The sequence below is a fragment of the Fistularia commersonii genome, chromosome 11, assembly GCF_037954325.1.
Source record: "Fistularia commersonii isolate RoL2024-O1a breed Wild chromosome 11, RoL_Fcom_v1.0, whole genome shotgun sequence".
NCBI classification, from domain to species: Eukaryota; Metazoa; Chordata; class Actinopteri; order Syngnathiformes; family Fistulariidae; genus Fistularia; species Fistularia commersonii.
The window spans coordinates 9,161,720-9,305,898 of record NC_141294.1 but is presented as its reverse complement, the minus strand read 5'-3'; the positions used below and the strand labels follow the sequence as shown (position 1 = coordinate 9,305,898).

Here is a 144,179-nt window from a genome sequence, read left to right as displayed (position 1 = left end):
CAGTCCTTCCGGCCTAACTGCAGGATAAGCAGTGTAGATAATAAGGGGAGATGAAGGTTGCAAAAATTAAGAATGAATCATCTTCCTGTTGCTGACCATTCCTTCTCCCTTTTCGTCACATCACATATCAAGAAGGGACTCAGACACAGGAGCAGACAGTAACTGGGAAAATTGTATGCAAAATGCCACAATAGGGAGTAGAAAAGGGAAGGAAATTACCTCAACTACATAAACAAAGCAAAAAGGAGTTACATAAAATGAAAACGATAAGAATAAAATAATTAAATTAGTTAACAAATAATACCATAATCCCACAACAGCTTATCAACACGTGCCTCTCCAACTACCTCTCCTCTGTCAGAGGCCTAAAGCAGCCCGAGTCGGCAGCAACATCTTGAGCAGCATCACACTCAGCACACTCTGCCCCCCCCAATGTCATCTCAATTCCTCTTTATGTCTAGTACATGTGGAGAAATTGATAATAAAACTGACTTTGAATTTGAACTAAAAACTCTGGTGACCAAAGAGATCACTGTGTATACTCCGAGCTGACCTGACCAGTGATGTGCAGTCAGTAGAGGCAGGGGTGGCCGGGCCTCACCTGTCATCATGGGAAGAAAAAAATGTAACATGAAAAAAATAAATGGTTATATTTATTCAGTGATTTGTACTATAACGTTATTTTCCACTTAACGTCATTATTTATTTATTTTTTTCAAAATAGCTGAAAAAAAATCACATCATCGTTCAAATATGAAGAAGAGATGTGCGATGACACAGCAACCAGCTGAGCCCACTATGGATTGCGCAATGATTATTCTAACTGCGCTGGCATGCTATGCACTGAGACCGTATTGCTGTCTCTGTATGTCTCTATTAAAAAAAACTTTCAATATATGAACAAAATTTCCATACTTTAGCTGATGTGTATAATGTCTTTCGTCAACAACTGTAATGTGTTTCTTGTAATCGTAAAACGACTGCGAAGAGACATTAAGTGAGGCACGCAGTAACGGTGCCTCATGGTAGGGGGCACTGGGGATCCCAGAGATCATTCTTACTACTCTGCTACAGAATAATATAATTAGCAATAGCAAGCTACAGTAAACGTCAGTGCCTCACCAGCCATGAACCTCACCGCACGTCACTGGACCTGACTGACACTATGATAGAGCAGCCCCTCAAAATACAGCCGTGAAAGTAGGATGTGTGCCCCTTATTATACATTATTCACAAAAACACAGAATTGGAAAAGACAACTGGTCTATTCTTCAATCTGTGGACCAGATCGCCAACCTGGCACAGTACATCAAATCACAGCTGCAAATTGGTTTGGTCTTTCTCAGCTCTTTTCAAAATTTCTACAAAACATTAAAAGCTACTGCACATTAAACACTCTTCTGGACAATTGCAGTTTGGCAGATCTACAACAAATCAGAGTAATGGAACGTGCAACATCACTGCCGATCAGCGTGACCTCATGTGTAATGGAACGATTCAACTGCCAGAGTGAACGATTTGAGAAAATATAAAGCTTGCTCACCGCTGATTAAAAACTAATTAATAAAAATTGCAGGTTCAGCAAACACTTATTCAGCTTGAGCAAATATTTTTGCTGATTTTTGTTCTTTTATCATAGATTATCAGGTGTACTTCTTTCCAGTTCTACACCTGCAGGTATATTGGATTAAAAAAACGTAACGTACTAATGGGTCTTGTTCTTACTTACGGTCTCTCTTGGGCCCCATCTGAGGGAACCTGCTGTGATTGCCCAGGTATTTGTGACCCCAACAGGGATCAGATTGAATTAGGAGTTAAATCTACATACTGAAATGAAACTTAAACTGTGAGGATTTGTCCGGTTGCTGAGCTACAGATTTCCCCCACTGTTAAATCACAGCTTAGGCAATGCTCTTAAACCAGATGTAGCTGATTAAATAGGTACAACACAGATGTGGTATTGCTACTCTGCAAGTGGTCCCTGTTTAAGGATACAATGTAGCTATCCAGTTACTCTCACTAAATCAAACTGCTCTTGTTTCTGTTAAATTGTCTTTTAGTCATGTTGTTTTTTGGACATTTTTTTCCCAATGGTTTTGATCATGCAACGGTCTTGGATGTAAGCATGTTTGTTGTGCGGATATATTAATTTCATAGTACATAAATTATGTATGGATCACACCGCTAATTTACTAATACTGAGACTATTCTTGTTTTTCCCCCTGGAGAAGTTTTGCTTACAGTGTCCCTGAACATACACTGGGTTGCCAAGTTGGGTTCATTAGCAGTATGTTGTTTGAGCATGCTGGTTTATTGTATTTAATTAACGTGATTTTAGTCAAACAAAGACAAAAGTATTGTCGGCTTATGCTTATTACTTTACCATTATATCAGGAAATTACTTCCCGGGAGCCAGCTACTAATTAAACATTTCTTACTAAACATCGTTGCTGAAAAGGAAGGTTTGTCCTCCAGAAAGCATAGACATTTTGACAGGCTGGGATGGACGACACAGGGTTCATTTTGAGGCAAGTGTCTGCATTTCCACTGCAGACTGTTATTTCAGATGTGCAAAGAGAGGGACAGCAAGGAGGAAAAGTCCGGCTGGTGACTGGGAGCTCTTCTGTGGAAGACGCGCCAGGTGACTTTCACATAGGCAACTAATACTCAGGGGTGTTTTTTTCCAACATTCATGAAATAATTCGTTCCCCATTACTTTTTAATTCCTTAGCATATCGCACAAAATATTTCCAGAAACAACAATAATATTCAAGATTGCCGAATAGCAATGGCTGATACAATCATTTGTGCTATTTCCTCCAGATGCAGGAGGAAACCAAAGTGGGAGGAAGAAAAGCTTTTTTTTTCCCCCTCTTGCTGGACTTGCGAACCAAAAAAAGAACAATATCAGTGGAAAGCTTGAAACCGTAATGCCATAAGATAAAAAAAAAAGGTTATAAAAAATATATTGTCCATCCAGTACAGAATTACTAATGACTGTAAGAACTGGTACGGTTCTTTTGAGTCTCAGGAAAACTGAGGGCAAACATTAAAAAGTTTGAATTACAAATGAGCACTACAGACAACAGAAACCTTGAGCCAATTCTTTGAAAATCCTGTCGACCACAGCTTTATATTCTCTTTTATTCAATCTATCCAGCATATACAAAATGAACCAAGATGTATCCATACAAAATGGACCACACCATTCCAGTCATTGCAAATCATTTTAACTTGTAAACTAGGACCCCCAAATTTATTTTGCATCAGCTCTTAGAGTCTGTACCCCAAGGCTTTGTTACCTTTGCTATACTTATACCATCATGAGTGTTGAAACAGTATGCTGACCTTTATATAGTACAATATGGAGTCCCACATGTATGGCTGTCACTCAAATTGTAACAGTAATTTCTGATGCTTTTAAAATTTCCACTGATTCAAGGCTACGGCCATTCTAACCAGCACGAGTGTGAGGTGAAAAGATATCCTTTGCGGCTCCTGTCGTAGGCCTGCGGCAGTGCAGAGCGAGGATTTCGGGGTGAAAGGTCTTGCTGTCTCCGGGGAGAAAACCGTTTTGGAGAATTTGGTTACGCAGCTGCAGCTGGAGGCACAAAATAATACAAAATCAGAGAGGAACACTTGCAGTGTGACATCATGAGTGAGCAATGTGCTGGCTCCCAACACCAGTGAGAAAAGTCTCAGAGGCTAAGCTAGTGACCGTAAATGTACAACTGTATTCTGTGTTTTGATGACAGTCCTTTCGTAGTATTTTAAATGAAATTGATACCATAACCGCCTGGTTTTGCCCAGTCTGCCACCCCTGAGCATTTCTTTCACGTAGAGGCAACATTAGTCCAGAAGAATGTTGCACTCGGCCGATGAGGAACCAACAAGTCAATACTGTCAGTTTCCTGGCTTCATAACGTCAACGCCTCTAAAATCATACAATCCTTTTTCTATATTATTGTCCTTTTTAGATTATCAAATCATGTTCCTTTTGTAGAAAAGACATTACTGTAATGCCGCTCATCATGATGCATTTATTTTTTGATAACATGCAGTATGCCACAATAGGGCCTTTGCTGGCTCCAAAGCTTTAGCCAATGTTGTGTTAACTTCTCTGCATAACCTTTCCTGATAACTTCAGTCTTGTCTCTCATGAACTTCCTTTTCAAGACATGTCACTTCTTTTTGGCCTGAAGCAATAGCTCCTGACCTTTGGATGACCCCATGTTTCACAGGAGCATAGCCGGACAATAGATATTTCTCTGGAAGTTCAACAATGTTGGCTGTCATGCTCTCATTTGAATATTTTAGGAAATTAATCACTGTGGGGTGATTTTGACTTCAAACTATAAAGCTGTACTAATTGTTGCTTTTGTGTCATTGCACAGATGGCTAAATATATTTCCTTGTTTCTTTTGAAGGAGCCCTATTCTTCTCTTCCTTCCTTTGGAGTGATCCTGTAAGCAATGGATGCACAAATGGTTTGGTTTAGCAATTGGACCATATGTATTGCGAAAATAGGCTTTTAATGTTTACTTTGGTAAATTCAGTGATTTTTACAGTGGTGGTAAAGCTGTTACCCTTTAATTTTTCTGGTGAATGTGGGCAAGTTCTTTTACATGAGAGCCTAAAGTTCAAAGGAACCAAATGGTATTCAGTGGATATTACAAAAATGGGGCAGAGCCTATCCTCATTTGACTCTCTATAAACAGAACAAAAATATTAAACAGTGCTCTGCAGTTGTGTCACTTCAATACCCACAATAATCATGTGGTTTTAGTTCTTCTTTTTTGGAGTTTGAATGGCTGTTTCGTCATGAAAGTTCTGATGGTGACTGGGATGTGTTTTTTGTGCAACACTGCAACAGCTGCAAATTAATAGGAAGTATGTTTTTTATTGTTTTCATCTACTGTGACTTCACTGCCAACCAAACTGTTGCTTTCCCAGCATAAGATGAAGTGAGCCCGTGCTCACTTCTGAAATCTTCTCCTCGAGATTATTTTGCTACCATGTAACCCTTTTCAGGAATCATGTGCTGACAGCTCCTTACCAGGTCTCTTGGCTGTTCTGTGAAAAACTGCTCCAAGGAGCAAAAGTGAGCTGCCTGTTCAAATGCTTTGACATTTCTGTATTAAAAGGTGATCACATTTTAATGCCGAGGCAATTGTGGATGGTAAAGACAGCATATGTTGTTGTTTTTGAGAAAGGGCAGTGATTTCATTTTATCTGTGCATGAAAGCCTCCTTTTGCCCGTGAAGAATGCATGCTCTTCACAGTGTCCTGCACTGCAGACTGCATATCACTCATTGGTGCAGAGGGAGTTCGATGCTTTGTGCCCAGTGCCTTTTACCCTGGTTTGTTTTACTTTTGAGTACTTTTTTGTCTTACTAGTCTTTGACTACTCAATAAGAATAAATATCGTGTGGCATACTCAAGTATGCATTTTGAATATTGTTTTTTCGCTTGACTATGTCGCCCAGGTAAGACCTCATTCCATCTGATAGTACTTTAAGATGGCTAGGATGATTTGAAGGAGCTTGTAAAATTGCAAGTTGGGCAGCACTGGCTGCTTATTTAACTCTCAATTCAAGCTGTTCTGTTTTTATTCTCAGAGCCTCAAGGCTTTGCCGTTTCTTCAAAGATGAAGAATACTGGAAGTGCAGTTCTGTCCGCTTCGAACAACTTATTGTTTACTGGCAATACTTGATGTACTCCAATAGAGTTAGTATCCAAATGTCATTTGGTCAGTATCTTTATTGCTAATCCCAAAACTTTGTCGGGGGGGGGGGGCTTGGAGCCTACCCCAGCTACCATTGGGCAGGAGGCAGGGTACACCCTGGACCAGTCATGTGTGTTTTTTGGATTGTGGGCGGAAACCAAAGAACCTGGTGGAAACCCCACGCAAAAAGGCCTCCAGTCAGAACTGAACCGGGGAAACTGTCAGGCATTCGTGCTAACAACTGTTCCGCCTATATCCTTAATTACTGTATCCAAATTAATATTCTTCTCATTCATAATCGTCTTTTACATCTGAAATACTACTGTGTGGCATTTTAGCCTCAAAGATACATCACACTGATTATTGATCTCCTCTGGCACAGTTTTGCAAAGAACTATATTTCATGCGTTCTTAAAATGCCTTAATTACTTTGATTTCTGCTGAAATTATTTATGTCCCTCTTCCTTGGAAAACAGCACACCTGCAGAATGTTTTCCAGGTCACCTACTAATACAGAGTATTATATATATATATATATATATGTATATATATATGTATATGTATATATATATGTATATATATATGTATACATATATATATATGTGTGGTATACTAATTTCATTACCATGCATCACATTATACCTTACTTTGCGGGGATAATAATGACAATGGGATTTCAAATAATACACATATTTAGTTAAAATAAAGGTCATCACAAAAATTCCTATGATGAAATTTTCCTTAGTTTTCCATTTCTCTTAGTGTATGATGCTCTTTTTTAATTTATTTGAAGTTTGACAGCATTTGTTTTCTTTCGTAAACATAGGATCTGCAAAGTTGTCTTGTGGAAAAAAATTTTGGGCAATAATAAGGCCTTACACTGCTACTTGCGGCTTTTTTTTTTTTTTTTGAAGTGTGTACAGTGTAATTCGTTAGGGAATAACTTCATGTCATATTCAATAACAGTGACACCACTAATGGAGTACATGAAAATTTGAGTGTTAACCCACATTTACGAAGAGGGTACAATGCTACAAACTTTTTTTTTTTCTTCTGGGAAATTTCAAGATAATCCCCCGAAAATCTTTGAAAGTGAGTCAGATTGCAGAAAATTGGATAACTATTTTCCTTTTTTTTTTTTTCTCCTCCAGCGGAGGACCCCTGTATCCCCTGCTGTGATTATGACTCCCTGCCCACAAACCCCCACGAAATTTGGCTTACACCAGGGGTGGGCAAACTATGGCCTGCGGGCCATGTCTGGCTCATTGGTCTTTTTAATTCCAGCCTGCGAAAGATCGGTACAGAATTCATATCTGATGTGAAAGATTGGATCAATGAATGTGGGAGCTCAAACAGGAGATTATTTCATTTTTGGAGCTTCTTGAGAACACACTGAGAATTTTCCTGAGCTAAATGACACATTCAGGCTTTGTGATTTAGCCTTAACTGTGAGCATACTGACACACAAATGTGCTGGACGTGAAGCTACAAGGGAAAAACCTGTTTGTGCATGAAATGCAAGCAAACGTCAGAGCCTCCAAATCAAGCTGGTTTTGTTTTCAAAGCAAATGTCAGACGAGTCTGATATGTACTATTAACAAATGCGTTTTTTTTTTATTTTTCATTTTTTTTATATGTATCATATCTTGTGGTGACCTGGCCTGTCTGTCAAATTTTAAAAGTCAATGCGGCCCCTGAGCCAAAACGTTTGCCCGCGCCTGGCTTACATGATGCTCCTGTCATATACTCCTCTATCACACAAGGGATTCTTCTATCCCCCACATATGGCTGAATTCCCTCAAGTGCAAGCAACAGATCTCTACGTCGATGGTTATCCCCTAAACAGTTCACGAAAAACCAACCAAACAAAAAAAAAAACCTCTTATATGTCTCCGGGCAAACATGGTGACTCACTTTCCCCTAACCACACATCCTTGTGATTGCTATCTAAGCATCAGTCACTGATGACAGCTGCCTTTTATTGTTAAAGTGAGTTACAGATGTGAGGTATGAAGGACTAAATTTTGAGTGCGTAGTGGGTTCTCCTTTACACTTCAGATTTTGCTCTCCCACAAATAGCCGGTGTGTAATGGGGAGGACCGTGTGGACATGGTGTGGGTGGGCCATGGGGGAGAGCTTTAACCCTTGGCTGAATGGGCTACGTGTGCTATGTGTGTGTCGGTGTGTGTGTGGGCGGGGGGGAAGGGCATGTTTGGGAGGGGGGCATCTGATGAGAACATGGAGATTGAGTAACTGGTATTCCATGTTGGTTCGGTGACCCTGTGCAACATTAGAGCTGTGCGTGTAAAATCCCACTTACGATAATAACCGATAATAATTAAAAGGAAATCTGGGCTGAAATAGAGCTGCGAAGTCCCATTGGTGCACCAAGGTCGAACAGGAGAGAGAAATAATGTTATGGAAGGGGTTCTACCCTGCCCCGGGTGCTCATACTATTACCTCTGATAATAGTGACCTGGGATTGTCATTATGGAGTGCTGGCCAGCACATCCAGAGCAATCCATTCAATGTTTTTAGCTCTCAGTTTTAACTGAGCCGCACCGAACATTAATCTTTGTTCAAATGAGGAACACATTTTCATACTGCGGTCAGACCACAGCAATGCACAGGTCTCAGTGAGGGTGGCTGCATGTGGAGACACACACACACACACACACACACACACACACACACACTGCTAGAATCTCAGGAGGAAATCAAATGATCCCACGCTAAAGAGGCTACCTCGGAGACCCTGTTAAAATTCATCAGTGGCCAAATGCTGATGCATATAGATGCATACAGTGCAGAGTAGGTGAAGCTGGCTAAATCAGTCAGAAACCAAATCATCTTGTCGCCAGAGGGAAACACCTTGGCTCTCCTGGACTGCCTTGAAACCAGTAACTTAGTAATGTTAAGAAAGGCAGCCACCAACAACCAAACAACCACAACTGTACTTATGATGTAATAGTGGTTAAAATAGATATTGTGCTCTCCATCCAGACACTGTGGATGACTGGAGAGGTTCACTCTATGCTAAAAAGCAGTCCTCAGAGAAAAAGACTGCTGAATGGTAATACACTCAGTGTTGATAATGCAAAAACCTGTGGTCATTTCGACCACAAAGCCTCATTTCCTTATGTTTGTGATCAAAAACCATTCCACCTATACTTTTACAACTTACATGTGTGCATATTTAGGGCTACAAACAAGAAAACAATCGAAACCCACACTGCAACCTTTGTTTCTCATTCCAGCCAATGTCCTGGATTAATCCCTGCTATGTTGTCAGACCAGACAGCATGCCAGAGAAGGTACTCAGGGAGTCCGCAGAGGATATCAACTGAGGGATGTTCTCATTTTAATACCCTATTTTCCAGGATGTTGTTCCAAAGTGCCTCGGGTCTGCCTCCATCTTACCTATGCCAAAGAAGTCTTCTTCTGCATATTTAAATGACTATCGACTCACACGAGTGAACAGCATGATGAAACGCTTTGATTGTGTCAGTGGTGTGTCACAAGTGACAAATACACATTGTGCAGAGCCAAGGTACAGCAGCTGCTCACATGATGCAATAACAACCTCTTCAAATTTCAAGGAGACCTAGGCGAAAGGTATTGATTTCAGAACTGACGGTATGGTTGCTGCCTGCTGCAAAGTATGTTTGTTGCTGTAACCGATGCAGAGATGGACTTCCGCATGTGGATTAAAGTATGTAATACTTGCTCCTCCTACCTTCACCACATGGACCTTATGACCCAGGCAAATTGAATAGAACTGAAACTAATTTCTCACAAACAGGAAAGCTTCATCTCTAATAAGTGCCACCTCAGTACGTGTCTATCTATAAACTAGGTCTAAGCACAGGGAGACACAGATGTTATTGGTCAAAATTACATGCTAAAGGAAAAACACAATATTTGTTATGCGGTCTTGCAGCCAAGGCCCAAGTGTTTGAACTTGCATGCTAAACCAAGACTGAGTGGATCAACTGAGTAATTAGTTTCCTGGCAGGTACCATTTGCAGGCAAATATCTTGTGATAAAACTCTAAGATAACATAACATGATTAGCACTAATATATATAGAGTAGCCCTACTGTATATACAATCTAAATGCAAATAATTATTTACTTTATGGCCTCACTAAATTGACAGGTTACATTATGTCTTTCACCCACTTCAGACTTGAAATAAATCTAATTAATGAGTAAAGAGCTGTTTGAGTGCCAAAGAGCCCTCTTTGCTGTAAGACCCTGAGGGGACAAAACCCAACAGATGTATGTTTGTGCTCTTAAAAAAAAATAATGTCAGTCATGATCTGACAGCAGTGTTTGAATGTACAATGTAATGTCATAAAAACAACCATGGCCTATATTTGTGAAAAAAATCTTGCAAATGGCCTGGGTATAAGTTAACAATTTTCTAAGCCACTGTCTTAAACACCATTGATCTGATTTGAAGACTTGGCTCTGTCATGCTCTGCTAGCTTTGGAGAAATAAAAATCCAGCAAGTTGATAATTAAGACAAAACAGCACAAATAGGAACCTGTTGTTAGTCCAAGTTAACAACAAACAAGTTAACAGCAAATTACTATCCATAACAGGGCACCCACATTTATATGTATAGTATTTTAAGGTAGATGAGCAGGCCGCACATTTTACACTTCAGATGTGGAAATTTTATAGAATGATTGCAGGCTTAAGATGTCAGAGGTGCGTAATGTGTATACAGTCTCTACACAGACCAAAAAACCTGCCCCTCTCACCTCTTAAGATCACATTTCCTTCTACATTGTCTTTACTAACCCAATGTAGATATACAATTTTTACTATTAGTTTTTTTTCTCTGCACAGTCTTCTCTAACTGGAGCTGATGTTCTGGAACTGTTTGCTGTTTTATAGTATTACAAGACTGTGACAATGTTTTTAAGCATCATAGGGGTGGCCACAAAGGAATGCAGCCTCAGGGCAGCACGGGCCGGTGTATCACTGAGCCAGCCTTGGGGGGGGGGGGCACGGGCCAGTGTCTCCCTGAGCCGATCCCAAGCCCGGATTAATGTAGTGGGTTGTGTCAGGAAGGGCATCTGGTGTGAAACTTTTGCCAAAGCCAAATATGCGAATCAAACTTAATTATCAGATCATACCGGATCGGTCGAGGCCCGAGTTAATGACTGCCATTTGTACCAATGACCTACAGGGTGCCAATGGAAACTGGGCTACTGTAGGTTAAAGGAGAGGAGGAAGGCGTGTTTGGAAGCAGATAGACAAGAGGAAAGGAAAAAAGTCTGGGACTGAGAGTTAGGACTTTGAATATTGGGACTATGACAGGAAAAAGTATAGAGTTGCTAGACATGATGTAGAGAAGGAAGGTGGATATACTGTGTGTCCAGGAGCTGGTAAGGCAGTAAGACAAGAAGCTTAGGAGCAGGCTTTAGTTGTACTATCATGGTATTGGCAGGAAGAGAAATATAGTTGGAGTTATCTTGAAGGAGGAGTTTGTTGGAATGTTCTGGATGTGAAAAGAATGTCAGATAGACTTGTGAGTCTGAAACTGGAAAATGAAGGTGTGACGCTCAGTGTTGTTAGTGGCACAGGTGGGATGAGAGTTTGAGGTGAAGGAGAAGCTCTGTAATGAGCTGGATGAAATAATGCAAAATACCCCCAGAGATGAGAAAGTGGTAATCGGTGCAGACTGCGTTGCGCATGTTGGTGCAGGCGATAGAGATGATGAAGAAGTGATTGGCAGATTTGGTATACAGGATAGGAACGCAGAGGGACAGATGGCGGTAGAGTTTGCAAAGAGGATGGATATGGTTTAGTGAACACTATTTTTCTAGAGACGAAAGGAAATTAGGGTAAATTATAAGAGCGGAAGAAGGAGGACGCAGGTAGACTACATCTTGTATAGACGAGGTGACCTGAAAGAGATCAGGGACTGCAAAGTAGCATAGGATCCAAGTAGCATAGGTCGTTTGTAGGATGACTGTGGTGACAAGGAAGATCAAGAGGACAAAGGCAGAGCAGAGGACAAAGTGGTGGAAGCTGAAAAGGGAGGAGTGTTATATGGTTTTCAGGGAGGAGTTGAGAAAGCCTCTGGGTGGTCAGGGAGAGCTTCCAGATAATTGGACAACTACAGCTAATGTTATCAGGAAGACAGGTTGGAGAGTACTTTGTGTATCACCTGGAAGGAAAGTAGATAAGGAGACTTGGTGGTAGAATGAGGAAGTGCAGGAGTGCATACAGAGTAAGTAGTTAGCAAAGAAGTGGGACACAGAGGACTGAAGAGAATGGACAGGAGTACAGGGAGATACCGCGTAAGGTAAAGATAGAGGTGGCAAAGGCAAAAGAAAGGGCATACGATGACTTGTATGCTTGGTTGGACAGTAAGGAGGGCGAAAATGATCTATACAGGTTGGCGAAACAGAGAAATAACGATAGACAGGATGTACAACAGGTCCGGTTGATTGAGAATAGAGAGGGAAATGTATTGACAGATGCTGGAAGAGTGATGGGAAGATGGAAAGAGTACTATGAAGAGCTGATGAATGTGGAAAATGAAAGAGAGGCAAGGGTAGATGAGGTGACTATTGTAGACCACAAAGTAGCAGAGATTAGTAAAAGTGAAGTGAGGGACGCATTGAAGAGGATGAAGAGTGGAAAGGCAGTGGGTCCTGATGATATACCTGTGGAGGTGTGGAAGTGTCCAGGAGAGGCAGCAGTAGAGTTTCTGAGATCTTAGAGAGTGAGAAGATGCCTGAAAAATGGAGACAGTGTGACAGTGCCCATTTATAAAATTAAGGCAGAATTGAATTAGTGCAGAATTGTGGCAACTATAGAGAGATAAAGTTGATGAGCCATACAATGAAGTTATGGGAAAGAGTAGTGGAAACTAGACTAAGAGCAGAAGTCAGCATTTGTAAACAGCAGTAAGGCTTCATGCCTAGAAAGAGTACTACAGATGCAGTATTTGCTTTGACAATGCTAATAGAGAAGTACAGAGAAGGCCAGAGGGAGCCTGCATTGTGTTTTTATAGACCTAGAAAAAGGAATGAAAGAGATCCAAGAGAGGAACGCCCTCTGGTTTTATATGAGGAAATCTGGAGTGGCAGAGAAGTATGTTAGACTGGTGCAGGACATGTATGCTAGCTGTGAGACAGTGATAAGGTATGCTATAGGGGTAACAGCGAAGTTCAAGGTGGGACTCAATCAGGGATCAGCTCTGAGTCCCTTCTTGTTTGCAGTGGTGATGGACAGGCTGACAGATGAGGTTAGAGAGGAATCTCCTTTGACCATGAAGTTTGCAGTTGACTTTGTGATCTGTAGTGAGAGCAGAGAACATGTTGAGGAGGAATCTAGAGAGGTGGAGGTATGCTCTGGAAAGAAGAGGAATGTAGGTTAGTTGCAGCAAGACAGAGTATACGTGTGTGAATAAGAGGAACCCGGTTGGAACGGTGAGGCCACAGGGAGTGGAGATCAAGAAGTTGGGGGATTTCAGGTACTTGGGGTCAACAGTCCAGAGCAGCAGAGAGTGTGGAAAAGAGGTGAAGAGATGGGTTCAATTCCAGGCTGGAATGGGTAGAGAAGAGTGTCAGGGCTACTATGCGATAGAAGACTATCAGCCAGAATGAAAGGAAAGGTGAACAAGACATTTGTGAGACCAGCGATGCTGTATGGCCTAGAAACCGTTACAATGTACAAAAGACAGGAGGCAGAGCTAGAGGTCGCAGAGATGATGATGCTAGGGTTCTCTTTGGGAGTGACCAGAATTGATAGGATCAGGAACAAGTCAGAGGAACAGCCATGTTAGATGTTTTGGAGAGAAGGTCAGAGAAGCCAGACTGAGATGGTTTGCTCATGTACAGAGGAGGGATAGTGAATATATTAAAATAATAATAATAAGACAAAGACAAAGAAGAAAAAGTAGCGGCAAAGCACACGCTGCTTATTGACCAACCTGCAGAGCACAATCACTGCACATGAGCCTGATACAGTTAATTTAGTCCCAACAATCAAGAGTGCCATACATTCACTGTCAAACTCTTTGCAAATGATAAAGATACAGAACAAAGACTGTTTGGTTTTAAGCAGAGGATCAGCAGCCATGGTTGGAGGGAGGAGCTCTGGAACCAGTATGTGTTGGGGAAAATGACATGGCTGAATGGAAACTCCATGAGGCTCTCCTACTCACGTGCTTCTACCTCACTGACACACACCCTGCTATGCTACACACTGCCCAACTGGTTTTCCATTTGGATTAATGTGTGTGCTGATGATCCCATATTTATTCTTCGCTGTGGAGGAAAGTCAAGGTCAATTCTTGTCAATTTTTGCTGAGACTGGTTCCAGAGATACAGAACACTGATTCACAGCATCTTAAATCAATTAAAAAATACTGTTGGTATCAGCCTTTTAAAAACAGGATTACATGAATCCCCTTTCTCTCACCCCCTCTTGCTCATACACACTCAGGCACACACAAAATTGTTCCTAGTTTTCCAGGGAAATGACTTTGCCAGGATTTCTGGATGCTTGCTCAAACATCTGGGCTGTAGTAGCAAGGGCGAGTACTGAGTATAGTATTATGTTTTACACAGTCACATTACAGAGTTGGGAATTCCCATGCTTTTATGGATTTTATTTGTTGTTATTGTGAGACCATGGCTCAGGGAACAGAGAAAGTCAGTGCTCTATATGGACAGCAGTGGATGACTTGAATGTTTAGAGCTGCTCCAGGTATTTGCACTCCTGATTTGAAACACATAGCATTATGATGCACTGCTGACCTTGTAGTTTAGAAAGAAAAGCAAGCAGAAACGCTTGTACACTCATCAGTTTAAGTAAAATGTTAGAGCAGAAAACTTGAAGACAAAAGAATTCAATGTTAAAAGCGATTTTTTTTTTTTCTTTTTTTTTTTTTTTTTCTTCACCTTTATCCTCCTCAGTTATACGAAAGCAAATGAGGATGTAATGTGCATTCCCTTCACACTGTCAAAAAACAACAGAACGCCCATGGAGGAATATACATTTCATATGAGAAAATTTTAAAGATAAATTAGATGTGATGTTGTTAATGTCATGTGTTGTGGGATGGACCAATTAATATCCAAACACATTAATTGGATTAAGGACTATCTCTTTGATCTATGCAACCAATGAGGTGGTATTCCGGTATTCCATTAAGAGTAACTTCAGAGTAGCTGGAAATGATTTATCAGTGCCTAACTTTAAGCCTATTGTATCATGCACATCTGACACTGAATTTTAGGCTAGACTAAAACTAAACGCATAAATAAATTGAATGACCCAGAGCCAACTGTGACTTCTGGTATATGCTAAGCTGCATCACTTTAATAATCTCTTTTTAAAGAAAAAAAAAAGTGCAAAGTAAATAAAATAAACTGCCAGCAATTAAAAAAAAAATCAAAAAGTAGACATTGCAAATGTTTCAGGCTTTTGTTCCACTGTCTTCCTCTCCCTTTTGTATTGCACATGTAAAGACTGACATTTTTTCACCTTCTGATTTTGTTCCAGACATTTACTCCTTGTATTTCTGCTGATTTGCTCTAAATCATTGCTGTTTTTCATTGACACGTGAAAACATTGCAGTGTTAGATATCTATCCCCACACTCTTTTATTATAGGTTTGATCGACCCCTGGACAAAAGTTACCATAACACAAATCTCAGTGAAGTGCTAACTTTAAGGAGGTGCAGAAAAGAATGACTTGTCCATTTTTGTCCACTGTCAAGTGACAGGTTTCAAACTGTGGTTCTTTATCGGATTTTAACATATAAGGAGGAGTAGGTCTCTTGCTCAGAAAGCAACTGTCCCTTTTGTTAACCAGCTTAGATCTGGTGATACATAGGCCAAAGATGAATCCAAAAATGTGACTGTTCCATTGCCTTCTTTTGGCTGGAAACATGTACAGGTGCAGAAGCATGTCAGAAAGATAAATGGCTACGACATGCTCAGTGCTTGCAGAAATAAGTGCCTGTTTTCTTGGGCCTCTTTGCTCCCTTCTTTGCAGTTGAAAGATTCAAGTTCCCACAGGGAAAAGCCACATTTATGTTTAAGCTATTACACTGTAAACATGGGCATATAGGAGAAAAAAAATCTTCCGGTACTTCCTCCATCAGCTGTCTGCTATCCATGGAGCTACAGCCAGCATTGTGTGTCAGACAGTGGCAATGCACTTGACACCAAGATTTGTGGTGAGCCTCTAGATCTTGTGTGAAGCGGTAGGGTACTGTAGATGTGACAACAAAAAGCATAATGGCTTGGATAACGGTTACACTGGCACACAACTGGCCACTGCAGGGTGCATTTGCTCCTGCTCACTAAAGGCCATATTGAATCTTACAGATGCTGTGTGTTATGGAGATGCCAAATGCCCATTTGCAAAATTTCCACCAAAACAACTTTGGGGCAGCTTTAGCCCTGTTGGTTGAGCAAAAGCTCCCCAATTGGAAGATTAGTGGTTTTAATTCCTCATCTCCACCTGTCTTCATGTTGAAGGGTCCTCGAGCAAAACAACGAGCTTACACTTGATTCTGATGGGGCGGTTAGCGCTTTGCATCGCAGCTCTGCTGGCATTAATGTGTGCATGTGTGTGTGCGAGTGTGTGTCACACCATACCTTTACAGTAAGAAGGTTCCCTCTTCAATCCAGTAGTCAGATGGGTCTTTTCTTTGTGGTATTCGAATGTTCTTTCCCAGTTTCCATCTAACTAGCAAAAATATTCTTTTTGTTTACTGAGGACCCTAGATTGCTTGTAGGTATGAATTAGAAAGTGAATGTTCATCTACACCAGGGGTTCCCACACTTTTTTGCCTCTCCAGCTAGTTTTCAAATGACCACGTAAACAATGTATCTACACGAATATATATATATATATATATGTATATATATATATATATATATATATATATATATATATATATATATAAAAATAAATTTACATAGCCACTGAGTATGCGCAACACAATATATGTTTGTGTATCTTGCATAACTGGATGAACCCTTATGGCACACCACAAACACTTTTGGTCATTACCTTACTCTGATGACTTGAACTGCATTAAGTCAGCCCAGAGCTACATTGTCCAGACAGTAGCTCCTGGTAGTAAGTCTCAGAAAAATGACTGCTGTCTGGACAAGTACAATTCTAGTACTTTCACCCTTTTCCTTTGCAGCTCACTTTTCAGAGGGAAACTTTTATGAACAGTTCAAAAGTGCCGCTCCACATTTCCCTTCTTTGGAAGAGCAATAGTAGATTGACAGATTGAGCAAATACACTTTGAATATGACATTGTGGGGAAAAAAAAAGTCTTTCTCCCATTACACATGGAAGTGGTATGTTTTTTTAATTTACTTTATTGATTGATTTGGCTCCCGCACTCATATTTTACCCTTTCTTTAGAGGAAATAATTTGAAGGGATAACTTGCTAGATACAGTAGCTCCCTAATACCTGCAGTTGCTTGTGCAGCTGACTGCACATGCATGGTGACTCGTGTGTCAGAAAAAAAATTGATCTCAGACTAGCTGCCCTGTATTTCAATCAACTGGCAAGTACCATGGGGAGGATGAAGAATTTGATTAGCATGTGATATACCAGCATTACTTTTGCGATCGATGTATTGGGCACTCCTGATCTATACAGTATATGGGGAACCTTTTATCAACAGGTGACCAGTCCACTGTGAACCCTACTCCAATTGCCAAAATCAGCTAGGACTGATCCATAACTGGTCAGTGGTCTCCAGTTCACCTACTGTATGTTTTTAAACTATGGAAGGAAAGTGCAAGACCCAAAAGAAACCCATGGGGGAGAACATGTAAACTCTTCACAGAAAGCCCCCCCTGTCGCATTTGAAACAGGAACCCCCTTGTTGTGAGATGAAGTGCTAACCAGTTTGCCACCATGATGCCCTGATTAATTAATCAATAGATTCTGATAGAGTGAATTCCAAAATGTTCTCTCTAAAATGCATAACAGGGATTTAAAACTTAGTGTTTGACACAAAGCAGTAATTTTGTGTTGATGATTTAGTCACTTCACTTTATGCTTATGTCAAGTACAAGATCATTTTACATAGTTGAATTGGTTGGATTTTTATCTATTTGAATCTAATCATTGATGTTATTTCATACATGCTGTGTGGTGTGCTGTAGAGAGAGGAGAAAACAATTGAGTCTTTGAACTTCTTAAAGAAAATATATGAGGTTGTACATGGTGAAAGTCCTCCAACTGCCGGATTGCTCATGGTGTTATGTGATATACACTTGAGTATCCGTCTGGACGGTGTTCTCTTTTTGTATCTGACTTTAAAAAACAGATGGATTTGTACTTATGGTGGGACCCTGTAGAGACAAATATCTTGGAAGCTTCTGCAACACACTACAGGCCTCTGGTGGCACAATGGTTGTGTCTAGTGGCCACAATCAACTTGTGTTGTCACGTCCAGCAGATAAATGTAGTGGGAGCCAATGGAAAAAGTTATTCAGACCAGGGTCAATTCAAGCTACATTCACATTTCAATATTCAACCCGCCCTGTATTGAATGAAGACATTTTACATCTTTGTTTTTTACATGTAACATGACCAAGCTGTCTCGGCTGATTGATATCTTTTTGTGTTGTGTGATGCCATGAGTAGGAGCTAGATAAGACATATTTGTCCTTGTGGGGCTATTTACGTATTACCCAACACAACAATTATACATTAATTTGGGATTCTGTGGTTGGTTGGAGTGACAGAATTATTTTATCACAATCTAGATGTAAGGGTTGATGTTTGCTGTGGGGGCTGAAAGGTCTCAATAAATCTACTTCATTCAACTTTGGCTTTAGTTTTGGGATAAAATGTAGACTTGTAGACTCTTCCTCGGATGAGTTTGGATATGAAGATGGGTAAACTTATCCACCACCAAGACCACAATACTGTGACTTTCCACAGGACTGTTTCAAAATCAAACACATAACTAACTTTCTAACCATCCCTCATTCACATACTTTCTTCTGTGGTAGGAAAATGTCTCACTTTTTGTTCAGGGCATATATTTGCATTTTTAAGACACCCTGTTTGACTCCTGTCTTCTGAGACAGAAATTTTTGGTCTCTTTGTAATGTAAACCAAATGTAACCACTTTCTCTTTTTTTCCAAGATTTGGTTTAATTGGATAAAAAAAAAAATTACAATACTATGTTACAAAAAGTATTTCAAGATATTTCAGCCACAGGTATTTCTTCATAGCAACATGTTCTTTGCTGGCATCCCAAATTCCTGTTGTCACTGTAATATCTGCCATACCTGTGGTTGTTAAATATGTATGATATTGAACTGTGGAATTTGTATCTATTTATTTATGTGTTGTCATCTTTTTGTTATATTTGTGCATTGGTTAAGCACATGTGTCATCATGCCTGTTGGAGAAATTGATGGAAACAAAACCTAGTTAAAACAAGGTCCATGTATGTATTTATTAATGAGAGTATAGATGTGTGTACATAACTTGTGTGTTATACATACAGTATATATATGTGTGTGTGTGTGTATATATATATATGTATATATATATATATAATATATATATATATATATATATATATAGTTTGTTGTATGTATGTATGTATGACACACAAGTCCCCAAAGATCTATGATAAATACATAATGAGTCACACTACGCTCAAGTGATAAATGGCTCCCACTGATTTACGGTGCAGCAGGCTTTAAGAATAATAGTTCGAAATGGTTTGTAATGCAATTAAACTGTCGCTGTTCTTCCTTAAGAAATTCCAGTTTCCCTCAATCAGTCCTTATATGTTATTATTCTCTTGTAAAACCTCAGGATTTCATCCTGAAAAGACTTACTAAAAAAAAAAAGAACACAATTAGGGTAGATGCAACTACTTTTTGAGAGATTGGTGAGATCATTTCAATCCTCTTGCATTTTATGTTCTGTTGCTACTAAGAATATGATGCATTAATTAATGCTGCAGAACACACTCGCTCCACCAGAACAGGCACTGAACATATACTGTGCTGAAGACTGGAGCTTCATATATGGCCGATAATGATTTAACATTTCACTCTGTGATATTTAATATATCAGCTTATCATATTTTATGTAACCTTTTTTTAAAATGGCATACTGTATACATTTTTTTTTTCACAACTGTCAGGTTGTTCTGAAATGGCATGGTGTCAAGATAAAGTGGCTGATGCAAAAAGAAAAAACATGAACGAAAATACAGACGGGCCATTTAATCAGTTTCGGAAAACAAGTTTAAATGAAGCACAGGACCAAGAAATGAATATGAACTTTGTTTACATTGCATGTTGGCTTATTTGTGTTGAAGTTCAAGGGGCTTTGAGTGGGTGTGGCTCACTTCAGGTGACTCTACAATCTGAAGGCTGGAGATTTGATTCAAGGCTCTGCTTGTCTGCATGAAGTGTCCTTGGGCAAGAGACGAAATCTGTGGCTTGTTCCCGATGGTCTGGCTTAGGGACTTGCATTGCAGATCTGCTGCCAATTGGAGTGTGAGTGTGAAAGAGCGATGAGGGGGACCATTTGCCTCTAGGGACCGATCAGTAAGTGGGATGCAAAACCCCATTCCTGCTGAATGCTCATCATTTGACTTACAAATCTATGTTAGCGCAGATTGTTGATAGTGAATGATTTATAAGTGACAAGTTATAGATATAATGTGATACAGACGTGCTATACGTCTCCCTTTACGTCTCTGGTGTCACACTTTTAGATCATTAATCTTTCAAAAATAACACAAAATTAATTAAAGAACACACTTCGTAATGACTTGGAAGAAAAATTGGAGTAACAATTGGATCATAAGAAATTTTGTCTCTGAAAATGTACACTGTGGTGCAACGAGGAAGATTGCGGCGCTGTGGACAAGTTCAAACTTTATTACTCACACACAAAAACCAAACTGACAGCTAGGGTCTGTGGACCATAATGCCCCTGACCTAACCAACGCCCCGAGTCTTGTGGGGTGAGAGACCATGACCCTTAGTCTCTGCCACAATAATTTCATATTTCATATGTTGTTGGTGTGTAGATTATGTTAAAAAAAGGGTGACTGCACCTATAGGTAAAGGGACATTTAAGGGTAAATTCTTCAGCGTCAATAGTCAGAGAGTCACTTTGCTTTGGTCACTGATTGGTAATTTTGCACAGGGATTTATATTTTATTTATATTTTTCTTTCAACGGGACCAGAGCTCATACCTGTCCTATATATGTGGAGCCAAGCTTCTCCACAAGTCAGACATTTTTTCCTAGTACAGTTACGACTGCTTTGTACTTGCTCGCATCACATACTCAGGAGTGCCGGAAGAGATTGGAAATTGACCTGCTGACCTCCGATGCTCCAGTGCTGCGCTGTTGCATCATGAGGAGAAGAGTGGTTTTATGAGACAAGACAGATTGTAACTTGTGATGAAAAGAGGATGGCCCTACAAATTTTACCATTTGACATCAGTCAAAAGACATGAGCAGGCAGATAGAAAAGGGATCTGACGAGTTACAAGTCGGGTAACAACAAACAAATGTTTAACAAACAAATAAATGAATATATGGTGGCGCTGGAAACAACTTATCTATGTATATAATGTGAGAAGTAGTGAAATGAGCAATTAGAGACAGAAACAGACCTTACACAGAGTGCTGCTTGCGTTTTTATATGGGAATACATTCAATATACCTCAATAATCATATCGTCAACTTAGCTTTCTACACAGAAATGTATTCTTAGATCTCAGACAACGGCGCTGCACAAAGGAGAAACCCAATGGCCTCAGTTTGTGTTTTAGTGATTTGACTTCAGGGATGCATTTAATTAGTAATGCCAGGCTTGAATTCATGTTACACTGTCATTCACAATGCTTTTTATCTTTTTTTTTTCTTTTTTTTTTTAATGGATAAGATTTTTCTTTTGTCCTTTATTGATGAAACACAATACAATATCTTGCATTTAGTGATTGGGTCTGTGATGCTCTTTAATTTTTGGATTAATTTTCCTCAATTTATAGTATTTTTGAAAGAAATTAAGAAAATATCCAGTAAGATTGCACAATATCTTTTTTTTTACAAACTTTGAATCACATTTCTATATAAATAGAATCCCCTATTCCTGTTGCGAGTCGTATTTACATCCCTTTTCTGTATGTTGTTTCCTTATTTCTACACGGATTACAACATAAACTTATGTAAGATACAACTGCACTTCAAAACCAAGCCATAAAAAAAAAAAGAAAATTACCTACTACATGTCCAATGATTCCATTGCAAATCCAACACCTTTTTTAAGATTACTACTTGTCAGTATGGTACTTTGTATGTTGCAATGTATTCTTCAAATCACATGAGTTGTATACTGTTTTTGTGGTAATTCTATTTCTATTTGCCTCCAAATTATTAGTAAAATGTTACAATATAATTATAATATGAGCCCAGCGGAATACACAGCAGAATTTGTATTACTTTAAAAAAGTTAGAATAAGTGGACTCTCACACAAACTAATATGATGGGGAAAAAAAAACTGTGCTCGCACGAGCAGACAGATTAGCAGAAAAACAGCACAGAACCTCAGAAAAACAGGGGAACAAATGCAAGCACACCCATATAAGCATCTTCCTGATATCAAAATTGGTACACTTGGAAGAAGATATACTTGTGAGAGCCCTCGGAGGAATGTGGCATTTCTGGATTGAATGAAGTAGCAACAACTACTTCATCCAGTCAAGATATAGAACCAATCAAGATTGCAGAGAATACTAAAAGAAATAACATAAGCTAAGGTTGAGTTAGGTTGAGAGTGTTTCGCTGAGAGACATCTGGGGTTGCGTCCTGTCAGGCGGCTGGTCTAGAACCATCCATGCACGCATGATTGTAATTGTGCCTGAAAACCAACTAAACTGATGTCTGATTCAATGTTTTAACTAGCTATACAGGCTGGATTGTGTTGTAGGATGTATAGTAATACATTGCAAACTATAAATTGAAAAAACTCAACACCAACAAATGCATATCACAAATGCATTTTCTTTCATCATAAGTTGAATTGCCTTCCTGGGGAATTGGTGGTGTGACACTTTTTGGCTGGGAAGACAACCAACAGTTGTAGTGGTTGGGTTTACAGTTACTTGGTGGAAAAGCCTGTGGGCAGAGCAGGGTTACTTTGGGAAGCAATGAAGAAATTTGTGCATCTGGCCTGACCCAGCTGGAGGCATAGAGGAGACATGCAGTTCTGCTTCAGATCCTTCCCTCTGGTTGTACGTGTACAAAAGCATCAAAAAAAAACAAACAAACATTGATGTGTTATTCTTTTCTTTTCTCTCTCTCTGGCTTCCTTTCTCTTCCTTCAGCTTCATGTTTCATTTCATTAATCATCAGTTCATTTCCTTTACCTGTCCCTCAAACTGTTTCCTCATTTCTTACACTCTTCTTCCATTTTACTGTTTGCCAAGCGCTACTACTGTACATGCTACCAATAGTTTTTGCAAACTTTGGCCATGAACTTGACCAAGTAAATAATTATATTCCTCTTTACAAACTTCATCTTCCAGAATGTCAAGCTCTTGGCATTGCATTATGTATTTCAAAGAACATAATCGACATGGTAACCAAAACATGTCTTTCACTCCCTTTGGTAGGAGCCTAAATCTGCATGCAGGAGTTATTTCCAACTGTGTCACATACAAATTATTTCACCGACAGGTGTGTGAATCAAGTTGATGGTTTGCCATGGCAACATTTTGACCACAGGGCTTGATGACAGACTGTGTGAGCTTTACAACAGGAACCTTACGGACAGATTTGACAGCCCAGACAGAGGTTGTGTAAATACTACGACCAAACAACGGTAAAGTTGGAGTTTCACCTTCATGGCTTGCTTTGAGCAGTAGTATCATCCAAACACAAAATTACTCTCTTCTGTTTCTGGTCGAATGTAGACTGTTAGGTTATTGTATATTCTGGACAGCATGCTTCAGACAGATTGTGCTAAATATTGATAGAGAAATGATACAAAGTAGCTCACAACAATGGGATAAGATGTACCAAAAGGGAGACTGATGTGAGGTCCAACAACAGTCTCAGTCTGCAGCAGCACGGTTCAAGGCTGGATCATTTTAATAATAGTCTAAATGTTACCAAACCCAGACTGGAAGATTGCTCCACATTAGAATAGCATGATAGCTAAAAGTTCTGCCTCGGGTTGACTTTTAGAGTCTCTTGGGTGAACAAATAAGCCTGAGCTTAGATTTGAGTTGTCGTGTCCACAGTTCAAGTAGGGTAATAGGATACTATGAGTTGTTTGAGATTAGATGTTCCCTGACTGTTAAAAGGCTTGGTAGGTGAGGAGAAGGATTTCACCGGGAGTCAAGAGAAATGTAATCTCTTTTCGGGGGTCTGTAGAGACTTGCTGGAAGGGATGAATTAAAGAACAATCTACTTTAGAAGTAACGATAACTGGAATGGCTGTCCGTCTCTTTTTGCAGAAGTAGATGTTGGATTTTAGCAATATTGCATCTGTTAAGAACAAACAAATAAACAAACAAAAATGATATATGTGTACATATACATGTGTATATGTATATAGAGACAACCTTTTCTCAATCTGGTTGTTTCTTTTCGAAAAAAAAAAAATCCAACTTTACCTTGAGGTGAAATACAGTCTTCACATTTGTCAAGACATCAAACTCTCTTGAGTATTATCAAAAAAACATGGCACTGTTGGCCGCCCCTTGATTATTGCATGGATCTGGAACAAGCCAAATGGCAGTAATGCAGAAAATATTTCGGCGTGAAATTTGCTTTAAATGAGATGATTGCATTATTATGCAGATAAATAGCTGCTGTTGGTGGTTGTGGTAATGGGCGGGGGAGAGGGGGTTATCTTCCACTGCCAGACCAACATAGTTGCTGTTTATTGTTTTAGAATCCCCGTTCTCATCTGAATGACGTTAAAAAGCCGGATCACACTTATATAAATATCTTTATAACTCTACGACCTTGATCTTTCTTTGAATGCCGTGGATTCAGGCTCTGTAGCTCTGAAAGTGTGAGGGACACCTTACTCTTGACCCCACTCTGTCTGTGTGTGTTGTTTGGGAAAGGCCATGTGAGAGCGCCAGCTATGGATTGGATAACTCTGCGCTTGCCTCTGTAGAATGGACCCCCTTATTGAATGGAGTGTTGTCTCTCAGGCCAAGTGCTGGCCTTGATTTGAAGCCAGGAAATCCAACTGTCCCTGTCCATCAGTATGATGAGCTGAGCTGGGGATAAACCCAACGACCTGGCAGGGGCAGGGCTGAGGTAGGGAAGAGCTTGAGGGGTCTTGTAATAAATGAATGTTTTCTTGCTTCTTGATTACTTGTTTTTCCCTGCTGAGCACAAGAATAACAAAAGATTATAAAAGCATTTTCTAAATAAATAAATTAGTTATTGGGATAACCAATTGTAACTCCACATTTATTAGGAATATATCAAACTATCCAATGAAAACTGCTCGTAATTTGAGTTTTTTAATAGTTGGCAAAAAGAAGATAAAGCACTTTTATTGGGGAAGTTTAGTAACTGGGAATTTTTGATTGCTGCTCCACTGCACTTTTGGACAGCATGTATGTTGAATTTAAGTGCAAGTAAAACATGCTAACTACTTTCAGGGTCTGGCTACAGTATAGAGAAAAACTTTCAGACAGGTAGAATGCACATAAGCAATGTCCTGTATGCCCAACTGGAAACTTACTTTGGGCCTCAGACATGCAGATGTGGAAGGGACTATTGGAAACATTTTTCTTTTCATTCTTGTCTGGAATAGCTTCACGTTTGCCCGATGCTTTAGACCCGCACTTCTCAACACAGGTCGAATCGCCCAATCAACTTGCTTGACAAGCAGTTCAAAGTTATACTCATATTACCCACATCTGTTTTGAATTCTACATTCGTTTGTTGTCTGCAGAACATAACATCACCACTCTTAATCAGAGTTTTTGTTTAAATGTAAAATAGCATAAGGAACATAACTTAAGGAAGTATAAAGCATTTTCCTCAAAACACAAATTTGGTGTCGTTTACAGTGTCAACATAAATGGGAAATAGTGAAGCGCTGTGTGTGTGTGTGTGTGTGTGTGTGTGTGTGTGTGTGTGTGTGTGTGTGTGTGTGTGTGTGTGTGTGTGTGTGTGTGTGTGTGTGTGTGTGTGTGTGTGTGTGTGTGTGTGTGTGTGTGTGTGTGTGTGTGTGTGTGTGTGTGTGTGTGTGTGTGTGTGTCACTTATCATGCTGTGTGCACCAATGTTTCTGCAGAGTGCATGGTAACTTATTGACAATAAGGCACAGACAAATACCAGCAACCCCAACACAAACACACAACCTCACGTCACAACCAGCCCCCTTACACACACACACAACTTTATGTCAACAGTCTGGCTTCCCAGGGATAACTTGTTTTTTTCCTCATAATTTGGAATGCATTCAGTCAGATCTCTGAGTTTTATAAATAGCTGACCTTATGGCAATGGCCGACAAGCTACACTCAGCGCCTTAAAGTTTTATGCTATTTATATCTGAAAGTCCACAAGCGTAAATGGAATCCGGATAATGGTGGTTTGCATTGCAGTGCTTGTATCTTAGACTAAAAATGACATTGGACTGGTCTAATTGGGGAGTGTTGGCAAGAAGAAATATTACATAATTAAGGAACACCAGATTAAAATATTTCAGGAAAGATGGTAACTCATATGTGGGTAGTATAGTTTTTTTTCCTGCCTTGCCGATACATTTGGTGTATGAGGAGGAAAACTCACATCACCTGTTGACTTGCCTGGAGGAAGTTTTCCTCACAAGTGCAACATAGTCCTGAAACCCCTTGTAACGTTGTGGGAGACTTTGTGATCACTATAATTATATCATAGAGTACATTTAAAGGCAGCAACTAGGGTAGCTACCAGAGCAGATGTAAAGTCATGCTGATTATCTGGTATGGTCTGATGAATATACACCAGTTCTGTCATCTACCAATAACCATTGATGTCCATCTTCACAGATTTTAAAGATTGTCCCTGAGAGTTGTGAACTTTGAGACGACTCTAAATCAAGACTCGACAATGCAAAAGAGGATGCAGGCTTGTCAATCTGTCTCCTTAATAAACAGAGAGGAGATCAAATCCAGACAGCTTTTCTCAACATTAAAAGGAAACGGGATTTGTAAACACAGAATCCACATTAAGATTCATTGGCAACAGGAATATTCCATGACGGCTCGTCAGTGATTGGTGTACTTTGATACCTCTGAGAAGCCAGTCCAGTCTGGTAACTCCATCCAAGGAAGCAGAGATTGAAAAAGTCACACGAATATGGCTTGGCACCTTGAATCGTGCAAAAATGTATCTGTCTACAATCTATCAGTCCATCTGTCTAACAATCTGTCTGTTTATATATTTTAATTGTTTGGACCAAAACACTGGTCCACCAATTTAGCTGTAATAGGATTTAGATTAAAAAAGTCAAGGTTAGGGGTGAGTAATAATGTAATAATGAATCCATGTCACTGGTGGTCCGTACAAAGACGTTAAGTCTACTCTGTGTGTGTATGTGTGTGCCTGCCTGCCTGCCTGCCTGCCTGCCTGCGTGCGTGGGTGCGTGCATGTGTGTGTGTGGTTTGACCTGTGCACTGCAAGAGACAATGCACAGACCTCTGAAACACAGACAGACCCCACTTATCACAGCCATACTTTGGGAAAACGGTTTTCAAAACACTCACACACATGCACTCACGCATACATTCACGCCACTGACTCTTCGACAACATGTGATGAAAATACACAGCATCATCCTTAAATTCTTAAAGCTAAATATGTCGCCCACAGTGACCATATGTTCTACACTTTGACTAAAGCAGAAAATCACCAAATTTATAATATACATTGTCATACTAATGTGTACGTCTCGCCAGTGTGTTTTCATAAGGATAGGACACATTAATACTTATGATCTTTGTGTAACTCTTTATTCTGTGGAGATATTATGCTGCATCCAGTAACCACCTTATGTATAGTAACTTTGGTCTCATATTAATACAGTACAGATAGAATATACACTGAAGTTTTTCAAGTTTTAAAGAATATGCATATAATAAAGGAAAACAGTGGTCTCGGAGTCGACATGCTGCATTGTGCTTTAAACAGGGAATGTCTGGAATTTCAACAGGTATCTAATGAAAAATCCACAATTTTTAGTCTATGATTATTAAAGCTTTTATTGTAGAATTTCTGCCATCATAATTTAACTGTCAACGCTGGTGGTATTGGAAGAATTAGATGATTTGAGTCTGCGCCTCCCAACCCTTATACCCCCTCTATCTAAAACATACTCTTGATTTCTGTTTCTTTGTCCATCCCTCCTTTTCCCCTAGCATTAGAGACAGAAAGCCACTCCAACTTGAGCTCGGATCTGTCCATGGTTTTTGCTTGGTGATGCTGTCAAAGGAAAAAAGTCTTCTACCAAGTGCTTGTTGGGGCTCTGTAAATGATTTTTAAAGTGTGATCCAGACTTTCTCTACATGTAGCGTCATGAGACAAGTGTGTTGTGATTTAGTGCCCCCCCACCACCACCACCCCAATTCAATGTGTATGTCATGATTCTGGTGTTTTAAAGTATGATATATTGTATATACTTTCCACCTTTGACATATAGTGTAACTCTGCCTGACAAATTGCATTTGTCCTTTTTCCCCAACTTTTAATAGACCTACCTCGGCAGAGCCACCAGTGGAAAATGGGCAGCCAAGAGGAGCCTCTCAACTCTCAAAAGGGAGATAGAAACACAAGCACGGAATAACAGGTATTTTGTCAAAGAAGCATTTAGAACTGTTATCAACAGGCTTAGGAAGTAAAAACTGGGGGGCTGGTGCGGGGGGACTTCAGCCGAATCCAGGAAGTTCCATGTGTTGGGACACAAGACAGAAGACAGATAGAGTGAGGCAGTCAGTCTGGCAAGGCAGGTACCCATGGCGACTATAATCACATACTGATAAGTGAGAAAGAGAATTTGGTTTGACTATTGTGCAACCGGGCTATCGCCGTCCCGTTTCATTCCAAGTACCTCCTCCAGCGAGAGCAAAGGAATGATCGAGGAGTCACTTAACGGGCCAAACTCTGAAGACTCAGGCTGCACCAAAACATTTATCCCTGTTATTTGTATCGAACTCTAGGGTCTGCGTTCTTTACAATCCTTTAACTTATTTTACGAAGAGGTTGGTCAGACTTTAACATTTCAGCCTATCAAGGGGGAAAATGGTTGGTTATCTTAGAGGTTCAAATTACCTCATCCCCTTTCTCTCTAATAAATTGACTACTGTGGACAATCCAGTGAGTACATGACCTCCTCCTGATGCTGTTAACTTGGTCGGGGAGGGGCCAGGATAGCATTGCTTCATTCAACAGCAGGCATTTCTGTTAACAGAGGATGCCTGCCGCTACCAAGGATGTCCGTGTAAATACCTGGAGAGTAAATATACTTCGACAGATGATGAATTAGAAACACTTAAAGTTTTCAGAATTAACAGCTCATTGATCTTCCAATGGTACTTGATTTTAAACTTGCCTAACTGTCAGTTCTGGATCCAGCCTTCGCCTTGACTGGATTATGTTGTCAAAGCAGTGTTTTGCAGGCCACTGAAAATTTGAATTGTACTGATTGACTCCAGCCAGTTTGCCCTGGCAATTGGGTCATGCAATCTGTTTAAAAAGCAACCTTATTTGTATCGAAAAAGCCTTTGTTGTGTTTTTAGTTAAACAGTTGTTCTGAATTTGAAAAGTCAAGACAACATTACGTCTTACTTATTTTGGTTTCCTGTCACCCTCATTTTGTATACATTTGTAACCCATTCACAGCGGGACTCTAGAAGCAATGTGCAATTCAACATTACAAATCTGAAGTTGATTATCAAACAAATGAGATCCAAAGTACTATTGATATTGTTCATATGTAATGTATCCCTGGTATTTTTCCTAGAGATACATTGTTATGAAATGAAAGATAGGCATGAAAACCAAGAACAGGTTAATCAACCAGCAATACATGTATGCATTTTTAAGAATGGACTTCACAGAAACAGCCACAAGCTTGATAAATAGAGCTTTTAAAACAATACAAATCTTGTTGGAAAGTGTGCGAAGGGGCATTGGCAGGCATTACTTCGCAAAGGATCACGTGATGTGAACAAATTTGCTCCCCTGAAATGTTGAATGGCATCCAAACGACAGGAATTGAATCATCACATCCTTTTTTTTTTTTTTTTTAATTAATTTGTATTTCCCCCTTCTGTTTCCCTCAAAATCAATTGTTGACAAGAAGAAACCATAGAATAAAGCTGTAAACCTATGGTTGTCAGATAAAAGCAGACATTGGACCAGATGTAATTTGTAACAAAACAGATTTTGGCCACAGATGTTGACCAAACACTGGGGAGGGGTTTCCCAATCCTGGAAGGAAAAAAAAAAGCACATAATAACAAAAAGAAGATGTAGAATCTCCTAACAAGCCTTTAACTGCAAAGAGGAACAAAAGAGCTTCATCATGATCAGCTTGTGTTTGGTATTACTCACAATCTAATATCAGAGTTGTTCTTGGCTCGAACCTGATCCCGAACCCTAAGAACAATCATGATTATGTAGGAACGGCATCAACGCTGCCATATCAGATAAGGCACATCTTGTCCGGAGCTGGGATTTATTTGCTACCTGGTCAGTGAATTTACTAAGAAGCCTGGAAAAACAAAGACGTGCTCTAGGTGATGCCTCAAACCTTTATACAATCGATTAAGACCCATAAATTTGTCTTAGAAATCCTGCATAAGCTAATGTAAAATAAATTACTTTCCAATGGGGAAGGGGGGGGGGGGGGGGTCGCACCCTGCCATCTCCCACTGGGAGAAGTGTCGTGAATGTTTGTGTTGAATGAAAGCTGGTCTTGTTTCAGTTTTACATAGCACACTGCTAGACTTTGAGAGCTTTTCTATGGGATCTTGTGTTGTATATGACGGCATCTGAACTTGACTGGTAACTATCTACAAATGTGAGAAAGAGCAGAAGGCCAAGGTTCCTCACTTCATTTCATGCATTTATTTTATTGTTTAGTTGTTGGCGCTTTAGTATCTTTCTCTCTCTATCTCTCTCTAGAGAAGCTTTTCCTGGCAGGCTGTATTTTCTTTGTTCAATATATAATTTTGAAATGCTCTTCATCTCCAACACAAACTGAAACATTGGAACTCCAACACACTGAAACATCAATTTCTTATAAAGTTTAATTAACTGTATTTTTTTATATCTTATTCCTGTGTATCCCCTTGACTTCTTTTTATAAAGAATGCATACACCCCTTTGCATCCGTCTGGTGGGGGAGCACATTCTTAATGCATGGTGTATATTTCGAGTATGTCACCGAGCTACTGAATGTCTCCATATCTGCCACCTAAAAATTCAAACATATGTTTCATCGAAGGAAGTCTAAGTCGTGGTGTGTTCCCTTTATTTAAGACATCTATCAAAATGAAATCAATCATTCACAGAGGTCTTTCATCCTTGTCTGCAATGATTAGAACAAAATCAAGATATAAAAGATTTTTAAAGTGACAAACCATTATCTTTTTTCCTGTTTTAATGAAGTTGGTGTGATTCAATCAAAAAATTACATTATGTATGATTACTGTGATATTGTGATTTGCTAGTGCTGGCTGGTATATGTTTAAATTACATTACAGTTGAAGAAAAAACTAAAAAATCAGCAGGGTCCAAATATGTTACCCTCAACTTTTTTTTTTAGTTTGTTTTTCCACCGCAGCGTTCATAAACACGGGTTGTCACCAACGACCAAATAGAAGAATACATCCCCTCTTGAGCATTGAGTAATAATGTGAGCTTATATCCATACAGTCCATACTGCCTTATTCAACAAAAGAAAATCTTATTTTAGTACTTCTATTAGTAGTAGTCACCAAGCACTGAGGTGCGAGGATTCATATTTAATTGTCTGGTAATGAAGCAAACAGGAATTCAACCAGACAAAATCAGAAAATATAAAGCGGAAATTCCCATTCGAAGTATCTGGTTCCCAGAACCAGCAGTAGCAGCGGCGCAGAATATCCCAGGCCTCACATCCAGGCTCCCTTTCTGGAGCCTCAAGAAAACAGGGGATAAGAAGAATGTGAAAAATCTGCAGTATTCATACAGAGGATAGTAATCTAACAGGTATGAGAAGGGTGTGGAGACAAGTGGAAAAGAAAGCGATGAAGACCATCGATGTGGGAGGAATCTGTAGTATGCAAGCTCTTTAAAAGGGTGTTGGGTGCTGTAACTTCCCGGACTCATTGTCTGCCTGTCTGGGAGACTGGAAGGGTGGGGGTGTTTGGGGTAGTGGGGGAGTCAGGGGTGTGGGGTGCCTGCAGTGGTTAAATGTCAGTTCCTTTCATGGGGAGCCAGAAAAACCGGGCACAGACAAAGAACAACAAGGAAGTGTGGGAGTTGTAGCGCAGACAGCAGTCCCCATGGATGACTAGTGTATGGCGTGTATGAAACACAGACACTTTGTCCTTCATTCCCATTTCTCAGACTTGTCCCCATTATTCACGCACAATGGGGGTGATGACAAAAGACAGCTTCATTTAGGAGTCGGCTGATCAAAACAACGTAATTTTTCTGATCAATCATAATCCGATACGATCAAAGATGTTTTTCCTTCATTTTATGAATGAATCGGTGGAATTTAGTTTTGAGCTTTACCACTCAATTTGGGGCTTCTATAGAAATGCATGTGTTCTTGTTCGTGGAGCTAATAGGTTTGTGCCTGTTTTTTGCCATGTGCATTTATTTATCACAATTATTTGCAGCACTCACTCCTACTTACATCGAGTGTGTGTGTGTGTGTGAGTGTGTGTCTGTGTGTGTGTGTGTGTGTGTGTGGAGGTTTGGAACCTAACGGTGCTTTGATGTGGGGAAAAATCTCTCCTCTTGTTGGCTATCTCTTAAAGGGGATAAGAGAAACTTTGAAACTTGCCTCAACTCCACCTGCTGACTCTGTAATCCCCATTTTAATGATACACTCAGCTCCTGTAAATCATTCCACATACCTGCACTCATTTCCCCACGAATGCTGTTGGTAACCATAATGAGTTTACACTCAAATATGTTAGCATTGAAATGATTTTGAATTGGGAGTAATGTGTTGGATGTATTTCCTTGGAGGATTAAAGTCATTGAATTAGGCACCATCAGTCCAAGATCAGTCATTACTGTGGCTGGCTGGTTGGCATAGAGCTATCCAATGACCACAACTCTGGTGAATGAGGTGGTAATTGAAGACGACTCATCGGTTCCCTACAGTTCCTGGACTGCAGAACTAAGAAGTTTGATAAAAGGCTTTCCATGACTCTTTCAGTTATTCCCTAAAATGCTATGAACCACTGCAGAGACATCGAGGGTTGATGGGGATGTTGAGCCACTGTTTCCTTGTCAGTCCTAATGGACTTAAGCTCATATAACTCAATTGGGCTTATGGCCCATCTTGACATTTTACCAAGATTTAAACTTAGACAGCGTTAAATGCAGTTTTCACAGCCTCTGAATTTGATGTAATTATGAAGTCATCTAACTATTGATTAAATTTCACTGGTCTTACACGTTGTGCAGGTCATATCATAAAATGTGCTAACATAAATAAGTCTATGTGAAGGACACCTTTCTTTGCAATTAAATGTGAGATAGTTTTATGGGTGTAGAAACACTAAAGTGCTAGCCCCCATAAATGCCATCTAATAGGAACACCATCGACCGGATCAAAACTTGAAAAAAATGTACTGCTTTATTTGACTTTGATGCAATGTCAAACTGTGATGATGCTAAAACTGCTGTCCAGATTTATAACAAGCATCACTTTCCTGATTTTGGATATAATGGCATCTTTTAAATCGAGACAAACCCTGACTGCCAAGACATACTCAATAGATGAGTCCATCCACTGTTTTGGAGAAAAATGTTGGAAAAACTGAGCATACATGGAAAGCCACCAAATCAGAAGGTTATCAACTGTATTTGATTTTAATTATTTTCTCTCTATATGTGGCCCTGCGATTGGCTGGCAACCAGTCTAGGGTGCATCCCCGCCCAGCATCCCCCGTGACCCCGAGACTACCTCAGCAGACTATAGATGCTCTAGAGACACGTGCACATATACAATTAAACTGGGCTTTTGGAAATTACACATGACTAGTAAAGCCTTTTAGAAGGTTACTGATGAAGTCATGCTTCTGTTGATCATGGGTATGGTTTCATTTTGGTATTATTTGGCCTCATCTCTGCTTTTGATACCATTGATCATTTTTTTTTCTTCAAAACCAGCTTGGTCGTTGGTTGGTTTAAGGTGGTTTATACCCTACTTTGCACACATGGGCTTCTCAGTCTCTGTGGCTCAGTTAGTCTTAAACCTAGCACCTCTTTCATGTGGTGTCCCATGGGATTCTTTTTCGCCCATTCGAGTTTTCCTTATAGTTTCTGCCTCTAGTATAAATTACCAACAGCATTTGAGGCGTTGCCACATGTTTCATCCCGATGAACTCCATTTATCATTTTTCTTTATTTATCCAATTGCTTTCCACACGATCCCTTTGAGATTGACATTTGGATTAAGAATATTATTTGAATATCTTCTATTAGCCTTCCATTAGAGTATGATGAAATATAACTATTTATGACTGTTTTTATCCATCCATCATCTGCTGTTTACTCTGCACTCAGGGTTGCAGAGGATGCCAGAGCTTATCCCAGCTGTCATCGGGTGAGAGGTGGGATATACCCTGGAACGGTCACCATTCGATCGCAGGGCATAGACAAACAACCATTCACTCACTCACTCATTCGGGGGAATTTTCCGATTATTTTCCCAATTAACCCGCTGTATGTTTTTGGACTGTTGGAGGAAACCGGAGAACCCGGAGGAAACCCACGCAGACACGGCCAACAGAGCTTTTTATTGTTATTATTTTTTTTATCCTAAACATTGAATTCAGATGTAATTTTTGGTAAATAACTGTCATTCAATATTCATATTGAATAGCTTTAATGACAACATTTCTTTTAGTTGAGAAGAATGGCTTGATTCAGGATAGTTACAACCTAGAATGAGTTCAGCAGTTGATAATAATAATAATAATCAGACAAATATGTTGTGGTCAGTACCGTAAATTAATAATGCAACAGGAATGCATATTTTAAGGAAGATGCACAACAAGCTATGCAATTGTATGATGTGGTACTTGTACAAATACCGGTAATAGGCATTTGAGATCAAGCGAGGAGCCCAAAATTCTGCAGGGTCCTTGCAGCAGACCTTCTTCTCCCTCACATGGAAAGATGGCAGCTGATTTGGTTCAGATATTTGACAAGGATTCTTCCAGAATGCCTGTAACTGGAAGAGGAGGATGTGATGATGAGGGATAATCCACATTGGGAAAGACTATGGAGATGCTCTTTACTCATTACCTAGGGGAACCTATGGGTGAACCTTTGAAGAAAAAAAAATATTAATTTCTTATTAATACACTCTTGAAACTTACAAACTGTTCTCCTACAGTGGCAATGTTAGTGTAAAAGTAGATTTGAATGGAAGTTAAATGTCATTGCTAAAAATAGTTTCCTTTTGTCAGGTTCATGGAAAGAAACCTGCATGTCATCACATCCAGATTTCAGCAGAACCTAGGGAGCTGCTGAGTGTTGAAACAGGAGTTTCAAGAGTTTCCATGGATTCAGACTAATATGATATAGTAATTCTTTAGCGATGATTCAAATCCAACGACCCAGGAAAGCAACTATTCTTTGATGTTCTTTTTCAGCAACTTGAGAAGCAATTTGAAATATAATTAAAAAGTGTATATATATATATATATATATATATATATATATATATATATATATGTATTCACTGTATATAACATCAACAAGTGTCTTATCTGAGCAAGAGTACCTTCATTTTTCAACCTTTGCCAAGCAAAAGCCTTCCAAACTGCCTCTATGATTAGATTTATTCATTTACAAATATAGTTGGTTCTTATACATTTTACAACTATATTTAACCAGCTGAGTGAATTCTACCTGATGAAATTTGCTCAGGGGTCAGACAAAAGCAACATTGCATACTCTCAACAATCACAAACAGCTCATAAAGACAGTTATATTGTCAAGAGTTTCCTGTCTGAACTGCAAGAGTTTCCCTGCCGGAGCTACAATGGTTTCCTGGCCTGTAGCCTTTCCGCCAACCTGCCTCTGTTTATCACAGAAAGAGGGAGAAAGAAAGAGAGGAAGGTGGAAGGAAGGCAGGGTTCAAGTAAGATAGAGGGGGAGCAAGAAAGGACAATGGTGAAGAAAATGATAAACTGAAAATATGTGGATGGAGTTAAAACAAAGTAGGAGGAGAGAGAGCTGTTAAAATAGAGTATCCGGTCCTCAGTAGTGCATTGTCTTTTGGGCCGGCAGTGATGTTGATACCCTGCCGATCCAGGATTATGTAACTGAATGACTGATTGTTGGCGTGCGTGCCATGAGACTTATCGATACGTCCTTGAGCGTGACCTTTTTTTTTTTTTAAATGTTGCCTTGCCACTGGTGAGATCCATTCCTAGAAAAACTGTTGTTCCTACACATTCCCATGCTGAGTTATATTTCCTCACTTTTCAGCTCTGTGTTTCTCAAACTGGAGGCCAGACCCTCCCGCCATTTCCACTGGAGGGAGGGGAGGGGAGAGACATTTAATCACAGTCAAAAAGAAATAGTTTAAATTTGTTTAATTTGTTCAGATGAATAATTTCAATAGGATGAGAGAGAAAGAGAGAGAGCATGTATAAGTTGAGGTGAAATCCTTTTTTTTTTTTTTCATTATAATTTTTTTTTTTTTTTTAAACAGGTCAATTAAGGGATTTTTTTTAACCTTTCCTCTAACTTTACCGGTATCTTTGTAGATTTTTGTTTTACATTAGGCTTAAAACCAGTTGCTGGTAAATGGTAAGGTATTGGTAAAATGACAATTTTCCGGATAATGATACGATACACTGCACATTACTTAAACTCATTGTCTTCCTCGGAGGCTAACAAATAAAAAAAAAAGAATGAACTGTCTAATTAGCTTGGAAACTAAACCAAAGAAATAAAATTGACCATTTTAATTAATGAGGTAAACTAGTTACCAAAGACATACAGAGGCAACTTGATCTGTGTGACAGTCAACCACGCCTGCATTTCATTGAAATCAAATATAAAAAGTAGAGCAACACACCCTTGTTTACAGCTGAATCATCAAAATTACATTTCAGAAGAAGTTTCATTACTTTTTTTTCACAGAAAAACAGAAGTGCACCTACTTTATTTCAGCTGATCTGGGTTTTCAGTGCTCTCCATATGGGGATCTGTTATGGATCTTCTAACAAAAATAGGTCACCTGAATAAGAAACTGTCCGCTGGTATGGACCACACATGGGAGAAGTTTGCCTTGTTGGCTTTCAGCCAGTGAGATACTGCAAGCTGGACAGCTTTTACAAAACACGGCCAATGTTAATGCGGAAGGTTTCAATTTAATTCAAACTGTGAGGTTTTGCTAATCCTAACCTTACACTGGTGTTGCTTGAACGGGTCTGAAGACAGCTGGCTGAACATGGGCCAGTGTTGGGTCATCTGACAGGAGGCATTCATGAATTTAATGCTTGTTTAATGCTTGGCACAATGTTGTAATGTGATGTTGACACAGTGTATGTATTTAAGCTATTGTCCTTTCAAATTTAATAAATCAAATTTAAAAGGCTGTCAAAGACCAAACCTCTTTTCACATTTCTGTCTCATTTCAAATGAACCAAATGGGCAAAAATGTAACTGAAATAAAATGACTGTGTCCCCAAGCTAAATATACTTTTGCAAGTCCAATAGCTTTCCTGCAGTTAAAAATCTTGGCATTTCTGAGAAAAGAAATAGTATAAGTGTCAATCTCACTGTCTTGGACCTTTGGAGAGTCCATTTAGGGTAGAGTGATCTCTTAAATGGTCTTTTAAACAATATTTATTGAGCATTGTTTCAAGTCTTAAGTAATAATTAGTCAATCATATTCAGGAGAGATACGACATGCAAAGTGGTTGAGAAAAATATGCTGCCAATAACCCAGCCAGCTTGGAATCAAACCTTATGACTAACTTTTCAAATAAATTCCACCCATGACAACACTTTCCTTCAGCATTCTTATTTTAGAGATAACATCCTTCAACATTGTCAGGATGTTCTTGAAAAAATATGAAAAGACTCCTCTAACTCCGCCATTTTTATAACTGCAGTCAGGATACATATGGCATTGCTGCTTTGAACACACACATATACATTTTATGTGGTTGTACAATTTGATAATGCATTATAATGTTTCTACACAGGCATTGTGTATACAAATCCAGAGAACATTCGCGCCAACATTCAGAGCATGTTTTTGAGTTGACAGATTGTGAAATTTTTATTTACAAAATTATTTCTCACAATTTTCAATAATATCAGAGAAGAAAAGAAATATCAGAAAATATTCATATCACCTTACTCTGGTTTGTCAAACATTTTGTTGAGCTTTTGAAGTATTAACAATATTAGCATAATGTGTGCTTCATGCCAATTTTGTAAGATTGGTACTCCTTGCTGTGTGGCAACTCTGGATGTCTTCTGGTGAACAAAACATTTGACATGTTATATTATTGCATGTGTGTTTGACGATGTATTCACTTTTGAACGAACTGTGACATGATGGTTGTATAACAGACTTACGACTTACGCTACAGCTGTATCATTTTCTCACCATCTGAGTTTAAACACCATCATGTAAACTGATTAGTAAAAGGCTATACAGCAAACAAGCAAAATCTGCTTGTGTGTGTGTGTGATTGTGCTGACCCAGATGATGACACACTTCAATAGTTTCCAGCTGAGATGCTGAGTTACATTTCATGGAGGTCCAGATTGTGACTGGGAGCCAGTGCCAGGCGCTCCTCCCGGCTTCTCCCCTGGATAGGGTGCATACAGAGTCGAGACAAAATGGTCTTTTATTTATCGCTGGTCCTCTGCACAGATCTAATCCCTAATACAAAATGTAGTGGAAAGCCTCATTCCAGACCTGACAAAAACCTCCCACACTGTTAATGCTGCTTACGCTGCTCCATCTCTTTCATACTGACAGCAGCATGGTTTTATGGGAGGAAATGCACACTGTTATGATTTAGGCCTACTTTGAGTTCTTAGCTCTAGGGGCCGAGTCCGTCACAGTGAGGTGTTTCCTCACGAAGCCACACAGACTGGTGCGGCCTTTACCTCCTTTTGAACATTAACTCTTCATGGCCAGAAATATACTGTAAACTTTAGAACCCCCCCCCGGGCTGCTGGTATTAGTGCAAAGGGTAAACAATTTGTTTTGCTACATCCCCTCTTCCACAGCAGGGTTCTAGTTCCTTGTTATGTTGTTGGTATTGGATTGGAAAAACAGCTTCATAAAGAAAGGAAAATAATCATTAAAAAATTCTTGTTAACTTACTTAATCCGCATTTGAAATTAATCGGAAGGCTGGCGGTTTGATTCCTTGGTGAAGATACTTCACCTCGAATTGCTCCCAATGGCCTGTTTAGCGCCTCGCATGGCAGTTCTGACAACCATTGGTATGTGTTTGTGAATGGGTGAACATTTTCTAGACTAAAGCGGTGTGAAATAACTATTAAAGTGGCGACCATTTAATGCAACACAAAGCGCCGTCACAAGTAATTTTTTTTTTTTTGCACACACAACCCAGTATCCACTCAAATGTTCTAGGTGTTGCACCCTAATATTTTCTGTCCGTATGGCACAGTTAGTGAGCACTGATTAAGATGTAGCCACATATTTTCCACCCTGCTGTGAAGTTTGAGTACGACATCTACTTTGATGTATGTTGTATCCAAAAAAGAAAAGCCGGCTTTTCTGCTGTCTTGTGCTCCAGGAATGCAGCGACCGGATCACAGCCCCAATAAAACCCTTCTGGGGTCTAGAGATGAGGGAATCAGTTGCAAATGTGTGCGCAAAAAGCGAGACCCTGAGCTGTCACACGATGACGCTGAATGAAAAACTGAACAGACCTCATTCATTTAGCAGGTCCTCTGCCTCAGCGAACTCAGAGCACTTTGCACTTTTGCCTCATTAACCCTGAGTTGCACTCAAACACATAGCTACATGTTTCCAACCACCAAAACAATGAAGGAAAAGAAAAAAAAAGTCACATGCTGGCTACACAGGAAAATTAATGGTTGTTAACTTAGGAATCTGAGATATATTTTTTTTAATAATTGAAAACTCAGGGCGCAGATTTATTTACATTGATTTTAAGAACCATTTTTGATCATATAGGGCTATGGTGTGGAATTATCTGGCAATGTGTTCTGTGAACTGGAGAAGGTCAGAAAAGCAAGTGGCGCTCTTACCACCAAGGCTGCAAGCGAGAGATGAACGAGAGATGAATTGTTTTCTGTTGAGTAAATAAAAACTATTGTGAAAAGCGCATTTGTTTTTTTTCCCTTTTTTCCTCTTCTAAAAGCAAGTGTTAATGGTGTCTTTAATGCATCAACTCGAGAAACTTCAACAATAGAGGAACGATTAATGGCAAATAAAACATTTGTTCATTTGTATTCTTTTCCTTTCGAGGACACCAAGATGCCTTAATTTGGGAGTTTCACCTATTTCACTTATTTTAAGTATTATACTTTTTTATAATCCAATACTTTCTCAAGGTTGCGTTATTTGCTTATTTATTTTTTTGTACAATTATTCAATTATCCGATCGGTTGTGTTTCAGCAGGTCCAAATTTGAAACAAAAGAAAACATTTGAGTTCCCTTGAAACTTAAATAATTTATTACCACTAGAGCACCACAACAATACTGTGTTACATTACAGCATGGTGGGTCACAATAACATCATCACCATCAAAAGAACAACAAATACACACACAAAAAAAAAAATAACAGCTCTATCGGGGCAGTCTTTGTGCCGAGCTTCCATTGAGTCCCCTGGCACTAAACGTCGAAATAGGGCGGGAGGGTCGTATCGCCTATATTTATATTCCTCATTCAATAAAGGGAGATGTGGGAGGGTTTTAACTAAAAGAAAAACAATAATTTCAAACTAGTAAAAACAAAACAGCATCAGTGCAATTTCTTCTTATTAAAGGAACAAAAAGTTAATAACTGACAAATTCGATGGGTGAAATAAAAGTTCGGCAGGAAGACATCACACTGATGACATTAATACAAGCTACAACAGAGTGAAAGACTTGACACTGATACAAAAGTAGTATTTCTGCTCATTTTTGGCTCTTAATCTTAGAGTTCTCATCCAACTGTTCATTTACACTTTTCAAAACTTTTCATCGCATTAATCGGCCTCCATCTATCTCATCATCACTTACCGAAAGACAACATATCTTCTTGCAGAAAAGCCAAAACGTTTCGCGGCCAGCATAGACTGAGTGTGCGGCCCTGACACCATTTACTTAAATGTAGAAACCATCATCTCTTGTGGTCATCTATCATTTTGGGGAAAGCGTTCAATTGCAAATCATCAATCACAGCTGTACAACACTGAATGGAACATGATGGCCAGTTTTGATCAAATGGTTGAAGAAATGTAACACAGTTTATAGAATTAATTTCAATTTGGCGTCCTTTTAACCCTCATAGCTGACTATTTTTACAGGTGAATTGTTGGCCATTTTTACATGACAACTCTGACTTGCTGTCTGCTGATAATTGCATGTACAGTACATGCATAGTTTTTTTTTTTTCTCATGTTTTTATTATTTGATGTTCATCTATGACATTATCAATCCCAGATGGGCTCTTTGAGAGGAACAGGAACTTCTGGGTTTTATTCTAGAAGTGAGAGCACACATTCAAAACAACACTCCTATTTTGTAACTTAAGTTGCAAAGAAATCCATCCCTTTGTTATCATTAATCATGAGGCTTACTCAGTGTATCCGTGCAGTCATTAAAAGAAACATTTGGAATAATTCAATATATCTGTTTTTAGTAGTTTTGGATGATTACTTTTCCCAGAGGACTTAAGCTCGACAGAAGTGGACAGTGATTGAGTGTAGTTGTTTCAGATGTGTCTTAAATGCACAGGATAAAGCCTATGGTCAAACCCACTAGGATCATTGAGAAAACATGGTTGCAGTGTTGTAAATTTAAGATCTAGTTAGTTTAAAGAAAGCTAAAGACTCGAACTAAAGAAGCGGGCAAAGTCCATTAATCAGGGATTGAAATCCTGTTTGTTATTTTCTGAATACACGCAATACAATTAAAGTCCTTGACCTCTTCACAGTTTCAGTTCAAAATCCAAAAATATACATCATATCTACCAAATTAAAGAAAAAATATGGCCTGAACACTGTGACTTGTAGTCTGATCATAGCCAAGTATGTAGTTTATAGACAGCAGAAAAAACATCTAGAGTGTCGGAAAAAACTTCAAGACAGACAAGGGACATTGATATGGAGGAAAATTCAGCAGATATTATGATATTCTACTATACTGGTTAAACTTCATGGGAGCTTAATAAATCTTTAAAAATGCTTAAAAAACAAACCAGCAAAAACAACAATAACTGTATCGTTATGTGTGATTAGTGATATAATTATCATACACTTCTAAGCCCATGGTATACTCAAATTTCATATTATCATGGTAAAAAATAAAAAACTAAAAATTAAACATTGTACAAAAAATACAATCCCTACTCCAGTGAATATGCTCACTTGGAAACAAGAAGTCTCTACCAAAATCAACAGCCAATGGTCAGATATACCTTTTATCAATGACATATGAGGTAAAAGGCCCATGAAGCATTACCTGAGAAACTAAAAATGGTAAAAACAAAGGGGGGAAAAAAATCAATTCTCATTGAAAATCAACTGCAAAGTTAAAGAAATAAGGCTGCTCAACTACTTTTTACATTCTTTCTTGTATATTTATGCAAAAGCTCCATTTCCCATGAAATTTGAAACAAAGCAAATGTACGAAAAAATGTTTAATGTTCTGGCTTGAATTTACTGAGATGTAAAGCCATCTTCAGTACAGGGTTCCAGTTATTACTGCCTGTTCTGTCGAGCTGGTAGATCCTACCCTGAAAAGTTCTTTGTCTTGAGATTGTATTAGGTTTGCTTATAAATAGGTTACATAACATATATTTCTCTTACCATGTGGAGTGAATCATACAGTGTAATATGTTGTATTCAAGTTATTACACAAAGTTTTTTTTTTTTTTTTTTAACTTCCGTAACCTAGAAAGTTCCTGTTTCAACTCTTTTCTCTATTTTGACGGACAGAAATAAAAGAAAAAAATGATTAAATGACCCTCTGTAGAGTTTAACATATGACATTTTTCCTCTTCCAGTGGTGATTACACATTTGTAACAGAGAAAATCACACATGAGCTACAAAAAGGGTGCAATCATTGTGTTTCAGGTTCATATAAGCCTCTTCTTTTCCATGTTCGAAATTTTGGGGGGTCAAATCCATAAGCATTTACATCTTAAATAGCAAAACATTACATTTATAAAAATACAAATGATACGTACACAAAGACAAACATAGACATGAGGATGTTGTGTTACTGTGTGTGTGTGTGTGTGTGGGAGGGGGGGGTTGATTGGAGGTAAAAAGGAGTAAGTGTCGAGGGTGGGCGGGTCTGTGTTATCTTAAGAACTTATTTCACATATAGACACTTGTCACTTAAACTTCCAGTGTTTGCCTTACGCTTGTGTCTCACATGACAAGTGTGTGAGGTGATGCATGTTGACAGGGCCGTCAGAACACTCGGAAAGGACATACCAGTACAAAGCCATATGTGTGTCAGTTTATGTGTGTGTTTGTGTGGTACATACATGGCTCCTGTGCAACATGATACTTAAGAAACAAGACTTTGATGTCTAGATTAGTTATATTTCCATTAAATGTGCTTGTCCAGATAGGATTTAGTGTCTAATCTCAACTGCAACATCAAGCATCTAAAACATAATCAACAAATGGCATGATATTGGATGACGATAATGCACTTTGAGGCAGGAACGTTCTCGTTGGATATGAGGCTCGCTTATTATGAGACCTCTATTCCATCAAACGACAAAAAGTACTGTAATATAGAAACTGTGTTATTCATACTGTAAATCTACACTTGTCAAGTAAAGTAGTTATTAACAAATATTGTATTAGGGGTAGGGCTTTTTATAGTCTCTCGTTCGGTTTATTTTGAACACCTGGGAAAAGGCCAGGCTCGGGCAGCACCAAAGTAGCGGCACTGTTTCTCTTCCTGGAGACAAAGGTTAATTGGGTATGCTGGAATCCGATAGCCTAGACTTCCCTCATACTCGGAAAGGTGAGAAGGGCACCGCGAACCCAGTTCAAACGGCAACTCGATCCTTTCATGCAAATATCAACCCACAAGACCCTGTTTTGCCTGTCATTAAAAAGCAAGAACCAACATGAACAGGACACTGCACAGGTGCCAGGGTGGAACTGGTATCCAAGTCATGTTTCTCGCATCTTGCCTTGCCAGCAATGGAGCTATACGTCAAGAATCTGTACGAACGCCGCTAGTGCTGCATTTAGCTTTGAAGGTTAATCGGTCTTTAACTGTTGTCAAACACGTGACACCTGACTGTGTGTTTGGAAACATGGTACGGTTTTGGTTGGACTGCGTGTGTGTCTGGACCCACTGCATGTGTGTGCGTGCTTGTGTGAAGGAAGGAGACAGAGTGTTTGTCCTGGCTTGCAAGAGCTTCTAGCTACACTTGCAGGACTTGACCTTCATATTTGAGAGCTGCTCTATTTTGGGGGTCTTGCCAATATAGTAGAGGATTGTCAGGGGCTCCAAGTCCTGGGACACACAACAGGGGGATGCCGATGCCTCTGGGTTTATTGTGTTGTACAGGCCTAAGACCTGGAAACACAAGAATGGTAACATTAACAAGAGGAAAGTCATTTTTAGGATAATATTGGTTCAGCTGATCTATGTTACTTTGCTGAAGCAGAACCCAAAAAAAAAGTAATGTCTGCTTTAACCATACCATACCTTAGAATGCTGTGTGTCCGCGCTCCACAGATATGGACAGGCCCCAGCGCAGAAGTTGGCTTCGTAGCCTTTGGGTTCATGGATCCACCTCCAGCCAAGGTCTTTCTTAAAATCAATGTAGAGTGACCGTAAGCAGCAGTTGTCCTGAACATTTCTGTAGTTCACATAAGAGACAAAGAAGAGGTCAAAGGTGAGACGATAAGGGTTGAAATTAAAAAAAGAATTTGGTTTTGCAGTTCATCATACAACATGTTGTGAAAACATCATTGTTGAGGCTGGGAATGAATGAAATATCAAGCCAATCCTTTGTCCCCAATCTCTATTAATAATATCACATATTTGAATTGACGAGATCGAAGAATGGGTATCTGGTTAAGTAAATGTCAGACTCCTCGATAAACAACCGGTATCCTTTCACATTAAATTTTAGTTCATCTTTCATATCCAGAAGTAGGCTTAATCTGTTCCGGGAAACCGTCCCGTAGAGTTCTGCTACCAAACCCAAAGTAAAGGTTTGCCAAAAGTTGTGTAAAGGTTCCCACCTGGGCAGACATGTGTTTAGATATTCCCAAAAATGATTCATTTTCTCTGACTATGCCAAGCACCTGCATCTGAGACACATGTTGCTAACAGGCAAAAGAATGTTATGAATGCATAAAAATTAGCCCGGTGAGCTAATAGTCAGAAATGGAAAAACAAAGTTTGAAACTAGGGTTGTGTTGCACTCATATTTAACACTTTCAGGAAGATGAAGGTGTTTATGATCTTTTCACATACCCGTGTTTGGTCTGGACATAGAGACCTTTGCTTTGGTCTGAATCATAATAGCAGCGGTGAAATTTGCCTCACACTTTAGTCTTGACCAATGAGCCCAGATTTGAACCATCCATTAACAGTAAAATTGAAATTTGACTTTAAGCTTAAAATGATTAGGATGGTTTAAACAATTGCAGAGATGACGGATCATTTTCAGTCATGTAACAACACATGAGAAGCACAGCTATATCAAATGTGATATTCTCAAGGAATCTAGCAACATCGAATAAATACAAGGTAAAGCTAATATCAGCCTCTGTTCGGATGGGGGACATTTCTGATTTGAATCTGCCCTTTTCTACCTTGTATTGTTGACTCCTGCAATAAGGGATTTCCTGTGCCTTCGATTTGTTTATCGTTTGTGACTGGTATGATTTGATACAACTGTGTTTGCTCTTGCTTTGATCACAGTTATGTGGCCGTAAGAAATAATGACAGAAAACAATGAAATGGCAGCCAGGATTGTCATCTCTGCATAACAGGGTTCCATCCCACTCATGACCAGGTGGCTCCATTGAAATCCAAAACTAAAGTTCATCCTGACACAATCCATTTACGATGTTTTTTTTCTTATCCCTTGTCCGACCAAAAATATGATTGACTAATGTGTGGGAAGATTGCAGTCAGCAACCTATAAAAGCTGTAAGGAGAATGTAATCTCATTCTGCCTCAAGGCCCTCTCACCACACAATGGAATTTCATTACGATGGCTTTCCATGGATCGCTTCAGCCTCAACATTGAGACTATTTCTTTTTTTTTTTTTTCAACACAACTCATTTCTATTCAGACCAATTTAGTATTCAAAAGATTCAAAGTTGGGTCTGCAGAGGAAAACCTCATAAGTCCTGTCACTGGATTTTGCTGTCTTCAGATTTTTACAGCCAAACTACAAGGGCTTACGTGCAAAAATGAGAGGAGCATTTGGCCGCTTATCACTGAATAGAAACAGCTGCTAAAAGCTGAAAGTAAAGGAGGATGTAACCATGATGTCTGACAAGTGATACAGACTACGTTTCTGGAACATTTTCACAGAGGTAATATGCACAAGCAGCGAGTTTCTGCTGATGACAGAAAGCAGAGTCTGAATCCAGCTCAGTACCTGGAGCAGTAGGCAGCATCTAAGGCTCTCTTGGCTCGGTGGTTCTTGTGCTGAGACTGGGACTCCAGCCGATACGAAGGCAGCAGCATGAGGAGGAGGTGTGGAGCCCTCGCACTGTGTCGCGGCTTACCGAATGCCTTTAAGTTGATCAAGCTGTCATCGATACCTAGAGAGATCACAAAAGGATCAATAACCTGGACAATTCTAAATCATTGAATGATACATGAAATGCAAATGTGCTTCGTACAACATGCGTGTCAGAGCCTTTCTGAAGCTGGAGTTGAAGGCTGACCGCTTCAAATAAAGGAATATAAAATAAAGGACTGCCCGAATTAAGTTAAAGATAAGTTTAATCGATTGAGGGGTCTTTTGGAGACACAGTCCAAGGGTCAGCCATTTGCTGGTTGATGTCACAGTGCAATATTTTCCAGTAAATGTAAGATACCTGCTATATATAATATGTGTGTGTATATATATATATATATATACACATCTTTTTTTTTTTTAATTTAATTAAGTGATATTAACATTTAGAGACAGTGGAAGAGGAAGAGACAGAAACAAGCATTTTTAATCACTTGATTTTCTGTTGTGTTCTGACCCGAGAATCTTCATCTTGCATAGCTTGAAAGTGTTTTTTCATGGGATTACTTGTGTTTATTTGTTAAACTTGCCCAACTACAAACACAACTAATCAACCCACAAGCATTCAACGTGTTCAGCTCGCTTCAATCCAGATGTTTCTTTCTTAATGATGCATTTTACCTGATTAAGTCCAAGATATGGCAGAGAAAGTCACATTCGTGACTGGGTTCACCTGGGTTCATAACCTAATCTATGGTACAGATATCTTGGCAAACTTTCCAGGACCTGGGTCTATATTTCACTACCAACTTGGATTTTGGTGTCATCTAAGTGCAATAACCTGATCTACATGCTGCTACATGCTACATAACAATATCAAGATGCCAGTTTGTAGAAGATAATGGGAGATATGATTTACCAAGTCACAATGGCAAACAAACATCTAAGACATCTTTGTGTTTTGTCTGAGCACATCTGATTATATTCAGTTGTTTGTCCTCTTGTAAATAAATCCCATATGCAGAGTGAAAACAAAAAAAATATATAATTTGCCTCTTTTCAAAGCCTGATAGTTATCATTAAATCTGGCATTGGAGCACCAAACATAGGCCTATTACAGAAAATGAGTCTTATACTTTTTAAATATGCCATATCTCTCAGCGTAGTGTGCACCTTTATTTGGTATTTGATATTCAAAAACATGTAAACATTGAACCCAACATGTTGATGTGAACAACACAAACCAAGTCATATCACCAAGTCAAGCTGCTTAACAAACATTTAGATCAAGTAACCTGCAAACCGTGCCTCCAGCTCCTCACTCTTGTTGGGAATAATGTAGTTATTTGACGGTACAAATGTGCAGCAGGGGCAATGAAGGCTGATCTTGAATCCGCTGTTTCTGTCTGCAAAGAAACAAAAGTTATTGCAAGGAGATAACATGATATTCCGAAAATCAGTGGGTGATGAAGGTTGAGCTGCGGCTTTTGATGGGAGAAATCCTCACCTCGGTGGTTCAGCCATTCGCTAACTGCCTCCGTCACATCAAAAGACAACCACTCCCCCTCCGTCTGCGTCCTCACAACCTTGCTGTCTATATATCGCTGGGTTGGGGATGTCAGGTCTTTGTGTGCTAATATCTGTGGAGGACAAGGGGGGAGAATGAGATGTCAGATGAAATTAGAAGAGAGTTGTCTAATAAATCCAAAAAGACTAATAAACACAAGTATTGAGTAACAATCATGAGTCACGTATAACATGTTTAATCTCTAGGACACGCTGGGTTGTTTGAAGTTATCATCTAAATGATGAAATGGATTATGTAGTCTCTGCACGCATAGTTGGAGGATGACATACAAAATGATTCATAGCGAATGGGGCTTATCAGTTTTGAAGTAAAATCAACTACTTTTTATTTCAAAGTGAAGTTGTTCGAATTTGGCATGCCCACATGCACTGTGATGGAGTAAATGCCATACATTTTTATATCTATATGTTCATTCTTCCACTGTTTATTACAGATTTCAAAGGGGCATAGACAACAGCCTAAGAATAACCTTCTGCATTTGGCAGGAACGACAAGTCAGTGTAACAGAACACGTGACACGGCGGTGTCAGCTGAAAATAGCAGAACAAGCTTTGATGGAGGACTAATGCCATACATGTCACTGAATGCTGTCAAGACTGTAAGAATCTACTGTTATATCAGCAGCGAATGTTAACGTTAATGTTATATTTTATCGGCAATAAGTCCAACAGAGGGAGCAGCAATCTTGCATTTACCAAAATGCCTGCAAAATTGGATATAAGTGCATACAAATTTTATCAATACTAATAACATTTACTTGATCAAACATGTATTTATTCTTATTGTCCTACAAAACAAATTTCTTCAACTAAGTGTTTCCCTAAAGACCTCACAAAGTTGCACTGATGGAGCACTGATGGGGTTTGACAGTGATAGTTTAATTTACTACTCATGGCCTTCGCCCCGAGAATTAGATGAGAGAATTATGGAGAATTATTTTGTTCAGTTGGTTGAATTTTTTTTTTTCTTCAATTAATTGTCTGCTTACTCAGGAAAAATGTTACTTTGATTAATCACCCATTCAAGATAATAATACTAATATTAAACAAAGAAATTCACAAGTAAATGCCACTCAAGACAGCACTAGAGAAGGAAAACAAAAAAGTGATATACAATTCCTAAAGCCCATTTTCTAAAGCTAAAAAAGTAGAATAAACTTTACTTTAATTGGACCGATAAAACCTAAATCTAAATTCAGAATCACAAAGTACTATAGAAGATAAAACCATAAAGACAATACAGCTTCTTACTGGGCTAAGACTATCTCTTGTCTTAATCCATATATCATAATTTTTATATTATATTCATCTGTCCTTTTTGTGACTATCTGAGACTTTTTCCACTTTTCCTTCTCTTGTTCAATTACTGCATCTGTCACAGAATGTAATTTTTTTCCCCTTAAACCTTCATCGGTGTGTGTATAAAACCATCAAAAGAGGACAGGTGGTTTAAAAAGCATCCTCCTTGACAGTCACTGTAGTGATAACATTATACAGACCGCCTCACAAGGAGAGAATAAATAAATTGATTAATAAATAAACCTCAGCATCCAGAAGTTAGCAGTATATGTTGGAGCTGTACACATACAAATGCGTTAGAACTTAAAACATTCCAAAACAACTATCAAAATATCAGTATAAACAGGGATCAGCACATCCTGTTTATAGAAAAAGGGGATCAGACTACATTCTTCATTCATGACTGCAGGATCCAATGTTTCTGAGCAGATGAACCCATAAACAAGAGAAAGTTCTCATGATGACCACTCACCATTAAGACACGAGTTTTCAATTTTTCATTTTTGACTTTCGGCCTTCTGACCGTGATCTCTAAACCACGTCTTGTTTCGTGTAAATTTGTCCTTCATGCCAGTCATAGACTTAATTTATTAAAACTGAGAGGGATAATGGAAGCTGCCATGTTCTCCCTGATGATAAAACATTTCGATATCTCTGGATGTGTTACCTGAACCGCAAGGATCCCTTGTTATAACCTGAGAGGTTTCATTGTTTGTTTTTTTCTCTTAGCAATGTATTTGGTCTTATAAACAGTTTTGAAGTTATGTTGTTTGTCCATGCCATGTGCTGGACACCAGGAGATTAAAAAAAACACAATACTGTGAAATACTGCTGAACACAATGCAGTAAATCTGTCTTGGGTTTTTCATCATTGTTGTACATTAAAAAAATTGACTTATGAATTGTGGGGTCTGAAAGAAAGAACACATTTTCCAAATGCATGTCAATATGAATGACAGAACTTTCTGTTTTAATTACCATCATTATACTATGGTCTTCCATGTTGAATTTTGACCTCCGAACTGATGCTAGGATAAAATTCCAGCCATTTTTTGCCAAATAAAAGTGCAGTGGGAAAGTTCAGACCTTTGCGTGGAATAATGTCACCAATTACTGTAATAAAATGTAATGAGTCCCTTCTTTTCATGTGCTTTCATCAAATTAAAAAAAAAAAAAAACAAACAAAAAAAAAAAAACAGTAGTTTTGGAGCCATACTAGACTACAACAGAGAAACAAACAAACAGCCCTGGAGAAAGTAACTCTTTGGCCTGAGAATTCACACACAGTCACACAGCACAGGAGACACATAAGGAGCAACAATAGACTGAGGACTGTTGGTAGAAGCATTGGTTGGGGTCTAGTAAGCCTCGTCTTTTTGCTCTGATTGATTGGCCAGGTCTGAGGGGAACAGCGAGAACGGAACCAGATGCCGGACGGACCTCTGTTATTCTGCTGTCTTGTCCTTCAGAACCATGTGTTTATGTTGGCTCATCTCATCCTAATGCTTAAAACACTATTCTTGCTGCGTTCTCTAAGATGTCCTTTTAACCAGGAACTGTCACAGTATCCATATTGACACAAAAAGCACATAGAAAGAAAATATAAAATATGGCAATGAGGGTAATAGTATCTTATAGTTTTGTCGTCACCAAATCTAATATTATCTGAATTCCTTTTCTGTATTTCAAGTGATTGTTTTGACAACGATCTCTTGAGGAATTTGACGAGGAATGACAGCGATAAGTCTGACTGTGTCAAACCACAAGAGTCACCATTTGTACAGGAAATAAATCTGGACATGGACAGTTTGTATGCTTCTAAGCACTATAGAGAAAAGACCCATTAAGATATAATTGAAAAAGACCGCTTATTTGATACTTGTAATTTTGGCCTACTCATGGGGTCAGAGGATCACTAGAAGACCATTCAGTAACTGAAGTGTATTGTGTCAATTTTCATCTCATTTAGTGGAGCCTTGAAATTTCAGGAAATTTCATTAAAATATGTTATCATTATTTCTTGGTCCAATTTTATTTTTATCTAATCGAATATATTAAAAGGTCGTACACCACTAACACTTTATCCAGCAGTGACATTTAAAGTGATAAAGTTTCATTGTATTAAAATAATAATAGATGAAAGTTATTTAGGATTCTTTATTAATGGCTACATGGATACCTCTTATTGTGGTGGACCCGTTCTCTGCTGGGTCCACCAACATATAAATATGGACTTATTGTTCAATAATTTTTCACTGACAGGAGAAATAAGATTCAATGTCACAAAAGACCATTATCATTTGGACATTAGCAGCGACACACAATTCTGTGCGGAAGAATCAAACAAGGTTTTCCCACCTGTCACCATCAAGACATGTTTAGCAATAAAAAAAAAAAAACACTGTTACAGTTGGATTAACATTCTGGTTTGGATTACAATTTCACAAGCTTTATTGGTAACAGAGTTTCACCAGTAGGACTCATTCACCTCCTACTGCAAACTCAATTATTTACTGGATCTAACCACAAGGCTTGTGACTTTCTTTAATTAAAGAATGAACTCGGACCAGGAAATGCGAGTGTCCAATGAGAAATACAGTCCCATATTTACTAACATCACTGCATTGAACTACACTGGATGCTGTCGATTGGTCATTTTCAACAATTTTCTTTGAAATCAACCAACATAGAATCCCTTCAACTGCTAATATTATCTTTCTCTATGTTATTGCTAATGCCATTGCAATGATATTTACTATTTCTTATGTCTCACTATTAAGTTCTATAGCTTGGCAAATTTTCTGTTTTATTAATTTATTTTCAGTTTGACTTTAAATATAGGGCAATATATCACAGTTTAAACACTGTTTATTTTATCTATATATATTTTTTTATTTCACACATTGCCTCTTGGTACTGTAATTCAAATAATCAAAGTATTTATTGTACATTTTTTAATACAGTATCAAGGCCCCATATTTTTCATCAGGCAACAAATATGCCTCTTATTTATGAAGGTGTGTATTTCTAGAATTAATTATCTTCAGACAGAAGAAATAAGAATACAGGAGATGATGATATATAAAATAAATGTAATTTCAAACAATATGTAACAGGCATTAAATTTAAGTAAAAATCTCCTGTGGAAATCTTGTGCAATCCTGTGAAAGATTAATCGTGAAACTGTGCAGTATGACCCAGCAATGTGCTTTTTGGATACACTGTAGATGAATCCTTGTCCAAATCCAACAAACTCATTTTAACAAGCAGACACATGACAGCTATATGACTGATAGCAACAACTGGAAGAAGGCAGATCAACTGAGGCGGCGATAGCTTTAAACACTCCATGGAGGAAGTATTTCTAATCGTTCATATGTTTATAGGGGAAAATGTATGTAATCCTGATGTTACATACATAAATCTGAGAAAAATTCAAAAACAACATAAAATGAAAAACCTGCTTCCCATCTTATCATGTTGTTGCAGACTCAGTCTCTGCTAATGCATTTGTTTATTTTTCTTTATTCTATTAAAGATACTGCATTAAGACATAATTAATGTCTAACACACCTTCTATTCATTTTCTGGGCGGGAGCGGCAGCATTTCATGTCAAAATATGCTGGAATGGCAGAGTTATACTTCGAAAGATCTCGAGTACTGTACTCTTTCCCCAAAGACAAATCATAAATCCTCCACTGAAAGAAGCAGCGATATATTGGTTTGCTAAATGTTTTGTTTTAGTGTTGACCTTCTTATCATCCCCTATTTGGGACAAGACCACTTGGGATTTATAAATAGATTGCATTTACATACCACTTTTAAACTCAACAACTCAATGTGCTTTTACAAAAACTGTAAGGTTCATCCACTCACACACACACACAAACACACACACACAAATTCGCAGACTTCATGCGCTGACCTCTGCAGCTGATGGATGATGTCGTTATCAGATAGACTGACAACACAGATGTCGATCCAAAATCATGACTCCCATATACCTACTTGTCACATCTAGTATAAAGCAGAGTGTCGTCACACAAGCCATTGTTTATTTTACATAGATCACACAGATCGGTGCTGTCGTTCATGCTTTGGGCTCTGAGTCAATTTGAAGAATTTACTATCAGAATGGTAATTCATTGGAATTGGCTCCCATCAACTGAGTCAATAAACCCACAACCAGCTCATATGTACCCAGAGCTTGATACTGCCACTGCTTAGGATAAGATAAGGCTGAGTTTTATCTATTAAATTACTAAATAAGGCACAGATATTTAAAATGTCAAAATATCTATACGTGAGCCAAACACATCAATGGTTGTGAAGCCAACTTTCTTCAAAGAGTAATGAAGCAGTCCTAAGATCTCGGTTGATGCGCTGCAGGTTCCAAGGACTAAGTCCTCCCATCGTGTTTCTAAAGTAAGCAGCACTTAAATATAGCAAATTCAACTTTGGATTTAGATGGACTATCTGTGATGTCATGTTGGTGTATATTGGCTTAAATAAGCCAATGCCATGTGTCTCAAGACTATTCAAGAGATTCAAAGTGTTTATTGTCACATGTACAGTGGAAACATGCTTCCCTGTACAATGAAATTCTTACTTTGCCGTCCATAGTGCATTTGGATTTGTATTGGCCATGAATAGGTATTGTAAACATTATTATGAATATGAATAGTGTTGGCAGTGCAAGTAAAACGTTGAGTGGAGCTCGATGTGCAACTCACAAAATGCAGGTGCACGACAGAATTGTGTGAAAAGCATAAAGACTATCTCGTGCCCTTCACCTTCCAGTCTCATGTGTAACTTGCATATCTATAGATACCTCCCTGGTATATTCATCATCTCAAGCTGAAACTTCCAAACATTTCTTCATGAGTTGTTATGTTTTGCTATGTATATCCATGAATGAGTGAGTGTGTATATGATGAATGCATAAAGGAGGGATGTTATCAGGTCTCCCTCTTTGTACCGGCCCGTCCCTTCCTCCCTCACATATTTACAGCCGCAGTGTTTGCGTGAGAAAATCTTCTCCTTTGGAGCTGTGTTTAGCTCAGCTGTCATCCCCTTGTCTGGATGTAAACATAGCATGGGAACTAGTTGGTGCAGACAGGCTGACAGACAGCCAGCCCAGGGTGACTGCAGAGCCAAATCCCCGTCCTAAATGCCTCACTATAATAAATGGAGCCCTGTGAACAGCTCCATCCTAAAGAATAGTTTGTATTGCAATTGTTTTTATATTTCAAACCTCATTTATCTGTTGATGTCACCATGGTATTAATGCCCTTCCTAAGGTTTGCCGGTTCACGCCTACTGCCAGTGCTGTTTGTTTGGATTGGGAGGAAGCTTGAATATCTGCAGGGACTCCTTTGCTCCGTACCCTGTAGCAGTTCTGACTCACTTGATGGTGTTGGTGAAGCCCTGCCAGGAACCCCCTCACCTTCGGGCCACAGCACAATCAGGCTGTGAAATGACCGCCACATTATGCGGCGTTGGCATGACCTCCCTGATAATTTCACGTCAACACTGGGAAAAAAATGTCAATTAGCAGTAACTGGGGCTTTTTTGTGTTTGACACAAAGATCTTTTGATCATAATGGGCACAAAATATCCCCGGCCCAACAAGGCGAAGCTAACAGTTTAGGGTTAATTATCATTTACTAAAGACAACTCAGGCGACACGGTGGCGCGCTGGTCAGCGCTTCCACCTCACAGCAAGGAGGTCCCTTGTTTATTTCTGATAAGGGGCCTTTCTGTGTGGCATTTGCATGTAGTCTGGGTTCTCCCACAGTTCTAAAACATGCAGTAGGTTAATTATTTAATTGACTGTGAATGACGGAGTATATGGTTGATGTTTATTTTATCAATATCACGATTTTATTTTTTGTTCTCCATTCACTTGTAGCTTCTCAAACACGTAAAGAGTCAGCTTGCTATGTTACTTACACTTAATTGTGTAATTGTATTCCATTTTCAACGTGTTGTAGTGATGTTATATACTTTGCACAAATCGTTACCTTGATGTGAAAAAAGTGTGATAAGAGATTGCCTTGTCGATGCATGTGAATTTTTGCTCAAAGGTAGTGAAAAGGGAAGTACTGTTATGGGAAATAAAATGACAATGAGATAAATGACAGCAAACGCAAACTAAATAAGCCTTTGGTATTTGTGTTTTATTATTGTTGTCAGCAGCAGTGTAGGAGGTGTTTATGGTTTCCTGAGTGGAGGCAGGTGTGTTCAAGCCAAGGTGGAGTGCCACCAGCTGCTTGACATTCACATATCGCAGAATCAAATCCGCCGTCCAGCCAGGTCGTAGTACCTGCTCTCTAGCCAAAATTATTGAACGGTTAGTCATTGTTGTTTGACCTAGCCTGATCCTGTTTTTCCCTTTTCTTCGCAACTCCGCCTGCTCTGCGTCAGCCCCTTGTCTCTGGCCCTGTCTCATCTGCCCGTCTCCTCAGCCAACTCAGCCTTTCCCCACTATCCACTCCCAAACCAGCTCTGCACTCGATTACCCCCGACCCCCCGCCCCCCCTCTGCTCCACACATGCAGCCTTCAACTCCAAAATCTTAGAATTCTCTCTTAATAACCCGGCACTCTCCTTCACTAGCTCAGCCCTGTTTAAACTGAGTAGGACAGTGACACAGTCTTCATGATTTGGGCTCTACATGCCACCACATTTGAAATGAAACTACAACAGAATGTAAGTGCAGACTTTAAGGTTTAATTCAAACAAAAATATATGATTGAACATGTAGGAATTGTAACTATTTTAATACACGCGCTCCTCATTTCAGGAGCTCAAAAGTAATTGGACAAATAAACATAACCCTAAGTAAAATGTTACTTTTCAATATTTTTTTGAGAATCCTTTGGCGGCAATGACTGCCTGAAGTCTGGAACCGGCATCACCAAATGCCGGGTTTCCTCCTTTGTGATGCTTTGCCAGGCCTTTACTGCAGCTGTCTTCAGTTGTTGCTTGTTTGTGGGTCTTTGCCTTAAGTTTTGTCCTAAGCAGGTGAAATGCATGCTACATTGGGTTGAGATCTGGTGATTGACTCAGCCATTGGATAATATTCCACTTCTTTGCTTTAAAAAACTCCTGGGTTGCTTTTTCAGTATGTTTTGGATCATTGTCTATCTTTACTGTGAAGCGCCCTCCAATCAACTTTGCAGCATTTGGCTGAATCGGAGCAGAAAGTATATCCCTATGGACTTCACAATTCATCCGGCTGCTTTTGCCTTTTGTCACATGAAAAATAAACACAAGTGAGTCAGTGCAATTGGAAGCCATGCATGCCCATGCCATCACATTGCCTCCACTATGTTTTTCCAGGAGATGCGGTGTGCTTTGGATCATGAGCTGTTCCAATTCTTCTCCAAACTTTCTTATTCCCATCATTCTGGTACAGGTTGATCTTAGTCACATCTGTCCAAAGAATAACGTTCCAGAACTGGGCTGGCTTCTTCAGGTGTATTTTTGGCTAAGTTAATTCTGTCCTTTCTACTTTTGAGGCTAATAAATGGTTTGCACCTTGTGGTGAATCCTTTGTATTTACTCTAATGAAGTCTTCTCTTTATGGTAGACTTAGATACTGATACACCTACTTCCTGGAGAGTGTTCTTCACTTGAGTGGATGTTGTAAAGGGTTTTTTCTTCACCACGGAAAAGATTCTGCAATCATCCACCACTGTTGTCGTCCGTGGACGTCCAGGCCTTTTTGAGTTCCCAAGATCACCAATGCACCCATTTTTTTTTTTTTCTCAGAATGTACCAAATTTGTTCACTCCTAACATTTCTGCTATCTCTCTGGTGGATTTCTTCTTTTTTTCAGCCTCAAGTTGGTCTCTTTCACCTCCATTGAAAACTCCTTTGACCGCATGTTGTGCAATCACAGCAATAGCTTCTTAATGTCAACGCCACACCTGGAATCAACTCCAGATCTTTTAACTGCTTAATAAGTTACCGAGGCCATGCTGCCTTATTTTTTTTTTTTTTTTGCAGCCTGCTGAGTCAATTGACCAATTACTTTTGGTCCCTTGAAAAAGAGGCGGCTACGTATTAAAAAGCTGTCACTCATGCTCCAATTTAGATGTGAATATTCTCAAATTACAGCTGAGAGTCTGCACTTCAAGCCAATATTGACTATATAATTGTATCATGAATATGTTTTCGTAAACAGCTAAAATAAACTTGTGTCACTGTCCAAATATTTCTTGGCCTAGCTGTATATGTATAAAATAAAGGAAATGGACAGCAGAAGGATGGATATTGAGATCATAGCTGTAAAAACAGATGTTCAGAAAGGCACAGCCCTAAGTTAATACATGGAAGTCGGGAAAATAAGTCAGAAGCTTGTTGGAATTAAAGTGTTTACGACTGATTCACAAAGCCTTCACAAGGTTAAGAGGGTGGCATGAGATTGGAGAGCCTTCCATAATTCTGGGAATGCAGACTGTAACGCTTTGGGCTTAAATTGAGTTCGATGGACACAGAAAAGAAATTGATTCAATAATATAAGTTGCTCAGTTGGAGTAGGTTTGGCGATATAGTGGGATGTTTAGCCGCCCAATGCTTTTGAAGGAAGCACTAATATTTGTTCAAATACATACAGAATTTAACAGAGTGCTTGTGAGGGGAAAATAAAATGGAAGTGACGTTTGATATTATAACCTCTGATTAAAAGCTGAGGAACTGTGTTTTGGAAAGACTGTGGAGATTTTAAAGAAGACTGATGTAACTGACATAACATAACAAACTCTCAGTTTGTTATGTTGTGTATATTATGTATGTAACATAACAAACTTCTTAACACTTTTAATAACCATTTCTGAGGAGAATGTGGCTCTCAGAGGCAAACACCAAAACCTAATAGAAAACAACCACTATTTGATTAATGTCTGATTGCAACAGCACCTTGTTATTAGCATTCATTGGTTATTAGCATTCATTCATTATACTGCTTATCCTGCAGTAGGATCGTGCAGAAGGTTGCTGGAGCCTATCCAAGCTGTCATTGGGCTAAAGATGGGGTTCACCCTGGACAAGTCGATCACAGAGCCACATATAGAAACAAACAACTTCACACTCACATTCACAGTTCGGGGTTCTCCAATGAACCGATTGCTTGTTTTTCGGACTGAATAAGGATAATGGATTGTCCAGAGGGAAAAATCACATAGACATGAGGAGAACATGCAAATGCCACACAGAAAGGCCAACTGTCACCAAGGATCTTCTTATTATGAGGTGGAAGAGCTAACCACTGTGACACCCCCTGTTATTACCAACTTGGCAAATTCTTTTTAAAGCTGCTGGCCCAAAATGCACTATATGTGGGCACTTCACTGTCCCAGTTATTTTACTGAGAGGAATCCTGAGCAGTCCAATAACATGTTTGAGTGCACATGTTCACTTATTGCATCAACATCTCCACATGTACTGATGCCCGTGCTCTGTATGTAGACAAAAAATACTGCATTTCCCTTTCCAAACTTCAAATGTCTTGCTGTCCTTAACCAGTGTATCAACCCATAAGAATTTTCACTTATTACAAGCTGTACAGAGGAAATGCTACTTGTGTCATTGCTTTCATCACTATTTTCTATGTTTGATCGTGTGGACCAGCACAGTCAGACATATTTTTTCCCCACTGACATTTTCACTCTTTCAGAAGAGATGTTATCAAGTCATAGATCTGTCAAATCTAGATTGTTTTGTTGAATTATTGCGGAGAGACAGTGGGAAACCCACTGCTACATTCTGTTTCAATGAGAGAGTGAAAGAAAGAGCAGGGGGTTACATATTTTTAACTCGTAGGCTGTTAATGCATTATTTATAAAGTGTTTTTCTTCTTTGCCCACCTATTTTTATCTATTGACCAAATTTCTGTCTGCTTTCTATCACATACAATGTAGCTGGATGGCAGTTATTTTGCGGTGAACAAAATGTACACGTTATTAATATAAAACCCAAAACAGCAAAACTCTTTCCACACAGTATAATGTCCAGACTTTGATGTGGGCAGATTCATGTAGGAACAACTTTCTATTCACTGAAATACATCCGAAAATGTCCACATGAAGCTGGCCATGACAATGTCTGCGAATTGTCTCTCGTAACCAGTCCATGACTCCTGGAATGAGAAATCGCTTTTGGAAAAAAAAGCATTCAGCTTTGAAACTGTACTCTCTGGCACATATTGCCTGCATCTAGGTTTATTGTCTTCGAGAGAAGACAGACATCCATTAGGGCCAGCAGCGATCAGCAACCCAGACCAAAATGATCAATATGGATGAATTGCAAAACATCGGAGAGGAATTTGGAGGTTTGTTTTCTTTCTTTTTTTTTCAACGTAAGGGTGAACCGGGTTGTTTAATACTATGGTTTCTAAAAGTGGATACCATGCATTCTACTTCCTGATGATGCACCCCGACCTGTCTGGCTGTGTTAGTCCCTGTTGGCAGGCAATTATGCCATATGATCTACACCAGGGGTGTCAAACTCATTTTGGTCCGGGGGCCACATGCAGGCCTAATTTCATGTCAAGGGGGCCGGACGGATAAAATCATTACCTAGAAATAACACTAAGTCCAAATTTTTCCTTTGTTTTAGTGTAAAGAAGGTAAACAGGTAAATTATAGACATCTTTATACGGAATGAAATAGTCCTCTAAAAAATACATGACAAATTAAGTCCTACGCAACAGATCTGAATTAATATTAAAATAGAATTGATGAAATTGCACCCTAAAAATATTGTTGAGTTAAAAGAGAAAATTTTGTCATTTTGGAATATTTGCCACTAGAATTTATTAGAAAATTGATTGGTAGCATATACAACTACCGGCACTGTCTCGGGCAGCTGCCTGCCAGAGTTTCTCCTCACCTTAGTGTCTCTTTTTCCTAAATATTTTACTTTTTTTTACTCTATTTACTTCTTCTTGCCTTATTAACAATTTAGTTAAGAATCAACAATTTCCTTTGGGATAAATAAAGTTGTTCTTATTCTTAGCATGTAAGAGGAGGTATAATATTTATATGATTGTAAATTTACTTTTTTCATTTTTTTTCTCTGCTCTTTTTTTTTTTTTTAACCAACTGTATAAAATCCCCAGATACATGTGAGAAAAAACGCACAGACCACACTAACACAAAGATTTGATTTCAGGCAGGGGGCCACAAAATATTGTTCCGAGGGCCGCAATTGGCCCCTGAGTTACACATTGTGTACAATGAACATATTTTATGTGCCGCTGTTTGTGTGAAGGCACGCTAGACACTACTATTAATAATTAATTTTCTGCTATGGGAAGTGAGCAACATAACTTTTTATTCATGTCCTCCATCACAGGAGGCTATATAACTGTAAAGGGAGCCATTTCTGTGTGAATGTTATGACTTTTTTTTTTTTTTTTTTTATGGAGAGAAATATGGCTTGGATGCTGCAGTATCTTTTTCTCTGTTTCAAAACAAGCAACAAAATTTGTTTTTACCTCTTGTCATCTGTACGCAGAGTCATTCATTCGTTATCTATAGAGTCTATCAGGGTCATTTTGGGGTCGGCCTGTCCCAACTGTTATTGAGTAAGAGGCAGAGTATCCTGCAGCATCTTGGACTAGTAATCTGTCAGTCACAGGGCCAGATATGGAGACATACAACCATTCACTCATCGGGCCAATTCAGAGTCTTCAATTTAGCTAGCATGTTTTGGGAGGAAACCTGGGAGGAAAACAACGATTCTGTACAAAAGCCAAGCAGACAGGGGAAGAACATACAAAAAAATGTTATGTTGCTTTGTACTTCAATGGCTTTTGTCCTTCTTAGCGGGTGACAATATCAAATATAAACTTGGTGTCCTTCTAAAAGTCAGTGTTTTTGTGGCTTGGAGTCATCCATTAATTCCCAATTAAAGGCTCTATTTCCTAAATTATTTTTAATAGATCCAAGAAATACACAGTCTGTTAATATTTACATTTGGTATATCAACAATAATAACTTTTCGTCTTGTGAATTGGAGGAAGCAAGAGAACCAAGACCCTGCTTACATCCAGTCATATACAACAGATTACAATACATATAGAAGTTACATCTTTTTTTCCCATTCTATAGCACCTCATACCTGATATAACTCAATGCGTTGCTCAGACACTCTGGCCCCGGGGTTTTGAAGGCGGAAGATCCTGAGCTCAGCCTTAACCAGGTTGGAGGCATTCTTTTCCATTGAGGACACATCAAACATCAGTCGCCTGAAGTAAGGGTTGAAGCGTGTAGGAAAGATGACATCTGAAAAAAAAAAGGGAGAGGAGTCAGATGTGGTTTCTGCATTATTCAGGGCAGACACAAAAGGGATAGGTTATAGTAGAAAAGTGATATTCTGTAAGTAAAACTATCACATGGGGGGAAAAAAAAGAAAAAAAAACTAATAACATCATAGGAACCCCTGTTGGCAGCGGCTTTGCTTATAATATGAGTGACGAGGAAAGGAATGAAATAATTTCACATTTGTGTCAATCTCGCCTTTTAAAAGATTCTGTTCTTCTCAGATTACAATCTGATGTAAAAGGTTATCCTTTATCTTCAACATCTATCATTTGGACTGTTTTCTCAACTCTGTATGGCATGTGGCCTGGTCTGACTCCACTGCTGACTCTATCCCCGCACTCTCGATTAGGAAATGTATTCTCTCAAGGTCCAGGAGAGATTAAACGGATGATAAACCTCATCTCAGTGTCATTGGCAGGGTTTAACAAAGCCAATACCGAGCCTAGCAGAAATTTAAAGTGATGTTCACGTCCCTCTGAGCAACACTTGTATGGACAGGGATCCACAAAACATGACAAAAACAGAAAATTTAGATAAATGAGTTCAAACAAGTGTTTTAAACATATGAAAATTATGGCAATGTGCAGAGGAAAGATTGTGACAAAATAAATTACAAAGTTTGGCATTGATGACTTAAGAATATTTAACACCAATTCTGTTTTTTTTCTTGTCTACCAAATTAAAAAGAAGATACATTTCAATGAAATCAACCAAAGCGGTGCACATTTCCGGCAGTCTTTATTGCCTTGACAGTGAAAGCTGCTATTTTGCATTACATCTCTCAGTAGAGTGGTCTTCTATTAAGTAAGGCCACCTGTAAAAATAATCGTATTTAGCCTTACAAAGACGCTACATGGAAAACCAATCAGATTTACAAACAGAACGTGGGTGGCTAAAAAAAATTTTTTGCACTAATATAAACATTCACCGTGGAGCTGACAAACAAACACATGGAAAAGATGAGGTTCTCCTTGCTTGAGTTCAGGAATAAAGTGTGAGAGAATGAAGACAGCAGCAATAATTTAGAAAATGAGTGAATTGATAAAATATGTTGTAACTGCGTTGTTAAAAACAACGGTTGAACGGTGTCTCTGTGTCCGTCCATCCATCCATCTTCTGCCTCTTATCCAAAGTGGGGTTGCAGGGGCAGCAGCCAGAGCAGAGGGCCTGACTTCTCTTTCCCAACCATAAGGTCCAGCTCTTCTGGGGGGATTCCAAGGCGTTCCAGGCCAGCCTCATAACATAGTCTCTCAAGCCTGTCCTGGGTTTTCCCTGTGGTCTCCTTCCAGTTGGATATGCCCAGAATATCTTCCCTGGGACGCATCCAGGGGGCATCCTGACCAGATGCCCGAGCCACCTCATCCAACTCCTCTCTATGCAGAGGAGCCATGTCTCTGCTCCAAGCTCCTCCTGGATGACCAAACTTCTCACCCTATCTCTAAGGGAGAGTCTGGCCACCCTGCGGAGAAAAGGGCATAATAAAGGTACAAAACAAATGTAGACTGGTTGGGCGAACTCCCATGCCCCCTTGGGGACCCTGCCGAGGGCATGGAGCTGGTCCAATGTTCTACGACCAGAACAAAAACCACACAGCTCCTCCTGGATCCGAGGTTCCTTGACCCAGCTACCCTTCTTCTCCAGCACCGCTGAATAGACCCTACCAGGGAGGTTCAGGTTGTGATCCCCCTGTATATGGAGTACATCCTCTGATCCCCGTTTTAAAAACAGGGATCACCACCCCGGTTTGAAGTTGAAGTAAGCAGCGCCCCGCTCCCACTGTGCACATTGTTGATGGAGCACACCCCCTCCTGAGCTGCTGGATGGTGGACCAGAATCTCCTCGAAGCCCTCCGAAAGTTGTTGTCGATGGTCTCCCTGAACTCCTCCCACGCCTGGGTTTTTGCCTCGGTGATAACCGAAGCCACATGCCGCTTGGCCTGCCGGTACCTGTCAGCTGCCTCTGGAGCCCCACAGGCCAGAAAGGCCTGATAGGACTCCTCCTTCAGTTTGCCGGCATCGAGGATTGCCACATCGACAGGCGCCGACCACCTTAACATTGGAAGCACAGAACATAGCCCATTCAGACTCAATGTACCCTGCCTCTCTCGGGAGGGGTGGTTTTACAGGCAGGGGAAAACTGTGTCCACTTGCCTTCTTCATTATAGGGGGTCTTCTGGGCCATGTTTTTGTCTGGTCCCTCACCTGGGATCTGTGTGCCTTGGGTGACCCTTCCAGGGGCATAAAGCCACCAACAACATACACTATATGGCCAAAAGTATTCAATTACCCATCCAAATAATCAGAATCAGGTATTCCAATCATTTCCATGGCCACAGATGTATAAATCTAGCACCTAGGCATGCAGACTGTTTTTACAAACATTTGTGAAAGAATGGGTTGCTCTCGGGAGCTCAGTGAATTCCAGTGTGGAACTGTGATCGGATGCCACATGTGCAACAAATCCAGCTGTGAAATTTCTTTGCTCCCAAATATTCCACAGTCAACTGTCAGCTGCATTATAAGACCATGGAAGTGTTTGGGAACGACAGTAACTCAGCCACAAAGTGGTAGGCCATATAAACTGACGGAGCGGGGTCAGCGGATGCTGAGGCGCATAGTGCGAAGAGGTCACCAACTTTCTGCAGAGTCAATTGCTATAGACCTCCAAACTTCATGTGGCCTTCAGATTAGCTCAAGAACAGCGTGCAGAGAGCACCCTGTAGAATAGGTTTCCATGACCGAGCAGCTGTATCCAAGCCAAATGCAATGCAAAGCGTCAGTTGCAGTGGTGTAAAGCATCGTACATCTCTATCCGGTAATCTGATGGAAAAGTGAAGGGAACTTTTAATGCTTCCGCATATCAAAACATTCTGTACAATTCCATGCTCCAAACTTTGTGGGAACAGTTTGGAGCTGGCCCCATCAGTGCACAAAGCAAGGTCCATAAAGAAGTGGAGACTGAGTCTGGTATGGATGAACTTGACTGTCCTGCACATGGTCAAAAATTCCCATAAACACACTCCTAAACATTGTGGACAGCCTTCCCAGAAGAGTTGAAGCTGTTATAGCTGTAAAAGGTGGACCGGCATAATATTGAACCCTATAGATTATGAATGGGATGTAACTTAAATTCATGTGCAAGTAAAGGCAGGTGAGCGAATACATTTGACCATTTAGTGTAGCTCCTAGGTTCACTGGCACAACCAAACCTTTCCACCACAATAAGATGGCAGATCAAGGAGGGGAAGCCGAAAACGAGAGATCAAAATTCTGTTCTGCGTTTGCATAAGGACAGTAATGATTCCTCATTCTTGAAAAGGCGTGGCACCTAAAAGATGTGCAACATAAGTACTGTGTCTTGGAATAATATGTAGATTTGTGTAGTAGGTGAGTACATCTTGTTTCGTTTCAATGAAGACGTCTGCAACGAGGCTTTTACTCAAAATATTGTAGCTTTATACTTTGTACTTTATACCAACAACTTCTCTTGATAGAACTGTACCCACATCATTACTTCTATATTCTCCCATCTCCCTGCCCCCCTGCGCACTCTGGAAGTTTCATCATACATGTACTTAAAAGCCCAACTTACTTAAGATAGTCAGTTATTCCCCTTATTTTCCTTGAAGATATTGGTGAGACTTTTGACAATAAAGCATGTCTCTATTCTTAAGAGGAGGTTTCTGTCAAAGAAGTGTAACATCTTATTCGATGTGAGCAAGACCTCTATGCGCCACCATTACTTATGTCAGTTTAGAGAATATAGATTTGATATACATGATCTCCTTCAGTTTCTAATTCAGTCTCACTTCCACTGATCAGTTATTCTGTTATGATCTGTCATTTTCATTGAATTAGAATTCACAGATCAAGTTCAGTGCTCGATTAGTGCCACTAATCGAGCAGCCATGCACAGTAGCAACAGCACGAACCCCTTTGTAGAAACATGTGTGAGGAAGTGTTTGACAGACGCTTACACAGGACCCGGGTGACACGTGCGGCCCTGACAGCTACATGTGTTGCCATGTCTGACAGATGCTGCAGAACACACAATGTGTCATTTACAGCTTAAGACTGGAAGGCATGTGTGAGAGGGGTGTGTTTGACAAGGGTGCACAACATAATGAATTAGGAGCCCTGGAGCGCTCAAATTGATGGCTGGAATATGGGGCAGAAGCCCTGATATTAGCAAGCCACTGTGGTTTGTTTAGAGAGCGTATACAACCACAGCAAGCAAGAAGACAGATGGACTTAGAGCTGCTGGGAAAGGCACATACACAGGAGAAAGAAAAAGAGTTTTGACAAACTTGCTCTTAAAAGTGATAATATACAGACAGTTTTTATTTTAAATGATATATAATGATATTGCAAATAAGTCAACAGTATAAAAAGTGGAGTCAGCTATTATATGTTGTAATGCACTAATGTCTTATTTCAGAATAGTATTTCTGATTTATGAATTGGAGTGCTTAATGGTCTGAAATCATTAATATCTAAATCAGAAAACCGACACATTTTTCAATGTAAGTAAACACCATTCGGGTAAAACCAGGCAGCTCCGTAGACACCAGTACTGTGCACCATATGAAGTACAAATGATGGAAAATATTTCTTTTAATTCCCTAGATACAGTTTTTATGACCCACTGACAAGTAAATGTTTATTGCAGTTATGTCTCTTCATAGCTCAGAAAAAAGGAATACAATAAAATAAATCTCACCCTATAAAAAAAAAAAATCACATTATGGACAACGTAAAACTAAAAGATGTCACAACTTTACACTGTGTAAACATTCAGATTGAGCTAGTAAGGAATAGGAATTCTTCAGATCAAGATGATATGTAAAAAAGCTTTAATAACCTTCCTCTCTTGATATGCACATTTATACCTATGAAAACCAAACCATTTCATTCAGAAACTCATTCATTTGTCACCTGTCACTCAAGTATTTTGCAGCTATAAACAGGCCAGAGAGAATCCTTTCCATTTATTCTGTGAAAATGTTAGACATCGAGTGGATCTGAAGTATCTGTGTGAGAGGCGAGGCAGCAGAAGAAAGATTTACTGTGTCAGATTTACTGATTCAGCTTCTGAGTATTTGTCCTGCCAAGTCTCAGGGTTTCTCATAGACAACTGTGAAATAGCTCTGCTATCAGAGGGGGCGTCTCCGACCGTACAGTGGCTACAGCCACGTTCAAAGCAAGTAGTTCTTCAGATGTTTAGATGCTGTAACACATTTGCACATCCCTGTAATCCAGGAGATAACCATTGTTGTGCAGGAATTGTGTTTGTTTTTCATGGATACAAAAAGTTTTAAGCCTGGATCTCTATCACATTTATGGGGTAATTCTTCAATGAAAGAAAGGAGCTCCAACCAAGTCAATAAAGATAGTTAAAAAGTGTAGTATGAATACATTTGAGGAAAAAAAGAAATCTGGGTTTTGATACCATATTCAAAAATGACGGGACAACCCAATGCAAGCTGACAAAAGCAGGAAATAAGTTGCCAGCTCTAGGTCAAATATCAGTCAGTGCTAAGGCGGATGTCATTAGTTTCGCTGGCATGGAGTGAAAAGAAAAGAAATGGAAAAAAAAATAAAGTACTGCACATTTTTGACCTTTTTTTAAGCTTTGCTAAAATAATTGTTGCAAAAAAAGGTTTCCATTAACAAATGCACTGTCAATTTTAATTGATGTTGATTGTCATCTTAACAGGATGTTAATATCTGCATGCCCCGCTCTATCTTTTCAATACTATATAGGAACATTTTGATGAAATGTAACCTTTAGACAACAGCCTCACCAGAGTGTTGTTCAGCATGTTCACAGCCTTTTGCAGATGTGTTGGTGTCTGCAAGTGTTTACATTGGTGGACTTAAATATTTAATATGTAGTGGAATAAAGTTCAATTTCCATATGGTTAGAAATTGATGTGTAGATGTAGCTTGTAATGCTAACCATATGACCATAACTTATAACAATGGTGTGATAAAGAAACACTGAACGCTAGATGATTCATTTTTAATATCAACAAGATTGAAAGTATTTTTTTGTTTGTTTATTTCATTTGAAGCACAACATTTCCTGACCTTAGAGTGACACTTGGCACTGCTGGGTTGCAATCGGAAAACCTCAAACTTAGCCATTTGGAGAGTATAACTACGTCTTCTCAGTCTTTTTTTTTTTTTTTTTTTTTTCTCCAAAGCAAAAACTAAATTTCCTACTTGGTGTGAAGTTCCTTGCAGGTCTTTGATCAAACTGCACACCAGCAAATATCAACATGTTTAATCCCTCTGTTCCTTCTGGAGCCGATCACTGGCCAGTGTGCACCAACACACACAGCACAGGCGCAATGAGCCAAGACTAACGATGCTCTTGTTAGTTTCCTTCCCATCCGTCAACAGAGAAAGTCAAACTTCCATCTCCCGGAGGAGCAGCTGAAGGCGGGCCGTTTATACAAACTACTGCAGAGCCTCATGAATGAGTCCGCTGTGCTTTCACACAACACAGGCTGCATTGAGCAGAGGTTTAAACGTAGGTCTTCGGCAACACTAATACACACTGTAGATACCCGGTGCACACATACAAGCACGCACATACAGCCATCTGTGACAGACATTTCTAAATAGAGCTCAGTTCTTGGGTTGAACTCATATCTGCTTTTTCTGATTCTGGTATTTTGAGAGTAAATATTTTCATTGTCGTATAGGTGAAGGAGGAAAAGATAACTACAAGCTGGATTTTTTACTGATGCTGCATGAATATACGGGACGATTTAACAGGGGTTGGACTATTTCAGAAGACCCGCTACACAACAGCATGGTATGCGTGGTCAAGCATTGCTTATCAGGCAATAAATGTTCAAAATACAGGAGTTATTGTAAGCCAAAAATCAAAAGCCACAGTAGTGAATGCCCCTGACTGTTGAGTTTTCCACTGGTGCACGCAGGACATTTTTTGGAGCTTGTCCTGCATCTGTCCCTGCAGAGTTGGATTCAGATTTAAAATACAGAGAAATTTGTCAATGTACAAGGTTGGTACTACACTTTTTGATTGTGTTTTGATTTAAAAAAAATAAATAAATAATAATAATGAGAGAAGCGTGTTGGTTTATTATTGGTGAATTTTCAAGTATCTCCATTTAGATACTAAGAACCGCATTAAATTTAATACTGGGTTGAGTTTGCTAGGGCCTTAAGGCGTGCAGTACATGGAGTGCCAGTTGGAATACACTTGGGAATACTAGAAAAGTTAGATCCGCAGGGAAATTCCGAGGAATAGTTGAGGGTGTGGGGCATAAGCAAATCACTGCCTGCCGGCAGCCGTACACGGCAGAGCCCATATTACCACTGATTTATCCAAACTTGACATGAAAATGATCCAAAACAACTGGCGCCGCTGTGGTCTGTCTGTGTGTGTGTGTGTGTGTGTGTGTGTGTGTGTGTGTGTGTGTGTGTGTGTGTGTGTGTGTGTGTGTGTGTGTGTGTGTGTGTGTGTGTGTGTGTGTGTGTGTGTGTGTGTGTGTGTGTGTGTGTGTCCGCGCATTGCTCAGCCACACTGACAGTTCTGAGACAGGAGCGAGGCGAGTGATGCCACATGACACATGGCATGGATGCTGCTCTCGGAGAGAAAAGCTGATGTCACATGAGAGCTGTCACACACATGCCGACACAGCCCCTGACTCCTCTAATCAGTCAATTCATTACTCATCACTCCCATTACCTCACATACCAATGGCAAAGTACTAAAACATGTGTGATGTGGACAAAAAAAAAGTTAAAGGAGCACAGACCTCCTGTATGGATATCCTGTTAGTCAACTCAACTCTTCGGCGACCTCTTCTTCGTTCATTAAATCAAAAAAAAAAAAAAAATGCCACGAAATTCCACGTAGAAAGTCTTTGATAAAATGTTCACTTCTCATAACACGTTTTGGGATTTTTTGTACCGTGATATGTTGATTGGCTTATTTACCACCTGCAGATAAATCAAATCAGGCAAAATGACTGACTTTGACATGGTAAAATGCAGAGTTCCCACCAAGGCAATCCAAATGTACTTGGTTTTTTTTTACAAATTTTCAAAGATGTAAGTCCTGGGACTTGACTTGATGAGGTCATGTTGAATATTTTAGAAGCGTTCTCCAAGTATGTGGGGCACTGTAACGAAAAACAGATCTATCTTAATCTGAATGAATTTTTGGCACCTGCGGTGTTCGCCATGACGACGAGTTGGTCCGTTTGTGAGAGAGGCAACCAGAGAGCTGCTCCCTCCTCACTGACAGCTGGCAAGATCATTTTTGGTACAGTAGATGTCTCCCATCTCTAGCGATTAATCTGAAACACTGTCACTGAAGGTTTGACCTTGAAACTAAGTGACTGTCAATACAGACCATGTCTTTGATTTAATAAAGACATGAAAACTACTAATAATGTCAAAAAGAAAGCTTCAATGACATCATCTGCCTGGAGTTTTCTGGGATCCCTAATAGGCTGTGAAAGAAGCTTCGGAGTGTCGCCCAGACTAAAGTTCGGGTCATTTCGTCCAGTGACAGTTTCAGTTTGGCTCAAACCCGGGTTTGACATTAAACCAATCACAGGAAGATGAGGCAGATAATTGCAGCCAATTAGACAGCAGGATATGGGAAAAAAAGTGTGAAAGCTGTGAGGAGTCATTTTAAAGGACAAAAATCCAGAAAGGTATAAAACTGGAGCTTGAGTAATGTTGGAGCTGCCATCAACATGATAAATTAGTGGTAATGAAATTAGGCTCCTGGTACAAACAGAAGGCTTTGGCAATTGATGTTTGGACCTTGTTGGTCCATTTGGAGGCATCCATTCATTAACATCAGGGTTGCGGTTGTGTCTGGAGGCCGCAAGGAGAAAGAGGAAGGATGAGGTGGAGAGAAAGAGGAAGGACAAGATTCTGGGAGCAGCTGCTAAATGTGGTGAAGTGCAACTGGTTATAAAAACAAAACGGTAGTAACTAATGGAGGTAACATCAGCTTTGACCATCCCATGTAGAATGACCCTATTAGTATGACAGATACTTTAACTGGTTCAATTGCTTAAATACTTCATTACGCCATCGGTATCCATCATCGGTCTGGAGCGTCTCCTGCACTCTTCTTCACATAGATCATAATTGAAAGGCCATGTAGTTTGAATTAGAAAGAAATCATTCTATTTAATTTCAAATTCACATTGGAAGAAAATACCTTGTCAAAGTGTTTAACTGTGGGAATGGTTTTAAACAGATGTACTTAATGATTAATGGGCAGCGTGGTCAAGCATGTGTTGGTTAAAGGGATATTTTCATGAATCAATGTCAAATATAACAAAATGCAGCCCATGCAGGTGATGACAGGACATGGGCAATATTGTAATATGGAAACCAAATCTAAGTGAATGAGAAGTATTAAATGATTAATATTAAGTATTAGGTTATGATTTTGATAGAGACTTGTACCAAATGCTCCAAAATGCTGATGTGTTACATTTACATTATATTACAGTCATTTGGCAGACGCTTTTATCCAAAGCGACTTACAAAAAGTGCAATCAGTCACCGAAGATCCAAAGTACCAGTAGTCGGAAGTCAGAAGTGACCACTCTACCAAATAGCCATCTCACAATATATACATACATACATTAATTTCTTCGTTTTTTTTATGTGTCTTTTATGTGTCCATTTCATTTTTGCCTCAAGTATAGCCATTGATTCATAATCAATACCGATTATCCCACACTCATGGCCGCCAAGGCAGCTGGATCCCACCTCAGTGGTCATTGGTTCGAGAACCAGGGTTCATCTTGGATTGGTCGCCGGCCAATATCGCTATATCGCAATAATGCTATATTCCTATACCGCCAGGGCCATTTAGCACAGCATGTACAGTTGCATAGTGCGTTCATTCACTCTCTCATTCAAAGTTCTGGAAAATTCCATTTAGGGTTAAACTAGAGAACCATGAGGAGACACAAGGAGAACATCCAGACTCAACACAGAAAGGCCCCTTGTCGGAATCAAACCATTGACCGAGTGTCTGTGGAGCAGAAGCTCTAACCACTGCGTCGCCGTGACACCCCCAATTGTAACCAGATCTAAATTTTCTGAGGAGATTATGGATACTTTAATTTAAAGCAGAAGTACAAATGAAATCTAGACATGAATGGAAAGACTTTCATCTGCAGTGGGTGGTAGTTATAATTGCATATCGCTATAATTGCACTGAGTAGCCTGATATTTATTTCTAGATATTTGTGAATGAAACAATGAGCGCAGTTTAATTAAGTAGAAATAATTACATTCAGAGATGTCATTTTGCAAATGGCAAATGGCAGAGACATAAGGTGTCAGCTGCTGCCCTGCTGAGAGAAAAGGAAGGGAGGCACTACTTAAATCATTCAATGGAGCAAGGAGGTTTTTTTTTTTTCTTTGTTCTTATCTCCGGTCTCCATTTCAGCACAAGCACTAAGGAAGGATGACCAATATTCTTCCATTCGATGCCAAAACTAACACGCTTAGTCAAGACCAACATTGAGAACACTTTCAGCAAAATTACTGATAAAAGCTGAAAAGTTATTTGAATAACAGCATACATGCATTGCAGAATATGACTCCTAGTCAGGTATTGTCGACTTTGGGGCTACAGAAGGTTACATCTCATGCAGAGCAGAGGAGTAAGTGAAAGGTTTGATGAGAAAATGTGAATCATACACTATAATGCCAAGTCACCAGAGATTAAAAGCCATTGCACTGGCGCCTGCCGCCATTGTTCTCAGAACTTTAAATACCATTTATGAAAATTTCATCCCATTAGTTGAGACTTGCAAACCCTATGTGAAAGGGCACTAAAGTTTTTGTTCAGTATCTTGTTTAAGTCATGTCATTTATATCTGTTGACCCTTTTATTGACTTATAACTGCGATCTGGAATCACATTGTTTTTTTTTTTATATTAAAGGATATATATTCAGCATTTCTGCATTCCAATGGAAAAGGTGTACGGTTAAGAGCATACTGCATCACGAGGATTCGGCATGTGGCCAATTTAATCAGATTCATTTGTAAAAGTAGATGCATATTCATCCTGCCATGATAATAAGCAGCACACCCCAGGTATAGTTTAAACGGAGAGCCAAAAGCAAAGCAAGGACCATTTGTCACAGGCAGCTTTATTACAAATAATAAAATCCTGAAAAGTCTTCCTGACTATAGGATCTTGCAGTTCATAGGAAACCTGTTTGGGGATCCATCTCACTCAAGCTTCCTTCCTGAGGGCAGCGGCCGGGGAGTGCTGTGCTTGGCTGGTCTCTGGTCTCCTGGCCAGCAAAGCCTATGACTGCTCGCTTCGTCAGCAGAAACCACTGGCTTCACAGACCCCTTCCGCTCTCGGACAGAGTTAGCACCGATGTGAGCGCTGGACTCTGGACAAATCTGTCATTACTACATCTTTTCCATATGAAATTCAATAGGAAAACAACATAGGACTATGCTGCACATAAGGAGATTATATTGGTAAAAGGGAAACATATGATTAGGGTGGTCATTCTTAAATTTTCTTTGACTGGAATCATTTCTAGTAATTAGAATGGAGTAATTAAATGATTCATCATTCTGGATATGCTCTGGAAGAACATTAATGGCCCTGGGGCTCCCCAGACCTGTGTTTGGGAACCACTGCATTTGGAAGCAATCTAAATTCAAGCAACAGCTTGAGCTTAACTCACTCTTGAGACCTGTATAATTGAGTACAATCTAACAAAGATCTGCCATGAACTGATGAATCTTACATTTAGACTTAGATTCCTGGAACACAAGGGGGAGGAGGGAGTGCTAAGTCAGACTGAGAAATTTAAAATTGCCGCAATAACTCATTTAAGTTGCGGTAAATCACTTTAATTTGTCCTCACAGGTCAATTTAAAGAGAATGACTGCTAAGAAAGATTTAAGAAACAGTTGAGAGGTCTGGTGGGAGTCCATAGATGAGTGGTTTGAGAAAATAACACATGAATTACATGCTCTGCGGGGTCTGTTCCCGCTTTGACTTCCGGTCGGGTCAGACTCTACATATGACTCCTTTGCTCTCCATCCCAGTGCTGCTCGGCCCACTCCCACTTCCTGTGTCCAATACGTGCATCCAAATACTGTAAATATTGCAGGCAAAAGTTAATGCGCCTCTAACAAATAGACACCTTGTAAAACAATTACAATAAAAAGCAGAGATCATAAAAATCCAACACGTATATTATTGCTCCTTCAGTTGTAATTGTAAAAGAAATTGTTGAGCAAAAACAGTAGCGCACACTGTTTCTGCTCAACAATGACGTATAGTTTATTCACGGTTGGGGTTTTGAATGACTGCGCTGTGAGTGGGGCAAGGGGTCTGGTACTTCCTTCCCGTTTTAAAATAATCCATGTTGAGTGTGACAGCAGCTAAACAGGCCTAAAGAGTTAGGATGCTCAACTCCCTATGGTCCGTCAGGTAAAGGCATGAGTTCGTACTGTGTCCTTACACATATACAGAGCTTGACCTGTGATATGTTTAGTCCTTCAAATGCTCTGTATTTTTCTCCTGCTGTGCTAAATGTTTACGAACAGATAGAAACATACATTGATGGACAGACAGACAGACAGACATGGGAGATATGCAGGTTGATGTACAGTATGGCTGAGGATCAAGTGTAATTTAAGAAAGTATACATTTTTAAACATAATACACGTGAAGTGATATGACAAGTTATGGCAGGAAAGATCTTCCAACCTTCGGAAAGAAAAGCTAAAACCAGTCTTTAAGAACTTGGTCCACTGTCTGTTCAGCAGGTGGTGGATGGGGTGTGTGAGATTATTCATCATTTATTTTATTATCTTTTCTCTCTTACTTGAGTTCTTGTAGATTTTTCTTATGGCCCCCCTGAAAATAGTGGTATCTCTCACCTCCAAGAGGCCCCCCGCATGTCTGCCAGGACACTGTCCATAACTTTGGGGTTGACAGGATTGTCAGGTGGCTAGATTTCCCCCAAAAATATGTTTGAGAACATTAGTTTAAGTGTTTCCTATGTTACTGTAGCTATGATCCTAAGTGTTGTTACTCTTAGTGGATACTTTAACAAGGGGTGGAGTTTGGAGAAGTTTTTCTGGGGAATAGTCAGGAGAATTTAGTGAAATCTTCGAACCCGCATTCAAAGCAGTCCTACTCCTTGTGGGGAATTTGAGAAACTGATTGAGTTTGGAGAAGCTCTTCCGGGGAATACAGCTAAGACTATGGAGTTAAATCCCCGAACACAATGAGAGTAGCATCTGGACAAGAGCTCTCGCGTCAACAGATGCTGCTCATCCAGTTCCACTGTCCCCGTGAGCTGAAGTGGGGGATGAGTTGAGTAGTTGGAGGTTAAATGTCCTCCATGAGTCATTTCTCTTAACTGTATTAGTGTTACGGATGCATGCTTTACATGAGTCCTTGCAACCTACATGTTAAAAATATTAGAAAAAAAATAAAGATATAAGCTGTTTGAAGCAAGCTTCGCCACATCGCACGCAGGAGAACATCAGTGTATGAACTGAAATATCGCTTTTCATTTGGAAGATGCACAGTATGACTTCAGTCAGTGTGTGTGTGTGTGTGTGTGTGTGTGTGTGTGTGTGTGTGTGTGTGTGTGTGTGCGTGTGCGTGCTTTTATACCTGCTTGTGTGCGTGCATGCTTGTTTGTGTGCAAATGGCATTGCAAATGGCTAACTACAAAAGGTTTTTAGTTACACTCACGGTAAAAATGAAAACATTGCCTAGAATACATGTACGTCACACATGACCTGATGAAAACTTTTCAGCTAATGCTGCATATTTCCTTTTTCTGAAGCACAACTTTTGAGCTGCTTAACTAGCAATCTAATGAAAGTAATTCAACAGCATCTTCTGACCTGAGAAATATCACAATCCCTATTTAATTCCCTAATTATTACTTAACTGCACTTAATCAAACTGGCAAAACTAATCCTGTGACCCAGGAACAATGGATGGATGAATGGATTGATAAAAGGTCAACCGCTGCTTGCATGCGCACAGAGTGCCATCTAACCCCTTGAAGATCGGAAGAACAATTCAAAGCTAAAAAACGTTTGATTCGGAGTCTGTTAATGAGTATTTTTATGAATATTATGGCGGGATTTTTTTTTCCCTTCATTCCTCGTCTTATTTTCCAAACCTCACTTCAGTTCAATGACCTGAGCAGGTGACAGCCATAATGTTCGGCTCAAAGCATGAGCTGAACAAAACCAGACAAAAAGTGTGGGAATACATAAATGAAAACATTTGCCATGAAATAATTATGCTGTGATCCCGAGCTGTTAGGAATTCAGCTGTGATTGCTTTTGCAGATGTCTCAGAAGTGCTGGCATGAAAAAATCCACATATGTCTCCTCTTCACTGGTAGTGGCTTCTGGCATCGACATCACCATCATTATCATATTTTTCTCGTCACATACTAATGTTAATATTATTGGGTGTTATGTGTGATATTTTAAACATGCAGTTACTGTGGAGACCTTTCCAGAAAAACATACAGAATCAATTAGACATAACATGTAGTAGTTTGTATTTTATGTTGAGATATTTAGTCCTTTCGGACCAAAGTCCGCTGGCTAATTCTGATTTATTACTGATTGCTGTTGTTTACTACCTGGTTATCAATTTTACTACTCCGGCACGGAAACCGAACTCAATATCAGCCTGTTGACTCAGATATTGAGACCTGCTCGAGTGAAAACTACTTGACCTACTTTTGAGTAATTTCTCACTCCTGTTACACATGCACTCAGAAAAAGAAGGATTGGCACACCTAAATTTGTTATTTGCTCGTTGTGTCTCAAAAGTGAAAGTGGGCCGTAAATAAGAGAGTGAATGGGAAATCTTTCAAATCATGAAGTTGGTAACAGTTATGCAATTCTCTTGAACTGAAGTAGATTTGAAATTCATGATTTCAGCTGCTGTGTAAAAACCTGAGGGGTACTTCATTGTACCAAAAGAGAAATAAAAAATATAGATGGAGTAATGATGGAACCTGATTCGAACCTTTCACTGACAGTGAGGTCGGAAAACAATGATTTCCAAGGAAATACAGTTGTGCTATTGGGGTTCTATATTATAATATAATGCAAGTGAAATAGGCTATCATCTACATCCATTTTTTTGAACGCTAACTTTTCAAATGAAGTGACTAGAGAATGTATTCCCCTGTGTTATGACAAGATATGTTATTATCTACAGCCAAACTTTTTTTTTCATTTTTTGGGGGGATTGGAGACTGATGAAAAGTTGTGATATTTCTGAATAGACACAGAGGTTCTTTGTCTCCTTCCTTTTCGCTATTACGATGCCGTTACTTTCACCATTATCTCTACGGATGGGAATGAAGGTGTCAAGAGCCAGAGGCTTTGAATAAAGAGGATGAGAAGCAAAAATAAGCATATTTAAAATGTAAAACATTGCTTTAAAACGCATTAAAAGCTCCCTAAAACAAAATGGATTTAAGCTGTGGAAATAGTTGTATGTATGATGGCATTGAATCAGATCACGGTCCTGCATAAAGATCTTGGAAAAAAAAAAAAAAAAAAAAAGGAAACTGGATGTATTGAGTGAGTGATGGCAACCAACAAGGAGTGGAGAATTGAAAGAATGATAAAGAGTGAGGAAGATAGGAGCAGACAGCTACAGACATACAGCAGCCAAAAGGAAATGAAGGAGGAAGAAGCAAGGATGTGGGTGAACAGGAGGAGGGGTGGGATGTATTGGGAGAGTAAAAGAAAAGAGAAGGGGGTGGACAGGATCTACAGTGGGGGAATGTTGCCTGTCTGGTTCCCTGCAGACGTCTCCACCCAGCCATTCACCTGCCAATAGCAAATTGAAAACAACTCCACACATAATCCCTGGGAACTAAAAATACCCTGTGCTTTGAAGGACCATCCACCATGATCTGTCAGTCTCTACAGACCCAAATTCCCAGCAACAGATAAACACGCATATACACAAAGCAGACACACGTGTGGCCACGTAGACTCGATCTTTATGCATTGCCTTTCCAGAGTCAGCCGGGCATGAATACAAACGACTCACACAGAAGCACACAATGAGTGATGCAGGATTTATATGCACCATGTGCACAAGTAACCGGGAGACAGCGCTTCCATAAGCTGTATTACATTGGGTATCCAAAAATACACTGAAAACTAAATTACAGGAATGTCTTTCACATATTCCACCCAAAACCTTATATAAAAATATTGCTTTGACTCTAGAAAGTGTTTCCAAAGTTGTTTTTCTGTGCGAACAACACATAACCTGGAACAAAAAGTTGGCTGTACTCTGAGACGGCAGATGTGGTGCGTGCGATGGAGAAAACACTATCTTAAATGATACATGCAGCACATATCAAATGAAATCTACTCAGTTGAAGAGAAAATATACATAATCGGTGTCAAATATCCTTTTTGCTAAGCAACTGCCCGACTGAGGTACATCACAGGGTGCCGAAAAAGAACAATGCCAGCAAGATAAACATAGAACACTGCAGAGAAAAGACAGCATGACCTACAAGGAGATGGGACAGAGCAGCTAACATGAGTGCTTTACGGACACAGAGGGCTTCTTAAGTTAAAACAGATACTTCAAGGGCAGCGTATGACTACTGAGTTTGGTACAGTAAAAATGTTAAATGAAAAACACTGTATTAGAACAGCGCTCAACATAATGACATAGTAGTGAGCCATTTTTATTTGTTTTGGGGGGAAAAAAAAAAACCTGAGCGCAAAGGAACATGATGCATAATCCCTGAACAGACAAAAATGTCCTTTCAATAAAATATATTAGATCACGGTGATCATGAACAGACAAAATTCAGAGCTGAAAGAGCCAGCAGTCATTAATAAGGATCATTTTAAAGTTGTTGTTGTTTTCTTCGATCAAAGACCAATAAAAGGCTTTTATTTATTATAGATTTACATATATATTTGGAATATTTGTAAGAATAAAGGAGTCCACTTTTAGGAGAGTTTATCTCAATTGACAAAATTCCATAATATTAAGGCAAGAGTCTCAAGGACTGAGGGCTGGGCTGAAAACAGTTGAAGAAGCCAAACCCGAACACAAATCAGTAGCTTTAAGTGAAAAAAATCTGCAAATCACACAATAAATGACTTTGTTATGGATTAAAGATGTGAACCCTTGCTTGAAAAAGGGAATCCCTGCAACTTTGAGCTTATGGTCTTGCATTTAATGATTTTTATGACATTGACTGAATTAGCTGGGGAACTGGAGAGCTGCAAATGAAAAGTCCAGTAAACTGTCCAGTAAATTAATTTCAGAACAAAAATATACTCCATTTTTTGCTTGTTTGGTTTAACAACCATGACACTGATAACAAAAACAATTTGTATTATTGGTGTTAGGTTAAACTTAAGTCCCACCAACCAGCCATTTCACAGATTTGTCAATATGGGGCGTTTATATCAAAAAGTATGGACTGGCATTCGTTAAATATATTATCATGTGGTTACATATACCTTCTCATCAGACATTAACCAAGATACAATGGTCATTTGATATTCATGTCTAGTTTGATGTGATCAGCTACAAACTATTTCAATAGTTTAGGTAACAACTTTAAAAAACAGCTGCCAAAAATTGATAATCATCTTTTCTGAGTTATGTTATCAACTAACCAAAACTTTAATTCGGTGTGAGGTTAATCTTTTTTGTCATTCATATTCATGACAATTTAATGTCCAAGCTGACAGTTTTTATGGAGCGCAAACTTTGGCTGCTCTATAAATTGGTGTTTTGGTTTCCAATGTCTATCACTATTTTCACTCAAGTTCAAATTTATAATTTTTCAGACATTAAATCAATAGTCTGTCTCTGGTTAAATTCATGATGAGTGCGGCTGATTGTTGTAGGATTGTTAATAACACTGTGTTAAGAATAACACATAACAATTTGACTTTTGTCACGCGTGTTACTTGAGGGATCGTTTTACAGTGTATATATATATATATATATATGTGTACATATTCCAAGGAATTGGGCATAATTATGTCCTGTTTGAATGAAAACCTGACTGTCTATTAAAGGTGTCGTGCATTATGGTGTAAATAAAGCGTCATCTGAGCTCTTTCACACGCATTCAAAATAAGCTAAATACAAATGTGACTGCCAATATGACTCATTGTGAAATTTGGCACTAATTTAGGTTGATGTTAAATTTGGCATCCTCGTGCATGATGGAAGCTGTTGACTGCCGGGCTGGGATGGCACACTTCCACTGTTGCTGTATGGCAACAAGGCAATTAGAGAGCTCTGCAGTAACACAAAACACTCACCCGCCTGTGTGGTGTGTGTGCACACGCAGTGGCAGCGGGGCAGACTAATGTTGCCTCATTACACAGTGAATGACACACGGTGTCGTGACCACAGTTCCAGCAAGCTCTGCTCAAACAGTGCGTTGCGTAACCCGAGGTTGATCGCCGTTGCGGCCAGAGACACCGTCCAAGCTTTCATCAAGCATGTGAGCTGCATTGCAGCCAAACCTGTGCACCATACCACCTCCTACGCTGCTGTTAAGTCTATCATCTCATGCGGGTTTTTTTTTTTTTTTTTTTTTTTTTTTTTTTGCTCCACACAACAAAGAAAGCACTTGAGGAGAACTTATTCTTTAAACTCTCTCGCTCAATTGCTTTCTTTCTCTTCTTCTGTTACGCAACACCGCTTGGCCACAGTGTCTGAGCAGTTCCAATGGTAGCAGCGTCCAGGTCTTGCGTAAGTGAACAGAAAACGGGTTCTCAACAACAACCCTGCGGTGAGGTCCGTCACACAGGCAAAATAGCCAGAGGTTTACAGTTTTGACTCTCCCTGCAGCTGCCTTCCCCTTGCTCTGATCGCTCCATCACAGGAAGGACTTCAGCTGGACCCTGATTAAGAAACCGATACAAAAACAACAGTCGTCAAAGCTGGCGCTTAATAGAAATGAAAAATGATGGCCAGTTACCATGCGCTGTGTTTGCAGCAACGCAACAACAACTGCGATTTCGATTACAATTCTAAAAACCAATACGTTGTATGACAATGAAGTAAGTTAATGAAAACAGCGGTAAACAGAAAATAAAATTAAATCCTTGAAGAGCAGAGGCCTAGTTCGGAAGGCCAGACAATAACCGTTTAATGACTTCTGCAGCTCCAGTCAAATAATGAGCCGTCACTTTTTTGTTTGGTTTGAATGCACAGGCATTCTCATAAATAACTGATCTGTCTGTAGTTTTATATATTTACTTATATCAAACATGTTTCTCTAGAATTTATCTACTAGTTACTTTCTGTTACCTTTTAATGTTTGAGTGTACTTAAATTCCCCATCCAACAAACTTTTAAATTTTACTAATCATATTTAAGTTATCAGCTAATTAAAACAGTATGATAACTTTACAAACCTTTTGATGTTATTAATTGTGTAAATATTTTTGACGTAAAGCTTCTTCACGTTGCATACTTGGGCCTCGTATAACATTTTTTTTATTATGGTTTCATCATTGAATTCATATATCTGTGGACAAGGGAAAGAGATGAGCTTGATCAGCCCCTCTCAATCTACTATATTTTTGATTTCCAATCACATCCAGTGCCAAAATATCTCAATGCTGCACTGGGGTCACCATTTGGGTTGCCATCCAACTTTGGCAGAGGATATTGTCATCCAAGCACAAAAATCTGATAGATAGCACTGCCGAAATAGTTCCTCCAGCACACTCTTGTTAATGATCTTTGGTTTCTGGCCTGGATTCTGAACCTGCTCGGTTTCATTTCACACAGGCAAAGCCCAATGTACTCCTGGGAGCTTTGAAACAAACGCCCAAGCAAATTTTACGAACAATAATTATATCTCAGGGTTTTACAGAGATTTCATTGTACTGGTGGTGTTCGAATTCATCTTTCTTATAAACACTGCACAGAACCATTGCATGCAATTTGCCAAGCTCTGCAAATCTGGTACACCCACCGCAACCCCATTTCTCATATAAAAAAGATGGTCTCTTGTTAATGTCTCGCTATAATCTGCAGTAACATAACTAGTAGCTTCTGAATAGAATTTGCAATTTAGAATAAGGTGGTTTTAAAAGTAATTCTACTCAGTGTTTGTTCTTACAACTCAAGTTGCAATATTCACATTGCAGCAGTTGATAGAAACACTGGTATTTCATTTTTTAATATTCAAAAAAATCAGATAAAACTGACAGTTTACCTCTCGAGGTGATGTGAGTTATGGAAGTAGTTAGAAATGTATTTTAATTAGTTGTAACAACACTATCACCTTGTAGCAAATACACTGTAAGTGTGACATTTTTTAAATCTTTCCATGTTTGTTTGAATACGAGTGAAACTCTGTCTTGCCTTTAAAACCCTACCTTGACTTTTGGAAGCCTGACGATACAACACGCATTCAATTAAGCGTCACTGAAATTTGCTTGGTTGTCCTACTGGGAATGCTGTACGCTGCAGTAGTTCTGCAGCTTTAGCAATGGTTCAAGTGTACAGCGCTGTGCTCCTGTGAAAATCAGACTTAAAATACACACAAAGCCTGCCTTCTGTCTTCTCGCAGGCATCAGATGTCCTTTTGCACACAGTTCAGTGAGGGGCCTGCAAGTGAAAGGGCAGCCCCTGGGATACGGCTACATCTTGTTCAGATGTTTGTGAAACCTAAAGTGGAAGTGGCTATCACCGACTAATAATTTACCATTGAGTCAAAAAATAATAATAATAATGAAGAAGAATGCCATCATACTTGTCGCCCATTGGTTTGGATTGTTGAGAATGATGTACTAGCTTCTCACCCTATGAAAGATGATTCTTTATCTTGGTTTGTCCAGAGGTCTGGATCTCCTTCCAGCACTGAAACCTGCCTGATTTTTTTTTTTTTTGAGTGTTTGTTTTCATGCGTTTGACTACTTTCACAAGCCTCCCTTCACAAACCAACAGCTGCCACATGACCGGGTTTATTTAAAGAGGTGCACGGAAGAGAAAGCTGAGTTTTCTCTCCAGCTAAAAAAACATGATTCCTCAAACATGGGCTCAACAACATGCACTGATTTAGCCATGGATATTAACAAAGCACCATGAGCACCAGCTTTTTCTCTCACTTTAAAAATTCTTTGGAAAATACGCTAGGCATATAAATACGTTAATTTTGTGAATGAAAATAAAAAGGAGAAACTGCCTCTTAATCTAAAAATATAGCCAATGAAATTGCTAAGAATTCACACCCAACTCCAAGATAAGTTATTTAAGTTAATTAAACTTATTTAATAAGTTAAGTAATTTTTGGCATATTCTGTGCAAGAAGCTGGGCAAAACAAACAGGCGTTAGTCTCTAAATGAGTCATAAGTGTATTTTGGGGGTAACATAATTTTGACCATCTGGGCATCCATGGGTGTACACATGGCAAATGACAAGACTGCATTCGTTACTTTAACAACCTGGGTGCTGGGTAAGATCAACTGCTGGGTTGAAAACCAATTATGACACTTGGGCTGTCCTGCACTTTATTTGTCAGTTACATGTTGTAAGCTCTGTTGCTAAAAAAAAAAATATTTTTATGGACAAAGAGAGATTGATATATCATAAATAAATTCAGCTTTCCATACCCACGGTTCTCGAATTCTTGTAGGCACAATCACAAGCTCAACATCTATTCCCATGCCTTTGACCATCGGACGTATTCCCTCCTTTAATTAAAAAAAATACATAGCATTGGTCACTGAAGCGACAACAAACATGGCAGTGAAGACGAAACAATTCCAACCTCTACTTTTTCGACAGTATGGAACCTGTTTCTCGTGGCTGCCGACTAAGTAAGGAAGCCCAGACGTCCCCCTCCCCAGGAACACATACCAGCTTCTACCCCAGGGCGTTCCCCAGGCAAGATGAGATATACAACTTCCAACACATTATGGATTTAAAACCGGGCCTCCTGCTAGTTGGAAACGCCCAAATATTCTCAGAGAAGGGGCTTCCTAATCAGATGACCCACTGCAGCTGACTGCTTTCAATGTAATGGGGGAACGCCTTTACCTCCAGCTTTCATTAACGTTCTAAGCTCCTCAAATTACCCATATATCGTAACACTAGGTGATGTTTCACGTCCACAACAGACAGAAATTATCATTTTGCCAGATGCTTAAATGAGACACTGTTCACAAAAATGGACGCCTTCGTGTTTTGTGTATGTAAATGTCTAGCAAACACTTCTGACTGAAAAATAACAGAAGCTCTCCAGCTTGTGTGGATAGAAGAAAAGGCCCCCTTGTGACGCAAAACAGAAAAACTAAGACTAAAACACAACAGTCGCTGAGCAAGGACATCCTAAAATGCTGCTCCTGGAGAAACCAGCTTCAAACGCTGTCTTGACTAAGATCATACAGCTCACCTGCAACTGGAAAGGAAGTGCCTTCTTTATTAATCACCAGTATTTTTTTAAATAGGCTGTAAATGCTAACACATTTTGTGGCGCCAAGATGACCTGGGGAAAACAATGTTGACCATGAAACTTATGTTGACCATAATTGTTGAACAGTGGGTTTTAACGGGATCTTTGTGTAATTTACCACTAAACGATACGTATAGTCAGCCAGGTCAGTATATAAAACTTTTAAGAGAAACAATTTCAATCAGGATGTCTTTGTGTTTTGAAATGTGGGTTTTTACTGATTCTTTGCTACCATAGTTGTCAAAGTATAAGTAAATATTGTATGGTATTTTGTTTCAAGGCCTACCTAAGCGGCGTACTTTCACAAGATCTGGCAAATTGTATGTCAGTACTTCACTGCGGTATTAATTTGTCAACCATATAGACAAAAGATACAATAAGATATCCAATTGCAATGGGAAAATGACACTGAATCAGTTCATCCATCCATCCATCCATCCAGTATTCCTGAAATATGTGATCCAAATACATCCAAGCACATAGTAATGTACTATTATATGCCCAAGTGCGGTATATTTGAGTGCAGTCAATACATACTGTAGATCAAAATTCTGTATTCTGCCACTATCCGTGTTTTGTGTTTATTTTCAGTGCTACACAGAAGTTGATCTGAGCCAGACTACTGCTGTTCACTTTTCTTCCTCTGTCATTCTTTTTCTTACATTGCAGGCATCTGTGGTTTGAATACTTTTGACAAAGTCTGTAATCTGTTTACATGTACCTACTTATTTCTCAGTTGATGTCAAACTGTTTTTTTGTCATTTACAAAAGAATTTCAATTCATTCGTTTTTACCTTTTCAGCCTGATGACGTGTGATGAAGGCGAATCTTTTGGGGATTTTGCCAACCTGCGTGTAAGAGGGCTTTGTTTGGGGAACCTCTGCATTAAGTCCAAAAGAATCCACCATCACTCTTCCATGGGCCAGGATGTTACGAACAATTAAGGCATATATCATTAACACTATTTAAGTAGGGCTACTCCCCAAAGTATATCTGCTTGCTATTATAAAAATGACACATCCTTCCAGCGGTGGCCTTATTAGGAGCTTATGTGAAACTTAAGCCGAACAACACTACACTACAGTGATATGGACAGGCTATTACTCAGATAGACTAACAGGAACAAATTGTGGTTTATCAGATTACGCACTTTTAAATGTTCAGTATTTGCCTTGTGGGGAGCACAAGAGTCGATATCTCGGGCTATATCTTTCTTAACAATGACAAAAAAACAAAATGTTTTTGAGAACAGATGGCCACTACAAATGGTGTATGCTAAAAAAATAAGAAAGAAAAAGCAAAAAGGTTTAAAGTGTGTCGGGATAAATGGTTACCTAATGGAGATCTAATTACTGACTTTGAATTCAGTTCACTAAATAAAAGCAGAGAGCAACATGTGGTCCACATGTGCTTTGTAAATAAGCAGTAAAGCTCTGGCGCAACATGTTCACTCCATGTAACAAACAGGCTCTCTCTAAGTACTGTTTGAAAAGTTTGCCCAGCATATTAGTGTTTTGACAGGAGATTTACAGCTGTGGGCGCCGTGCAGACCACTCAGCTGCACCGATGCCGAACGCGCTGTCATGTGAATGTGTGTGTTTGTATTTATAAGGCCCTCCTAAAGCAAACAGTTGAATAGATCTAATGCCATGTGTCATTGAAGACAAACACTGGCAGTGAAAGAGAGGGTTTTCAATCAGTGGCTGAAGGAAGCGGGTATTTCTGCTACTCTGATTGGCCCGTCAGCTTTCAGGGACTGACTTATCAGGCTCTGATAGTGCTAATACGCTGATCACAACAAACAATGTGCTTCTACAAAGGCCACGAGCAGCATTAATCTTTCAGAGTACACTAGTAGTAAATAGTATCGGAGGAAATCACATCGCAAACCTCATAAACACTGTTAGTGAATCAGGCCTGTGGCCATGAAGTAAACGTTTTGACCCCATTCTTTATTGTATATCACACAACTAAGTAGACGTGATAACGCCTGGAATCGGGCCAGAAAATCCACGAGATAGAGATTTGGAGGAAATCCTTAAAATCCAAATCAAACCATTTTATTGATGGAGTGGGAAGAAAGTTGTTCTGGTGTCAAAAACGTTAGCTGGTTGAAGACTACTAGGTCTTGTTAATAGTAAAAAAAATGTAACATAAGACTTCCAAAAAGCAAAGGTCAAAGCCCTTTTGATGCTTGCTAACAGTAAGAAAGCCTGTTGCCTATATTTTTCAATTTATTGAGCATTTTGGCAACATGTAATCTTTTTTTAGGTTATTAAGAGTTTATGTGAAATCATTGATATGACCCAGTCCAAACCACACTCACTTCCCACCCCAGTTGGAATGTTTGCATAACAACCATATTTTGTATGATGGAAAATGAGGCATAGCAAAATCACCAATCGCCCTCCTCAACTCTTTCATGGAGATCCATCCACCTTCCATCCTCCATCCTGCAGGTGGAGGATAACAGATGTTATCAAAAAGATTTGCGTTTTGTTTTTGTTTTCCGTATTTTTTTGCTGTAAAGCAAATAGATATCGCAGAAACACATTTGTCCTCAGAATTTGACTGTAAATACCATGTTCAACCAACAGTTTAACCATGTGCAGCTTTATTATACAATAATAACATTTGTATAACATTTTTGGATATATGGCACCTTTGCGCCATAACAGTTTGCCCAATAATTTCCCAGCAATTTCAATAAAAGCTCTCAATAATTGTGCTTAAGTGCCCTTAGGGCAAGATACTAAACAGCTAATTGCTATTGATGGGCTAGTTGAGGCTTTGCATGGCAACCCTCAATATAAAAACAGACGTGTGTGCGTGTGCGTGTGCGTGCGCGTGCGCGTGCGCGTGTGCGCATGTGTGCCTGCGTGCGTGCGTGTGAGAGAGAGAGAGAGAGAACAGAGAGTGGATGAACTAGGCACTGTAAAGTGCTTTGAGTGCTGTGCTGAGAAAAAAAATGAGGTCCATTCAAATATCTAAATGTAAGCTAAGTTGTTTGTCCTGTAATCCAGTATGATGGGATGCAGCACACAGTGGGGTCAGTGTGTTCACAGGCTTGTGTGAATAGATACAGTGGGTTGAGGAGAACTCTATAGCACTCCTGGGGCAGAGAGGAAGCAAGAGACCACACATTCAGTCCACTTGGCTGTTTTACTCAGACACACACTGTGGCAACCAGCTAAGACTCAAGACTTTTTTAAAGTGATCGTCAGCCGTACATTATCTTAACTAGAGAGTGAGTGGCGTGTATGATTACTTTTAATTATTTCAACTGTGAATAATCGGAGTGAAAACCAAGCTGCACATTACAAGGGTCATTTACCATTCAGCACCATTATGGATGTATCTTAGCCAGAATGTAAATCAAGACGGTCAGTAGTACCTTTATCCTTTATCTGCTGCTAATGAATATAAGTCATATAATATAAGTAATAATGATTATTTGAATAACCTATGGTGACCTATATTCCCAAAATATTCCTGCGGGCATACATACATGTACTCTCACAAACACAACCATGATATGTGGTGTATAGAAGAGACCCGTGGCTATTAGCCACATTTTGCTTCATTTGTAAATACTACTTGAAAAACTGTCCTTTTCCTGACACCTGTACTACTATGGGGTTGATAGTTTGATACAAGAGTAGCTGCCTCATGAATATTTGCTTTGAAAATACAGATGAGGTGTTGGAAAGAGTGGTTGATTCATTCAGGATTGCATCCCTTTACAAACTCGCTCACACCCAGGGAATGTTATTTCTTTTTCATTTTTTTATTTACTACAGGACCTGATGAGTGAACATGCAGATCCACTGGTTTTGACCTCCTGCTTCTGGCTTAAAAAGAGACCCATGCCTCACGTGCATGTTTACGTGTTTCTGAAAAATGTTTGGTTCAAAAACAGGAATACACAAAGATCTGGATACTAACCAGGAAAAAGAAAGTCAATGGGTTTATGCCAAAAATGAAACTAAACAATGTGTCAGGACAATTTTAAAGGGATGCAGATTACAGCAAAATAGTCCAATGTTTCCTTTTTTTTTCATTGCAGTCTTCCTTGACTTCATATTCACAGAGTTCCTTTTCTCAGCAAGAACAGAGAGTAACATTGTTAACATGTGGAATCATTGCATTTTCATCTTTGTCCAACTGGCTTTGTCCATGTAACACATGACGGACACATTGGCAGCTATCACATTTATTCGAGGTATCAGTTTCATATGAGATTTCCACGTACCTGCTAAGACATATCCTACCTGAACCATGTTAGAAAATATTGAAAAAGTATCAACTGAACATTGTACTAACAAGGCAGTCTATGACTTGTAACAACTGGATTATCAGGAAACGGCTGCACATAAGCAAGTTATATTTATAATGACCTGCTACAATTCCACGGCATGTTGAAAACATGATAATGGGATAAGCCAATGTGAACGGTTCCCAATTATTTGCTCTTTTCAGCAATGCCGCTTGATTGTGACGTTGCAAGTTGTATATTTTACCATAACCACAGTATAACATTGTCATTTTTTATATATATATTTGGAATCATTCGGAATCAAAAACCACAGTGGATCTCAAGAAGCATTTTCTGTTTCCTTTAACGACACACAAAGTGTTTGGGCATTTAAAATTAAAGTGCAGTAAAACCACCAGTTGGGTGGAGGGAACAGAAATCATGAACACAGCATAACATTCAGCTATGCCAGTCTTCAAATTAAATGTGATTATATGAGGAGACACTGACAAATGCTTTCAAGCCTAATCTTGAAGCCTTCTGGCACTTGGTTGCATCACTGATGTCATCAAATATGGTTGAATTATAATGATCCAGACTTGATGCAGGTCAATCAAAGAAAATAACCAAAACCTTTTTTTTTTTCTTTTTTTTTTATAGGTCAAACATTCACTGCCATCTAAGTAACATTGGACATTCTTTGTTTGAAAATCTTTAAAGATGGTGTTTATTCTAAACTTTAGCAAAGACCACAATTTGGGGCATTTTAGGAGGATTACTGTGAATAGGTAATCTTTCAATTGCATTTCCCTTTTAACGATTTTTCCAGTGAGATGAAAGACGGAAGGGATCTTGTTGTTTTTTTTCTAAAATCAAATGGGAACGAAAACTTTCCAAGAGATTCTGAAAGAGTTTAAACGCACAACACTGTGTCTTGCATGGTATAAAAATGTTCAGATTTTCAGTGAATATTTACGTACAGACTGACAAAACAACCAAACATTGTTCAAACTGTTCCATCTAAAACATCACCAATGAAGTGATTCAATATAGCTGGACTCCATATAAATGCCGTAAATTAAAATGGAGATCAACACCCGGCATCTTCAAATGTATTTATTCTCATCTGTGCACTATTTTTTTATCTCTCACATTGTTTTGTCTTTCTGCACAAACACTGACACTGACATAATTGGAATTATGTCCACACTTGATTTTGTTTGATTAGTTTGATTTCACACCAGTCATTTTTTTTTTCTATTTAATTTGTGTAAAATGCTGCTGGTTGTCAGAATTTTTTTCAACAAAACTGTGTCAACATTAACTCAAAGATGAAGACATTGTGCAGCTGAAATTTTAGTGATGAAAGTATAATCACAGATGACGTATGAAGCACTTACCGGGCCAATTTGCGCAATGAGCGGATTTCTGTTGTTTACTTTTTAACACATTCTGAATGTGCGAGCACAGATTTTTCTCTTGGTATATAAAGCATTCTCCTTGATCTGTTGATTTAAATCTCTTCAATCCCTAATGTTGAGCCTGGCTCCAAACACCATCTAAAACTAGCAATGACATCACCGTAATGGCGTAAATTATTTTCTCACACATGACGAATGTCCTCCGGAGCCACCCGGACAATGTGCAACAGTGTTTGAAGAGGAGAACTCCCAACGACTTGTTGACTGACGTTCGTGTGTAAAATTGTTAGAATTCCCCTTTAAGTAGTGATTTCAGCACAACAAACCTTGAGTGGGCTTACTTTTAGGTGAAATAACAGCAGCGGGTTGTTGCAGATGAATGCTAATTTCTCAAGGGGATCATTTGTAGACGTATTGTATAGGGTTGGGGGGAGCAGGGATGGTGTGTGTTATCACCAATCCGCAGCCCAGCAACAACATGTCTCTCCTGCTGAAATTTTCCATGGATGGAGTGGCAGAGCTCAGCAGCAAGCAGGGTTAAATGCATACGCACAGACGCGTGCACACACACTCATACACTCACTGGGTTCATACAGATGACGGTGACAGTATCTCCAACTGACCAAACCTCATAAGCACACACACACATACACCCCTTCTCACCTTGCAGCCCAGCATTTCTGTGAGGCTGTTGTGCCCAATATTATTGCCTCTAAGGACTTCCTGGCGCCCAACAAAATAGGGCTGGCACCCTTGTGCGTGTGTCCCTCCTGTGTGTGTTCACATGCGTGTGCGCACACACAAACATACACAAACACATCAGCAAACTAAATATCACTTAAGATCTGATGTTTGATCTTTCTTCTGTCAACATCTGTCTCCATGAGCTGAAGATCTGGCCAGTGTCACCCGTTCATGTGAATGGAGCTCCTTTCCTCCCGGACTGTTGCTTCAGTATTATTTATACCTGTAAATGCTTTTGTGACTACACTTGGCAAAGGGCCCAATCTTTTCATATTTAAGGTATTTACACGAGAGGTTGGGCCAAGGATAACATTTAGTGTAAAATACATCTTTGTTTTCGCTTTACTTAGCGCGCTCACATTTTTGCTGTGAAGCAGGAAGCCATATTGGGGTTAACGGCTCTGCAGTTTCATTTAATATGATTATTTTGTTTTCTCAGCCATGGCTTTTCTAGTGATGTCCTTTTGATCCACCGGAGGGGAAATTTATCTGCCCCACATGGGAGGTCAAAGGTCAGGGTCAGCTACAGATCAGCACCTCTACAGCTGTTTAAATAATAGTTATCCAATACCTTTTTTCCCCTGCAAATGTCTCCAGTTTTTTGATTGATCAATACATGTAACATTGGAATTGTGTTTCTGAGGTGCCTCATCTGGAAGAATTTGCAAGAAAAAAATGGAAATAGAATGACAGACACGAATGTAGAATATGGTTTCACATGATTGTGGAAGAGGACAAGAGACAAGTATTTTCTTGTTGTCAAATGTTGTCAAATGTTGTCAAAAATACATTAATGAAAACAGTAAGGCGCCACAAATCAAAAGGATAATATTCAGGGCCCTAGTGTCATATGGTTGTCAACAGATAGCCTAGCTTAGCACAGTTTGCCACAACTCCAGGGGGCTGCCTGGTGAAAATGAAATAGGGAGCCATGCACACCTCACTCCTCCGAAATAGGTCCGCCCCATCACATCACATCCCAAATTTAATAATGTTTCAGATTTTCTCAACTGGAGTAATCCTTATGTGCATTTGAATGTCTCGAAATACTCAACAGTTCTTTCACTGTTTCTTTGAAATATCTGGTTCGTGTTTGTTCTTTATTTAAAAAAAAAAAAAAAAAAACTTTCATTCATTAACATTCAACTGTAACAGCACAATTTGGAAAAATGAGTGATTAATTTGAAAATTCTTCAGAGAATATCCTACAATTCTTTAAAGATGTGAGCCAAAACAATGACACTGAAAAATGTCAGACAGGTTGTAGGCAGCCCTTTTATACTATTTACTGGAGTCATGACTAATCCTCTGAGATCATGTGATACATTTAAATGTAACAAGATATGAGTGTCCTGGACATTAGTGCAGCTTTGAAAAGTCAGCTCTTGTTTACAAATGCAGAATTTTTCATGTGTTTACTGGTAACCGTGTCTCTCCTTATTTCATAATAAACTATGGAATCCCTCAGGAGTCAATATTTGGACCAATGTCATTCACTATGTATGCATCCACTTTGCAAATAGACATGTTTATAGGTAACCTCACAACTGTATCTCCTCTACAATCAGCGCTTTTCTGTTTCATTCATATCACAAATAAGAATCCATAACAATGTAACCTGATATAAAAGTCACTTAAAAATTACCAAGGGCAAACTTCATGTAATCAGTCTTACTCATAGAAGTAAAAATGTTCCAGTGCTCCTAGTTTTTCATACAATGTTCTTCTCAGACCATATTGTCTTATACTGACATTTGGGCTTAAATGACCCAGCCACTTGTGTTTTTTTATTAAAAAAAAAAATTGCAACAATTGACTATCATATTAATACAGGATGTGACGGCATTTCGTGTTCGGGTGATAGACGGGTGGCAATTAGCAGGTGGAACTCCATTGTGGATAGTGAAAAAAAAATCATAGGTCAATGGAGCAAATCATTAATCAATCATCAATCCAATAATGGCAAATGATGAGATCAGTTTTTGTGTATACGATACCACATGCTATATCAGCCTTGAAAAGGATCTAATTCATCGATCTCCAATTGACACTTGGTAAAAAAGACATATATGAATACAAATAAATGAATAAAAACTAAAGAAGAACTTTCTCGTATTCAAGACAGTTTAGAAGGGCAATTGCTGACAAATATGTTAAAACAGTGTTCTATGACATCTATTATCTGTAAGCGCTTGGTCATGTTATATGAAGGATGTAAGCCAAGTCATTCAATAATGCTGCAGTCATGTAACATCCATAGAGGGTCAGTAGCAGGGCTGTGACACATTACTGAGAAAATATACTTTTGATTATTTTCTTTCCCCCGATGCTGTAATGGTTTGATTATTTCTACATCGACACTCATCCAGTCCTGAAGAATTTCAGTATAAGGCGACTTACCACCCATGGCTGGAGAAGGAACATAGGAGAACCCACAGACAGAACTATGAAGTGTCAAACATGTATAATCAGTACATATATGTAATGCACATATTCTCAATCCCCTACTTGAGATCAACCTTTGTGAAAGAATCAGTGGGAGGCTTACTGTTGTGAGAATAGAATAACTTTTTAATGACCTCTCAGCAGTAAAATGGTAATATGGGCTCTGAAGTGTGTCATGATTTCTGAAATGTGTCAGCAGAATCTCTTTCCGCACACAGTCAGGAGTCTAGATCTCACCACTTGAGCATAAAAAAAAAATAAACTACTGTGAGTGTTATTTGAAGGGAAAAAAATGAAGAAGTCAATGAAGAAGTGGGTTAAGGGGTCAAAGGTCGCACACAAAAATACCTCCAAAATCCAGAATTGATTCCAAATTTGAAAGATTCCAGGCTGATTTTCAGCCTGTGGAATAAGTGGTTGACTGACATGATTACGGTAGTTAATATTGGTCAATATGTCACATGTTAAACATATACAGTATGCAGAGTGAGAGAGAACCTATATTCTTAATTCTAGAAGTGGTATCTGTGGTACTCACATCAGGCCTGTGATGATAATTACCCTATTTGGCATAGGTGAACTTTACTGTTCCTTTTCGCACCCTCACAGTACATGTGACAATAAAAATGATAAAAAATAGTTTGTTTTTTTTTGTTTTGTTTTTTTAAGTTCTTAAAGAGATAATGAAGCTGACATGAGAAGTAACAGTTTTCTGGGGTCAGTTGGCCTTCTTTCATGACCGGACTCATGCACATCCTTGATCACACTGCTGTCCACTTCACATGCAGTCAGAGGCTTGTAACTCAATTTATCCTTTGCTAAACAAAGAGTGATTAAAAGACTGACATTTTTCAATATCAATGTCAAAAAGACTCACATGCAGACACAAGGGCTATCGCCCAGAGTTTTTTTTTTTTGTTTGTTTGTTTTGTTTTGTTTGAAAATCAGCTCTGAACCTCATAATGGGATCATCCATTGTTTTCCCCGTGTTGCAGTCATCTTTCTTTCTCTCTGTTTCTCCGGTACAAACAAAAACCCCGAACCCTCCTCTTCCCAGATCAAAGCTGGATTCCCAGCGAAGCAGCAGGTCACCCCCAGAGCACAGACTTTATGAGGTGGGGTAATTAAGGCCCTCCAAACTGCTTTTATTCAAATTCTGCCACACTCAAACAGAGTTTCCTCATATCTCACCTCTTACTTTTTTTTTGCCAGTACCTTTGAGGGGATTAAGTGACTTGTGATTTGAAGGCACCGCTGCAGGACATATTCTTTCTTTATTTATTGGGTGGGGGGGGCAGGAGGGGGGTGTTCTGAGGAAAGGGAGACTTTCATTTCAGTCTATAAAGTTGTGAATGTCTCCGGCCTCTCTGACATTTATACCCAGGCTCCTCCAGCAGATGAGTTTCCAAAAAAACAATTACAAGCGCGCACACAGATGTGTTGTGGGACTGTCAGAACCTTTCTCATTCACACACGCACACACGCGCACGCACACTTACTTTCCGACGGGTAGAAGGGCTGCATGTCAATCTTGTGCACCTCCTTGGCGTAGTACTCCTCCTCGCTCCTCTGCCGCTCGCAAGTCGCCGCCCGCTCGTTTGCCTTCTCCTGTAGGAGGTCCCGGGTGCTGTTGTAAATGGCGACAATGTCCCGGGACACTTCGTCGGGCTCGGGGAAGTCCTCCGGAGGGCTGCTGAGCTTGAGCTTGCTCAGGATCTGCCCCCGGATCGCCTCGATGCGCTTCATCTTGAACTGATCCATGTCCAGTGTGCTGCATGTAGACAAACTGAGCGCCACGGTGGCTAAATCCAGAGTGAGGAGGAGGCTGACGATGCACAGGTTCATCTTCCTCACTGGAGTCTTCAAAAGTCAATGTGAAATAAAGTCAAATGAGGGAAACATTCACTGGAGAAGGGTGGTGATGGTGGTGGGTGGGTGGGTGGGTGGGGGTGCGATTTTAAATTTCACATGGAAGACGCATTTCTTGGGGAAAAAAAAAACAAACAAATTAAATCTTCCAAGGCGGAGAGCGTTTTTACGCACGAGAGTCCGGGAGCTTCCACGCGCCGAAACTCGCTTCGTGAGAAATCCCCCCCAGGAGTCAGTCACGTTTGGCGAGAAAATCCATCCAATATCTCGGCGAGAGTGGGCCGCTGTGTCTCGCTCCGTGGGTCTGGCACGGCTCTACTCTCCGCTAACGGCACACCTCGAGTGCGTCGAGGTGCAGCAAACGGTTGGCGAAGCTGGACGCGCAGCCATTCAAAGGTTTCTGAGATATCTGGCTGGAAGCAGGGGAGGGGGGATGGGGGTGGAAGAGGGTGTGAGGGGGGGTGAAGAACAGCTGAGCGGAGTTTTAATCGTCAGCGGGACGCACGGCCGTGGATCCTGCGGGACCAAGCGCACCTCCGCCGCATCCGAGCCGCCGGGCTCGCAGCTCTCCAACTTCCCTCCGAACGCTTCGGCCGGCCGGCCGGCCGGGCAGAGCTGCGTGTGTTCCCCCCACCCACCCCACCCCAGCCGCGCGTCACGCACACGCACCCCGTTTCTCCGACAACACAACCTGCCCACGGGGATTCCTCTCAATCTGAATGCGCAGAGCGCTGTTTCCCTCAACGCCAAAAAAATCGCATCCAAACTCCAGCTGTCCTTCTTTAAGCCTCCTACAACCAACCGGGGTTTCCCATTCGATGCTGAGTGTTGTTATTTCTTTTAAAGTATTTTTGTTGTATTTCTTTGCGCGACTTCTCTCAAGCCATCAAGTTTTGAGCCACGGATCGTCCTTTTACGCGTGCCAGCGGACCTGCGGCCGCTTGGAGGAGATTTATAAGGGAACTGATGGAACCACGTGTGTTTACCCCCCTCCCCTCTTCCACTCCCACCCGCGCCCGCCTCAAACCCGAGGTTGTTGTCATCACTGGAGGGGCGAGGGGACCCCATCGCATTCGCGGTACGAGGCGATTCAGTGTGAATAGGAGGAGAGGCTGTGCCAGCGCTGCTGCAGCGGCGGCCAACAGTCAACCGGCCCCGGTGCGTCCTGACGCAGGGTCCTAAAGCCGGTACACGCCGAACTACTCCACTCCACTCGTCTCGTTTACCGTGGCGGAAATTCGCACTTGCGCTCCAACCGTCGTGGATGCGCTGCTTTCGTTTACCTCTTTGCATCACAGACAACAATGGATAAAATAATTCATTTATTTCCTATTATGTCTCCTTACTTAGTATACTTCAAATGAAGTACGTTACAAAGTCAGAAAAAGGCAGGATACCACAGTGAATTTTAATCTATATTGTAAAACCATGAAACTGATTTTAGAAATTGTTTAAGACTATTTCTGCAACAAAATAAATTGCAATAAAATTCTGCTTAAATGTTTGGAAATAATAGTCAGACAGTAATTATTTGCAAGTGTATTTGCAGTCCCTATGTCCTCTACTGTAAGTCGCTTTGGATAAAAGCATCTGCCAAATGTAATGTAATGTAATTATGAATGACCTCCATCCCTACCCCTCAATAATATATCTGTTGTAGCTACACCACAGTAACATGGGCTGATTTTGTTTTTGAGGTCAGGCCCCCAATTTTCATCATACTGAATTTATGCATATACTGCAGTGGCTAAAATATAATAATCAGAAATTTCAATTCTAGTCCACTGAAAAATCATTTTAAGATCTGCATTTACAGTATATGTAACTGAGCATGTGGGTAACTTGTTGCTAAATCTAAAAAAAAATGGCCTTTCTTATTTGCACAATTGTCATTAAATCTGAATTACATTGCATACATATCACAAAACTGTGGGTGTTTGTGTGTGCAGGTATTTTTGACCTTCATTCGTTCATTTATTCATTCAACAATGGCTTATCTAGAGATGAGGGAATGTGAGTCAAAGCAAAAGCCTTCACAAAATTATCAGTCGGTTCACAAACTCATTTCTGATTATAGATAGATAGATAGATAGATAGATAGATAGATAGATAGATAGATAGATAGATAGGGGGGTGAGATGGATGGATAATTGGGACTTGGTATAAACTTTATATATGTTTTTTTTTCTTCTTGACCATGACCTCATTTAGTGATCGCTTCACTGACAACTCTCTTCCCAAGAAAACGATAGGTTGGGGTTAGAGAGATGACCTATATCGACATTTATGTGCCCGATGACATTTAGTGGTTCTGGTCATTTTGACCGCTGGTCGTTCATGTTCTGATGGCCAGCTGTGAGCAGAGACTGATGCTGCGATAGACCCTGATGTGGGAGACAGTGGTTTGTTTACTGTTTTCAGTCGTGCGTCAAAAGTGGTTTTCAAAATACAGATTGTCATCCCAAGTTTCACAAAAGTGCTCATTTGATCAACCACCACAATCTCTCCATTCCCCTAACTGCGTTTTTGTGCTGTAGGAAACCCCGACTTCAACCGTAGTGTTGACGCAAGGCAAAACATTATAATTTATCATTATCCTCCCACAATGATTTGTAAGAGCACCAGGAAGAAAATGTGCTTTTTACTGAAACTGACCATTGAGTTCAATGGTTTACTTGCTCATATGTTTTGTATAAAAATAAAAGTAAAATGAAATACAATGAATAAATGGCATTACTAGAAAATGCGGTTTAATTTTCTACAGCAGGGAAGCGTTAGAAAATAATGACATTTTTTTCTTTCTTTATTTGATATTTTCCTCGAAATGCTAGTGATGGGATTGCTGATATAGTGTGTCCTTGAATCCATGAAAAAATAATTTTGTTTGTTAGAATATTTGTGATGTATCTTGATCAAGTCAAAACATTTTTCCATTGGATTTTTCTTTCTTTTATTTCATTTTACCCTTTACAAGTATTTCATGCTCTAAATATTCAGTAACAGTGGGAAGCTGCAGCTCCATCGAATCTTCTTAGTTGCCTCATCAGCTTTCATGTTTTAATTAAAGTCACAGTTTAAATCTGCTGAATGAGTTCATGATGTTACTACGTCAATCGAATCGAACCGATTGGAAAAGTGAAAAGAAATCTCTCAAACATTAGCAAGAATTTGTGCTGACAGTCAAGTGTGGAGAACGCTGATGCTTTTACTTCCTGCCCCATCAGGTGGTGCAATAGATCAGAAAAACCCTCTTGTCACCTGACCGCCTGATGTGAATGCAGAACTCACGCCAGTGCATGACACACCCCCGTTATGTGCAGGCTTGCTCTACTACACACACACACATACACACACACACCATTCACAAAATCCCCCCCACTTTTTTTATTATTTGCCCATGGTCTGGCCATCCACACTGTGGCTGACCACAGCCGCCCATTCATCAACTCTGACAACCACTTAATAACTCTCTGCCCTCAGAGACGGCTTTTGGAGCAGATGTTGCCATTAAATCAGAACTCACTGTTAACAGGTGTGGTGACTGCACAGGTGTGTGTGTGTGTGTGTGTGTGGATGTTTGAGTGTTTGTGTGTGTTACTTCCTATTGCCTGTACCAGAGTACACAAGTACACACAAGATGGGAATTTACATTTTCAAATCTAATTTCAGTCAGTTCAGATGTTGAGACAAGTAATCGTGTTGAAGTATCACTATCAAGTTTGCTCTTTATAGGTTTGAGGGTTATTTTGGATGATAAACGTAAAAAAAGAGCTTGATGTTCTAACTAACATCCTCTCAGTCTGTCGATTGGAACTTGCGACCGTCACACCTGGTCAACTTTAGCTGCATATTTAAGTATGCACTCGGAACCAACATCAGAACCCCCAGACGACCTTAGTCTTGCGCATGTTGATTAATGCTACTCAGTTAAGTTCATCTGTCCAAAGTAACTTGGCTGACTGACCTCATCCAGTCACCAAAAATAGTGATTAGTGTTTAGACACAAAAAAGTCCAAACATTCCTCCTCAGGCAGGTTGCTGATATAGAGTCTTATGCAACTTTGTTTTTTTAGAGAATTTATTATACACTGGAGTTGTCCTTCAAATCCGATGTTATCGATTTTCTATTATTTGAACACGCTTTTTTTTGCCATTTCATATGAGTCTCATTGTATTCCTGAAGTGTATGTATGTATGTGCTGCGGTCAAAGTGAGGTGGGTGAAGTGTTGGAGGTGGCAAATGACAGCACGAGGACCCAGGCCTTGGGGCTGTGTGTCTCGGCACTGCCACGATAAAAGGCGGCATACCAGAGTGGCAGAACACAGTGTTGCCATGACAGACGAGCATCCAGCGTGGTGCAGACAGCCTGACGCGCCGCCGTCCCACTTCTCTGCCGATAACACCCTACACAAATATTTCCACGGGTTGTGCCGACAATGAGGGCCAGACACAGGAAGCTCCAAAGTAAAACAAGTCAGAGTTGAGAAGAGAGGAGTCAGCAAAAAAAAAAAAAGAAAAGAAAAGAAAACGGAGTCTGGCATGCCACGTCATTTTACAGGGTCACTGCCGGAGCAACAGCCTGGTTGAGTTCACACCATACACTGGACCATGGTGATTTGGAAGAAAATATTAAATACATTATATATTAATATGAAATATTAACAATTGTTACTACAACAATGGCAATTTGGTGGAAATCATTTTTGTTTTGGTGCATCTGCTGAAACAAGACTGTGGCCTTTAGCTCCTGATAGATAAAACATCATCATGCGCGAACCCAACGTACTTCTTGTACAGATGGCCACTGGTTGTAGGTTGCTCTGCAGATTTAAAGCCTCAACTCATCCGCGGCGCACCGAAAATCAAAACTGCAGCATCAAGCCAGAGAAACTAGAATAACATACAGGCAACTTTCTGACATGCCATATTTACTGTGCTATCAGAAGAAAAAAGGAAATTCCAGCTTTAATGTCGGCTGCCAGCCGTCTAAATCTCTGCCGTGATGTACAGCTTCTTTCCAGCTGCAAAATAAAAAAAAAAAAAAAAAAAACAGACCGCAGTGGGTGAGTGAGCAGCTGTGTGAATCAAATGACTGCCGAGATGCCCTGGAGGAGATCAGAATTCAAATTATCATACTGTACCTGGCATGGGTGGCGCAATTGTTAGCGCTTTGCCCTCACAGCTTCACAGCATGGTGAGCCCTTGTTTGATTCCGATAGGGAACCTTTCTGTGTGGAGTTCTTATGTTCTCCCAGCATCCAGTTTTCTCCCACAGTCCAAAAAACATGCAGCAGGTTAATTGGGAAAATTGCCCAGATGTGTGAATAAGAGTGTGGTCCTGCAATTGACTGGCAACCAACCAGTCCAGGGTGAAGATTGATCCTATCCTGTGGAATGGGATAAGTAGGATAAGCTGTAGATGATGGATGGAGATTGCAGTTTTCTTGAGCAGAGTAAGTCAGTTTTGGCACCTCAGTGTAACTGAACCAATAAGTGGTGATGGGGCGCAATAGATGATGATTCCACAAGCTGTAGATTCATTTATTCTCTATACCGCTTGTCCTGCACACAGGGTTTTCGGGGAGGCTGGAGCCTATCCCATCTGGTATTTCCCAAGATGTGGGCATTCACCCTGGACTGGTTGCCAGACAATCACAGGCCTACATAGAGAGACGAATAACCATTCACTCTCTCACTCATACATCTGGGCATTTTAGGTTCTCAAAAGAACCTACCGCATGTTTTTGGACTCTGGGAAGAATCTGCAGGAAACCCCTGCAGATACTGAGAGAACATGGCAACTCCTCTTTGAAAGGCCCCCTGTCAGAATCAAATCAGAGACGTTCTTGTTGTGTGGCAGACGTCCCAATCACTGCATTTTCATTTTCAAAGAGGTTTAAAATCTGCAGAGCCAAGCCGGCTCTGACAACTCATTATTGTTACTGTGTGGTCAATTCAATCAACATGGTTTTCACACTATTATATAAAATGTGCTAGATGGAATAGAAAGGGAACTTTTAAAACGCTCATCTAATTTATCAGATCAACTTTCTATGCACTACGGTTATTAGTTGCCGGTTAATATTTATATAATATTTTACAACTTGGAGCTCAATTATTTCCACTTCTGTTTGGATGTCAGTGGTGCTTTAAGCACCATTTTGACAGTAATCCCTACACAACGCGGTGTGAATACTGGTTGAGGAAAAATAATGTGATCAGGAAGTACACTGCTCAAAAAAAATAAAGGGAATACTAAAATAACACATCCTTGATCTGAATGAATGAAATATTCTTATTAAATTCTTCTTTACACAGTTGAATGCGCTGACAACAAAATCACACAAAAATTATCAATAGAAATCAAATTTATTAACCCATGGAGGTCTGGATTTGGAGTCTTACTCAAAATTAAAGAGGAAAATTACACTACAGGCTGATCCAACTTTGATGTAATGTCCTTATAAAAAAGTCAAAATGAATCAGTGTTGCTTCCTAAGTGGACAGTTTGACTTCACAGAAGTGTGACTGACTTGGGATTACATTGTTTTGTTCTTTGAGCGGTATATTTTGTCACTAACCAGCTGTAGTTTTCATGCTCAGAAACTTTTGAACATCCGCTTATTGTTAGAGATTGTCTCCTTGTCTGCACTTTGAATGCTTGGCTCTTTTTTAATTTTAAGCCTTTACACGAGTTGTTTGTGGCATTTCATCAGAAATTTTGGTAGAATTCAATGTTTCTCAATGATATAGTTTAATTTCTATAATCAGAAGATGTCTTTTGGAGTGAGGTTGCTTTAACGCTGTCCTTTCTTTTTCCAAAGCTCGGCACTTTCGGAGTACTTAAGGTCCAACTGGTTCAGGCAGGTGCGACACATTGATCTAAAATATGATCCCAAACAATACAATGTGACTCTTATTAACAGGAAGAGTGCATCGAATCCAGATGCTCTCTGGTGCAGCGCACTCATGGTCAAAAAAAGAGATGCGAGTTTGAACCGTCCAAACTGCCAGGTGCACGGCTGGAATGCAAAGAAACTGTCGCTTGTCTAGATGAGAACGATAGATGCAAAAGATGAATATAAAAAATCTTAAAACATAAAAAAATGATTACTTGTACAGGTCACATGTTTACTGTTTTGCATATTTGGCCTTTTTTTTTTTTTTTTTTTAAATCATCAGGGATGGTAGAGATGATACGTGCTGACGAACATTCATATTAAGGTCCTGACCTGTGTGTTGCAATTAAAAGAAAAAAAAAAAAAAAAAACATAAACATCATTTAAATGCCAAAAACCTTTTCTCTGTCTTTCCCATGTCTTTTTGTTGGCTCTCTGCACATCAGCAGACACAGCCTGCCATCTGCTGGCTCCCTGTTGGAACGCCGATCACCGCTGAAAGGGATCTTGGCAGTAGGCTAGATGGCGAGCGAGCCTGTACAGGCTCAAACATTAAATTGCCATCAACCCACCTGCCAAGAAATTTCAACTTTAACAGAGGCCTTCATCTCATCACGCCTTGATTATTGCATCATCTCCACCAAATATCTATTAATTGACTCCAGACAGTGGGCTCATGACCAAAAACGACTATTTACACGGAATCCCAGTCTGATTCAGAATTCACTTCGAGAATACTCCTTCGTGGCATCGCTCCCAGCTGTATTTGTGCCCTGGTTGTACTGTTAGTGGGGGCATGTTTTGAAATCCTCCGCTAAAGGTTGCGAGCCGTCCGGGAGGATGAGAACTGAAGAACCCGATCCCCTCAGACCCAACTGGGGAAAAATGAGTCATGTGTAGTTTGACGTGGAATAAGTTATAAATTATGAGAAATATCTCCTCGCACGTGTGTCTGACAGAGGCTTTTCATTCATATATGATTGCATGTTAAAAAAAAAATCTGTGACCCACTCCGCCTTTAGAGAAAAAAACCTGTGATAAAGGAGCAATTTATAAATGTTAAATTCAACTGACCGGCTTCATCAACAAAGTCTCTGTTTGTGACTTGGAGGTCAAGTCAGAGTGTCAGCAAGACACTCGCACTCTGCTTTGCAGTGTTTATCACAAATCATAATTGGAGAGCCAGCCTCTTAAATTCTGATTTTCAATGACCTCACACTAAACGTGCACTCTGATGAAGGGGAAGCCTCTGGCTCTAAAACACAAGACTACAATTTCTACTCTGCTCTGTACAAATGTGGCTCATGAGATTGACAGACACAATTTCCCTTGAAACACACTGCATCATAATTTGATTTCTGGCACGACACATATACTTTGAAAACGAATCAATCAATAGATTCCTGTAATCAAACATTTATGCGAGCTGTATTGAGAATTAATCCTATTTTCTCAATTGCGCGACCAAATCAGTTGTCAACCTCGTCACTTATGTGGTTTCATCCTCACTACTATTGCATGAGACCACTGCCAGTGGATACCATGAAGCAAGCGTCACACACACAGCTAACGGAGATCTGAGCGTAGCTAGTAGGATGTGATGGTTTATTCAATCCAAAATGTACTAAAAGTGATATTTACAGGGTTTACATAGTTCACATGTACAACAGATGTGGGAGGAATCAGAATCATGTCGCTCCATACAGGAACTTATTTAAAGCTCCCGTAGACCTCATATATATTTTACAGGCTGTTCTCCCACTGTACTTATTTGCCCTTAACAGTAATTACTTATTTACAAAATATGTTCTCAACTAGCACAGAGATTTCTTCAAACTCTAATACACACACTGAAAATGTTTGATTCTTGGCTACAAATGCAGCATTTAATCCCAAATCAGTCAGTTTTACACAGGATGTGATATCACTATCATTTTTTTTTTGCAAATGAACAGGACCCTGTTTATCCCAGTAAGCTATGTTAACTCCACGGCTGTATGCAGGGGAAAACCCAGTTCAAGGCTCACCTAGATAATACAGTTATGCTGTGCTAAAACTGGCAGGAAAAGAGCAGGGATGAATAAAAATAAAATAAAATAATAAAAAACCAACAGATTTCAAATATTAGTATTAGTCAGTGCCAGAAAAAGAGCACAGAGATGGCAGTATTTTGTAAAGCAATGAGAATATATATCTTGAAGTGGAAAAAAAGGTATGACTTAGGATTTAAGGCACCAAGAACAAAACAAAAAAAAGTGAGTGTTCAGAGTTCTCATGGAAATTCCACTGACTCGTTCCACACAAAAATGTTCCACGAAACATTCAGAATATGTCCAAATATGGTTTCTGTAAAAGGCACAGTCTCCACATTTTCTATATCCTTTCTGTATAATCCTTAGATAAAGAAGCTGGGACTTTTGAAAACAATTCAGACTTATTAAATGGTTCTCAGGGGAATTGTTCAGGGATTTTAGGACAACTGAACTTCGATCCCCAGATAGGACCCAGGAATACCGCGTCGTGTTGCCCATAGTCTTTCATTCACTTTGGGCCGTGTCAGTCAGATTCTGCAGCGTCTGCCTCCTCTCCGTCGCTGTGTTTGTCCCAGTCTTTCATGGTTGCACCCATCATATAGTCGTCTCTGAGGACACTCCACGCAGGCTTCTCCTCTGCACCAGCCATCTGAGTCTAAACACACACACACATGAAACATGTGTCAGTCCAAAGCGCACAGCTGTTAAAAAGGCTCACTTTGTGCTGAATACTTGAGGTTCTCCTAGTTAACTTGAGCTTCCAGCTCTACGTTGGAAAAAACAACAACAACAGTGACACCCTGTGGATAGTCGATTCAATTGCAGGGCTGGTGTGACCCAGTCTTGCAACCAGTTTGGTGACACTCGTTTGATAATGATCGAGGTTAAACACACAACACGTGAGAAAACTCGGGAGCTGAGAAGCATTTTTAAAGGGCCAGAGGGCAGGAATGGAGATTCAGCTTCCAATGGTTCAGGGATGTTGTTATTTTAAACGTGGCATCATTTAAGGCCTTAACAGATACTTTGCCCAAAACCCGGCTCATTCTGCAGTCTTTAAAGGCTGTCTAAGTAATGGTGAAGGAGGCTGGAGCTTCCTTCCCCTTGCTGTCCATGGCACAACTGTAACTGGCTTTAGTAATTGAAAGTGATTTCAATGAGTATTGAATTAAATCAAGTAGTTCTCTTTTTTAAATAGAGATGCTGGATAAATGTATGTGTATCACGCGCAACAATTTTCAGACTGTTATTTCTTATATAATGGCATGACCCTAACCATGACCATCACACATTAAGACATCAAAAAACTATTCACTGTGTTTTATAGGGATAAGGGAATCGATTATGTTGCCTCAGATGTCTGGTCAGGATCAGTTGAGCAAACCATTTATCTAGATTCCCTTCGCTTTGGTATGCTGGTTTTTAGTTCCTGATGTCATGAAATCAAACTTTCAGAGGCTTTTGAGAGTCAGACTTTGCAAAAGGTTGTAGCAGTTGCTGCACTAGCGAAACACAGCATGCGGTGTTTACACGTCATTTTCGGAAAGGCACACAGTTAAAAGCTTTTCACATTCAAATTCAAACATCCTGAATGTGACAATGAGCCACAGCAGGACAGTAAGAGCAAGACACATTGAGTGGCTTATATTGTCATGGATGTCCAATTCATGCCGGGACATATCGGCAACTAAACCTGGCTGATCAGAATCTCTTAGTTACAAAAAAACAACTTATTTTGTTGTCCAAACTTAAAAATGACCCATGGATGATATTGAACGGAAAGACATGTTTGATTTGCAGTTGTTTACCGACAGGCCCAGTGGGGATTTCAAGTGGATTTGTGTGCAGTGTATCACATTAAACAACTTACAGCAGTCTTTTCCGTCTTGATGGGGCCTCCTTCAGTGCTTCTAAGCACGTCAATGAAGTCTTTCTTAGATACAGTAGAGAGTATCTTTGCCTTCTTCCTCTCCGATCCCCCAACTTCCTTCACCTGGGTGTCAATTTTCTTCTGGTGCTTCCTCACGGCGTTGAATAACTGGACAACTCCTCTATGTGAGCACATGGACTGATGTTAGCAAACACAAACTACCTTCTAAGGATGCCTGAGAACAGCATAGCTATACAAACACACACACCTGGTAGCAATTCTCTGCAAGGTTCTTTCAGTTTCGCGGTCCTTCACCAGGTCAGGTTTCTCTCGGCACATCATTTCCCACGCTCGCTTCTTGTCCATCTGTTGCACAGAGACACAAGCACGCTCTCGGGTTTAAACTCATTACATCATGGTGAGTCATGCTCATCATGAAAAAATTGCTTCCTTTTGCCGATCTTTTCTTTCTTGTTTGGAGACCTACATATGCTCAACTGACACATATCTCAGCAAGAGGCAAGATTGTGTTAGAAGCCATTTATTATCAATTTCTTGGAAATTGGTCTTTATCAGATCTCTATCAGAATAAGCCTATAAAAAAAATTTGCTTGGCTCATTCCATGAAGCCACCTGTAATCTCACAGATTATGATCTAGAATATTTCACGTTTGGTTCTGTGGGTAGTCCTACATGGAATATGTTGCGAAGCAAGAAATAGGGGCGAGATTCTCATAATTGAGTTAAAAAGGTATTTTACTGGATATTAAAATTTTAAATTTGTTATATATATTGTTTGTTTGTTTGTTTTTTACCAGTAATGAAACCCAAAAATCAAAATAGCAAATTCAAATTAATTTTTGAAATAGCTATGGCCCACTGATCTCCCCGAACCATAACACAAGACATTGAATTTAAAACTAAAGGAGAAATCTAATTGCAATAAAGAGGATACAGTCCTAAACACAGAATCATATCAAATTCGCAAAATTGTGGATGTTAATTTCTAAGTGCAAAGTTATTCTGCCATTCATTGTTTTCAACAGCGGTAGTTCGGAGGCGCTAGGATACTGCCTTTGTCCCTCTGTCCTATGGAGGTTTACAGTCAGTCAGTCTTGTAGTCTCAAGCCCCCCCCAACACACACACACACACACACAAACAGCAGATGCCCAACAACAACCATTCTATCAAAAGAACAATCTAGGGTAGCTAAGATAACTGCCCAAGAAGTTGGGGAACTTGAGATTGGTAAATTTGGAGCATTATCCAAAATACCCCATATGAGTCACAGGAAAAGCTATTCCAGAACTTCTACAAATTCTGCAACGTGTAACAGCAGAAAAACAAAAGCTCACTGAGATGAAACTCTGTATTTGATTACAATGTTGTGACATTTACTGATTCACGTGTCACTGCTGTGCTGAGGTGGTCAGCCCCTCTGCCTCACAGCAAGACGGTCCCTTGTTCGATTACGAGCTCTCTGAGTGGAGTTTGCTTGTTCTCCCCTGTCTGTGTGGCTTCCCCCACCCAAAATAAAAACATGCAGTTGGTTCACTGGATTGATTAATTGCCCAGATGAATGAATAACAGTGGAATGGTTGTCCAGTATGTTCGTACGTGGCCCTGTGATAGAGTGGTAAGCAGTCCATGGTAAACCCCGTCTGGAGCCCAGTGAAGATAAGTGGCATTGAGAATCACTCTGTTAATGCTCTGTGTGTAAACATTTGAAGAGCAACTTTCTTAGGTGTCATAGAGGCAAGGCAACAATGGCTAAACTGATAATTCTAAGCGTCTCAGGTACAAAAAGGTTGGAGAGAAAAGTCATGAATCAAATCTGCTCATCATAGTAGGACATCAAGGATTGACAAAGGGGACAGAAGGAACTTCCTGCTTCATGAGACTGCTGACTGTCAACAGTTCACATCCATTAGGAAACATTCACCTTTATATTAATAGAACATCCTGGTTTTAAAAAATACATAGGTCCTGTTTGCATGCTCATTACCTGCGTCTTCCTCTCCAACTGCTTCTCTCGCTCTTTTTCTTTTGCTTTGTCCAGTTCTTTATTCTTCTCAAGGATACCGACTTTACTTTGGGTTTTCTTTCCCAAAATCTTGGCCATGGCCTCTGCCCATCCAGCATTGGCGTTGCCATCTCCATCATCTTCCTCATGATCTCCATCTTCTGCTCCATCGTCGCCGTTGATTCCCTCTCCTTCGTCAGACAGCGGTGCGTCGCTGCCGTCTTCAGACTCTTTCTCCTCAGTCGGGGGTCTCAGATCCTCTCCTGGGTCGCAGGGAAAAGAAGTTAAGTCACTTTTGTGACAACAGTGTCGTTACAAAACCAAAAAAGGTCAGGAACCTTTTTGACTGGGAGAACCATAAAAGCCACATAGTTCTAAATATAGTTCATTGAGAGCTATATAGTATTTTTAACGTATAACAAATTTAATATATATTACTTTTAATGCGACTTCTGGTGCTGCATGGATTTGTTCGAAGTGTCGCTTTATATTTGACTGTTTCATCGATGCAATTTCATCACTGTATATTAGACATACCCCAGATCCTAATGCAAATTACTTTGTCCACGAAGCCTGGAATGCACGGTAATCATTGTCTTTTTTTCTTTTCGACATCTTTTCTGTTACAATGATAAACTACTTGACTATCTGATCAAATTGATTTCTTCACCTTTACAATGGCCCGGACATGCTCGGGAGCCATTGGTTCCCGACTCGACCAACGGGTGACCCGTGAAATTTATCTTCAAACCTGGGAATTTCTGTTTACTTTAAAATGACAGTACTATGAGGAAATATCACAAGTATTTTAGAATCAGTTCCAAACGTTTTTTTTTTTTTCAACTCAAAATTGTGTGGAATTCCGCCACCGGAAGAGCCATGTATGGCTCGCGAGCCATAGTTTCCCGACCGTTGTTGCCAACAACTTTAGGACAAAACATGATTTCAAAAGGACAAAACTAATTTCTTGGAAATCAAAAGAAATGACATGTAAAGATCATGTCCAATAATAAGATATGAATACTCTTTTTCGGGTCGTATTTAGGCGCATCAGGAACACTTAAACAACATGTGCATTGGCATCTACATGCGGCCTTGCCGTTTCAATGTTAAGGTTTCACATACATGTTAGTAGAAACAAGAAAATCGAGCTGACGCAACATGCTAGCTACATGTGTCTCCTGGTGTAAAATTACATTTCTGTTCATTTTAAACGTTTAAAAGAACATACCCACTTCCGAGGTTCTCACATGTACATCCAGCTGGGTTGCCATCATGGTGTTTCAAAGAAATGGTTCCGTAGAGCTGCAGCAAATGCCGATAGTTCCGACCTGTAACGTCATCAAAACCGTAATTTGGGGAGACAGGAATTTCATTCATACAAAAGCAATGAGTCGGGTGAAAACGCCCGAAATGTTTGCAAAATAAAACGAAGATGTATTTGTCTTTGTTTCTTATTGTGTCTTTTCTGTCATTCTGTTTGTTTTCCTGGGCTGTTATGTGCTGCGCCTAGAACAAGTTGAAATATGTATTCAGGAAAACAATAGTAAAATTGTGAAGACTCTCCAAGTCAGTCCTGCAAATGTTATTTAAGTTTAATTTTCATCAAGGGTAAATATGTTTTTCAAAGAAACTTGTCAATGTGCACCAAAACATACTGCTATCATCATTTCATCATCTCACATAATTTCATATAGTGATCATATAGTGAATTGGCAAGCTGTAGCCTAATGTGGACTATTGTATAACCTATACAATCATCAGAAAAACCCAGAATCTCAGTTGTACAGAAAAGTAAAACAAGAAAGAAATATTTCCAAATTTATTAAATTCTAATTACTTTAGTTTCAAACAAACAAAGATTTGTAATATCCGCTGGATGTCATTGTTTGATTTCTGAAATGGAAGCGCATCTTGTTCTTGACAGGGTACATTCCTCAAGTATTCAAATTTGCCTTCTGAATATCTAATTTTGTTGCTGAGCTGTTGAATACAATAATTACTGAGAGTATGAAGACTTATTTCCAATGTACGAGGAAATTCCACTGACTACTTGTCCTGACTTTTCCTCTTTTTTTCAATTAATTATTCAATTGCGAATGATTTGGATTCAGTAAACTCTACTTTTCTTTAAAATGCATTTATTTATTTTTCATTTTGCAATTCAACTGACTGTTAAACAATGTAGTATGTGGTTCATAGCCTTTGCCATACATGATAGTAGCACATCAAGTAGATACCATCACTTTGCAGTCAGTATGACAGCATGGGATGATGAGAATGCACTGATCAGTGACAACGTGGCCAGAGAATGTTGCCATATATGTGACAGGAAACGTGGGTTTTCTGTTAGATCTTGGTGATTAGGAGAAACGAACTGGAGAGAAGGGAGAGTAGTGCAATCTGGAAGTGGGTGTGTCCCAATATGATGGCTGTCAAACAACAGGGGAAAAGGAGCCGGTTCTTCAGTTCAATGAATTCAGTTCAGGAGAGAGGACGATTTCACTCCAGTTCTCCAGTCTTCAGTGAAGCTCAAGACATCATGCCAGCGATTCAACTGAGTAAAGATATCTCTAATTTCTAAACATGTAACTGAGAGAATTGCTATGATAGGTGATGAATTGTATTTCTTTAGATTTCCAAAAGATAGTTAGATATTATGTCAACGCTTCTACAGGGAATGTTCTCAGTGTTTAAATTACTTTAAAATTACATTTGCATTCTTATTCAAACAGTAGACGTTGCAATCTGGAAAGGAATCAAAAGTTAAACCATCAGCGCTGCAGTCAGTGGGGCATTTGTTTGTATGTCAATTTCACATTTGTAAATAAGGTTATTTACATGGAACCAAATTTGTTAGTTTGCTTGTCAGGATGTTCAGAACGGTGTATGGTGAATATTGGGGGCAAGGATTGCACAACAGTTTCCTTTATGGAACAGGAATATAAACATTTGGATTGTTAAGATTTTGTTTCCCATGGAAAAAAATGTAATATTTTTTTCTATTTGAAGTGCAATGTAACAGTGAGTCTCCCTTACTTGTTTTTCTGTTGCACATATCTAGTTTCCTGGACAGTTAAAGGTTAACAAAATCAGAGTTCTATTATCTGACAAACTGGATCAACCAGTTCCAGTTTCTAACTGTGGAAAAGTAATGTGTGGCCAACAAGTCCTGATTTACAGGTTCCCTATGTTGTATTTCTGATCATGTGGTTTTCCATAGTATTGTGCTGACAGTACTGTGGAATTAATGTTACTTATCCATGTTAAGAAAGTATGTGTTTTATACTGGTTTGTAGTTTGAATGGCTCTTCTGCCTTATTTTTAAAATGTGTTCCCTTCAAACGGTCAGAGATTCTTAAAGCTGGAGCCTAGCCATTTATGTTTTAGGTTCCTAGTTTAGTTGAAATTTTTCCATCGCTGTCTATATAAAGCTTTATTTGTGAAAGAGTGACCCTCTTCTTTTTCTTTGTGGTGGCTGACACAAAAGGTGTCAGATATATTGGGGACAACAAGTGGCACATTGTTATCTGCTGTTATATGATGAAATTGATTGTTGGTTGTTTCTTAGCAAATGAAGGAAAAAATAGCTGTCCGATAATCAGGATTAAGAGAGGTTGACATTTCTTTTTTGACATCTTTCAGGAATGCCCAACTCTCTCAAGGAGGTGGCTCTTGCATTTGTACTGGGAGGAGTGGGAGGCCTCATATTGGGAGCCATAGAGAATCCAGTGGACAGAACTCTGTCAATGATGTGCTCAGAAGCTCCACTAAATCCAGTGAAGAAGCACGTCGAAGAAATGGGTGCTCTAGGACTGGGGAACCTTATTGGAGCAACAGCACTGACCTCTGCTATGACCTCTCTGGTCGCTGGTGTGATTTTGGCGGCAGCTACAGCTTCGGTCTTCGTGGCCACAAGGGGTTGTGGGGCATCTCACATAGACATGGCTAGCTTGTGGGCCTCCGCAGGACTTGCTGGAGCTTTTGGGACAACGCTCAGTGGAGCCACACTCGGGGTCATTATTGAATGGATTGCAACAAATTACACATTAGTTGGTCTCTTATGGGCCCTGGGCATTTTTACCATGATCAAACCAATCCTGCGCTTTATATTCAAGACTGTTTGGATGACAGGAGAGGCCTGCTGCACCCAGGTATCCACAGATTGGACTAAGGAGAAGGAGCAGATAAATGTTATCGAATTTCAGCAGAGAGAAAGAGTCACTGTGCAGGTAGAGCAAAAGATCCTGTCACTGGAGGCAGGGAACATTCCCAACGAGACTGAGCAAATGATGGAGTGGTCCTCAGAGCAAAAGCAGAGAAAAGAGCTTGAGAGGAAAAAAATGGAGACTGAAGAGGCCGAGCTCGAGCAGAGAACCATCCATGACTGGATCAACACTGTTGTGCTCAATCATGTGGACTTTCTGGCTTTTTCAGGGATACCAATGGCAGTGGTTGCCATGGTAACAGCAGGGTTTGGCATATTTGGTTACGGGAGCCACCAGTCTGTGTTCATTATTCTTTTGGCTTTAGTAGCAACCATATCCTATTTATTTTTTCAGTCATCTGATTTTAAGTTCTGGATGTTGGTAGGATGCATGGGAATGCTGGCAACATTTGCCATCGCAATGCTCACCCTACATGCAGGACAGGTGGTTGTAATAACTGCCATGAAGAGGGAAAAAGAAGGGCAGAGCATGCCCAAAGACGTCATCAGGTCTGTGATGAATGAACAGTCCGCATTAGAGGCTTTGAACACAGCTTTCTTTGCAGCAAAACTGTGTCAATTGGGTTTGGGAGCTACAGTTGGGGGACCACTGGTTAGGCAAATACATGGAGAGAACAGAGTTATAGTGGGGGCAGCCTTGGTGGCAGGAACTCTACTGGCTATGGTAGAGGCTTTAACCCCTGTATTAGGAAATGGGGGGAGGGCTGGAGCACTGCTGGGTGTGGTAGGTGTGGCTGGGGTGTCAGTGGGTGCAGCAGAGGCAATGATGGTGATGTCCTCCTCATGGATGGGCACTTTGGGAACCTTCGTAGGGTTGATTTTGGGTGTCTTAGGCCTGGGGAATGGGAACGTGATCAAGATTGGACTGCAACTTTCTGTTGTGTTTATCTTTGCTATGGGCAATCCTTTTTGAAACAGTGGGCATTTAGAACCTGAATACTTTCTGTGCAAAAGGATTTTTTGTTGGCTTTATTTTTTTCTCATCAAACATTCACCGTCCAGTTCCTGAAAAACAGCCTTATCAGCCAAGTACTGTGGTATTATCCTCCCTCTGTGTCCCACTGATCTCAACTGCTGTCCAAGACGTAGTGAGACCCAAACCTCTAGACTTCCACTAGGTCCATGCTGTGCTTGTAACCATATTTAGTCTCCTAGAAACATATATCAGAAATGTTGCAGGAGTCTATTACCTCTGATTTGCAAGCAATATTATAGTGCTACATGTGTCCAAGGCCACTCAAGTTTTCAGCCTGTACATCAACAAGTGAGGCTAAAGTATGGTAAAATGTAAATATTTTAAATCAATTTTAATTTTCAAAACCCTAGACAAAACATTGTTCACTGTGCCATGATCATACCCCAATATAGTAACATAAGATTTAACTGTACTTACAACTTACGTTAAATTCTACACTAGCATGGAATGTTTCCACTTGATGTCATCCTGCAATGTTGTTGCATTTATTATTAATGTGTTGTTGGAGAAACCAGGTAACAAATCATTAGGACAAAAAGGCATGAAAAGTATATGTATAGAAGAAAAAAACATTTTTCAAAGCAAGTGTTTGGCTTTGCATACCTCATACTGCACTGTTGTAAATATAATATTTTGTAAACTCAGTTTAGAAACCTGGGCAAAATGTGAGTGCAAAATCATATTTGAACTTTTTTTTAAATACTTGAATAAATATGTGTTCAAAATGTCTGCTCTTTATCTGTGAACTGATTTTGGCTGGCAAAGATCTAATATAAAGAAACATTGCTATATATTTGAGGTCACAGTTTTTACTTTCTCTCTTGGTATATCCTGCACTTAAGGAATTAAACAATGTTTGGGTTGTGAATCTTATTAGTGCTTTAAAATGCCCTTTAAATGTGTATACTCTGTGTGAGAACTGGCCTGATTAAATTCCCATGAGTCTACTAAGCTCATTAAGCTATTGATAAAGTATACGATGTTGTGTTTTGTGGCCAGAGACCGATAGAAAAACCTTGGTTTCTCAAAATTAGATGATACTTGCAGATTGTGTGCAAATCCAGATTAATTCCAAATCAGTTTTGTCTATTATTTTAACATAACATTTATTTTTTTGGCAATTTCACTATTTCTCCCACTAACACCCAGCATCCCTGGTATAGTTAAAAACACAATGCCTCCAGCTTTTGAAAAGTGCTAATTCAAAAGATTACATTGAAGATATTCAAAAAGTATATAAGATGTTCAATTATTCAAACAAATTGAGAAATCATTAATTCCAATCAAAAATCTGACTCTGATAAAGGATATACCTAGTTCTGTGATAGGTGGCGATGTGTTAAGTCTAATTTATATCAACAAACTCATAATTGTAATTATCTAATATGATTTGTTGTCTTTTCAATCATTTGATATTTTAATATTGTGCATTTCATGTGTAGGACGACATAACTGGTATTGTACGAAACACATTCTCAACTGTGTTTAAGTATCTGGGATATCTGCGGATATTTTTCTGATCACAAAAATTACTGTGGCAAATCGCAAGTGAAGTTGAATTAAACTTTAATTATACCTGCATTCGTGTGGAATCTGTTTTTGCATCTTAAATTCCATAACAGCTGATATGGATGCATGATGTTCAGTAAGTCACCACTGTAGGGCAGTAAAGACTGAAAAGCAGTACTTGTTTTTTGGGCCACTCCTTTCCCTGAGACCCTCTTATCTTGACAGACAAGATGAGGTCTGCTGCCTCCACCTGCAACTCAAAGCGACACAAGGTCAGATTTCTCTGGATTGCGTCTGGTAAGCTTATTTCCACTTACTGTCAGAGCGGAGCCTTCTTAATCCCTCCAATGTCTCATAGCTGTGGATTACATTTAACCTAATTATGTTGCAACAATAATATCAAACTGGGGAAAGTGAGTCAAGTCTCTATTTTTTGGTATCATACTGGAATAAAATAATATTTACACCTGGGATGAGTGTTTTACCACTCACTGCAAGGACATATATAATATTATGATACATATTTATAATGCTGTGGGTCTAATGTTTGTCTCCATGATGTTTTGGAGTCTGATACTTGGAAATCATCTCTCTAAATATATATATATATATATATATACATTAATCACAGTACAGTCACATCATACATACAGAGCTATGAATCTGCAGCTGTTCAAATAGAAAAAAATATTCAAGATAAAAAAAAAGCAAATTTAATTTATATTCGATACATTTATGTCTCATTCTATCTTTCCGAAAAAAAAAAATGCTGGGCCTAATTGTCAGGAAAGAATAAGCAAATTTGTATATGTATTTTGATGAGATCCAGCAGGATTCCTGTAGGGCCCCAGACCTCAATTAAAGAAGCCGTGTTCACTGTGTTGAACTATTTATTTTTATGTGGTGGGAGTGGTGCCTGGGGCTCCCTGGAAAGAGACTCGTCCAAGCTTCACGCATATTAGCCCTGACACAATTCTGTAATTATATAATTATATTATGTGCAAATTTTCAAATGTACTTTTGGATCCATTATATTTAAGAAAATAATTTATTTGGTTTTAAATGCCAGTGTCAGAGATGTGGACTTTCCTCATGTCTCTTCACTGAAAGATTTACAACTTTATATCACTTTCTCCCTGGCGGGTTGTAAGCACTGGGCGTGTTGCTCTGTGACCCAGGCTAACTCTGGGGGTTTCCTCCTTCCTACTCTGCTGCGCTCAAGGGGAAGTGGTCCATGTCCACCCACATCTTTCCCACGCAGCCCCCGTTCGGGCCGCCTGGGGTCAGTGTGGGTCATCGCCCTTCTGCCAGCTGCCATCACTCACGAATGAACCCACAAAGGAAGACACCGGACATGCTGAGAGTCATACACGTGTCCTTTAGATGTGTCTGCTCAACGAACGAAAACAAGCATTTACAACAAAGAAACGACCACTTGGCAAACAGCTTGCTGAACTGAACAGCTTCATTATTACATGCCAGCAGACAAGTTCTGTGATGGGAATTTAGAAACAGAGAAAGTGGTGATATGAAAGAGAACCACATGAATTTATGAGTTAGGTAATATCACTTAAGTTATTTTGAGTAGAAGGAACACTGAAAAAATATACATTTTTCATCAAAAATTGAATTATTTCAAGTCTGTGCTACCACAATCTCACTACCTTACCCGTTCACACGTGTCATACCCTAACTCTATTGTCTATTTTATACTTGTTAGTCTCAACCCATTCACATCCTGCTTATTTTAGTTTATTTATTTTGGTTGTCTTTTTTCACCCTACTGTCTTTTTTTTCTCCAATCTGTTGTCCATTCTTATCCTTGATATTGTTTCTGTTGTTCTCTCTGTTGTCTATTTATTTGTGGATTTCTTTTACTATTTTCTAATTGTCTTCTTATTGTCTCTCTATTTATATTTCTATTCATATTTATCGACACTATAACTGTGGCGCTGCTGTGACAAAAGAATTTCCCCAATGGGGATCAATTAAGTTTATCTTATCTTATCTTTTTTCTCTTTACAAATTTGCTGTTATGGTCAAATCCAAGATCATGGTGCTCAACCGGACATGGGTGGAATGCCCACTCCAGGTTGGGCAAGAGGTGCTGCCCCAAGTGGAGGAATTCAAGTATCTCTGTGTCTTGATCATGAGCGAGGGAAGGATGGAGCGGGATTATTAACAGGCGGATCGGTGCAGCTTTGTGCAGCAATGCGGATTCTGTACTGGTCTTTCATGGTGAAGAGGGAGCGGAGACAGAAGGCGAAACTCTCAATTTACCGGTCGATCTACATTGCTATCATCACCTATGGTCTTGAGCTGTGGGTAGCGACCGAAAGAACAAGATCGTGGATACAAGTGGCCTTGATGAATTTCATCCGCTGGGTGGCCAGAATCTCCCTGAGAGATAGTATGAGATGTTCGGTCATCCGGGAGGAGCTCAGAGCCGAGCCGCTGATTCTCCTCATAGAGAGAAATCAAATGTGGTGGCTCAGGCAACTGGTCTGGATGCCTCCCGGGGGAGGTATCCCGGGCATGTCCATCTGTGAGGAGACTACGGGGAAGACCCAGAACATGCTGGAGAGACCATGTCTCCAGGCTGGCCTGGGAACGCCTCAGGGTCCCCCAGAGGAGCTAGACCATGTGGTGGGGGAGAGGGAGGTCTGGGTCTGGGTCTGCTCAGGCTGCTGCCCCTGCGACCCGACTCCGGATAAGCGGGGGAAGCTGGATGGATGGTGTTATTTTGAATTGTTTAAAAAAACATATTTATATAAATTGACTGGACTTTTATTTGCAAACCAAAATTGTAATTGAAAGGCTCAAATGTAAACTCAACTAGTGCTTCAACTGTATTTTCTGGTATGATCTTTTACTTCACAATCACAATAAAAAAAAAAATTGAATATGGCATAAATGCCGTTCAGATATTTTCAACAAATACTCAAAAAGGACTTGGACAATTACATTCTGAACAACAAAATGATTTTTTGTCAACTACAAAAAACGTGGTTATTGAAGAGGCTGCCTGAAAAAGATGTGGAAAAATTGTCTTCAACGCGTCTCAGGCGTTAATTCCATCCCAATTGATTTACATTGAAATTGTGATTTTTAACATTTTACCTACCTGCAGAACAAAACAAAATGTTGAGAGGCTGTGATTATTTCTTACACTTCTATAAGATAAGCCTTGACTGTACTATACATGGATATGTACAGATGTCGGAGACCCTCACACAGAATACTGTGAACTTGGCTGGAATTGACAAGCGCGGGTCAGGCAGCAGATGCCTCCCAGTCGGCCTAGATCTCAGAAAACTGCAAGGCCATAACACATGACATAAAACAGCATGTGTTCCATGCTTTGTTGCCTCCCGGTTTTCAAATCTCATATTGCACGGAAAAAGTCAAAAGGTGTTCAGTCCAGGAGAGGGAGGTACTAAAACAGGCACTTTGTGCAGATTATGAGCGACTGCATTTTGACCACTATATTTTATTTATCCAAAAGACCAAACAGCTGATCTTTGTAACAGCAGTTCAATAAAACACAAAAAGTTCAAAAATACAATATATATATTTCAAAATACAAATTATCACATTGGTAATATTTATGACTGTTGAATTACAATTACAAAGACAGGAGAAGGGGGCACTGTGGCACAGTGGATTTGCACTTCTGCCTCACAGAAATAAGGCCCCTGGTATGATTCTGACAGGTGGCCTTTTGTGTGTTCTCCCCATGTCTGTTTGGGTTTCTTCTGGGTTTTCTCGTTTAGACACCATAAAATTTCCAGATGTATGAAGCGAGTGAATGGTTGTGTGTCTATATGTGGCTGTGTGATCAACTGGCGACAAGTCAATGGTCACCAACCCCTCTTCTCGCCCAGTGACAGCTGGGATAGGTTGCGACGCTGACTACAGAATAAGCGAAAGACAGAATGAAAGGCAGGAGGATCACCAGCAATAAGCACCATGGTCCTGCATCTAAAAGTATTATCTATGTTACCTGCTGAATTTGACCATTATGTGTTTCGAGTGGTCTGTGGGCTGAAAAGTAGCATTTGTTGAATGGTATTGTTTTAGTATGACCTCAAGCAGAAACAACAGATCATATCACCAAATCTTTTGAGTTTCGTACTTGATTGACATTTTTCTTCAGTGTTAAATTATAATTTAAAACCAACACAACCTCGTTACCCTTGATGGGGTGTTGGCATCCACATATTGTATTAGAGATTGAATTTGTTTTACATAAACCTCTTTGACTGAACCATTAAGAATGTGCGCCATTTTCTGGATTCTATTTTGGAGCTTCCCAAACCTGCACACACCTGAGACATAATCAAAGGGAGAAACTAATGTGAAAGGAATGACAGTTTGTGGTTGTTTCTGTTTTCTCACCCTCATGGCTTTCTTTCCTGCACTGGATTGATAGAATTGAAATATACCAGCCAGGCGCCAGGATGAAATGTACATTTCTTCATGGTGAGGCAAACCATTGTCATCGAGAGTGAACACCTTGCAGTCACAATTCACTTCAACACTTCACTCTCACATTCTACCAGCCATCCATCCATCTTCCCCGCTTATCCGGAGTCGCAGGGGTAGCAGCCAGAGCAGTGAGGCCCAGACCTCCCTCTCCCCGGCCACATGGTCCAGCTCCTCTGGGGGACCCCAAGGCGTTCCCAGGCCAGCTGGGAGACATAGTCTCTCCAGCATGTCCTGGGTCTTCCCCGTGGTCTCCTCTCAAATGGACATGCCCGGAACACCTCCCCCAGGAGGTATCCAGACCAGATGCCCGCGCTACCTCATCTGAATCGCTCTACTCCAAGCTCCTCCCGGATGACCGAACTTATTTCTTTGGGAGAGTCCAGCCAGGAGGAGACTCACTGCGGCCATTTGTATCTGCGTTCTCGTTCTTTTAGTCACTACCCACAGCTCATGACCAAAGGTGAAGGTGGGATTGTAGATCGACCGGTAAATTAAGAGCTTTGCCTTTTCGCTCAGCTCCCTCTTCACCACGAACGACCGGTACAGAGTACGCATCACTGCAGACGCAGCACCCATCCGCCTATTGATCTCCTGCTCCATCCTTCCCTCACTCTTGAACAAGGCCCCAATATACTTGACCTCCTCCGCTTGGGGCAGGACTTCTTCCCCAACCCGGAGTGGGCATTCCACCCGTTTCCCGTTGAGCACCATGGCCTCGAATTTGGAGGTGCTGATCCTCATCCAGGCCGCTTCACACTCGACTGCGAACTGCCCCAGTTAGAGCTGGAGATAATGACATGATGAAGTCAACAGAAACACATTGTCTGCAAAAAAAAGAGACTCAATCCTGCAACCCCTAAAAAACGGATCCCCTTTGATGCCCTGGCTGCGCCTGGAAATTCCATAAAAGTTCTGAACAGAATCGGTGACAAAGGGTAGCCTTGGCGGACTCCCACTCTCGGATCTGACTTACAACTGGCTTACAACCGGCAATGCGTACCAAGATCCGACATGATCATACAGGGACCGAACAGCCCGTGAAACGAGGTTCAGCCATCTTCAGCTCTGGAAATAGATGTGTCTGCTCCAGAGTCCCCGAGCTCTGCTTCCACAGTGGAAGGGGTTTCAACAGGGTTGAGGAGGTCTCAGAAGTATTCCTGCCACTGATCTACAACGTCTTGAGTTGAGGTCAGCAGCACCCCGCTCTCACTGTACACAGTGTTGACGGAGCCCATGCCCGAATATTTGCCTCGTCAACCGCCGAAGCTGCATGCTGACGCTCCCAAACTTGTATGAGGGACATGAGGGTCTGACCAGCATCCTCCCCCACCATCAGAGCCAGCTCACCACCAGGTGGTGATCATTTGACAGCTCCTCCCCTCTCTTCACCAGAGTGTCCAAGACATGCGGCTGCAAGTCCGACATTACAACCACAAGGTCAATCAAAGAACTGTGGCCTAAGGTGTGTTGGTGCCAAGTGGACATATGGACACCTGCATGCTTGAACATGTTGTTTGTTATGGACAATCTGTGACGAGCACAGAAGTCCACTTACAAAACGCAGCTCGGGGGGCCATTCCTCCCAATCACACCCTTACAAGTCACACTGCCGTTGCCCACATGAGCGTTGAAGTCTACCAGTAGAATGAGGGAGTCCCTGGTAGGAGTGCTCTCTAGCATCCCCTCTAGGAATCCCAAGAAGGGTGGGTAAACTGACCTGTTGTTGGTTACATAGGTACAAACAACAGTCTGAAGCCTTCTCCCCAAAGTGGTGGGAGGCTACCCTCTCGTCCACCAGGTTGAACCCCAACGTACAGATGCTGAGTCGAGGGTCAATCAATATGCCCACACCTGCCTTTTGTTTGTTTATTAGATTTTCTCGACAGCCAGTGGCCTGAAACTGATTTCATCTGAGCTAGATCAATTTAATCCTACAAAGCATATCACTGGTGTTGTGCCCTCATCTACCATCTGATTGTGCTCTGTGGCAAAAGTTGTATTTCATGGCTTGCATGTGTTTTTGAAACGGATGGCAACTTTAGTGGTGGGTGGGATAATTAAATTAAGTGAAATTAGTGGAATTGAGTGAAAACATCCATTAACTATTTCAAATGATACGTTGGATGCAAAAAAACAACGCAACTGAGCTTTAACATGAAGTCGATTTAGCAATAATATTTTACATCCACTCAACGTCCACTCCAGCTCTGATTTTAACCAAAGTTGCGTTCTACTTTGCGTCAGTAGTTGGTGTAAAAGTGTTTCAGAAATAATGCCTGATGGGACAGGTTATCATGTATCAGGGAGACACAGTGCACACAGAAAATTATGCCTGTTGCGCTAAAACCCCTGAAGCCCACCAGTGGTCTGGAAACTTATCCTACCCGGTATAACGGTCAGAGACATGTTGCTGGATTGAGGCGGGCTGCTTGTCTTTTCACTCAGGAGCTCTCCATTGCTCTATCTGTCCTTGCTCAGCTGAAGTTTGATGACCAGATCACTGAGATCTGATCCAAAACTTCCCTGCTGGAGATTAGCTGGGGTGACCGCAGCTAATCTAGCCCCGTTATTTTGATTTACTAACACTAATACAGCACATCCCTTACCCCCTGCTTCGCTTGTGACTGCTTCAACCCTTTTGACCTTCTGCCTGAGGGGATAAAAAAGGCTAGGTGGGATGGATGGACAGACAGAGGAGGGGGGTGGGGGGGTTTCAATAGGGACGCATCTCTGTAGCCATGATATGATTTAAAGTTACCTCTTTAAACTTGTCAAGCTGGTTGTTTCTTGTGATGAAGTGAATGCTGAGTTTCATTTCCTGGTATCTAATGATGTTATCAAAGGGTTTAATTGCATTAATATCATTTGCTCATTTCCTGGGAGGAATCCAGCTCGTTGTTCCTAAAACTGAATTTGGATGGTTCCTCTGTTTCTCTTGACATTGATCAGTCCAGACTTCGACAAAGCGGTAATGAACACTCGGGACTTGACAGTCGGCACGTACGAACAAACCAATTATCCTTTTCGAATGGCAGGTTATATAAGCCAAGGTTGCACGACCCAGTTACACACTTAACATACTGAACCATCCTGGACCAAGGCCTGTATCACCAGGCTGTTTCCTCCCATCAGCAAAATATGAATTCTTTTGGTCATTCGCTCTATAATTTATTGCAATTGTCAATGATTTATCCCAACTCCTTCCAATAACTTCTGCTTCAGGCTGTCTACCTCTTTATGCCCCTGAACTGTTGCAAGGGGCTCTGATAACAATTATAACAACATGACAGCAAATGTGAAAGCAGTGCGATTAAAAATAAACTTAACTGGTGCACTGTTTTTAAAAATAGAATTTATAATGCATCATCACTGTTGCTCAGGTCTCAAGTACAAAATACCAAATAAGTGTTTGGTTTTTTTAAACAACACACTGTTAAAATGGGCTCATATACGTAGTGACTGGTCACAAAGATTAAGTGCTTAACCGACTAGAAGACATTAGTGAAGACATTAATGATGAATTAAAATTAATCCGAATAGTTGTGAAAATGTTGATATTATGGTACATTTTGCATGGTGAAAGGGAAATTTTGTGTTTTTGTCATTTTTGAAGGGGTTGGTGTAATAGTTTTGGCTCACGGAGTAACAGCAAATGTGGACAGTAGATAGAAATTAGGCCAAGACAAATTGTTAATATTTTTTTTTTAATTTACTTTCTTAATACATGAATCCATCATTCATACATGCAACACAGTTGCTTTCATCAGGACGAAACTACAAATAAAAGAGTGAACAGCAATTCCAATCTGAGCGCTGATACAGGTAGATTATGTGAAGTTCCTCATGAATATAGTCAATATCAATATCAATATCAATCTACAGATATTGATATTCATCGTGGCGCACGTTGTTTGTCTGTCTGTGACACTTTTGGTGTCACCCTGCAGAATGGAGGGATCAGAGTCCAGCCAAATCTAAAGTTTTACATGGTAAATGTGTAACCACAGTTCGGTTTTAAATTTTGCATTTTAAATTATTAATGTTAGTTAGTTGTGACATTAGCTGGTCAATTACTGCAAGTTTACTTGCTTTGCAAATGTTAGGTCTATTATTTATACTCAAACATTTTTAGATAATATTGATAAGGTTCCTATTTGGTTGAGTGACCAACATCGCGTTAAATCATTTATTCATATCAACTTTGTTGTTCAATATGATTCATTGCTTACATTGGAGCATTCTGCTCAACATGATTGAATCTCTGATTAATGTACTGTATTACAAAGAAAATGTATTGCTTTGAAGTTATTTTTTGTCTTACTGTTGCTTTAACAACTGTGCACCAAAAATTAAGTTGTTGCAAAACAACATAATTTGACTTCACATTTAATCAAAATTAGGTCAGATTAGATATGTTGTAGCCAGTAATTTTGTTCACACTAGTCTGAAAGTCCAGTCACCGTTTTTTTACATCTCAACTCAGACAGTATGTGATAACGATTATACGTACCAATGTTTGTATAAATCATATTTATCCTACATGCACAATTTATTTTGAACCTTTTTTTCTTTGGATTCTGTTTTTCCGGCCCACCTTTGGTCACGCTTCCTCCACATGATCAGCTGCACGCTCCAGTGGCATCATGCCTTAAGTTGGTGTCAGGCCAATTCTTTGGCTGACTGCTGGCAGCAGTGAGTAGGTCTAAGTCAGAGGCACCTGCCTCTATCTAGCTCTGTCCAGACTGAATCACAGGGCATGTGAAACAACCACCAAGCCTGTTAAGCCATGGTGCCTCATGGGTGACGTTCTCAAGGTCGGGATCACAGTTTGTAGCCATTAAAACTTTGGCAAGAGCCAGTTGGACCGCTGACGTTTTAGCTAGAGGCAGGTTCAGTTCAGCTTTGGAGATAATTATGAATCTGACCTTGAAAACGAAATGACCCCTGAACCTGGTTTCGATTCTCGCTCCATTATAGTGCAGTTGCAGATCATGAGTTGCAGAATAGTTCCCAAGTGAACCTGTAACTTGAACCTTTGGAGCAAATATTTCAAATGGGTTTGATTGATGTCGGTTACATGTAAACTATTGTAAATGGGCAAGGCCTTGGTTTTATCCCTGATGATGTGGGCCATGCAAGTTAGCAATATTTGATTAAGCTAACAGAAATCAAGTCGATTGTGATGTGGCTAGATATTCTTTCCATCCTTTGCTAAGCTACGAGACCATGACAAATGTCAGTGACTTGAAATTGAATCTGCATTACAGCACTACATGTCTTTGGCGTAAAGGGCAGGGGAGACATAGCTGATACCAGATGAGGCACCCAAAGGTCATTGCAAAACAAACCATCCTTTAATAATATGGTGACATCCCTAAGGTGTAGTTTCAAAATATCAGAAGTATTTGTTTTTAGAGGGTGGGAAGGGGAAGGGGAGTTGGTGATTGGATTTCTTTGTTTCCATGTAGCTGAAATCAAAATACAAGCAGAGGTATCCAGGACAACAATTTGTCGTGTGTGAACCCCTGGGTGTCCCTGTGTCACATAGTGTCGAGGTCATCCCTCCAACATCGTACCAAAGTTAATGAACTGCACTTCATTCAACACATTCCCTCTAGGGCTTTGAGATAAAGTCAGCTGCCCCAAGCTGAAAAGGTCAATTGAATTGTTTTGGGGTTGTTATAAGTTATGCAGCGTACTAGCATAGGGTGCATGACTAAACAACAAGTTAAACCAATGCCATTGAAGACAGTCTTGTAGATGGTCTGACCATTTACTTGGAGTTCCTCACTGACAAAGTGGTAAAAACTGGAAATAAAGTAATACAACATGATAAATGTTGAAACAAAATCACGATAAACTGTCAAAAAATGCATCATGTTTCAACAAATGACCTCTAATATCTATTTTAAACGTGTTCCCACTCAAGGCATTTCTTCTTCAATATTTGTGAGAAGAATGTCCCAGGAGAACATGTATCATGGCAGGAGCAGGACAGAATTTGCGCAGAAAATTTCTGAAAGGGTAATTACCTCACAGGAAATAATGCAACTATTTTAAAAAAAGGAAAACTAATTTCTGTTTTAAAACTTTAATATTTTGCGACAAGTTAATCATTTTTAAACCGGAAACTAAAGTACATTGCCAACAAATAAAGAGAGAAAGTTGAAGGTCAGGTTTGCATTTATTTTCTTAAACCTGTCTGCAAATGAGTAATGAAATTCAGCTGCATCCAAATGCCCTCTGTTTCTACAAGTTTCTACACTCCTGTGCGCCCTCCTGATTGAAAGGGATCATTCTAGGATCCGATGGCAGACAGATGGCCGTTTCCCTTTCTGGTCTGTCTGCACATCTCGACCCATGTTCTTGAAAAGGATATTAAAATAAAAAAAAAAAACCTCCATTAAACACACTAATGTGCTGATCCGCCAATGATCAGAGGAATTTTAAAAATTGTTATTTATTTACTCTTGTTATGTATTAACTCAACAATACTACTATTACAAAATGTCACAAGTCCTTCTACATGTAGCGCCAAGCCATTTAAGAAACATGTGGGAAAATGTTTGCTCTGTGGTGCCTCCTTGGAGGGCAGCCGAGTAACACCTCTTACTTGCAAGGTCTTAAGGATTGTGTTCCTCCTTATCCAGTCTGCAGGGGGTCTCTCAACTCCTAAGTAGTGACTTGAAACCGTGACCCTGATAATCAGACACGCATGACCACCAATCCTGTCCTGACACTGTGGCCCCAAATAGCCTCTTCATGCTTAGATGTATATGTGCACATATAAACAGTATACCCTAAAATACAGTTGGTTTTTTTGCAAGTCACCCTGATTTTAAATATATCCTGCTTGGACATGGTGTTATGACCCATATTTACCCACAATTTTCTGTGATAACCATGCTAACTGGGAAAAAAAATCCAGAGCAGCTCAGTGTACATGCAAAAGGGTACTGCATAAACTTCTCTTCATGTCATGTCATTACATTACATCATCCGCTTGGGAATTCTGGTATTGGATTAGTTGAACCCTCTGTCTATCATTGGCAACTTAGAGTAAAGTTACAATTTATTTTCCACTAAGAAAAGACTTTTTTCCTATTCTTGCTGTATCTAAGAGTAGAAATCACCTCCAGTTATTAATACAACTGATACCATAGCACAAATTTCACAAATTCTTTTCAGGAGTTGTTGCAAATTTTCCAGCAACTTCTGCAGATGCAACTTATTTTTGTTACACGTAAAAACTGACTGACTCAACAAAATCAGTTGTTTGCTGTTTGGTGAAGGCACAATCCAATATCTGAATCCTGGCTAAATAGATTCTTACAGACCCACCCACATTGAAAGGTAACCTTTAATCGCCTCCAACTTCGCTTTGGCACCGAAAATCACGGTAAATATAAAGTGAAAATAAAATGTGCAAAGTTAGTCATTATACAAGTTGAGGGCATAGTCTTTATCGCTCAGGCCAACTAAAGCAATTCTTTTGTTGATTTTACCACAAATCAAACACATTCAAAAGAGACATCACATGAAACCTGGATAATAATTCAACACTTGACCTGTTGTGTAAAAAGACAAGAATTACATAATATATGTTAGAACTCAGTGGGAGTTAGTGGTTTCTCTTTCCTTTCAGGAGGCACTTTTTTTCCTCTCTCCCCATCTGGCTTCCATCTTCAGCGACTCATATTTCAAACTAGCAAACTGGTCAGTTAGGCTCTGCAAACTATCAAGACAGTGTAATATGTATATCTCTTTATTTGATGATGACATTGATGATGATGCAGGTTTTATCCATGCGAGTAATGTGACGTATCCACAAAAACAATTTTCTCACAATTTCGGAATAACATCAGTGTTGTCCATACTTTATATGCTAGCCCATCATATCTGCATGAAGGGAGGAAAGAAACAAGAATGGAGAGATGCATGTACATGAGGAACATCTGCAACACACAGACTCAAGTCACAGCATAAATCGTAGAAATCGTAGAAATAGAACAGGATAGTAGACCAGTTATGTCACCAGCATGCGTAGCCGTGAGTGCTGGGCCAGAAAGCAGCGTGAAAATGGAGGCTTTGTATTGTTTGTAAATCAATTTATTATGTAAGTTGCACATTTTGTGTTTGAGGGAAACCAGGCCTCTCGGTAAAACTGTTAGTCTCCACCTGTGGTATCAATTACTGCCACAAGATGGTGCTTCCCTTTTTGTTTTGTAGCGTTCACCCCTCTGAGTCTCCGAGTGATGCTCACTGAAAGGATGGCAAAACTCAAGGCAGTGCAGAGAATACGCGGGCTGAGAATATTCGGGCTGAGATTTTACGGGACGTGGGACTTCTCAGCACTGGGTCCTCTATGAAGAAAAGATATAGGATCCAAAAAGTAATAACGAATGGTGTCAGAGCAACAATACACCACAAAGGTGAAATACCGTTGGCTGTTTCTGGGAGTATCTGATGTGCCAGTGCCACCTTAAGAGTCATCAGACTAACTTTCTCAGCCAAGATTAGGTGGAAGTGTATTGAATTGAGGAGGATATGCAAGGGAAAGTGAACATCAAACATGGAGACAGGTAGACCAGAATAGCATAGTCAGATAAACAGTACCTAAAATAGCTTATTGAGAAGCAGCTGATATTAATGACCTGGGAAATGTGTGTTGTCATCTGATTCACACCTTTGTCTTGTTTCTATTCCAGTAACAGGGACCAGATGACTACTTGTGACCAGCTGCATCATTTGACATTTGACTTTTGCTGGACTTTTTCCAACTTTAACATATGTGGGATTACAAAGAAAAAAGAAGCTTTTTTGGTTCCTAAATATTTACTCCAAAAAGCGGTTGATTTTTTTTCTCCTTGAATTTATGTATTGATAATGGTGAACCTAATGGTCCATCAATATTGCTCAGAAATTGCTATGAAACTACTTTGTTTGATCCTTTCCAAATAGGTAAAAGCAGAACCATGAACAGGTAGTCACAGTGTCCCCTGTGATAACCTTGCATCACAGAGAGGAGTTTCTGGTTACCAACTGAACGGTAGCATGGAAACAAGGAAAGAAAATATTACCCACGAGTTAACATTTGTCCTCTCCGATCCACTTTGGCTGTACTTTGGTTCTATTACGTTACCACCTATGTTTTATTGCCGGAGGTTGGTGCAGAACTCGACTGCTCATCTGGGAGCTCTTGAAATTGCTAGCGGGGTAAACCAGGAGCTGAGCTGTGAAGCAAATAATCATTATTTTAAAAAAAGGAAAAAAAAAAACGACCCCGCTCCAAGGTCACAGGGAGTCACGTCATAATGATGTTACATATAATTTGTTATTCAGAATATAAGAACATTTAAGCTGGATCAAAATTCAAATTGGGTCAGCATGTTACTGTATAGATCCACATAATAAATACGGACAGCTCCTTGTGGTTGTGTGTGGTTTTCTCCATTGGAAATAACACCTGAACTCACCACAGCTCCTTGGTTCAGCAACTGTGATATTGCAGGTTATATTTATCAATTTTTGTTCACATTTGATAACAATGTTTTCAACTACTTTAAACTCCTCAGTCACTCAGTCTTCTTGAGTCACTCTCAACCTCCATGACCTTATGGTATTGTTACCAACCATATGTGACCATGTGTAATTCATTGTAGACCTCAATATTTGTAATTAGGCATATTAATTACATTCTGTCATCTACTTGCCATGAGTTACTACCTTTCAATATAATTCAACCATAAACATGCATATTATGAAGTTATTAATAACTTGGTGGTGTACTCAAACTGCACAATGTTTTTGCAGTTTGAATGCAGAAGGAGGCCTGGATGATATCAGAGACACACAAAAGTCTCGAAACATCCAAGTGCTCGTACTGTAAGATTTTAATTTGTAAACAGTCGCAGGTTGCCGCCCATCTTTATGGAATTCATGGAGTTTGGTATCGGGGTAATGTGGGTCAAAGCAAACTATGCCGCTACAGAAGCCGACGAGCTGTGGGAACAATGCTTCTTTTTCCATTCTCCACATATTCTCATTTTGTATACCGCCTCCAGACGATTCCATTGCTCTTTTATGATCTCCCTCACATGACAAGCACTGTGATGAATAGGAGTCAGTCCACTTCTAGGAATCATCCTTTTGTCAAAAGGTGGAGCAAAGCGGTTTAAAGAAAGACTTGGTATGACGTTTGTTCATCCAGTGCAAAGAAGGAAATTGTCGCTGTAAATTTAATGAGTGGACGGAGACGACTTCGTCATTGCTAGCTGACATGCGGTCTCTCGGAATAGCTGCTCGGTAAATGAGATTACTGGGTCGGGAACACGGCTTGACGTGTGGCTTTCCTGAACTAATTCAATAAATTATCAATAATATCTGAACTCATTACCCTTGATCTTGAAAGCAATTATTCTTTTTATAGATTACCCCTCTGCAAAGAAAGGAAGAGAAACAAAGAGCGGGAGGTTAACCTAAAAAATATACACTACATTCAAAATGAAAATCAGCCCTATAGGTGAGACTCTAACACGATCAGTAAACGATCCATGCTTCCTGACATCAAAAAACAGCAAGAATAGGTTGCATACTGCAATATGATTTCATCAGTTATTCTTCAAATCAATATACCGGTGGAGTGGTTTGAGTGTTTTTTTAGCCGAAACGAATTACAGCAGCTAACCATTGTCTCAAGAATGGCATTTCTAAAATGTCAAACATACTTTTTTAGGCAATATCTGTGTCCCAATTCAAGTAACATACTGTTAATGGATATTCGAACAAACCTGACTCTCCTGAACTTCACTCCGTATCCCATGGAGCATGGCTCGCTGCCAGACCGGGATGTCTCACCACTTTCACTGCCATATCACATGTACAAAGTGGCAAATGACCCCTTTTCTCTTCTGAAAGGACATACATATATAAGTTTTTACGTATGCATGTATTCGTTTTTATCTTTTCCAGTCGTTTATTTTCTTTTAATGACGAAACATTCTGGAGGTAGCAATGTGGCTGTCGCTCAGTTTGACAAGCACTTGTAAACCCTATTTATTGACCTGACAGTTCCAATGATGTGGGGCGGTGAGCGGTAGTGGTTTTTAACCTGAGACTATAATTACATTATTTATCTGCGTGCTTTGCGTATGCTTTTGGAATGAAGATGATTTTCTGTGGCGACCCCTGAAGGGAGCAGCTGAAAGGAAAAGAGGATGATTTAATTTGTAATTATAATTTGTACAAATAATGATTTAGGTTGGACTATATATATTCTCTATGTAAATCTTTTTGGGGGGTTCAAATGGAGTATCAGTATAATATCCTGTTTTGCAGAATGTGCTATTCAAAGCCCCACTCAGCTGTTATTTTAATAAGATACAAACTAAAGAAACCAGACATGATTTTCCAGGGAGCAGTCTCATCTCCTTGCGAATGATTGAAGGGGTAGAAACCTTCCCAAGTTTGAACTATTTTCGTTATGGATGATTCACTTCTTTTTCCAATCATTCAATTTCCGTGCACATCAGCAGTTTTTTTAATTCAATTTTTTTTGTTCTTTTTCATATCTGCCTTGCAATCGTATGATCACTCCAATTTTAGACACCAGCAAGGAAGATATTGTTACAAGAACAGCTGAAAACGAGTCAATTTCCTTATATATATTTTTCTCTCTGCGTGACACGTTCGTCACACATTGTCTTGCATCATCTACACTAATTTCGGAAAAAACATTTAGATTTAGTTACCATTCAAGCAACAACACATAAGACACTAGATTTCACATTTAGTTTTAAAAATCATCAATATGCACTGTTACAAAACTGTCCTCTTGTTAGAAAAACACACCATTTGATGAAAAGGCTTCCAAATCAGATCTGGAAACTGTCCCAAAATATTCCCGAAAGGGGACTTTTCTGTAAGGAGTTTGCATGTTTCAACCCGTGTCTGTGTTGGTTTCCTCCAGTTTCTGATGGATGGATGGATGGATGGATGGATGGATGGATGGATGGATGGATGGATGGATGGATGGATGGATGGATGAATGGATAATACATGTCTAGAAAATTACCTAAGTTGTAAATAAAATGATTTCCCATTTTCGTGCAGAAAGAAGTATGAGAAAATGAGGATCCTTGTTGTTATAATAACAATGATGATTTCATCATTTCTTCATTGACACTGTCCCAACCTCTCTATTGCACTACCTTGCGCTGCTTTGCACAATTTACAATTTGCACAACCAACCACGATGGCCCTGATCTCACTTTATCTTTCACTTATTAGAAACACATTTCTTACTCCCAAAACAAGCAATGCAAAAATAGGTAAACAAAAAATTTTAAAAGACACTTTTAACTGGATGTAAGCAATAAAAATAGTCATCACAAAAGGCTTCATCCACAAACACATCATGCCCTACAATGATATAGATAGCTGACAAAAATGTACAAATAGTAAGGAGAATAGATATTCACTTAAGATTTATACACATAGATCACAAAGCTTGTAATCACAAATATATCCCTTTACTAATCCAAACAATTATTAACATCATGAAAAAAATAATTAAATAAATGAATAAATAGATAAACTAATTAATTGATAAATAAATTTACTAAAAATTGACTTTGTTTGGGGAATGCAGACTTTGACATGTTAAATTTAAATGTTGGCAATTTTGGCATCTGAATTGTTTCAAATGACTGACAAGTCAAAAAGTCTTGTGGAAAAACACGGTTTTGTTTATTTATTAATGTATTTTTTAATTTGGTGTGAACCACCCTTTATTTTAATCCACTTACAGAAATCATTGTTACTCTTCCTGAATGGATACAGTGTAGATGGTGGTAACCCGAGTGCTGGAAACTTTTCCAGCTGTAGACGATGATATTTGGGGCTCCACTCTGTAATGCTTGTTCCCTCGTTCTCACACAGCAAGAGGGCTGGAGACATACTGTGTAAAAAAGGAAATAATGCATCTGTAAAAGCCAAGATTGGCTCTTAGCCAATGAATCTGTAATTCTGCTTTATTGGAAAGATCAGACCACCTTTATCTCCCATTACTGCCTGTTTTACTTTAAATAAATGCTGCCGAGATTCTTGAATGTCTCCCCCCTCTTTCTGAATTGTGTTAACCAGGAAGGAAGTGTTGCTTGGCCCAACTCTAAATGACAGTCTGTTCATTTTTACAATTTGATATTGACTGTGACGTGTGCTAGTATGTTGCATAAAAAAATGTGTGTATTTTACCCCTAAATCTTTTTTTAGTTTGTCCGATGACTTTTCAAATGACCCAGAAATCCCAGTTTCATGAATAAGGTTAATATTTTTTCTTTCTCTTTAGTTATTCATTCATACATTTCTATTTTTTCAATTTGATTTTTTTTTTTTGGACGAGAAATCGACGTGTCCCACGGGATCTGCTAAAAATACAATGTTTGCATCTTTAGAAGTCCAATCATATAAACTTTACAGTACAGGCGTGTGTATATTTTGTTTCAACTCCACCAGCCAACTAAAATGTTTTCATGTGATTAAAAGATTGTATAACTTGTCTCTTGTAGCGACAAACGTGAGGATGCATTCAACATGGCTTGCAACTCAGATAATGTGATATATTTATTTAGGCAACTGAACAAAACACTATCTGCTGGAGCACATCCATCCAACATGAGCCGTTTTATCTAATTTGCGCTATTTAATTGGTTTGCTAAAAAGATTTACCCATTACTTTCCACTAGAGGGTGCCAATTTAACAAATATGTTGCTTCATAGATCGACCAACTGTGACAACTAAATGTACAATAATTATATTGATGATATATGTCATTCTGATTTTATTTCAGATTGTAATGGACTTTTACCTGTATAATCAAAAACAGGTAACTTTAGTTAGTTATATTTTGTCTTTCAGTGAGTATTAGCAAGCTGTTTTATTCTTAATATTAGTTTGGTTGCTTTACTGGGTGGTATTAGTAACTGTGAATTGCATTTTTTTGATATTGGTTTACAAAGCTGGTAGATGATACTTTTATACTTGTGTCTGATGGATGTTTTGGAAATATGTGCCAGGAGGAAATAATGATATCACGATCAGTTGCTGAAATATATACTTTAATTAAAACATGGTATTAAACCATGAAGCAGATTTTGAATACAATTACAAGCATTGTGAGCAAGCTCAAAACCTAAATCTAAGCTTTGCAACATCTGTGTTTCTTATTTTTCTTTGATCTGGTGAAATAACCAATAACCCCACTCCCAAATTCCTTGAATCTAAACTCTCATGTTGGAATTTTTTTTTGGCAAGTATTAATGACGCGTCTTCAACCTCCACCTCACAACCATAGATAGCTGAAGTCCAGGCGTGTATGATGATGATTGAAGGAGTGAAATCCAATTTCCTAAAGCTCAACCTTGTTTCTATAATGAAGTGAAGCCAAGACAGAATCAAGGACTGACGTGGACAACTGCTTGAAGCTCAGCTGGTGGATGTGTTACATTGAATTAAGCAAGCAAGAGTGTTGCGAGTGTGTGTCTGATGGCCTAAATGAGGTCACATAAGGACATTCAAAAGGGGGTGTATCTCATTTTAGGAGAGTGTCAGACTGACCATACAATCAAGAGGGCCTCCACCCGTGCTGCGGTGACCCAGGCGTGGTATGAGAAACGCTACCAAAATAACCAGTGCATTTCAGCCGAGTCATGAATGTGATGGACGGAGCTGTGCCTTCACTTGACGAATTCTTCACCACAATCTCTCGATTAAAAGTCCCATTTGAGGAAACTTATGATAATTACTTATCACCAGGACGTATAAAATGTACAACATAAACAAGAATGCAGGACTCTTTGCATGTGCAAGAGCCAAACTTCTTGGTAGCACAGCCAAACCACTGCTTTTATATACTTTTACATACATGAGAATTGAGAAAGCCCAGTATATCATAAAATGAAACATCACACAGATAGAGGTCCCTCTGATGATATTCAACATAGAATTATGACATTTTAACCATTAAAACAAAAGGACTGTTGGTATTCATATTTTGGACTTTGTATTTACACTCTTTTCACAATGTGTTTGTTTCTTTTGTGGAAAAGCAAATGTCTGATGTCTTGGATCTAACAGTCTGTATAGTGAGACTTTCGACTAAAACAGGGTCAGGAACATTTTTGACTGGGACACCCATAACAGCCAAATATTTCTAAATATATTTCATTGAGAGGCATATAGTATTTTTAACTTATAATGAATAAAATATGCATTACTTTGAATGCGACTTCTGGTGCTGCATGGATTTGCTCGAAGTGTCGCTTTATATTTGACCGTTTCATCGATGCAATTTTATCACTGCATATTAGACATATCGCAGATCCAAATGCAAATTCCTTTGTCCACACTGCCTGGAATGCACGGTAATCATTGTCTTTTTGCCATCTTTTCTGTTACAATGATAAACTACTTGGCTATCTGATAAAATTGATGTCTTCACTTCAATGACGCGGACATGCTCGGAAGCCATTGTTTCTGACAGTAATATGCAGAAATATCACAAGTATTTCAAAATCAAAATTTTTTTTCAACTCAAAATTGTCTGGGAGCTATATGCGGTCCCCGGAAGAGCCATATATGGCTCACGAGCCATAGTTTCCCGACCGTTGTACTAATAGGGTGTCCAATTCGGGATGATGGATGAATAGGAGATGCCAGGGAGCTGATTGACATGGATCGCAATATTTGACTCCGACATGTTGGACTTTCGGGTCAGATGTCACCAGTGCAAAGGATAGCTGGTTCTCGTAACAGGAAGTAGCAGAAAGGATGGTTGAGAAGTACGGCATGACTTCAGCACAAATTTAAAGAAGGTCATCTGGACCGAGAAAACCGAATTCTCTACAGCTGCATTTTATAGTGACTGGTCGGACAACTAGATTATAAACCATTTTTGCCGCAAGTTCCTGAGGAGGACGCCAGAAGCTAACAAGGGATTTTGGCTTGGACCCACAGTGCGTCCAGACATCCTTGGGGACATAGTTCAGGACAGCAAACATTACTAACAGCGAGATGGCAAGACAGTGAGCAGTCATACTGAGATCTCGGACATATATTGAATTGACCACAGATGTTGAACTAGAAATGTATGGATTTCTGTGTCTGCTGGATAATATGGTTTGAAAGAAGGATTAGACTTAGTACAGACTACTGTTCAATGTTAATACAACATTATAATATACAAAACTTTCAAATAAAATCAAAATACTACACATCTTAACTTGATCGTTGTTTCTGAAACTCAAAATATTTAAGATCATGGGAAAATTCTAAATCCTATAAATGCTCCCATGCCAAAGGACCATCTGTAATGTGATAATGGTTATTACAAGTAAAATAATACTTGTGATCAGAAGTGCATAACCATGGTCTTTAATTAAAGTATGCAGAGGTATTCAGTAAATGGCAATGTGCTCAGCCAGGGCTTAATGTATTTTGTCAGATTTCATGGCAATATTCCAAAAAAAAATATATATATATTCTTATGACCAGTATATAACAGGTGGCTTAACTTGCTACAATCTAAAATCGATTGTCTGTCAAATAAGAATACCCGCTGCCATTTGCAGCCAAATATTTGTGTAATATATCGACAAAAGAAACAAGAAACTAATTTCTCTTGCCCACACTATGTGCCATGCCTACATATATGCATTGTATTTTATTCCCTTTCCTGTCACTCAATTCCTAACCAGTAGTTAAAAGCCTTTTCCAGAAAATGAGGGGAGCATGGTCAGGCGATGAACTGAGTGCCGGAAACCCGTTAAAATGGTTCCTGTAACGCCAAACAAATACATGCATAGGGCCTGGAATTGCACATTTTCAAAATAGCTTGTTTTAGCAACAAGTGACAAGGAGGACCGATGATATTTGGCAGGCTAACACTGTGATCCTGACGTTGCCGTGCGACGTGGATGACAGTCTTCATGTCTTCCATCTAGCCGGCCTGTCATTACAGTTCCAACACAAAAACGGCATTCTCCCTCCAATCCATTTTTCACTTTCCCAGTTATACAATGTACCACCCACGCAAACGCAGCTCCGCAGATTTAGACTAAACTACACGGTTGTCTTTATAGCCACCGGTCTTATTTTAGCCGGTGGCACCACTGGTCTGCTGAGCTGTGACTGTGAGATGTTGGTGAAACCCACAGACGGACTTTGAGACATTTATGAGTTTGTAAAAAATTGTCGAGTCAGAACCAATGAAGTATGATAAAAAAATGCAAAACTAAAAGACAGTCTCGAAGATTCAACTCCAACTTGAATGGTATGATGCCCTGTAGGTCAGTTGGTTCTTTCAAATGGCATTTGGTTGGTTTGACTTAAAACATGACCAAAAAAATACATTTTAGGAGTGACACTTTTCATAACTGTGAGTTTTCATAGTTATGCGACTGCCACTGACTGGACAGTTTGGCTATGAATATTATACACTGGGTTATACCAGTCTTGGAGCAGATCCACACTGGGCAACACAGATTTATACAAGTAGTCTACTATATCATGACTTATGTTGGAGCTGACTTGACCTCACCTGACGACAACACTTGAAGGCGTAAAGCGACCTTATGGAAGATACACGTCTGGAATACCCCACAGGTCTTTCAAAACTGAGAGATGAATCCTTCAGGAATCTACCAGAGACCCTGTAGTTTTTGCATGGGGCATCTCGAGAGCAGTCGCTGAGACATATGCAAGTCCATCTCGGGCTCTTCATTCCCATTACTGAGCCTGATTTTCCATTTTAATACTACTTGCTGGTCCACCTGTTGCTACATCACTGTGTAAATTGGCAAAGCTCAACAAACATGCTTGTTAATGACATGCATTAGTGTTTCTGGATCAACATGAGATGTACATAAATCAAGTTGCTGTCCCTAGGGGCAATTATTGCCTTCCCTTTGCCAGGCTACTAATAGCTTCTAATCAGGGGGAGATGAGGCGTGTTGAATTTGCAAGACAGATCACTGATCCAGCCTCGGAGCTATACAGACAGTTCACCCTCTGTCTACGTGATCAGTGTTTTATGGATTGGTGTTGAATTAAATGTTTAACTTTAGGTGGAACACATCAAATCAAATACGATCAAAGTAAAAAGATATATCAGGGACACATTTAGGCTAAATCTGCAGTATGTAAATTATTTAAAAAAGTTGAAGACCAGCTGAGAAATGTTGGAATGAACACCAAAAACAAAAACTGACAACGTTTTTTATATTCTAATAGAAGCTGGTGGTTTGCTTTGATTTTGGCAAGCTGGCATCGGATAACTGAGGGACTATATTGGGTAACTCAAATAGAAATGAAATTAAACAAATACATATTTCCAAAAAGCGATGCAGCCTCAGGGCGGCACAGGCCAGTGACTCCCTGAGCCGGTCCCAAATGCAGAGGATTGCGTCAGGAAGGGCATCCGGCGTAAAACTTTTGCCAAAACCAAACATGCGACTCAAACCTAATAATCTCATACTGGATCGGGCAAAGCCCGAGTAAACAACGACCGCCATTGGTACCGATGACCTACAGGGAACCAATGGAAACTGGGATGCTGCAGATCAAAGAAGGAGAGGAGGAAGGCGTGTTCGGAAGCAGAGAGAGAAGAGGAAAGGAGAGACTCTGGGACGGAGGGTAGGGACTTTGAATATCAGGCTTGAGGTAGAGAGTTGGTGGACAGAAAAGGAAGGTGGATATCCTGTGTGTCCAGGAGACGAGGTGGAAAGGCAGTAAGACGAGAAGCTTGGGATCAGGCTTTAAGTTGTACTATCATGGTACTGACAGGAATGAGTCTGAAACTGGAAATTAAAGGTGTGATGCTTAATGTTGTTAGTGGATATGCCCCGCAAGTGGGATGTGAGTTTGAGAAGGAGAAGCTCTGGAATGAATTAGATGAAGTGACGCAGAATATCCCCAGAGATGAGAGAGTGGTAATTGGTGCAAATTTCAATGGGCATGTTAGTGCAGGTAATAGAGGCAATGAAGAAGTGATGGGCAGATTTAGGTATACAGGATAGGAACACAGAGGGACAGATGGTGGTAGACTTTGCAAAAAGGATGGAAATGGCTGTAGCGAACACTTTTTTCCAGAAAAGACAGGAACATAGGGTAACTTATAAGAGCGGCGGTAGGAGCACACAGGTAGACTACAAAGACTCAAAGAAGAAGTGGGACACTGAGGGAACTGAAAAGAACAGACAGGAGTACAGGGAGATACAGCGTAAGGTAAAGATAGAGGTCGGAAAGGCAAAGCAAGGGCGTACAGTGACTTATATGCTCAGTTGAACAGTAAGGAGACAGCTTTAGGGCGGTGAATCATGGGTTTCACAGAAAATTGAAAAGTAGGGAGGAAAAATGGGAGAAAGCAGATGAAAGAACGCTGGATAAGAAAAGGAACAGATCACAATTACAGTGCTATCTTTGCGAAGATCATTAGATCATTACATTCGTGGTCTCACTCATGTAATTGCACTAATCTGACAGGGGCACCATTTATTTGAATGAAAACTGCTCATGACCTTACATGACCTTAAGTCTGACTATAAAGTTGTTTGTACTGTACTGCACCTGGACTACATTATGATCAAATAAAGGGAACAGAGAAATCTAAGTATTTCAGTTGAAAGTCATTTTATGAGGATGTGATGTTATTTGCTATAGCTGTTTTGTGTGGTCCCTAAAGGAGACACTACATCCCACGTAATTACTAAAAATTTAAAATTTACTTCCGGCGCTGTTTTGGGCAGCTGCCCACCAGAGATTCTCCTCACCTTAGTGTCTCTTTTTCCTAATTTTTCTACTTTTTTTTTCTATTTATTTCTTCTTGCTTTAGTAACAATTAAGTTTAGAATTAAGACCTTAAAACACTTTATAGCCTTGACTTTGACACTTTATGGTTTTATTTGTATTTCTTATCCTCCCTCCTTCCTACTATTATTTATTATTGTTATGTTTTACTTGAAACTCTGGCACAACAATTTCCTTCGGGATAAATAAAGTTGTTCTTATTCTTATTCCGATTCTTGAAAAGGACAAATGCTGTTTATATTTCTTATGTATCCTATGTTCCCATCTGCTTGCAAATGAAATGGATAAATAAATTGAAAAAATACTAAATTGTATCTGTGCCTCTCCCAAATATACTCAGAACTGAGTTGCACGATCAGATTTCAAACACAATTTAACTGGTCTATTTTTCAGTGATCCAGGAGGGTATGTTGAATTCAGGGTGCTTCTGGTCTGCCTCCCTTGATAAGGAGAGGGTATTCAGTGGTTGTTTCAGGAAGAACATAACATAAACTGTTTTATATACACAGATGACATCCTCTTGTTACCATCAGACCATTCATCAGAAGTTCTCATGGAAATAGGTCAACCATGCAGTCAGATGATTAAAATAATCATACTAAAATTCCATCTTCATGCTATGAGGAGTAACCTCAATAAATGGAAATCAGTCACTTCTTTTGATGAGTTAATGTTTTACTAAAGGTATCTTGTCCAAAGTTTGTTATACATCACTGATAATACTACGACTGCAGAATGTAGGTTTGGGGTCCCAGGCCTCATTACTTCAGTGGGAGTTATTCTTCATAATTGAAAGACATGAATATGCAGAGGGGCTTTTGTAAATGACAGAGAACGCTTGCTATTGGTTGATCCTGGGTTGATCAACAGTGACAATAAATGGAGATAGAGTCATATCTGGCATAACTTTTTCAATTATCTTAGAAAAAGGGGGGCTATAATGCAGGAAGCCTAAGCCTGTGTTATACTCCTCTCAAAGACAAATTGGATTTTTCACTTAATGTCATCTGATGCTCTCAGTTTTGTCATCTTTATGTGCACATACTCTTTTTTTTAATTTGTGCAGAACTGGTATGGAATATGCGTGAGGCAAAATAATGTTTGAAAAAAATAAAATAAAAAACTAACTAGGGCTCAGCTTGTACTGTGAATGCCGGTTTGGTATCAAGTCACATTATATCCATCCAAGGCCATTCTGTTGCTTTTATTTACTTATCTCTATGAAACCAAATAGTAGCAATGAAGCAAAACTAAATGAAAGCTGTGACCTGCAAATGATATGAGTTGAGTTGTATAATGTACCTAATAAATAAGTGTTTCTACGTATACTGTACCTAGGTTTTTGCAGAACAACCTATACAATGAAAAAAGGCGCTTTTGAACAATTTGACAAATAAAATCCATTTGCATTGGATGAAGAGCTGCGAGTTAGGTCGGGGAAAAAGTCCTTTCATGCATTGAGTTAGTTTTTAATCGTCTATAACTGCCAGTGCCTGCAGGGTATGTTACACTGTATAGTTTTCTTACATAATATTGCATCCCTTTAGCCCCCTGACATGGCTTATGATAGTTGCCCTATTGAAAAAAGAAAAGGTCATACTTCCCCACTAAAAACTAAAAACATGTCATGTTTTTGCTTGTTTTTTTCCCTTCTGTTCTGTCTTTAACATTTCCAGCTAATAAAAAAGTATGAATATAGTACCTTTTAAAACACTTTTTATTGTTTGTCTTTATATTGTTTGGACTGAAGTCATTCTTGAGGTCTTTATATCACTATGTGGGATAAATGTTACAGGGGGCCACTAAATATTAAACTATTAGTTACTCATGGTGGCCAATATATTCACAGTGTGACAGCCAAGGTTGCGGTCTGTCTGTATTGTAAATACTTTGCGGCGCTGTTAAACTAAAGTGTCCTTGCACTGACTTCAACTTTAAGGTCACAGTCATAACCTCCCTCATGCCTGGTCGATTTACAACTCTGAACTTGTTGAGATTGGGAGGAATTGCACAGCCCTATGTGCTTAACATACTGCAGAGCTGCATTTTATTTATATCAGCTTTCTCAACTGATGCCCTGGTCATCTAATTTCCACAGAAATCAATTTGATATTCTTAATGTCTGATAATATCTTGTTATGTCTTATCAGCATAAACCAGTGCAATTAGAAAACAGTCCGCTTCCCGATGGGATGAAAAACATGGGGAACTTTTTGTCTTTCTGTTGGACATAGAATAATTATATCCACTTCAACATTGAATTGCCAATTGAATGCCATCTCCAAATATGAATAGCATGTACATTACAAATGGAGGCCGGGTGAAAACAAACACTAAAGCAAACAAACAAACAAACAAACAAACAAAATCAATTTCATAATGTATTATGTGCTTATCTATCAAAACGAGTTACTGAGACTGTGCAACGGTACAGGCGAAAAGGAGGGCACATAAAATGGGAAATTATTGAGCAATGTAATAAAAGAGATTAAGCTGTTGTCTCCTTTGAGAGATTGCCATAGATTCAGACATTCTTACAGCAGGGTTCGTTATAATTAGTCCAACAGTAAAAATTTGAAGAGCAACAACTATGGCAAGCAACTTCTGTCATGCAGGAGGGTTTTGACAGGACAAGGAGATATATGGTTTTCCTCACAATCAATGCTCAGAGTCAAGGACAGATTGAGGCGAATTTCATCCTCATGGTAGAAGTTATAGCCACTAAGAAGGGATTTATGGATTTAATGGTGATTGTTGAATGGGGGACGATTGGCAAGGAGAAGTGAGAAAGTGCTGAGCTGCAGGGACAGGCATAGAAGTACAGTAAAAGACACAAAAAATCTGTTGGACAGCGTTAATTGCATTACAAGGCAAAGCAAGAAAAGAATTTAAGAAGTGTCGATATCGTCATCTCTGATTGGGTGCTGAAGTCATGGTGTGTTGGCATTGGAGATTGTTGATTACGCCCATTACAAGCACAGACATAATGCAGCATTCAAATATGGATATTCTGAATGGTCGAAGAGCTGAGTGTGTTGGTTCACATGTAGTGTGTTGTGTGGGTTCGCTGTATTCCATAAAGTTTTTGTGGATATTTCCCTCCATTGTTCAGATTTTAAGCCATTTTAGAATTTGTATAGAAGTATCACTGAATCAATCAATCAATCACTGAATTTATTTCATTATGTCAGATGTCTAATCCACACATGTGTACATATTAGTTTAAGGACGATGTGTGTTTGGTTCATAGATCTATGATGCTTCTTTTTGTCTGCATCTAAGAAACCCAAATGACCGCCTGTTTCTTATATTTTTGCCAACCAGTTCTTAGTTGCTGAAACTACAGAAATGCAATGACGTTATGTTTGTTGTATCTGTTCAGAATACTATCATTCATGAAAGATGCAACAAATACACCAAAAATCAGCACTCACAAATGGGATCGCATAAACTGATAGCTACTGGCAAATGACAGGATATACAAGTCAGAATATATATGAACATTCAACAAAACTCAAGGACTTTGGTATTGGGTATGTTTGCCCAACGCCCAATTGCTTCACTCAAATCAAACACAATATTCACAATAAAAACTCATCTTGTATGTTCATTCACAAGCTATTTTATTTTACCAGTTGCCTTACTCAGTGATACATAACTTCCAACAAGTTTTGCGTCACAGGTTGTGATGAATGAAGAACCTTACTGAATAACCAATTCGAGTCATTCCTCTGGGAGGATTCAGAAATGAAAGACGACCTGAGTTTACAGTTTGATAAAAAGGCTATTTGCCTCAATGCAATTAAATGGGCGCTGGATATATTGTATGCTCAACACAAGGCAAATGACAATAAATTTGACTAATTTGTGTGTGTGTGTGTGTGTGTGTGTGTGTGTGTGTGTGTGTGTGTGTGTGTGTGTGTGTGTGTGTGTGTGTGTGTGTGTGTGTGTGTGATGAATTAACCAATTCAATCAAAGATGAGTAGTGATAAATGGTCCATGACTCAAGAGCCCTTGTGGCCAGTCATTAGATCTGCTTTCGCTTTCTTCTTTATTTTTTGCTGATGGGTAAAATGAAGTGTGCATTTGCTAACATTTTTTCCACATATTTATAATTGTCGAGATAATATACTAACAGTCAATTGATTCTAAAATCATACCAGTATTTAGGTGTGAGATGGGCTTGATATGGGCTGCACATACAGTAATTGTGAGAAGTAAAGGAGGCGTTTTCTTGAAATAATCATTGATATTGACTTTATGTCATATTTGGCTGCTCTCATTTTTCTTGCTCTTGGCTCCCAAATCTTTGGCCCCTTGGGAACTGCAGCCCAAGTTAAGCACTGGTTAGCACTGAAGCTGCTGTGGCTTTATTTATTTTTAATATTTTGTTGCAACAGCATTTCATCATTTTATAGATAATGTTGGATTATTTATAGTATCCAAATAGATTCTTTCCACCTATTTCTCCCCAAAATGTCATTATCATTGACTTAATTTTTGGCTATTGACAGAGATTTGATAGAATATTGTCTTATTTGTGATGTTTTGCATGAAATGGTTTATGGTTTAATGATTAAAGATATTGGTTGTTTATCAACAAACCGAGGTGGTTTCAGAATGCAAATGGGCAGTAAAACCATATCTGGTAATGTTGTATGCAGTGTCTGTCTCACCACACACAAAAGTAAACCCTCCTACCTCCCCAGAGTTTATTGCAGACGTCACAGATGTTTTCCATGGTCAGCTGTTTGGTGACCTCACCAGGCTTGTGATTCCCACACAGTACTGAGTATGTGACCTGGACCAATAGACCATAAACCACCAAGGGAGGCACTGCGTACTTGCAACGTGGTGGTCTGGTGGGAGACATACTCCTACCGTTTACCGATATTAAGAACGATG

At 39.6% G+C, this 144,179-nt stretch overlaps 3 protein-coding genes across 3 annotated transcripts; 1 reads left to right on the top strand and 2 right to left on the bottom strand.

Annotated features, from left to right (window-relative positions):
- Positions 1–43,501: 43,501 nt before the first annotated feature.
- tgfb2 (transforming growth factor, beta 2) lies at positions 43,502–95,441 on the bottom strand. The gene is made up of 7 exons (XM_086154886.1): positions 95,013–95,441; positions 61,921–62,084; positions 48,413–48,545; positions 48,201–48,311; positions 46,822–46,987; positions 44,906–45,059; positions 43,502–44,773 (listed from the first exon to the last, which is right to left on the bottom strand). The coding sequence occupies exons 1-7, from the start codon at positions 95,356–95,358 to the stop codon at positions 44,615–44,617; spliced, it is 1,233 nt and encodes a 410-aa protein (XP_086011012.1). The 5' UTR covers positions 95,359–95,441; the 3' UTR covers positions 43,502–44,614.
- An 8,426-nt stretch (positions 95,442–103,867) lies between these two features.
- On the bottom strand, positions 103,868–109,489 carry rrp15 (ribosomal RNA processing 15 homolog). Its single transcript, XM_086154884.1, has 5 exons — positions 109,441–109,489; positions 108,192–108,472; positions 106,454–106,551; positions 106,186–106,366; positions 103,868–104,970 (listed from the first exon to the last, which is right to left on the bottom strand). The coding sequence occupies exons 1-5, from the start codon at positions 109,484–109,486 to the stop codon at positions 104,839–104,841; spliced, it is 738 nt and encodes a 245-aa protein (XP_086011010.1). The 5' UTR covers positions 109,487–109,489; the 3' UTR covers positions 103,868–104,838.
- A 1,195-nt stretch (positions 109,490–110,684) lies between these two features.
- Positions 110,685–114,143, top strand: LOC147229417 (uncharacterized). Its single transcript, XM_086154883.1, has 2 exons — positions 110,685–110,770; positions 111,855–114,143. Exons 1-2 carry the CDS (start codon positions 110,752–110,754, stop codon positions 113,348–113,350), a joined length of 1,515 nt encoding a protein of 504 aa, XP_086011009.1. The 5' UTR covers positions 110,685–110,751; the 3' UTR covers positions 113,351–114,143.
- The last annotated feature ends 30,036 nt before the right edge of the window (positions 114,144–144,179 follow it).

What these genes read in the sequence shown, in the direction of transcription:
- rrp15 (XM_086154884.1), bottom strand. Translation starts at nt 109,486, where the DNA reads ATGATGGCAACCCAGCTGGATGTACATGTGAGAACCTCGGAAGTGG. An exon ending in TGTGAGAACCTCGGAAGTGG is followed by an intron (nt 108,473 to 109,440) that starts GTATGTTCTTTT and finishes CCTGCGACCCAG; the next exon opens with GAGAGGATCTGAGACCCCCG. An exon ending in TTGCAGAGAATTGCTACCAG is followed by an intron (nt 106,367 to 106,453) that starts GTGTGTGTGTTT and finishes GTGCTCACATAG; the next exon opens with AGGAGTTGTCCAGTTATTCA.
- tgfb2 (XM_086154886.1), bottom strand. Translation starts at nt 95,358, where the DNA reads ATGAACCTGTGCATCGTCAGCCTCCTCCTCACTCTGGATTTAGCCACC. An exon ending in AACGCATTGAGTTATATCAG is followed by an intron (nt 48,546 to 61,920) that starts GTATGAGGTGCT and finishes TGTCCTCCACAG; the next exon opens with ATATTAGCACACAAAGACCT. An exon ending in GCTGGAGGCACGGTTTGCAG is followed by an intron (nt 46,988 to 48,200) that starts GTTACTTGATCT and finishes TGATCTCTCTAG; the next exon opens with GTATCGATGACAGCTTGATC.